The sequence below is a fragment of the Lynx rufus genome, unplaced genomic scaffold, assembly GCF_022079265.1.
Source record: "Lynx rufus isolate CCGP_SWC_20201006 ecotype Redwood Valley unplaced genomic scaffold, mLynRuf1.p SCAF_8, whole genome shotgun sequence".
In the NCBI taxonomy this organism is placed as follows: Eukaryota; Metazoa; Chordata; class Mammalia; order Carnivora; family Felidae; genus Lynx; species Lynx rufus.
This window is the reverse complement of record NW_025814896.1, coordinates 125459962-125604140: the sequence shown is the minus strand read 5'-3', so window position 1 is coordinate 125604140 and position 144179 is coordinate 125459962. Positions and strand designations below refer to the sequence as shown.

The window sequence follows — 144179 nt, the reverse complement described above, 5'->3', positions numbered from 1 at the left end:
ACCACTCAGGTTGCCTTAACCCAGACGCATGACCTCCGTGTTGGGGAGTCAGCACACGGGCCCACGCTCCCCCTCTGTAACCCACATCACCTCCAATACCAGAAACATGTATCACACGGATCTTTTCCCTTTTTTTTAAGATGTTCCCAAGAAAATCTGTATTTAATTTATGGGCAATTTATAATGGAAATAGACCATATAAAATGTATACAAATGTGTAGGGCTGTATATGGGGCTTGGAAGGAGACAGTTGAGCTTAGCAATAATTAACGTGAAGGGTCTCTTCCCTGCTGCCAGGTAGACATTTGGATCGCCCGGACTCTCATTAAACTTAAACCAGAAAGGGCTCAGGGGCCAAGGTCCAAACATTCCTCAAGTCTATGGAGGACGTCAGGACACGGAGCTGACGACAATACATTTCACCAGCATTGCCAAAGCCTTGTTTAAGTTTAGAAGATGCCTGTATTGCATTACTTGGACAGAGGGAGCCAGCCCGTGCGCCACAATCAATTTTCCAGAGAAACAAAACCACGTCCAACCAAACCAACTCCAAACCAACATGAGGCCACAGGGTTTGCAGAGTGGTCAGCAGATCCACAGGACACCTATCTGTCCCCACCCCTGGCTCCGCGGCCTCCAAAGGCCGGACAGCCGCTGCTCCCAGCACAGGGCTGCCCTGCTCAAGTCAAAGAAGAGTTACAGAGAACCTCAGAGCTGCCAAAAGCTATTTCCAGGGGACTTTGATCCACTGATGCTGTAATCTCTGAAGGGAAACATACTTCATTTAGAAGGTATTCTTTGGTGTCATTCCCAAGGAGAAGGCATACTTGTTTTTGGAATAACAGAGCACTCACTCTCTCCTCTCTTGTTCTTGTTCTTGTTCTCACTCTCCCTCGCTTGGGCCACGAGCACTCCAATTGTGATGGCCCACAAACAACCTTGCCGAACGAACACAGTGAGAGATCATAGAACATACTGTCGGCCAGAAAAGCGTGTTTTAAACAATGCCCAATTAGAAGCCAAAATCCTGGATGGCCACAATACCATAGCCTGAGGGCCAAATCTCAGGCTCTGCCTTTCCCCCCTACTGGCCTCCCCCAGCCTCTGCCCACTGAGGATTCTTTGTTTCTGACCCCATTCAGGGTGAGACCCACTGTGGGAGAGGAGGGCTCCCCTAAAACACATACAGGTCCCTTGAATCCCTTGAATGCCATGGCGAAGGGTGGTACATTTAAATAAGTTTTTCCTGGCATATTCTGACATGGCTTAGATCAATTACCTCATTTTTCAACAATGAAAAGATTAAACAGTTGTTAAGGGTTATAAAATGATTTAATATGCTATTAAGCGGAGATGTAAACTATCAAAGTTTAAGTTTCCAGAGAGAGACTTAAATATCAATTATATTCGCATCCAATTTGTATGGAGCTTCCCCCACCCCCAACTCCCACTCCCAGAAACCCACATCAGGGGCAGCTCCCCACCACCTGGGGACCCCCCCCCCCACCCGAAGACGGCTGTGAAAATCCAGTTCCTGTATGCTGGTTTCGTGAGAATTTGTCATGGCCAGGGAAACCAGGCTCAGCCCGTTCACAACACTTTTTCCTTGAAATGGAGAACAAAATCAAATTTTGGAGAAATGTTAGGGATATGTATTTGTGCTCAATGATGGGAAAGGCCCATTAAGTACCTTATTTGAAACCAGAGTAGGACTCTAACTTCTGAACCCTCACTGGTTTTCACTCAGTCACTGCTGGCAACATTTCAAAGGGTAATTTTTATTTTCAAATTACCTTGTAAGGCAAAATGAAAAAGTAAAAATTCTTTGCTTCCTCTGTCTCCTCTCCTAGCATTAACTTTTTTAAAATATGGGTTCTCACTTTACTCCCCTAAACGATTCAGCCGAAAACCTGCCGCCCCTCATACTGACATCTCCTGGATTTGCCTAGTGCCTGGTTTACATAATCAGATGGAGTAAAGCATGCATCCTGCCTCAGTTCACCTCTTGGCCCCTGGACAGGTTCCGACGCTGTGGGCCCCATCAAGAGGATGACTCAATAACCCATTTTATCAATTCCAACCGCAAGAGGGAAGTTAAGGCAGACCCTGCTGCATGAGGAGTGCTGGGTCAGTTTTCATAGAACACAGATGTGCTCCCACCTCCCTGTTCACTCCAACTAAAGGAAATCCTACAAGAACGGCACTAGGAGGGCAGGCTCCACAACCTAGATTAGGTGCCTAGATTAGGCACCGCCAGGCCCCCAGCTCCCTTCTTCAGACCCCAGGAAGTCTTTAAAGATGAAGAAGGAATCTGGGGGTGGGAAGCAATGCAACCCTGCTCCTGACAAGAGTGTGGGGGAATCGGCTGAAAGAACACTCGGGAAAATGTTTTGCAGAATGAATATATCCCGCCCCCAGAGTACTGCTGCCCAGTGTCCAGGGAACCAGAAAGCCCCTATCAGGGCGAGATTTGATTGCAATTATTTTAAAAGTGCACATTCCATGCTTTTCAAGGAGAAGCCAGCCTCCCCAAATTAACAGTAAATCAAAACAGTCCAAACACGGACTGATGTCTTCAGAAACAACACTCAGGTTTCTCATGCTACTTAATCGTACTGTATATTTTACCACTTACAAGGGGAGCGTGCCTGGCTGGACGGCCTCTGTAGCACTCACCACAGCAGGACCCTCGCCACATAATTAAGTGGCTTTCAGAGAGAGGCTCACCATTACTCCTGAGACAAATGAAGCAAGTTTCACTGTGAGGATGGCCTTTTTTCCTTCTCCAAGAAGAAAGCCGTGCCTGTGCACAAGGCAAGTACTGAGCTGCCGCATCTGGAAAGGAGAGGCTTTCCACACCCGCTCACATACAAGGACTGAGCTCACAGTCCATTTGTCAAAGCAATGACACCTGAGTCGTCAAGGGTGAGGACACAGGGCTGGTGAGAAGCAGCCTGGTAACTTCCAAGTTTCTCCTTCTTCCTCCTTCCTGATCCAGTCTGCTGCAGATGAGGTTCGACCCCTTCTGACTTGCCTGATTTTCCAACTGTGCTCCCAGACAGCTTGTGATTAGCAGGGAGAGGGGGCTCAGACAGACCTTGAGTCCTTTCCTTATCTACTCAGCCAGCCAGGCCGGTCTGGCCCTCGGTTCCAAAGGATGGGCATGTATCTGGTCAAGATGGGACACTGTCCTGGAAGGACACCAGTGTATCAATCAATCACATCCAGAGCACATCTGCCAGAGGCCAAGGCGGATTCTTATCATTGGAAGGTGCCCTCTTCAGTTCTGAAGAGTGGAGTCCCCTGTGCTGTCCCTGCACCTCACAGGGATGCAATGGTGAGTGGGGACAGCTGCAAGCGTCAACAGAAAGCCATCCTCCAGAACAACAGTCTCCATCCTCCCGGAAAGGTGCCCTGCACACCTCGGAGACATAGGTGAAGTTCCACTGAGGGCAGCACACTGGGAGTTCTGTTAAGGGAAAGCAAAAACTAAGTCAAAACAACCCATATTACGATCTTGAGTGCTTCAGCCAGTTTCTGCCATTTGAAAACCTTCTTCTGGGGTCTGAAAAAAGGCTGGAGTGGGGAGCTGAGGATCCTGGCAGAGGCAGACGCACTGGGGGCTCTACACCTGGGGAGGGGTCCTGGCCAGAGGCCCCCAGCCCCCACCACCACCTGTCCAGAGCACACCTTCAGGCAGAGCACACGAGATCCCTGCTACAGTCTCAGGAGAGAAGCTGGCACCTGCCTCCCACTACAGAGGCCCGGATTTCCTGAGAAGCAGTGGCCCCTCCTCACAAAAGGCATGCAGCAAGGCTGAGCACTCTACTAAAATGAACTGAGCTGATGCGCAGTGTTCATTTGGGGGCAGGTGTTAAAGGATGGGAGAAAACTGAGGCGCTGCTCAAAAGCGAAGCTAGGGGGCGCCTGGAGGCTCAGTCGGTTAAACCACCGCCAGGTCAAGATCTCAGGGTTCACCAGTTCCAGCCCCTTGTCGGGCCCTGTGCTGACAGCTCAGGGCCTGGAACCTGCTTCGGATTCTGTGTCTCCCTCTCTCTCTGCCCCTCCCCTGCTAACGCTCTGTTTCTGTCTCTCTCAAAAACAAATAAACGCTAAAAAGCGGAGCTAGAGAAGATGCCCTGGGCAATGGGTCTCATGCCAGGAGCAGAAGTGACGGCAGCTCTCACCCCACCTGCCTGGCGGGTGTGCACACGGAGCAGCCTCCTGAAAATCGGGGTGACGGAACAGAGGGAGGTAAAGAGGCCCTAGTGCCTGAGTAACCCCCGGGTCATAGTGTCATTTGAAAGGCTCAGTGCCTAACACCCGTCAGCTCCCAGGAAGCACTTTGGGAATCCGCAGGCAGACCTGGGAGCCCTTCTCCTGCCCTCTTTACACACAGGTATCAAAATCCCCAGGGGATTCCCTGTGACGCACCCATATTCCAGACGGGGAGACTGAGGTGAGGGCTGGCGCCGCTAAGAAGCCCTCTCCCCCACTCAGCCATCTCCTTTCTCCCACTTAGCACACGTGCTCGCACGCATGCGCGCGCGCACGCGCGCATGCGCGGCTCTCCGTGAGTGACAGACCCTGACGTGCCCTGGCGGCCAGTCACCTGCACCCTTGGCTTCCGGGAGAGGCCCCGCTCCCTGGCTCCCTGAGTGTTCCCCGGGGTGTGGGGGGAGGAGTGTAAGGGCAGGGTTTGCGGTCTAAATAGTATAAATAACAGGTCACCACACTCAGATCGTCTTGTTCCAGTGTGACCGCAATCCCGTGACCCTTCGTTACTCCTCAAACCAGTCCTGTCATATAATATGTGAACTATGCATAAACAATCTGGGTTATGGTGGGGTTCCTAAAACTAGGAGAATTTCAGCCATAACACTCACATTTTGTTTCTGGAAATTAAAGCCTGGGAACAGTGAAAATAAAGTCCATCGATTTATGAATTGTATTTCTGCACATACTTCAATTCCCAAGGCTTGTGGGGAAACAGAAACGTGATCTTGTTCCTGATGGTGTTGCCCTTGAGAGCAGCAGGCTTGACGCTCCTTGGCTTCCCATTTCATACCAGGAAGCCAGGCTTTCCAAATAAGGTCCCTGCTAAAACCTGAGTGACCTAATACCTCAGGGAACATACCCAAGCAACAGGGACTTGCTAATTGGGATCCGCCCCCCCCCCCCCCACGGTGGCTTCCCAAGAGATGCCGGGAGAGGTAGCCAAGGCTTCAGCAAGGACCCAGTCTTTCAGATGGCCAGGTCTACAACAATCCAGGCCTGGCCATGCTGCATGGGGACTGATTTGTGTGTCTGCCTGTCCCCTGACTGTGACCTTCTGTGGGCTGGGGGCACAGAGCCCCAAAGCCCAGCAAGCTAGAGGCCCAGCCGATGTTTGCTGAATGGTGACTGTGGGAGGTCATGGGGGCAAAGGAGTGCTTTCCGACGACGTGGAGGATGGGCTGAAAGAAACTGGAGAAAATTTCACCAACAAGCTGGGGGTGGAGCCTGGACACGACAGCAGGATTTCAGCAAGGGCAGGAAAGCATGAAGGTGGAGGGAATCTATGGCAAAGCTAAGCGGGCAGGGGTGGGAGTGTGCGGAGGGAAGAGCAGGGGTTCAATGTGATGAGCACTTTGGAGATGAGAAGGGAATCCAGAAGTGGGTGCAGCGGTTAGGATAAGTAAATCCACGGTGATGTTGCCTGTGCCAGAAGGGCTCCAGAAGGTCCTGGAGGGGCAGAAGGGCTCCAGAAGGTCCTGGAGGGGCAGAAGGGCTCCAGAAGGTCCTGGAGGGGCAGAAGGGCTCCAGAAGGTCCTGGAGGGGCAGAAGGGCTCCAGAAGGTCCTGGAGGGGCAGAAGGGCTCCAGAAGGTCCTTTCTCCAGGACAAATCCATCTATCTTTCAAGGCCCTTCTCAAACTCCACCTCCTCCAGGAAGCTTTCCCTGAATTCCCTTCACTCCAATTACTACTGTTCTGCCCAGCCCAGCCACCTTTTGAGGGCCATGACAAGGGGGGGCAAACATCTCATGGGTTCACAGCATCACCACAGTGGACCGCATTCTACTGGGAGAAGGACCACTTCTTCCACTATGGTGTAAGTGTGGCTTACCCCAGGGCGCACCAGGACTGCGGAAGAGACTGCCAATCCTGAGGGAAAACGGCATGGGAGGGGACCGTTCAGCCACCCCAGCACCTACCTACCCAGTTCTCTACCCACCAGGGACTCTGCTCATGTTCCCAGCCTTTGGCCTAGGGACCAGAGCTTCTAGCTCCTTCTTCAAGGCTCCTGGAGAAAGGGGTTCCTGCACCCAGTTCAGAAGGCAGCCCCACCTTCTGCCTCCTCCCAGAAGCCCTTGGCTCCCACTCCATGCCAGCCCTTCTCAGATAAAGACCATAGGCCACCACTCATTGAAGCCAGGCAGGGTGGCCTGCGGCTGGCATCATCATACCCAGTCAGCTCCACTCCCAGGAGACCAACTGGGCCTGGCTGCCAGCACCATCCATCCCCAGGAGCAACCTGTCTGGTCAGAGCAACTGAAACAGCCCTAGCCCTGTGAGCAAACCACTTTTACAGGGGCAGAGCAGAGCTGTGGGACATAGGGATAAGAGGTATTTAAGTCTGATCAGAGCTCAGGTCTTGGTCCTTTCCACTGCAGAGAGAGGTAGGAAGACTGGCTCTCGCCTCTTGGGTTGGGCTTAGGGGTGGATCCGCATAGAGAGCCTCTGTTGTGAAGAAGTCAGAATAGTCCTGGACTTCCAGGATGGCAGCACATACACAGGCTCCAGGGTTCTGCCCTCATTGTAAGGAAAACATATGACATGTTTAATGGATTACTTAGGGGCACTCACATAACAAAAGTATTCTTCACTCGACAAAGTGTCTTCTTCAATAATTAGCAAACTCCTCTCGAACACATAATTGCCCTTGGGAAAACTAAGTGAGACCTTTCCCTAGAATCAATCACATCACTTAGGTGTTAGTCACTCACCTGTTAGTATGAATCAGCTCAATCAGATTGCTTTCCTGTACCTTCTGGTAGAATTCAACTTCCGAAAAGAACGGATTCCGTCAGGGACTGATACAGGGTGGGTCATTTTGGAGCAAGGGGCATATTATGAAGCTGGAAGAATGGGGGAGAGAAAGAGGACTTGTTCAGAAGGCCAAACAAGGAAAAAAAGGAGAGGAGACTGTGATCACATCAGAGGCCCTGCGGGGAAGAATTGAGGATCCAAAAGGGCCTCTCAGACTTGGGCACTGCTTTAGTGTGCTAGAGCCGCCATAACAAAGTACCACAGACCAGCAGCTGAAACAGCAAACATTTATTGTCTCACAGATCTCGAGTCCAGAAGTCTGAGATCAAGGTGTCAGCGAGGCCACTTCTTTCTGGGGACTATGGGGTACAATCTGTTCCAGGCACCTCCCCTAGCTTCTGCTGGTGTGTTGGCAACTTTAGGGACCGTTGGCAACATGGCACTGGTGATGTATCACCCCGACCTCTGCCTTCACCTTGACATGGTGTTCTCTCTGTGTGCTTGTCTATGTGCAAATGTCCCCCTTTTACAAGGACACCTTCATATTGGATTGGGACCCAGACCAGTCCAGTATGACCTCGTCTTAACTGAGTACATCCGCAGTAGCCATATTTTCAAGTAAGGTCACTTCTGAGGTACTGGGAGTTAGGGCATGGACACATGAATTGGTGCAGGGGACAGATTCAACCCATAACAGGCAGCTTTTCTGGGATAGAGCTGGGACAGAAGACAGCTCAACCCTGACTAGCTAAGTGACCTTGAGCAAGACATCCTTCAGTCTGTCATTTACTCATCTGTGGCCCAGGGAAAGTGGGTGACGGTCCCTTTCCACCGGACCCCTGCATGCACAGAGGGTCCACGAGGACAGGCCTGCATTCTGCAGGCACCTGGGCAGTGTCTCAGCAGGACCTCCCCTGAGTAGATCCTGCAGGACCTTCCATCCCTGCTCAAATAATGACATGAGCCAAGTCACCAACGCTCCCAAGCTCCAGGGACAGGGAGCTGGGACACTGCAGGGTACACCACTCATGGGCAAGCCTCTGACACCACGTGGTTGAGACCTCCACAGAGAGCAAGCATTCTATTGAACGAGACCAATAAACTCCTGATGTTGCCTACAAACAGCTTGTGTTTTCAGGGAGCAACATCGCTATCAAAGTGTGATCACAGGAGCTCAAAGTCAGGCCCACCGCCTTGAGCTCACAGCCGGAGGAGGGACCCACCTTCCCGGCCCCTATCTCAGGTCAGCACCCAGTACGCCCTCAAGGAGCCTTAGACTGCGGAAAGGAAGGCCCACTTGTGGGGCGATGGCGACACCTAGTGGCCGTATGGGAAATGACATTCTCAGGCCCCGGGAGCGGGGGTGGGGCGGTGCTGGGCAGGAAAACAGAGGTCTCATGGCTTCGGGCCATGCATAAATATAAGTGGCAGCGTTAGATTTGAGTCCCACATCCTCTAGGCTCCAAGTTGGGACTCCAGATCCTAGGAGAGACAACAAGCACTCCTCTACTTTCACAGAACCAGCTAATAGCCTGCACAGCTATTTAAAAGAAACAAACCATGTATAAAAGTGGGGCAGCTGAGCCCTGAGGTTCAGACCTGTCACGCTGAGTGTGGACAGTGGGGCTGATCTTTCACAGGGTTCTTCCCCTGGGGGAAAACCCACGGCCGGACTCCTGGTGTCTCCAGCAGGCCCAGCATCAGGTGGTGGCGGGAACTCAGTAACGACCTGTGTTCTAGCCCAGGCTCTGCCCAGACGTGTATAAACCGCCCCCCCTCGCCTCACCTGATGCACCTTATCCCTGAAGAGGGGGAGATGATGGAGTTATAGTAAACCACTTCCAAGAACATTGGCAGCTCACATGCTCTCTGAGTCACTATGAGCAACTTACCCTCAAGAGCTTCAGAAGTAACAGAAGCAGGTGCAACTAAATTTAATATTATTTAATTTGACCCAACATATCCAAATATGCTATAATTTTGACACATAGTACAAAAATTATTAATGAGATTATTTTATGTTCTCTCATTGGTACTAACTCTTCAATATCTGGTGTATATATAAATATAACACAGTGTATCTCAATATGGACACTAAATTCCCATCGAAAATACTGGATCTGTATTTAGATTTCATAAACTCTGCAGCTGGAAAAGTAGATTCACATACTTTGTTTTTTTACTTATTTTATAATTTTATTTTTTACAATTTATGTTTTACATTTTTACATCTCCAATTCATTTTCATACCTGATTAGATTCACATATTTTATTACTAGATTATTAGATTTATTAGATTCACAGACTGCATTTGTTGCTCCAAAAATCCTTTAAATTTTTCCAGGAATTAAACCGATTATTTTTTTTACTTAATTCAAACAAAATTTAAAGTTTAATTCTTCAGCAGCAGCAGAAGACATTTCAAGTGTTAAAAGTCACATGTTCTAGTGTCTACCAATTTATCCACTTTAGCTCTAGATCCTTTACTTCTTAAATAAGATCACACTCAGAGACAAAGAACTTAAAAACCCATGTCTTTTGTTCTTGCCCTGTCCAAGAACTCAGTGTGTTTGGGCTTCTTACATATAGGGCTGGCTATAGTGTGTCCCAAGCCCCTTTTTATGACCCACAAGTATGAGCAGCAATCAAGAATCAAGCATAAAGAAAAGTATTCAGAGACCAGGAAAGAAAACATAGTGCAAATTCTGAGCAAGAAGCCGCTATCCCAAAGAGTCCGTACTCGTAAAGAATTAAGGTAAAGCCTGTCTGCTCATCTCACAGACTCAAGGGACCCATCCAGCTGCCACTGTGGTATTCAGACACAGTGTTCTGTGAGGGAACAGAGGCCCATCTGGAAGAGTAAAACTTGTCCAGACCACAGATGATTCTGAGCGGGACTGGAGCCTAGCTTCTTGTATGTTCTGACCTAACATGTGAGATAACATCACCAACTCCATTTCCTACAGTGTGAGCTTTCCCTAGAAGGCCAGGTCCTTTGCCACAGGGCACCCAAGGGCAAATGTCCCAGCCAGTCTCTCCCTGGACCTGACCCTCAGCAAGTCCTGCCACCCACACTATTCTCATCTGTAAAATGAAGGATGTGTTAATTTCCTCGGGCTGCTGTAACGAAGTACCACAAACTTGGTGGCCTAAGACAACAGAAACTTATTCTGTCACAGTTCTGGAGGTCAGAAATCTGAAATCAAGGTGTTGGGAGGGCTGCATTCCGGAGGCTCCTGGGGATAATCCTCCTGGCCTCCTCCAGCTTCTGCTGGCTCCTGGCACACCTTAGCTGTGGCCGTATCACTCCATTCTCTGCCCCTGACTGCAGGTGGCCTTCTCTTCCCTGTCTCTGGATTTTAAGATTTTTTTTTTTCAACGTTTATTTATTTTTGGGACAGAGAGAGACAGAGCATGAATGGGGGAGGGGCAGAGAGAGAGGGAGACACAGAATCGGAAGCAGGCTCCAGGCTCTGAGCCATCAGCCCAGAGCCCGACGCGGGGCTCGAACTCACGGACCGCGAGATCGTGACCTGGCTGAAGTCGGGCGCTTAACCGACTGCGCCACCCAGGCGCCCCTCTGTCTCTGGATTTTAAAAAAATCCAACTTGGGGCGCCTGGGTGGCTCAGTCGGTTAAGCGGCCGACTTCGGCTCAGGTCACGATCTCGCGGTCCATGAGCTCGAGCCCCGTGTCGGGCTCTGTGCTGACAGCTCAGAGCCTGGAGCCTGTTTCAGATTCTGTGTCTCCCTCTCTCTGACCCTCCCCCGTTCATGCTCTGTCTCTCTCTGTCTCAAAAATAAATAAACGTTAAAAAAAAAATCCAACTTGTGTTTGGATTTGGGGTCCACCCAAATAATCCAGGATAATCTCCTCATCTCAAAATCCTTACCTTACTTACATTTGTAAAGATTCTCCTTCCAACTAAGGTCACATTCATGGGATCTGCAGGTTAGGTCATAGACATATCTTTTGGGGAGCTGCCTGGACCAAATGAACTCCAGACCTCAGCTCTAAAAGTCTCTGACACAGAATGCCAAAGGGCAGCTATTTCTATTACATAAAGAATGCATCCCGGTAGGTAAGAATATCAACATCCCAAGAGCTAAATGGACGATTTTTACATACAATTGGAAGATGCTCTAATTAGTAAACAGACACACAGGGATGTTCTGCTTTCCAGTGTCAGAAAAACTGCAAACTAAGATGAACCTTCGATCTGATGGTCTAAGAAAACTTAAACCCAGTGCTGGCGAGGGTGCGATGAACCTGGCAATTAATACACAGACTCCCCTTTCTTCCCAGGGACGGGATCGCTGTAGGCACTTATTAAATGGAATTGCTCATGGATGTGTAAATTCGCAAAACTCTTTGGGGGAGTGGGGAATTGTGGCAACGTACTCCAAGAACCTTGAAAATAAATAATTGGCTAAAAATGCCACTGTGAATTCATCTTAAGGAAAGCATCCTTACGAGCAAATGTTTCTCTCCACCTTATTTATATATAACATCTAAACACTGCAAACTCAAAAAGAGGCACAGTTTTGCACAAACACCCTGTAGCCGTGAAAGCAATAATAAAACCAGGAAAACAGATAAGATGGAGTAAATAAATCAGGATCACTGTGGAGGAGGAAGGGGAGGCTTCTGGAAAGTAAGCAGTGTTTTATCGTGGGTAATCCGGAGCGTGATGTGTTTGCTTTACAATTGTCTTAAACTGTGCGTTTATTGCATGCATTTTTACACTTATGTCATGTTTTACAATAGATGTATGGATGGCGAGAGAGAGAGAGAGAGAGAGAGAGAGAGAGATTATTTTTTTTCTTTTTAAAAGGTAGATTCAAGAACTGTTAGGACACACCAACTGCCCCAGAAGCACGAACCCCATCTGGGGCAGAGCCTCGAAGGGCCCCCAGAACCGCTACATGATTCACTGTAGCTATTTCTTCCCCGAACTTCCATGAAGTCTGTGGCCCTTGACACAACACGGTCCTGATGAGGATGAACGGAAGGAAGTCCCTAGGTCTTAGGTCCTTATAAGTAAAAATGGTCTGCAGCCCACCAGCGCACCTGGAGCCGACCCCCTGCAGGTGGCCCACCCTCCCACCTGGATGGCCTGGATGGCCCCGCCCAAGTCACCATTGCTCTCAGGGCAAGTGCCCGCCCCACCACCCCCCTGCTCCCCTGCCCCAGGCTCACTATTGCTGCTCCTATTCTCACCAGGGCTCTGGCGGGGGGGCACGCAAGCCAGCCTCTCACTGCCCCCAGGTCCAACAACGATGGGATGGAAGTGCCCTTGCGAAGTTTCCACGCGGGTAGCCACGAGGGGACGCTCTCACAGGATCTTCCCAGGCTTCCTGGAGAGCAGCTGAGTGGCCAGGATCTTCTGTATGCATCTACCCCAAGCTTTCTGAAAAGCAAAACCTTCCACCTAGAGCTTGTGGATGAGAAGGGAAGAGCTCTTGTGGGTTCTTAGAGCCAGCTGTACCCAAGGCAGCCTCCTGTCCCCCGCTTCAGCAGAGTTCTCTGCCCCCAACCAACTGGGCCAGACTGGCATGGCAAGGGGGAGGTGGGACGGCGAATAAAGGGCCCCCACCGCAACCCACCTTTCAGCTGGGCAGCACCTGTCCTTCCATCCATCTGCCCACCCCCCATTCAGGAGAGAGGCTGGGCCACCTGCAGGGAATCTGCTCCCCAGGATCCCCAGCCTGGAGTGTTGCCCTAAGTGATCCTGGTACCAGGGGTGTTGAGGGCTGCCACATTCCCCCATGCTGGAAGGTGACCCTACTTCTCCCATTTCAGACCCCTCTGGGGGGCTGCTCTCCCCCCAGAGGCCCAGCTGTCCTCCCGCTGTGTCTGTGTGCTGTGTGAACACACCCGGGGAAACCCTGTGTTCCCGGCCTCTGTGCTGGGCTCTCACACGATCGACCAGCTGAGGGGACTTCCGAGGGGCTCTCGTTCAACTGCCCCAAGAAACAGGAGCCCAAGTCCCAAACTCAAACAATAGCCAAGGCGAGTCCCACATAACAACGTGGAAGAACACCCAGGCCCTGCCCTTGTTGCTGAGGACGTCTGGGGAATCCGGCATTCCCTCCTGGGCACGTTCTGCCTCAGCTCCACACAGGCTGTTTTCCCAGCTGCAGAGTCCTCTTGTGTTTTAAGAGCAGAGAGCATGCATGGCTCCATCTTCGCCCTGACGGGGCTGCCTTAATGGGCCCAGCAGCTCTGTAGGATGCACCAAGAAAAGTTGGGTCCCACCTCTAGTGGCTGTGACTTACACAGCCCCAAGACCGCTACAGGAGTTCAGGTGAGGCAGCCCACAGGAGGCTGGCACTCAGGTGAGGCTTAGGGGTGCTGATCTTCTAGGTGACAGCGATCGAGGTGGGATGGCAAAGCCGTTGGCCTGGCTGCAACGTAAGGGGGGATGGGAAGCCCGACCGGAGCCCCAGCATGGCCTGGAGGTGGGGTCTGGGGATTTGAGGACACAGGGAGCTGCTGGCAGTTCTTAAACAGAGCAGGTGAGATTAGAAATTAGATCCTTTTTTTAAAGTAATCTCTATGCCCAATGTGGGGCTCAAACTCACGACCCCGAGATCAAGAGTCACCGGCTCTACTGACTGAGCCAGTCAGGCAGCCAGAAATTAGATCTTTATTTCTTGTCAGCTCATTTATTTGAGAGCGAGAGAAAGCACAAGTGGGGGAGGAACAGAGAGAGAGGAGAGAGGGAGGGAGAGAGCAAGAATCCAAAGCAGGCTCTGCACCACCAACACAGAGCCCAACACAGGGCTCAAACTCACAAACCATGAGATCATGACCTGAGCTGAAGTCAGACGCTTAACGACTGAGCCACCTGGGTGCCCCCAGAAATTAGATCTTTAAATCCTGAGCCTTTTCTGTGCTTCTCTACCTGCTCTGTTCTATCGTATGTTCCTTCCCTGCACACTCCCGCCTGTCTATCTACTAACAAGACACTAGGACCCCAGTCGCACGAACACATGTAGGACTTGGTCAGACCTCTCTACTCAACTCTCACCAAGTCTTCCCTGACCCTGGGACTTAAGTGCTTTCTTACTCTTCTTGAACATTGATAAATGATTCTCACTCACTGAACATAAAAGTGTGGGTTTGTAGAACCTGGTGATGCGACCATTTTACATGAACCCCAAGGGAAATTCTGAGAAGAGAACTACGTGGAGGTGAGCAGAGCAGAGTGGGGTACAGTAGCTCAAGTGCCAGCCAGAATGCCGTGTCTCCAGGGACTGAAATTACTTCATTCATTCCATGGAATGAATATGATATTTCCATGGAACAGAGTCCCTAAGTATTTAGGCCTGATCAGCCATGAACTAGATCTTTTCCTGGAAGCAACCGTTGATTGTGTTAGAAGAGAAGAGAGTAGGGGCGCCTGGGTGGCGCAGTCGGTTAAGCGTCCGACTTCAGCCAGGTCACGATCTCGCGGTCCGTGAGTTCGAGCCCCGCGTCGGGCTCTGGGCTGATGGCTCAGAGCCTGGAGCCTGTTTCCGATTCTGTGTCTCCCTCTCTCTCTGCCCCTCCCCCGTTCATGCTCTGTCTCTCTCTGTCGCAAAAATAAATAAACGTTGAAAAAAAAAATTTTTTTAAAAAAAAAAGAAGAAAAGAGAGTATTTAAGGTGAAGGGTCACAGGCCTACTAGCGCTGTATGCAATCTCTACCCATCAGGTGGCTTCCTACTGTTCCCTTGGGCACAAAAGTAGTGTCAAAGCTGGTGCCCCAACCAGGCCCTCCTCCCTTAGGATGTCTCGGGAGAATCTAGGTCCCAACAGAAAAGGCCATTCACATGAATGAACTGTCACATTGGGCAGATTTCCTACTCTGGAAGATGTAACAGGATCATTGTAGGCATTTTCTGGGCAAGGTCCAGGGAATGTGAGTGAACTGCAGACCCTGCAGAGGAGGTGACCCAAAGGAGAGGCCAAATGCACATGACTGTGGGCAAGGGAGGCTCATGAGGTACACAGATAGGCTCTCTGAGCCTTGAAGGGTGGATGCTGTTTGGGCAGAGATGGAAGAAGAACATACTTGTGTGTATCTACCATATAAAGAACTCTACTGGGTGTCAAGTGTCTATGAAGAGCTATGTGTCCATGGCCTCTGAAGCTCAGGACCCAGAGCAGTGGATGTCAGAGCACTGGCCAGCTGCACTCTCAGAGGGAGGACCAATGACCGGCTGGGCAATCCTCGTCCAGCTTGGTTTAATCTACTTACCTCTTTCCAATACAAGATATAGATGGCCCCACTTCAGAGGGCACGTTCAAAACCCAGATGTAAACCACATCACTTCTCCTGTGGTCTTCTGAAATCCTGGAGAAGGGAGCCACACCTATTTCACCTTGCCCACCTGGGAGGTCCTCACCTTTACCAGTCTTCCCTCCAATTAGGAAACTGCCATTTGGGCCAGAAAGTTCCACATGCAGGCCACTTTCACCAGACCTCTCCTCTGAGCTCTGCTCAAGCTAGGGTAGCAAGAGCTGCAGAGTGTAGCTGTGCAGCTCATATAGGATATAGGACTCCAAGTGTGGCCCTGTGCCCAGTATTCCCTAGGGGGGATTACAGTCACAAGTTTTAGGCTATATAGTGCTCTGCCTCATTGACTTACTAAAACATCTAGTAGTTGCCTTGAGTTTGAAAGAAGTGGGAGAAGTGGGCATCACCACCTCTTTAGGAAGAACACATATGGGCTCATACTCACTTGATGTGAGTAACCAGTGCCCATTTCCTGCCTTGCGTTCAGCTTTTAGCTCTTAAATCCAATGACACGGTCAACACCACTTCTGTCTGCCAGTCTCTGGAAGCTGTTACAAGCTATGGCAGATGGGGTGTGAGCCCCTGCTGGGAGGAAGATGGTACTGGTGAGCAGTGCGGCCAAACTGGGCTACAGCTCCAAGGACACTCAAGCCTTCCTGAAATGCCCTACTCCAGGAATGAGTCTGGAGTAACCTGGGTGAGCTTCCTCTGACCCTCGCGGAGCAAGGGAGGGGATAGTTCTGGAAAAGACTTTGTAGTTGGCTTTTGAGAGCTCTGAGTGCATAGAACTCAGGAACCTCACTTCTCCCAACCCCAATTCTCTACTACCAGTTCCCCCTGAGGGGCTTTAGGAGAAAGCAAATGCATGTTGAGCACCAAGATGCACCCTTGAAATTGATTCTCCTTCCTCTGCCCCCACGGTTCTGCAAGACAAGCAGAAGCTGTGGTGGCACTGGACTAAGAGGGGCTTCATCACGTAGCTGGTGTGGGGTGCAGCTGGCACCAGAGCCCCCACCCCGATTCCCCACTGGCATTTCAGAACCCAGGGCTGAGCATGGATTTCTCACAGATTGCCATGTCCCCACCTCCAGCTCTCCTACAGATTTCCCACAAGATAAATCCTCTTTGTTAAGACCAAACCCTATCACTTGAGGGCCCTCTCACTAGCGTTAGTGGGAGAAGGAAGACCAAAGAGCATGATGACAAATGAATACTTAACACCTTAGCCTCAGAGGGCCAGGACTAGATAATAAACAAGAATGACCCTAACCTGAGTCTGCTGTACCCATTCTGCACATTCCACAGAGCTACCTGGGCTACTAGCACTGCAATCTTGAGAACCAGTGTGTGACCATCCCAGTGACTGGCTTGTTCTGCTATGGGGAGCTCTACCTGGACCTGAGTCCTGGGCTGGGACCTCAGGCCTCCTGAGGAATAACTCCCCGTGTCTGCTGTTGACAGTACAACGCTTTTCCCCAGGGGTGCTATGGGTGAGTCCTGAGAGCGGTTGAGCTGGTGGGCCAAAGAGGGCAAGGAGAAGGTGTGCCGGCAGGGTCTGGGGCCATCAATCATAAAAGGATGTATTGGCAGGCCACAAGGCAGTCGCCAGAATCTGAAGCATGTGTCCAAGCAGCAAGGTGCAGGCTTGAACCATCTCTGGGTGCTCTCATGAAGAGAGCGTCCTGTGTCTCTAAGATAAGCCAGGGTCGGGATCATGAGGAATGGCCTGTGTTTGGGTGCATGGTGTGCCATTCTAACCCCTAGAACTAGAAGTGGCTTCTAGATCCTGGACCCCTCAGACAAGCAGGCAACTCTTGGAAGCTCTGGGCCCAATGAGCATAATCTGCTCTTGTGGTGAGAACTTCTGGGTCTCCCTCTGAAGAAGAAGCTGGACCCAGCTGTGGTCCAGGATCTTTTCCTCCAGAGGATGCAGGCCCAATTTGAGGCGGCTCTGAAGAAAGCAGATACACTAGAGACCCTAGAAGCCTTCTCTATGGAGTATGTCTATCCCTCTTCAGACCTCATTCTTAAGTAGATAGGCCTCTGGCTCTCCACTCATGTGGCCTCCTGCTTGGTGTTTCAAGAGGACTCCTTGGCCTCCAACATCATTGTGTCCTGTTAGATCCATGATCTTCACACTGCCTGTTCCATCTTCCAACACTGTCTTCAGAACCATTGCTTGCTCACCTTCATAAGCCACAGCATCAGCTTTCATGCTGGATGAAGAATGTTTTGAGCATCTGCCTTGGTGGAATCTGTTTGCAGACTCACTGGTCTCTCTGCCCCACTGATGAAGATGAACTAGACCATCACATCTCAAACTCACTTTACATCACTTCCATACCTTCTTTGTGAAAAGTACCCCCCTCTCTTCCTAGGTGAATTCTCAAATTCTGCCTCTTCCACAAATTTTTCCTCTTCCTTCCCTCACTCCCAACTCTTTTCCCTTTTAACTCTTGTAATCACAGAGTCACAGCCATATTCTACCTTGGTTGATTATTTGTCCTTAATTGTTTATCATTATTTTCCCTTTCATATGGATTTCTTTGAAGGTAGGGCCATGATCTCTGCCTCTGATAACATTTAGCCTTGGCATTCCACTCCTAAAATGTGTGTGGAAATGAGTCAAGTGCCTTGTTTGTTCACCAAACTCAAGGGCCTAAGGATACAACCTAAATCAGTATGCCTGAGGTCAGTTGTGATAAGACTTCAGGTAGGGAGCCAATCCTATATGACAGCAGCAAAGAGGTTCAGTCCAGATCTTGTCCACACAGTCCCAGATAAAGTGGGAAAGGCCTTGGTCAGAGCATGGTTGGGGAGCAGAAATGGCCATGGGAACTAGTGTGTTTCCCCAACAGGAATGTGGCCATCTCCACTATGATGGCCTCTGACTCTTCCACTGACATGAGCAAGGGCACACTGAAGGACCACACCTGCAAACCAAGAGAGTCTAGCAGAAACCAAGCCTTCTTCCAGTTCATATCACTGTTACAGTATCTCTGTGGAGGTAAGGCAAGGGTCACCTGCTCTTTCCAGTTCTTGGAACAGCTTAGATGGTATTCCTTCTCAGTCCCATGTTCTCAGTATACCCTAACACCTTGTATTATTTACTGTGAAGGTGACTTTTTGTTTTATATGAAAATGAAGTCATCTATGAGAAGAAAGCTCTTAATGTAAAGGGATGGCCCACAATACCAGAGACCCTCACTACAGGTAAGATGGCCACTCTCTGCATGAAGGTCAGTAGTATCCCTAAGCTTAGCCCCACTGTTATCCCCACCTCCATCTAAAGCGAATCCCACCTGATTATGGAAGGGAACACTGAAGAAGAGTTTGTGGAAGGAACTCAAAATGTCAGAATGCTTTAGATTCCATGGTTGATTTTCTTTTTATTTTTCAGCTATTATTTTATCTTATTTCCTCATCAGATACTTATTCATGTTGGAGGTATAATGTAAATTGGAAAAATATTGAGTGACCCTCTCCTTTAGAAGAGTAAGTGATGTTGCTAAAAACAAATTATCACATGACTAGATCATGATCCATCAAGAATATAGCCAATCACCCAATGGAAAAGACCAGTAGAATAAATCTCTGCAGTAAGCTGTCTGTACTGGGCTCAAACCCCAACTCTGTCATCTTTGTCATTTATAAGCTGAGACCTTGGTGACATCTCTAACCCTGTATGGTCCTCAGGTCCCCCTGACCATGAAGCGAGTTACCTTGAGTCCTCTTTTGTTCTGCAATTCCATAAACCAAAGAACTTGCTCTTGGTTTCACTCTCATCCTAGATTAATGCTATTCTGCTACTACTCAGTTAAAGAAACACTAACCCAAGTGGGCAGGCATGAGGACAGGCCAAGGATGAAAACTGTTCTGCCACCAGGGGATGGCTCAGTGGGGTTGCAGTCCCAGATCAGAGGTCAGTGGATGGCTGGAGGACTGAGGTAGAACTTCCCTTGAGCATTTCCACCCAGTTGCCCTTGGTTTGACACTCATTCAGCAGGGCCCAGGAGGGACCAACAGACACTGGAGATCCACACAAGAGTAGCCAAAGGTAATGGTATTCTGGAGGCAAGATGGCAGAAAAAGAAAGTTCTCCATGAATATACCAAATGCTTCCCTTCCTAGGATGAGTCCTTCACCAAGTTCTACAGTGGGGAAATGACACCATGAGTCAGCCACTGGAGTTGGTATTCTTTGAGGTGGAACTAATGAACTTTGTGGATGCCATGGCAGAATTACTCCTGGACAAGTGCTGTCAGTGTCACCAGAATTTGACAGGAGCCCCAAGTGGAGCATCATTGTAAATGGGCAACACACTCACCTAAAAGCTGAGGGGAGCAGAACCAGAAAGCCAATCCTAATGGATATGATAGCCCAAGATTCCGTAAGGACATGTCATGTGTCAGAGCAAGACCCTCAATCTTCCAGTGAATCTCAGTGCCACCTGAGCCTACCAAAAGACCTATCCATTCCTTCTGAGCAATTTCTCAATCAAGATCTTCCCCTGACTTCCAAGTAGTTCCCTCCAGCCCCGTGCAGGCTTCCTTGAGTGAAAAGAAGGGGCCAGGATGGACTGAAGGCAAATGCTGATGGATGCAAGATTTCTCCAGAGTGCCCCACACCTTGTCTCCAAATTCTTCCTGGCAGCTGCAGAGAGTAACCTGTTGGAGGTAGACTTTTACCCTCTTTCCCAGAGTGAGAGTCCTACACCCCTCCTTGGTCAGGAGGCTGGTGGTAAAGCATGTGGCATCTGGACCCAGAAAGGGGAATTCTGGGAAAACCACAAAGGGCCAACCAAGAATCTAGACTCCCAGTTATATGGACAGTTTGGTAACACTGAGGAAAGTCCCTGTGGAGCCCCAGGTCCCGTGTACTTTCTAGGTTTTCTGTAAGAGATCTGGCTCACACATACTGCTTGTGATTTGGCATCAATGTCCAGAGGTCAGGTCCAACAGATGGTAGGTAACTAGTAACTAGGATTAAGCATGGTGGGAGGCAGTCTGCCATAAGTTGGACTTCTAGGAGATCTGCTTACCCAGCTACTACCTGTGTGACCTGGAACAGTCATTTCTCCACTTTGAACCTTACCACCTCCTTCTGCAAAATAGTAACTTGAACCTCATTAAGGTTACTGAAGACTTTAGAAGTGTTGGTAAAGCATTCAATACATTGACTTTCTGTTAGGGAGTCTCCACTGTTCTTCACTCTTGTTCTCACGTATGTCTACACTGCCTGGCCCCAGTCTGCCTATACCTGAACCCTATGGGGCATTTTCCGGGCCAGTGCTCTCCTCGGGGGAGAAGAAGAGGTGAGAGCAAAGCCCTCTCATGTTGTACAGTGGTGACACTGAGAAGTTCTGTCCACAGTCCTCCCACAAACATCTCCCCCTCTCCCTTCCATCCTCCCAGATGAGCCCAACCTTCTGACAGCTGTCTCGAGCCCTGACTGAACTCTGAACTAACCTTTCTTCAGAGCTCTCTGAATAGTACTCTGCATCAATGCTGCATCTGCGCAGGCCCATTTTGTTCTATCAGCCCAAGGAACTCCTGCTTGAAGGGGGCTTGCATGCTGATCCGGGTGAGTTCTAAAGACTCTTTGGCCAAAACCACTTGGCTCGCACCCATCAAGCTTGTCTAGTGTCTGGCTATGCTGATTTTCAGGCATTTTATGAGACGTTTAACAAGTCTGGTTATCCATCTAGGAGAAGGAAGTCCTGCAAGAAAGTCCACATGAGTCCAAAATCTCAGTCTTCCTGCCTCAGTGACAGCCCCACCCCACATCCACCTTGAACTCAGGCCAGGAAAATGTACTTGACTATCCATCCTGGGTTCAGTGACTGTGGGGGCAATGTGCCTGCTAGCCAGATGGTCAAGATCTGAGGGGGAGACTTTAGAAAGCATGTCACCTGAGACCCCTGCCAACCCTGAGACCCTGTCTTTTGCCTCTTCACAGAGCAGCACCCAAAAGTCCTGGCCGTGGTCCTGGCTGGCTATCTGCTTCCTCATCACAGTGGTGGCCACTGTGCTGAACCTATCCAAGATGGCCTGTAAGTCATTCCATGGATGACAACTGATTTTAAGTATGATAAACATATTTATCCAAGCACACAGTGGCCCCGCTACACCATAGGGATCTTGCCTCCTTCCTTAACAAAGGAGAGCTCTCCGTGCTCCATAGCAGAGGCCCTCCAAGTGGGGCTCATGGCCTAGAGGCCATCAGCAGGGGAGAGAACTGCCCAGGAAACATAGCTTCCGATGAGAGTTTTCAGCAGCTTGGTCAGCCTGACCCCACTTTCTCATGACTCTGCCCACCTGTGAGGGACAGTCATGTCCTATAGAGACTACTTATAAGTCCAACTATCCCACTGTTCCACACGAGTGTTTGCCAGGGGTGCCCACACGACCATCCTCAACCCCTAGGGTCAATATTTAACTCAACTCTGGGAGTTCACGGCACACAGTCTAGCTCTGGAGATTACCTTTGGCATGGCTCTCGCTTCCTGAACATGTGATCTGGTGCCTGAAATGTGGGCCTATTGTTTCTGGGGCCCTTGCTGGCCAGGTCCTGGAGCAGTCTCAGAAGAGAGTGGTAAGAACGTCTCTCTGGGGCCCATTCCAGAGCTTGTCCCACTTCCAGATGATGCTGTAATGGACTGAGCCCTCAACCCGGCCCCCACTCTGCTTCCTGGCCCACGTAACTTTCTCAGGAGGGCAATGTTTCTCACTGTAAAAATGGGTGGTCCATCTTGTTAACCCAGCTGAGCATCATGTGTTGGTTAGCTATAAGGGCCAAGGTGGGATGGCTGGGGGGCAGCTCTTAGCCTTGGCGATTAAGAGCCCTGGCCTCAGAAGTCCCTACTGGGGCTGCAACCCCTGCTGGGCCATAAGGGCTTTAAGAGGCTGGCTTCTCCCTGGTGAGGACCTCAGGCCCCCAGGTCATGATCAAAGTTTTAGAAACACCAAAAGCATCGAAGAAGAGGAAGAAGACAGTTTAAGTACAAATATTAGTTTATATAAAGGAGATTCTTACAGGGGCCCTAAGAAGACAGGATTTGCATGTGGTCACTAACACTTGAAGTGCTTTGAAAAGCAAAAGGCCCTAAGTAGCGGGGATAAACTGACAGGTATAAGAACTCAGAGAAGGGAGAAGAGCTCTGAGGAGCACGAGAAAGGCTTCAGCAAAGAAGTAGTAATCCAGAGCCTTCTCGAGGGCGGGGGGGGGGGGGGGGGGAAGGGGGCTCTAAGCCTGAGGAGGGCCAGGTGAAGCACACCCTGCTCCTGGTGTGTGGACGGTGGCCATGACCCAAGGCTGTTGCAGCCAGACTGCTGGGAGGGACAGAAGAGGCTTACTCCCTGGCTCCTGAGCCCTCCTCCCCGGTGGGTGGGGCCCGCCTAGCAGTGACCTCCTCACATCCCTCTCCCCCCTAATCTCGTGCAGTGCCCCCACCCCTCAGCCACCTCCCTGAGCGGTGGCGTCTAGAGCCCAGCCATGTCTTCCCTTCCCTCACTCTCTCGGGAGAAGCCCACGTTCAGCCTGTGCTTCTCTCGTCCCCTCCTCACTGTGAGTCTCACCTGGGACCATAGCAACCTCCCCACCGCAGCCTGGCAGTGCAGTGTGGGCAGGTGAGGCATCCCAGTTCTAAGGCTCCGTTGTTGGAAAAGCATTCCACTCTCTCTAAACCAAATCCTCCAACCTAGTCCCTCTTCCAAAGAAGCCCAGCATCCCCTCTGAATGTGCCTGTCTGTCTGATTCGAACCCCAGTGCTATTTACTGGGCCCTTCGGGACACCAGGGATGCTGGGCTGAGAGAACTGGAAGGCAGGCAGGCTACTCCCACACCTCCCCTTCCCCAGGCCCACTCAGGCAGCTTGTTCTTGGACCCCATGAAACTTGTATCCTTAAAATAAAGTCCCTTTTGACTTCAGCTGAATAAGTTTTGATCCTTGCACCTAAATTTGTCCCAAGGTGGAAACAGCAGGGGTTGTCTTCCCCAATGGCTGAGTTACTTGTCTTCTTGTTTGTCAACCTCTTAGTCTGGGCTAAAGCACAACCAGACAGCACTCTACTCTTGGAGACCAGTGTTCTGCATTAAAATGCAGGGTGATGGCAAAGATTAGTTGGCCATACATTTGTGGGTCCAATTCTAGGTTCTCTATTCAATTCTATTGGTCTATGTGTCTGTTTTTGTGCCAATACCATACTGTCTTGATGATTACAGCTTTGCAGTACAGGCTGAAGTCCAGGATTCTGATGCTTCCAGCTTTGGTTTTCTTTTTCAACATTACTTTGGCTATTCAGGGTCTTTTGTGGTTCTATACAAATTTTAGGATTGTTTGTTCTAGCTCTGAGAAGAATGCTGGTGCTATTTTGATTGGGATTGCATTGAAAGTGTAGATTGCTTTGGGTAGTATCGACATTTTAACAATATTTGTTTTTCCAATCCATGAGCATGGAATGTTTTTCCAACTCTTTGTGTCTTCTTCAATTTCTTTCATAAGTTTTCTATAGCAGGAAAGAGTATCCAATGGAAAAAAAAGACAGTCTCTTTAGCAAATGGTGCTGGGAGAACTGGACAGCAATATGCAGAAGAATGAAACTGGACCACTTTCTTACACCATGCACAGAAACAAACTCAAAATGGATGAAAGACCTAAATGTGTGACAGGAAACCATCAAAATCCTAGAGGAGAAAACAGGCAACAACCTCTTTGACCTCAGCCATAGCAACTTATTACTTGACACGTCTCTGAAGGCAAGAGAAATAAAAGCACAAATGAACTACTGGGACCTCATCAAGATAAAAAAGCTTCTGCACTGCAACGGAAACAATCAACAAAACTAAAAGGCAACCAATGGAATGGGAGAAGATATTTGCAAATGACATATCGGATAAAGGATTAGGATCCAAAATCTATAAAGAACTTACCAAAATCAACACCTGAAAAACAAATAATCCAGTGAAGAAATGGGCAGAAGACACAAATAGACACTTTTCCAAAGAAGACATCCAGATGGCCAACACATGAAAAGATGCTCAACATTGCTCATCATCAGGGAAATACAAATCAAAACCACATTGAGATACCACCTTACGCTGATCAGAGTGTCTAAAATTAAGAACTTAGGAAACAACAGATGTTGGTGAGGATGTAGAGAAACGGGGACCCTCTTGCACTACTGGTGTGAATGCAAACTGGTGCAGCTGCTCTGGAAAACAGTGTGGAGTTTCCTCAAAAAATTCAAAATAGAATTACCCTACAACGCAGCAATAGCACTGCTAGGAATTTATCCAAAGGCTACAGGAGTGCTGACTCACAAGGGCACATGTACCCCAATGTTTAAGGCAGCACTGTCAACAATTGCCAAATTATGGAAAGAGCCCAAATGTCCATCTACTGATGAATGGGTAAAGAACATGTGGTTTATATATACACGGAATACTACTCGGCAATGAGAAAAGATGAAATCTTGCCATTTGCAGCAACATGGATGGAACTGGAGGGTATTATGCTAAGTGAAATAAGTCAGTCAGTGAAAGATATCATATGTTCCCATTCATATGTGGAATTTGAGAAACTTAACGGAAGACCGTGGGGGGAGGGAAGGAAAAAAAAAAGTTACAAACTGAGAGGGAATCAAACCATAAGAGACTCTTAAATTCAGAGAACAGGGCGCCTGGGTGGCTCAGTTGGTTGAACGTCTGACTTCAGCTCAGGTCATGACCCTGCGGTTTGTGAGTTCGAGCCCCGCATCAGGCACTGTGCTGACAGCTCAGAGCCTGGAGCCTGCTTCCAATTCTGTGTCTCCCTCTCTCTTTGCCCCTCCCCTGTTTGCGCTCTCTCAATAATAAATAAACATTAAAAAAAAAATTCAGAGAACAAATTGAGCATTGATGGGGGTGCCGGGGAGAGGAGAAAATGGGTGATAGGCATTGAGGGGGGCACTTGGGATGAGCACTGGGTGTTGAACAGAAGTAATGAATCGTGGGAATCTACTGAAACCATGAGTACACTGTATACTTTGTATGTTAGCTAACTTGACAATAAATTGTATTATAAATAAATAGATAGATAGATAGATGGATGGATGGATGAAGGCAGTGTGATGGGAGCTGGCCATCAGCAGGCAGCCTGGGGCTGTGGACTCCATCCCATGTCACCAAAGAATCAGGAGGCAGCCACCTGCCCTGGGGCCAGCACAGTCAGCTGAGCAAAGCAGGCCTGACTCAGGCCTTGTGGCAGCCAGAGTGGTTCTTGTCAAGACTGCCTGTACCCTGGGAGGAGGAGGAGCAAAAAGAGGAGGAGTAGTTTTGCTCAGATTGAGGGGGTTCCAAGGATGCTGGACTTCCCGTCTCAAAATCAAGAAAGTCCTGGGCAAAGCAGCACAAGCTGGTCGCCCCAGAGGCAGCTCAGGTGCAAGGAGAGGAAGAACCTGGGACTTTCTAAAACGTTGACCCCTGCCTAATTAAAGGCTAATTGAAACCTAAGTTAAGTCAGGACTCTTCCCTTTTTGGTAAAATAGAAATACCGTCAGTTTGGAAGGGATATCATGAGGCTTAAGTGAGACCCAATGGAAGATGACAGGCATTTGTTTACTAGAAGTTTCTCTAACTAGTCCTTGACCCTAATCCCAGTAGCATTCCTCCTCTTGCACCTCCAGTTTTATGTGAATTTCCATTCTCCTTCCCATGTTCACGGGTAAAATTATAACCCACATTTACATGGGTGGAAACACCATTAAGTCTCTATTACCCTTTCTCTTCTACCCTCCCGAAGTTCTTTATAGCAGCTTCCTTTCCCGCAGTCCCCAGCTAGGGCCCCACAACTTACCTGGGCCTTGGGGCATCCTTTCTACTCAGGGGTGTGAGCTGGGTCCCTGTGTACATGATGCTTCTTTGCATCGCGTTTCTGAACTCTTGCACAACTCATCACAGGGCTGGGCCTATGGGCTCCCACTCTGGGGATGGCCCCGGGCAAAGAATTGCATCTTGAAGCAGTCTACAGTTGGCGTCAGGATCAATGAAAGCAAATATAAATGGAGGTGCTTCACTAACTGCAAGTCACTGTTATTCTTTTAAAAAAAATTTTAACGTGGGCGCCTGGGTGGCTCAGTCGGTTAAGCCACCCACTTGGGCTCAGGTCATGATCTCGCGGTTCGTGAGTTCGAGCCCGGTGTCGGGCTCTGTGCTGACAGCTCGGAGCCCGGGACCTGCTTCGGACTCTGTGTGAGTCTCTCTCTCTGCCCCTCCCCCACTCACGTTCTGTCTCTCTTTCCTTCAAAAATAAATAAACGTTAAAAAATTTTTAACATTTTTTTAGCAGAGCAGAGCATGAGCTAGGTTCATGCTTGGTAAAAAAAAAAAAAAATTTAAATTAAAAATTTAAAAAGACACCATCCTGGTGAGTGATGTCAGTCACGAGGGATGCTGTGCATGTGTCGGGGTAGAAGGTTTATGCATCATCTCTGTAGTTTCCTCTTAATTTTGTTGCAAAGCTAAAACTCTACAAAATAAAGTCTTTTAAATAAGCAAATGATACGTAAATAAAAATAAAGGAGTAGATGATTTCTCAAGTTCCTTCCAGCTCAAGTGTCATATGACTCCGATTAAAATTATATGCCCATTAAGCAACTCAAAAGGAATGATGTCTAGAAATGTGAAAGCTAGCAGACGGAGGAGGAAGAGCACTCGAGGCAAGGCCCGCCCCCCCGCCCCGCACAAGCCCGGGACTGCTGGCTGTGGCCTTAATTGATGATGATGGAACACAGCAGTGTTTTATGAGAGCCCGTGAGTAGGGAGCCTGAGGAGGCTATACATTAGTCATGTCTGAAAATCCTTCTTGCTGATGCTGGAAGCCAACAGAACTAGCCACTGGTACTTGCCCAGAGGAAGGACTTATGGATCCAGTAATAGGAACAGTTAGCCAGCATTGCTTTATTTGGTCAATAGCAATGACCTTTTTTCCAGAGAGGAAATCCCACATAAAACTATTGGAGACAAAATTTTGGATCAAGGCAGGTCCCGACGTGATAACTCAATATTACCCATTGTGCAAAATTCTGTGGTACCGATTTGGTCTCCAGTTGGAGACAGGAAACAACACCCCACCCTCTCCAAAAACCTGAAATCCGTGAGAGACTCAGCAGAACAAAGGGAAGTCTCCCTCCTCTGTACTCTCCTCCTCTCCCCTTCTCCACATGCTTGAATAGAACAGATGGGGGAGGCGACACTGATCAGTCACCTCTGGACATCAGGCGTCCATGCTCACACCTGGGCCAAGTGCCAGAGACACACACACAAATACAGTTCCCGTCCTCAGGGTCCTCTGCTTGAAGGGCGAGAGAAACACCCAGAACATGAAAGAGCAAAATTAAATGCTGAGCTGAAGGATATAGGCAAGTGGCTCTCACCTTGAGTGGGCAGCAGCCTCTTCCGGGGGTGCCAGTGAAACGCAGAAGGCTGCCTACCCCCTGACCAAGGGAGTCGGGTTCAGTGGGCCTGGGGTGGGGTCCAGATGTTTGCTCTCTGACAGGTTCCTTGGTGCTGCTGGTCCGGTGAGCACACTCTGGGAACCCTGAGATACAGACCCAGTTGATGCCAACACCACGGCTGTGTGGGCCACATTCAGTGGCAACGATGCTCCGTCTAGACCATAATGAAACATTGGAGAATAAGGAGAGGAGTCTGGGCTGATCTTGGCAGGGAAGGGCTAATGGTAGTTCTCGAAGCTTAAAGAATGGGCAGGATTTGAATAAATGAGGGAAGCAACACTGAGAGAGAACACTGTGAGCAGAGACAGACAGGTGGGAGTGGGAATAACAAGGGGAGAGAAGTAGACACGGGCCATTGCCGCATGCTGGCATCCGCGACAGATGCAGGCTTGGGCTCCGCATGCAGACGCCTCACTCCATTCTCCCTCCGCCTCTCCTCCCCATTCAAGAGGCTGCTCCAATTCCAAGAAGTCTACTGGCAGCTGGTCTTCATAATGGAAATGATTATCGTTCTGCGAGCCCCACTGACAGCTCCCAATCCTGCCGGCTCAGCCAACTTGGATGGCGTCTCACCTGGCTTGTTGTAATGGCTTGTTGCTTGGCAGCCTGAAAGGACTCCCACTTTTCTGTTCAGCCTCAATCCAGAGGAGCCTCTGTCCTCCAAGAGTTGAGTGTCTTGAAGGCACACGGGGCGGTTATGGACTTCTCAGCAGACAGCCAGGAAAACCCAGAATGTTTTGGAGGGTGCTTAGTCACGAGCCCCTGTCCTGATTCAGCCTGAAGAAAGGGAAGGAAGGTCCCTTTCTTCCCTCCCCTCCCTTGGAAATCTTTACTTTACAGGTTCATTCCAACAAAATGTTTGCTGCTCCTTCTACCGAGTAGAACACAAAGGCATATGTGTAAAACACAGATCATTTGGAAACTGAACTAACAGTCATTAGGTGCTGGCTTAGTTTCCCAGGGTTTTGGTAACAAAGCACCACAAACTGGGTGGCTGATGACAACGGAAATGTATTCTCTCCCAGTTCTGGAGATTCAACGTCTGAAATCAAGGTCCACCAGGGCCATGCTCCCTCTGGACACCCTAGGAGAGGATCTTTTCTTGCCCTCCCCAGCTTATGGTGGCCCCAGGCGGTCCTTGGCTTGTGGTCTCTGCTCCCATATTCACACGGCCTTCTCGCCTGTGTCTGTGTCCAAATTCCTTCTTCTATGGACATCAATCATATTGGATTAAGGGCCCACCCAGCTCCAATATGACCTCACCTTAACTAGTTACATGTGCAACAGCCCACTTCCCAAATAGTCTCACATTCTAAGGTACTGATGGTTAAGACTTCCGCATATCTTTTTGGGGGACACAATTCAACCCATAACAGGTACCTGTTATAAAGCCATATTAAAACATAAAGTCCCTGCTGAATTAACCTTGCCTTCTAGAGGACTTCTTCCTCTAAACTAGAACAGTGAGCTGTTTTAAATAAAATAAAAACAACTATACATCAGGCTCTTTCCAAGATCGGGAAACAAGGGATCAAACACTTGTTCACGCCACACCTAGTAGCCACCAACGAATCTGTGAGAGCTAAACAGCAAGTGAATTAGCAGATTTGATAAGTAATGCATTCATCCATTCAACACATTGGAGACCCTTCCGTGTGCCAGGCTCTGTTGTAGGTGCTGGTGATGGAGCAGTGGGCAGGGCAGACAAACACCCCTACCCTGGAGGAGACTTACCTTCCGGTGGGAGAAGACTGGGAGGCACAAGGAATCCACACACGGTGCCGGTGCCGGCAGAGAAAGTGAGATGAGGGGGTCAGTTGGACTTGCAGGGCAGATGAGGGCCACCGTGAGGTGAAGTGATCAAAGGCCTTTAGGAGGGGAGGGCCTCAGGATGAAGGGCGGGAGGGAGCCGCATGCACAAAGTGCCTTCGGGAGAAACCTGCTTTTCTACAGACAAGCCACTATGGGGTGAGAGCCAAGGCAGACCAGTTGGAGACCTGCACAGAAAGAGGGGGCAGTAAGGGGGCCTGGGGTGGTAGCAGAGGAGGAGGCGAGAATCACGTGGCTCAGGGTCTGTGCAGCTGCTGGAGCTGGGGTTCTGGGGTGAGGGATCTGGGGTGTGGGGCGGGGTCTGGGGCGGAGGAGTCTGGAGCAGGGGACGGTTCCGGCCAGGGTTTTAGGGCAGGGGCGTTGTGGGGCGGGGTCTGGGGCTGGGGCGTCCTGGGGCAGGAGGGGTCTGGGGCAGGGGTCCGGAGCAGGGGAGTCTGGGGTGGGGTGGGGGGGTGGGGGCAGTCTGGGGCAGGGGTCTAGAGCAGGGAAGTCTGGGGTGAGGGGGTGGGGTGAGGGAGTGAGGGGGTGAGGGAGTGAGGGGGTGAGGGGGTGGGGGGGTGGGGGCGGTCTGGGGCAGGGGTCTGGAGCAGGGAAGTCTGGGGTGAGGGGGTGGGGGGGTGGGGGCGTTCTGGGGTCGAGGTCTGGGGCAGGGGTCTGGAGCAGGGGAGTCTGGGGTGAGGGGGTGGGGTGAGGGAGTGAGGGGGTAGGGTGAGGGGGTGGGGGGGTGGAGGCGGTCTGGGGCAGGGGTCTGGAGCAGGGAAGTCTGGGGTGAGGAGGTGGGGTGAGGGGGTGAGGGGGTGGGGTGAGGGGGGTGGGGGCGTTCTGGGGTCTGGTGGAGGTCTGGGGCAGGGGTCTGGGGCGGGGATAAGGGGCGGAGGAGTCTGGGGCTGGGGTCTGGCTCCAGCAGCAGCGGGGAGCGGAGTGGGGAGGCCCAGGAGCTCAGACTCGCGCCAGCTCAGGTTGCGCTGTGGCAACTGTAACCTTAAAAAGAGCGCTCTGAAGAAGTGGAAATAGGTTCCGGCAGATGTGGTGTCAAAAGGATATATACTCAGAGGTATTCTTGGTACAAACTGGCCAAAACCGCCTCGAGGGCACAGATCCATAAAGGTGGTGAAAAGAACTAAAACAAATGTTTTAAAGATGTGAGCGGCAGGAACAGGAAAGTGAGCTGTTCAACACTGTTTCCCGTTGTTCTGGTTAAGGCGGTCACCTCTGGAGGGGAATGCGGAGGAGAGGGTCTTATTCTCCATTTATCCCTCCGGTGCGCTTTTAATTTTTATTACCATATGCATTATTAATTTTATAACAAAAAATTGGCAAGCATTCTTAATGTGATTTTTTAAAATCATGGGTCCAAGCAGAATGAGGCAGATCTCTGTTCTTACAAAGAAGAATGTCCAAGACAATCAATAATTTAAATTACCTTATAATGATACGTAAGCCGTAATTCTGTACATGCATATGCATACGTGTGTCTGTGTGTTTATTTGTACAACCAGAAAGGTCTGGAAGGATAGATACAATGTAACAGTGGCTCCTTCTGCAGGGTGAGAGCAGGAAAGGACCTGGGGTTGGGATGGGGGATGGGAGGGGCGCTTTCCTTTTTTTTACAACACATTCTCTGCAGCTTTTGCCTACTTTTAAAGGGAGTACTTACATGTATGTGAGTTAAGGTTAGGGCCTTCCCTATACTCCACTTCATTCGGAGCTCAATTAAACCTCAACATAATTCAAACAAGAATTATTGAAATTTCAAATAAGCAGGCAGTAGAAATTTCCAGTCCCTCCTTTCTCGTAGTCCTGCGAGAAATAACTTAAGAGACTATATAATGGCAAACTCTATTAAAGTTGGTTTTGTTTTTTCAATAGAAGTGCAAAAATATAAATTGTTTAAATCTACGCACAACTTGGGGTGCCCGGGTGGCTCAGTCGGTTGAGTGACCAACTTGGGCTCAGGTCATGATCTCACAATTTGTGAGTTCAAGCCCGGCGTCGGGCTCTGTGCTGACAGCTCAAGAGCCTGGAGCCTGCTTCCGATTCTGTGTCTTCTTCTATTCTTCGTGCTCTGTCTCTCTCAAAAATAAATAAACGTTTAAAAAAAAATTTTTTATAACTATGCATGACTCTTCTAAGAAAACAGAATGAACACGTGACAAATGTCTTTTTAACTCATGAATGAGAGAAACACCAAGACAGTAAAAGAGCATTTGAGGAACTGAGTATTTACAGTCAATGAAGAAAGAATTGGGGAATAAAGTTACTAGGTTGGAATCAAAACTGGTTAATGTCCGCCAGGGCGATAAAACCATGATCTTTAGGGTTATCATTTCTACCAGACAGAAATCATTTACTTCTCCTCTGGACAGAGATCTGTAAATTACATGTAATCCCAGAGAATTAAATAGTCCCTGGGTGGGTCTGTTAGGCTGTGCTCAGTGTGCTATTGAAAGGACATGCAATCTTCCTTTTGCCTTATTTATAGATGTTGGATACTTTTTCTTAACATAAGATACAAATTTACATATTGGCAGCTGTGGCTTTCCATTTTCCAAATGCAGTTTGCTCATAATATTAATCTGCTTTTCACCATCTTTTGTGTCTGTTTTCAATCAAGAAGGAAAATTACCAACAAGGAACTCTAGAATTGCAGTAATGTTCCATTGTAAAAACCAATTTTAATATTGGTTTGGTACTCACCTTGATGGACACTAAAACAATTTACCAGCGATTTAAATTTTGTAGCAGGCAAAAAAAAAAACCAAAAACAAACAAACAAAAAAAAAACCAAAGAAAAAAAATTCTCATGTCTGCTTTGAGTTGATGCTAGCAACAAAAATCAGTTGATAACTGCAGTTTCGAATGTTTACATGGATTTTGGAACATCATTTTGAGCAAGTTACTGAATTTCTCAGCCCCAGCTTCACCCTTTATGAAAAACAAGACCTCCTTCATTGTGTTGTTGCACGTGAGATTATATGCTGACACACACACAAACCTGGGAGGACACTGCTGTGCTCTGAGTTCACTCTGTTTATGCGTATTCTCAGGTCAGAATTTCTTTGTGGGCTTCCCTTTTGGGTTTCTTTTATCATTTGTCTTTTGCTACATCTTTTATCATTTGCCTTTTGGATGTGTCCTTTCATCTGCTTGTGATTTTAAAAGATACAAACTGTGTTTTTAAATCTTACCAATTGCTTTGCTTCTCAAAAAAACACAATTGTATTTCTCATCTTCTTTCCTTTTTGTAAAGAATGTAATGGCGTTTGTTTTTAAGCCCTCTGACATCAGATGTGAAATTCAACAAATCTCTCTGTCTCTGACCAAATGCCATTTTAACTGGAATCCCTTTCCCATAATTTATTGTCACATTTTTGAGAAGTATGGAAAACACCAAAACATGAATTCATCTAGAAGCTGTTATAATAACACACTTAGCTCACGTAGCGACTGTTGGCTTTTCACTAGGGTCTTGAAACGTTATACCATGTGTTTGTCAGCACTTTTTAAAAATAACAACCTGTTCACTCAAACACGGTAAATGTGCTGCAGAAGTGAAATTCCGATGTCAGCTTCGGGCAGAGCCATAGCCTCCCGTGTACTCAGTTGGCATTGTGCTACTTAGGGGATGAGACGATCCTTCAGGACTCCCCATCTGTTTTGTGTGTAAGCTCTGAGGTACTGTTTAGCCCTTCATTTGCCCAAAAGTGTTTTTCTGTTATAACTTCAGTAAGTGCAGTTTACAAGAGGACCATGAAACCCAAAAATGCTGAAAACTTGCTTTTAAAAGCGGGACAGAAACTGAATATATTAAAAAAAAAAACAAAACATTGAATTGTACACTTTAAGGGGGTGAATTGTATGCTATGTGAGTTATGTCTCAATAAAGCTTTTTTTTTAATAGTACAGGAAGAAAAAAATGAGTATAAGTCAACATTCATGACATAACACTTGATGTAATTGTTGTAATTATGTGATTTCAAATTCCTATTACTTATATAAACTTGTCTTCATTGCTCAATTAATATATTTTTCTACCTGTGAAAACTATTTGGGTATCTTGGGCTAAAATGGAATTCATAATTTTTCCAGACTTAATGGAATGGATTTTTTTTTTTATAATAGCTTTTCAACTAGAAACATTTTCAGGGACAAATAAACGCTGTTAAGCAAGAAAGAGGCTTAATTAATTACTTGAAACTGAGTTAAAATTTTAAGGGGGATTAGACTTGGTACTGAGATGAAGATCAGTGTAAATGCCAAATTGATTTGCCCTGAAGGCAGGTTGACATCTATCACACCCACTGAAAAGAGACTTAAGACCTGGACGGTGACAGGGGGCCAAGATTTATGTTGAGAGTGGGGGAAGGGTAGAGAGGCCAGTGAAAGAAGGAAACACCAGAGAAGAGCCAGGAGAGGGCAAAGAGATAATGATTAAAAGCTGACCTGGAAATTTAGTTTGCTGTTCCACTAGCAGACTGTAGTTTGTTGTCGGAAAGTTAAGTCCTCAGGCTTCATTCAGTTCTAGATTTCAGCAAAAATAAATAGTTCCCGGCTTTCAACTGGTGGAAGAGTTATTTTCTAAGCTCAAAAGTAACTTACGTCCATTTATTCTATCTTACCGTACTTTGTAACAAATCACAATTTTCTGCCTTGTTTTTGCAGAGAGAAAAACTGGAAAATGACATCGTTTGGGTACTTTTCTAGTAGAAATACTAAAATACGAGAAATCTGAGTAATAGCACACAAAAAAGAATATCTTTAAGGCACATAGCAAAGGTATTATTTAGTCAATCAGAAATTTACAATCTGGATGCATAATGCCTGAAGTTTTGAAGTGATAAAAATACATTATTCTTCAGTTATTTCCAGTAACAAGAGAAAAAGCCGTGCCTGGGTTCTAATTAGCAAGTGCTGATTCAGACCTTCAGTGATTTTCTTTTCTTCCGATAAAGGATGAAGAAATGTTGAATCTAAAAAACCAAATAAATTCTTTTACGGAGTTGGGCGGGGTGGGGGGGGTGGGGATTGGTTTTTGTTTTTCATATTACTTCTGACCCCAGTCAACAGTAGGGAAAAGAGAATAGAAGCCAAGAGAAAACAAAGTTACTGGAGCGTTATATAAATATTTGATATTCTGGATAGAAGGGCTTGAAGTTCTCCCAAGGCCTACGGACTTTGCTTTTTAAATAAAAGTTTTAAGAGAGATTTTTTTTTTCACATTTTAATGCAACTTTACAAATTGTTTTAAAGACATTTCCAACAAATGGAAAGAGAAGCCACGCTGGAAAATGAGAGGAATTCCAGAGATATGGATACTTTCAGTTTCCTTTCAAACTTCTTTTCAAAAATACTCATTCACCTGCAGCCCAAATTCTCCATGTATTTTGTCAGATATTGTTTATGAACTACAAGCTGGGCAATTACTTCTTCTGCTTCACAAGACCTCTTGAACTCGAAACAGCCCTTTAAGGCCCATCCGGTGCTTGCCTCTGGGCCGGCCGGAGAACAGCACATCTTCCTCGAAAGCCACCGGGCAAATGCCCTGGCCTTTCTCCTCCCAAGGGTCACTGCCACCCCAAAACGGTTTTTCCCACGGCAACAGTAAAACGGTGTGGGCGATCCCAAGATGGAGGATATGTATCTTTTAAAGTCAAACCTCAACAATAAAAACAAAAAATGCGGAAGAGATACGGCATTGTCTTGTCTCCCCCTTCTTGCCCATTCTAGACAGCTTTATCAGCCTGTTTATTGACAGCACCCAAATAAATCAGATTTTTTTTAAGCCTTATGTTTATGAAGTGCTTTTCTCAGTCCCTCACCTCTCTATCCACCCCCTTCCAATTCCTAATTCATTACACAGAGTCCGAAGAGTACTTGGCTTGTAGTGAGTAGTCAATAAATGTTGATGACGATAACTCCTGTCATTATCCAGAGACAGAAGACTTACGTATTTAAATATCAACCTATCTTATCAATGATTTCTGGAGAAAATCTAGACTGGTTTCAAATTGTTCACATGTAGAACATGTGTTTGTTTTTAAGCCCCAGTGTGGCATCTCTTTAGCTTAGCTGTATAAAAAAGCTTTGCTCGCCAGGTGAATGCCACGGGGAGAAAATGGCAGGGAACTATTCTAGATTAGAAGAACTCAAAGAGATACAACAACAAAAGGCAATGTAACTTGATTCATTCCAGGTCCAGAAATAAAAAGCTACGTGAGACACGGTGGAAGCAATCAGGGAAATTCGAACATGGGCTGGGTATGGATGATATTACAGAATTATTAATTTTATGAGGTACTATAATGGTATTGCAGCTGCAGTGGAGGATGTCTCGATTCTTAGAAGCTGCAGACTGAAACATTTAGGGGTAAAGTATTGGGATATCTGCAACTTCTTTTCAAATGGTTCAGCAAAATTTATATATTTAAATACAGAGAGAAAGCAAATGTGGTCCAATGGTAACAACTAGCGAATCCAAGTGAAGAGTTTATAGATGTTCGTTGTATTGTACTTCAACTTTTCTGTAGATGCCAAATTTTTTAAATACAAAGTTGGGAATAGAAAACAACAAAAAATATAGTTTTACTGAAGAAAATGCCACACTCTTCTTTAAATATTTTACTGTAATAACACACTATACCTTGGTATTATTTATTTACACTTTATAAAAAGCAACTTATTCAACATAGTTACTCAATCTGAAATTAACTACTTTAAATACATCACTTAACTTTCGGTGCTAATAATGAATCTCTACCTTAAATATAAATCGAAATAGCTCAACACCTAACTTGACATTACAAGCAACGAGATGCCAGGTATAAGGATCATGAGTTAATATTTCAATTATGCTAAAACTTTCAATAATTTTTTTCATTAATTCTTCTTTGTTTTTCTTCTTTGTCTAGAATAGTCTGTTTTAAGCTCAAAGTAGCATCTTGGAATCCAGGATTTAAGTCTAATACCTTCTTGAAATCTTCCAAGGCATCATCAAAGTATCCTGTACCAGAACGCAAAAAATGAAAAAGAGTAATAAAACTGAGTATTTCTATACATTATTCATAGCAGAGTTCAGAGAACACACACTTTGGCTTTTTTATTTACGAGCTTTCAACCACTCCTAGTAAAGGATTGTTCTTCTCTTAGTAATGACATACACATGTGTATATCAAAGTAATTTTGCATGCCCTTACGCCATCATTAAAATTAAAATTTTAAATTCAATTTAAATTAACACTTAAAATTAGCTCTGGGTTTATTTATTTATAGCATAAATCATCATAAAATCTCAACAAAATCCTAACACCGATTTTACACAATGACAGTAAAATTAAAAACAGGAAATTTGTATTCTTTTTAACACTTTAAAAGAGAAACAGTACCTACAGTCCCATTAATGCAAGGATCTAAAACCCTTTCACTTTATATTGTCTCAGGTGCCTTTAAAGACTTTAACTCAGAGGCTCAGTCGATTGAGTGTCACCTCAGGTCATGATCTCGCAGTTCACCAGTTCGAGCCCTACCTCGGGCTCTGCTGTCCGTGGCGCACAGCCTGCTTTGGATCCTCTGTCCCCTCCTCTCTGCCCCTGCGTCACTTGCACTCTCTCTCTCTCTCTCTCAAAAATAAATAAACATTAAAAAAAATAGATTTTAACTCAGACAAGTATCCCAGGTGGCCGTCAGCACTGCCCTCAAGTAGCAGTTGGGAAGGCACAGGCGCCCAGTGACAGGCTCACCCTCACCGGCCTAGGTCCAATCCCCACCCCAGGGCTCCACTGCGGTCTGTAAAGCCCACCAAAAGCCCAGAATAAAAGCTTTCTTTGTTCCAGGCTCTAAGCCTCAATTTTAACATAAATTGGAGACTTGGTGTTTACTACATTAGTTTCACAGCATCTGAGAGCTCTGAATTCACAGAATATAGTCAAAGACAAAAGGGGGAAAAAATTCTTACCCAGCCTATACAATATCAACCCTCTGTTGTAATACGGAACTTCGAACGTGGGCTGGACTCGTATGGCAGATGTGTAGTCATCCATGGCTTCATAAAAATCAACCCTCAAGTACTTGATTTGCCCCCTGTTGTTATACGCAGTAGCCAAATCCTCGGGCCTGCATTTGCTTTAAACAAAAAGTTCACATTAAAAACGTGTGTTACCAAATGCCTCCCGCTTCCACTTTCACTCTCTTTTGGGTATTGTCAAACTTCATCGCCTATAACATGCAGTATCTAAACTGGAACACCACGCTGAAGAAAGGAAATGCGAAGAAATAAAGCAGTGGGATCAGTTTTTGTTTAATCCCGTTATCTACGTTGTAGGGAGGTAGCGCTACCTGGTCAGTCTGAAAAAACACATTAATTTCATAGTATGTTCAGAGACCCTGTTCACTGACTACTTGTTTTGCAGAATGTAATATTAAAATCGTTGTTCATTTTCTCAGCACATACCAGCAGGGCTAAGACGACATGCTGAGCAAGGAGGAAAAGCCAGCCTGAAGTTCCAGTCTGCAACAGACATACGGCAGATTGAATCATCAGTGTTACTCTCAAATTTTTAAGTGATCCCCCCAAAAATGAGATTTCTAATCATTTTTCACCAATAAAGAAATACACGTTGACCCTGACTGGAAATTCAGTATGCTGTCCCCCAGGGAGGGCTTCTCAGGACAAAGCTGCCTTCCCTCCCATCTTAGGTGGGATCGCCCCCAAGGCCACACGGGCCTTCTGCTAGGGGGGCATCAGCCCCCAGGACTCTGGGGGTCCTGTGTGCAGAATCCGCTCTGCTTCTGAAGCCTCCAGAGGCTGCCTAAGGGGCTCTGAGTGAGCAGACTTTCTTTAAGGGCTTAGCCGAGGCAGCCAGACCAGCCACCAACTCAGCGGGTCACCCCTCCCCTGCCAGAGGAGTCACTTGCACAGAGAACATTAACGGACGCTGCTCCGTGTCCGAGACAATTCTGTTTTCCTTTCTTTTTTTCCAAGGGAATTCTCAAATTTGAGCCAAATAGAAAAGGCACAGGCTACACTCAGCTCTCATTTCTTTGTGATGCCCCACGGTGCAAAGTACAGTCCTCAGAAAACACTGTGACTGCAGTCAGTGATATTAAAAGTGACATTCTCGGGGCGCCTGGGTGGCGCAGTCGGTTAAGCGTCCGACTTCAGCTAGGTCACGATCTCGCGGTCCGTGAGTTCGAGCCCCGCGTCGGGCTCTGGGCTGATGGCTCGGAGCCTGGAGCCTGTTTCCGATTCTGTGTCTCCCTCTCTCTCTGCCCCTCCCCCGTTCATGCTCTGTCTCTCTCTGTCCCAAAAATAAATTTAAAAAAAAAAAAAGTGACATTCTCTTAATATCGAGATCCTTGAGATCTGACAGGCACTGCAACCACGGCTTCCACCAGAGGTCCTCACGGGGGTCTCCTTCAAAGTCTAAGTTCACTAACTATGGACAGAAACATTGCAACATGAGAAAACTTCTGCTTCCGTGAACTATGACAGAGACTGAGTGCGAGAATACTCTGGATGCCACCAGCACCATCGCTGAAACCTGGGGAACAGGAGGGCACGCTCCCTACAACTATCTCTGTTACGATACTCACTGAACTGCCGCCCAGTAAAAGGTTTCTTTTTAAAAATGCAGCCTCAGGACTCCAGGAAGGTTTTGGTCATTCCATTTTTAAGCTTTAAAACTTTGTTACAAATTTCTTATATTCAGAGGTCCGTAAAATGTTTGGTTCAGAATTAGATCTCATTACAACAAATTCTAAAAATGTACTTTTCATGTGGAAATTGCTTCATATTTTAAACACACGGGCTAACAGTTAAAGCCGAAATTTATTTTCACAATATTGAGATTTTAGTAATGATAGTATTTATCATACTAGAATTTAATTACCTAACACAAATGTGGATTTTTTGCATTTGCACACTTTAGCAAAAATTAAAAAATAAAAAATAATAATAATAATACATTTGGAAGTTAGGTTTATGGCTAACACTGCACTTTGGGATATGAAAACAAAATGTTGTAAACCATTCAGAGTGACAGGAATGCAAAAATTGCAAATACTTTTTCAAAATGGTTCAGTGACCTATTATTTTAAAAAATAAATTGAAGCTAAAAGATATATTTGATGGAAAAAATCTGAAATGACAGAATTCATTGTAAATTCATGAGATCCTAGAAGATTTTCAGAACTGTAAGGAAATAAGGTTCATTCAGGCACGCTGACCACCTTCTACCAAATGTTGGCAGATGTTCTGTCCTGCCCTCGTTAAGACGCAGATACTACATTTGCTACAAACATAGTCAGTGCTTTTCAGGTTGGATGTGCCAAGGAGACTAGATGGCCCAATATTTCTGTTGCTGATGAATACTTTTTGAAACCTACTAGGTAAGTCTATTCTTTGAGCTTGAAACAATGATAGAAAACTACATTTTCTATGTTTACTAATCTTTTTTTTTTTCCTTGGCTGGCGGGGTCGGGGGAGCTCAGGGAATGGTGCTACTGTCTTCCTGCCTGTTCAGAAATTTCTATTAACTATTACCTTGGTGTGTTATCAAAACAAGAAAGCAAATTTATTTTTTCTGGTTTCATTCCATATGAGTTTAACAACCTGGAGAAGAATCATAAGGCTCATTCAAAAAACAAACTGGCATCCTGTCAAGAAAAACCAAATCCCTGAAGGGAGAGACGAGTGATGGTGCAGAAGACACAAAACTGGCAAAAAGCTGTTCATTCCACCCGTCTCTGTTCTTTCTTTTCTCATCCTCGTCCACCCCACTCCATCAATAAGAACACAGACAAAATTTGGAATAACAACAAATGCTACATACACCTCCAGGTATAAACCCAAAGTACTTGGGGCAAGCAGGTATTAGCAGGTGAGGATGGTAACATCACAAAAAGAAAAACATTATATGCTTTCTGACAGAAGTCCACACCACCACCTGTGACATAGTCTTGCCATAATACAGGATCTGAATTGGATCGAGCCTCGGGATTTAAATGCCAACTCACAAACAGTGCGGGAGACAGCAGGGAGATGAATTCAGTAAACACTCAAAACACACGATGGCTTCCTCGACAGACTTCGAGGGAAAAAAAGAAGGGGAGCCTTATAGATTAAGAGACCTGGTGCATCCTGACTTGAACCAAATGCTATAAAAAACAAACCAACCAAGAAATCAAACAAACAAACAACAACAGACGTTATTAATCAGGACACAACACTAATTGTGTATTTCACATTAAGGAATTTTGTGACAATAATGATATTATGGTTGTTTAAGAACACTTAATATTTAGAAATGCATTTTGAAATATCGATGGATGAATGATGTGTGGGTGAAATAATATTTAGGCCGAGTGATCTCCAACCCCCCCCCCACGCAACACACACACACACACACACACACACACACACACACACAAGTGAAAAAGGAAACACCCTCGCTGGGATGTGGCGGTTGGAGTCGCAGTCCCACGTACTCGCGTGGCACTACCCAGTCGTGTCCAATCGCCATCACAAGGTCTCCGATATCCGCCTGTTAAAATGACAGGCGGAAAAGCGTAGCTGCCGCTCTGGGTCAGAGTGAGTAACACAGAACTCCCAGGGGCGGGGGGAGAAGGCAGCGGGTGCCCCGGGTGTCCCAGAAGAACGCGACCCTTGCTGGCCTTCTGAAAAGGCAAGCATCCGCCCCCAGCATCCTCGGTACCCCAAAGTCAGGCGGCTGAGCGCCGGGCTTTGACGACCCCTGCTTCGCACCTCCCCGAGGTGCAGCTACCCCACCTCTCGCGATAGTTACCTCACGGGCGCAGCTCGCTCGGAGCCTGCACAGGCGCACTGGCTAATGTAAGCGGAGTACAGCGTCTCGGCTTCCGCGTATTCGCCCTTGTTGAAGTGAGCTTGGGCGAGTGCCAGCGATGCTTGGCTTGGTTGCCCTTGCTGCCCATCCATAGCGGTCTGAGGCCTAGCTTTTCGTGTAGAAAAGGAGTTGACTTCTGAACGGTTAGAGGCAGCACCACGGGGCCACTTCCGCACTCCCGGAATTTGACAGCAAAACCTCGGCGCTCGCAAAGGGGGAAGTTTGTGCCTTTCGAGGACCCATCATCTCGCGAGATCGATGACCCGGTGCTGGCAGGGAGCTCGGTCGTACCGGTAAAGTTCGGACCGACTGCGGTGAAGTGCGGTTCTGGTGTTACTGCTGGTCCTGCCTGCCTCTTTTTCTAGAAAGCAGTAGACAGATGGTTCCAACCTGGTTTCCAAATCCGTGGACTTATGTTGCGAGGAGCTTGTCCTTTGTTACAGCGAGTTATAGGGGGAGAGAGCCTCACTGTGCCGGAATCAGAAGAAACCTTGGTTTGCTTTACGAATGGCTAATTGGCCAGCAGATTTATTGTAGCACGCCTTTGGGGTTCCAGCGACCACTCTCAGCCAAACACCCGGTAGAGCATGATCTGAATAGGCTGCGGCCATTCGGACACACTGTCGAGAAGGTGTCCGAATTCAAACTACCATTTATTAGCTCCAAGATCCTATATTGCAAACTTCTTATATCTGTGGAATAGTGTAAGAATTCATTAAGTAATATGTTGTACTAAAAATTTGGTCTGTTATGTTAGTTTACATTCTCTGGCTGTTGATGCCAAAGGGAAACCCAGATTGTAATTGATTAAGTACAGTAGATGTTTAGTTCAAGTAAGAATTATGTAAAGTGAACACTCCAGAGAGGAGACTAAGAAAACAGTTCCATTTATAATGGCATCAAAAATGGATAAAATATTTAGGAATTAACCAAGAAGTGAAAGACTTGTCCAATGTAAACTATAAAACACTGCTGAAAGAAATTTCACAGAAATAAATGGAAGGACATCCCATGTTCAAGTTAAAAGGACCTACAGATACAATGGAATCCATTTCAAAATGCCGATGATACTTTTGTAGAAATAGAAAAAATCCATCCTAAGATTAATAACGGGATTTCAAGGGATCCCAAATAGCCAAAAACAATCTTGAAAATAACAAAGTCGGAGTACTCACATCCTGTTTTCAAAACTCAACTACAAAGTTATAGTAATCAAAACACTGTGGTATTAGCATAAAGACAGCCTTTTCAATAAATGTTGCTGAAAAAACTGGATATCCACATGCAAAAGAATGAAGTTGGACTGAAACACCATATAAAAAAATTAACTCCAAATGGATTAAAAACCTAAACGTAAGAGCTAAAATATAAAATGTTTAGAAGAAAATATAAAGCAAAAGCTTTGTGACACTGGATTTGGCAACTTCTTGGATGTGACCCCAAAGACAAAACATAAATTGGACTTCATGAAAATTTAAAACTTTTGTGCATTAAAAGACTATACAGAGTAAAAAAACCCCAGAGAATGGGAGAAAATATCTGCAAATCATGTTCTGTGAGAGATGCTGGGCTGATGTGTCCATCTACTGATAGGACACACAAGATTCTGAGTTGGTGCCTCTGTCACACTTGAGAAGCTCTGGTCTACATGACACTGGAGGGCCTGCCCTGTAATTTCATTGCTGGCGCTAGGCTCAGTTGCTGTCCCTCTCTGACGCTCAAGTCCGTCTTCCACAGAGTCCACCTGCATGTGGTGCTTTGCCTGTGGGGTGGCATCAACGAGCCTCCTCACCCAGAAATACAACTGCAACATGATAATCTGCTGAATGTGTTATGTTCCCCTGCAACTTCATACTGTCAACTGTTGAAAAAAGTATGGCCACACCAACAACCCAAGCCCTGAGAAGAAAAGTCAAATAAGGTCCCTCAATGGGCTCCTCCTTCCCCTACAGGGCAGCCTCTTGCCTGACCCTATGATCCTGGGGCCTCAGTAAAGCTTCACTTTCATTGATTGGACCAGTTAAAAATATATATACATACACACAAATACATATGTATTCATGCATACACACATACACATACATATTTCCCCCCCAAAATATATAGAGAACTTTGGAAACTCAACTCTTCTCAAATGAGTGTACTATTTTGCATTTGCACCAGCAATATATAGGGGTTTCAGTTGTTCCATATCCTGACCAATACTTGGCAGTTTTAATTTTGGCTATTATGGTATCTGTGAGAGGTACCTCATTTTTCTCTAAATTTTACTTACTAGAAATACAAGCTATGCCAAATAATTAGTAGTTACATAAAATATTAACTCCAAGCCTCTTAATGGCTACTTTTTCTCTTAATTTTAGAGAAATTTCTTAAGAACAAGTAGTTCTTATTGTGAAGAAAACTTACAATGCAGTGATTTCTTCAGTTTCACCCGTTTTTTCTTCTAAATTCAACTAAAATATAAATTAATGCCTCTAATTTTAAAGAGGTTATTAAGACCATTTTCATTTCCCATCTCTCATAAATACCCTTTATGTATTTTTGTAGTTTTCTAGCAGGGATATATGTTACTTTTCTAAAAATATGTTTATTTTTTTTAAAAAAGCATTAATTTATTTTTAAAAATGAATTAATCCTAAGAATAGACAGTAGGGGGCAACATAATATTGTCATTTTCATTTTAGAAACTCAGTAGCAATATCTTAGAGCTATAAAATTATCAAATAAGTACTTCTGATTTTCTCTTAAAAATCTGGTAAAAATTTCCCCCATTTCTAAATGAGAACTCTATATGACCTCTAGAGTAATTCACTGCAACCTCCGATCATCGGACATTTGCCTAGTACCTGTCAAAGTTGTTTTTTCTGTTTGGTACTAAAAATGATATTCTACATCTATTGTACCTCCTGTCCCTTTCTCCTCTTATCCACTCTGGAGCCCAACACCCTCCTAAACAACCCCCACTGAAAAATTTAAATCAAAACAAAACAAATACCACGTTACCCTTAAGTTATACATAGAGGAAACTAGGAATAAATACAAGTCAATATTTAGTCTTTCCTTTTTTTTTTTTTAATGCCATGTAAAACCTAAAATCTCAGCTCTTGGAATACAAAAAGATCATTTCAAAGTGTATTTAGCAAAAAAAACAAAAACAAAACGTGTGTAATAAAATTAGCATTTGTGGCATGATAGCAGGTCAACAATCTTTGTTGCTTGTTAAGCACATTGCTTATCACCATAAATTTTATCAGTTGGTCCCATCATCTCAATACTTTGGCCTACCAAAGTATTTTCAAACTCTGAAATGTAATACAATTATACTTTGAAACCTCACATAATTCAGGCCAAGTTTTATGATAAAGAACAACTCAGCATTAATTAAATGGAGTCAGTATATGCTTATTACAGGAAGAGAAACAACATAACTGCTTCATTATACTGTTTTCATTATATGCTTCATTCTGTCCAACTTCTCTCCAAGTACTTGTTACATATAGACAATTTTGCTTCTCTTTGCTCCTTTCATCAGGGGAGAGTTTTTTGGTGTTGTTATTCTGAAATTTCCTTCATGCTGAATAAACCAAATTAAATCAGTTCATACTGTGGGTCTTTAGTCTCTAGTACTATTTTTATCCAAAACAAAGGTCCTTAAGACATTATGGAAGATCACTAAAACTTTCCGAGATATAAATCCCAAACAGGCATAAGATTTTACAATAGTAGAAAAGATATGTCTCTCTCTCTATATATATGTATGTGTTTACACATGTATGTATATATGTATGTATACACATGTAGACATATGTGATAACTAGGTCTACAAGGTATAATGGTTGTTTTCAGACATTGTGGTAACTAACCTAAGTATTATAGCTGCAATAGTAGCGTGGCATATTTGTCTTTATTTATTGCCTCTACTAAACATCAGCCAAACTTGAGCAAATAACTGTGATGAAACAGTGCTAGAGTCTGGCCTGCAGCCACAAAATGAAAGGACATAAATTCATGAGAAAGAAGTGGAGAACACTTCTAGCTATATAAAACAGGTAAGCAATTACCCATTGTAATGCTTGCAAGTTTTTCTTTTTAAATTAATGATAAAACAGACACATTATTAAGAAAGGATCATTGCCCACAGCCCCAGAGCTGTTTAAATGAAGGGCCCTGCTTGGAGACAATGTTTCAAATAAAACTATAACTATAAAATGGATGTTTTTGTATAAATTTATATCATTATAAATACAGCCAATTTTTCTGCACAATATAAAGAGTAATGCCAAATGCCATCTTTCAGATGAGGCTAAAAGGGTAGATAAAAAAGGAAAAACTATAAAAAAATAAGGCTATTAGAAACAATTCAAATTATAAAAAATATCTTTAAGTGTCTTCTCATTTCTGAAAATAAAATACAGAAGACATTCAATACTTATTTAATTAAATACAGCTAGCAATAGAGCTAATTTTAGTATCACAATTGTTTAACATTCTTCTAATACAGGTTATGTCAACTCCCTAAATTCAACTTTGCCCCACTCCCATGCTTCCCCCACCTGCCCCCTGCCAAGGTTTCTTAATGAATTAGTAACCTTGAAACTGTGAGAAAAATTTCTTATTTGGAATTTTTTCATAGTATTATGTAACCATAATTTATAGACAGAGAGATAGATAATAGGCAGGTAGGAAATAAGGCTGATTTCCATACATTTTATATGAAAATCAGCATGATTATTTCATAGTTGTATTTTTACACAAAATTGTATGTATACATAATACATATATGTATATATAATATAGATGTTATATACACATAATTTGTAACTTTGTGTAAATATACAACTATGAAATAATGGTGCTGATTTTTATATAAAATGTATGAAAGTCAGCTTTATTGTATATCCAGTTAGAGCTATGTATACATGCTACATGTATGTTACAGTTAGATACAATCTGTCATTTCTTCATCCCACTGAACTATGGCATAAGGGACAGAAGTTGTAGTTACTGATTTCCTGAGCCAGAACACAGTGCTTGCACACATTGCACACCCAGAACTGATATTCTGTGATTGGGCTTCCCGTGGCAACACATGTTGGCAATTTCCCTTCCCCTCTGTAAAAACAAGAGGAAAAACAATTAATTATACTTTAAAACTTCTAATTACTTAAACTACTTATCACAATTAAAAAATTAAGGAATGAAAAACATCTCAAGGCAACTTTCGATTAAAAACTTTTCTTATAAGAAAATAAAGCATTAATATACTCACAAGACTAAATAAAATAGGTTGTAATAGTAAGCTAAGTTACTTCAAAATTTAGTGCTTAAATTATTACATCACACTACTACACTTATAGAAATCTCAGCTTCTAATAGGGTGTATAACATATCCTAATGACAATTAGCCTACCCTTCAAGAAGGCTGTCCAATTCAGATTTTCTATTATCTTTTGGAGTATGTTTGGTGAAGATTTCCAAAGCGAGATCTTCATATTGCTGTTTCTGCTCTGAACTGAGGGTCTCTAAAGATTCAAGTTTAATAAAAGCTTTTGAACAAGTACCAAAAGCTCTACCGGCACACGCACAGAGTGCTAACAGAGAGTAGATCTCGACGGCAGGGATGATGTCTTCATAGTCTCTCAGGTGAAGAGCTAGAGAAAAGAGGACAACTTAGATTTTGAAAAGAAATCATTAGTATGATCGTGCATGGAAAAGAGTCTATGTTAAGCTGCTTTAGTTTAACCTACATGAACTCTTACAAACTTAAAATAACGGTGGGAGATCGAAGCACTGGTAGAAGGAAGCAGGTTACGTGAGTTCCCAGTTCTATAACGCTAGCTAACAGCTCAGGTCCTACAAAACAACCACCATCAAATGATGTGCACGCTCTGCCATTCAGAAACACACACAAAGACAAAATAAAAATTGGTATCAAAACCCACATCTTTTGTTTCATGTTAATATATTAGAAATTTCTGTGGCATTCCAGAAAAAAGTAAATTAATATTATACTGTTAGTCATAATACTCAAAATAACATCAGGTTTCTTTTTGATAAAAAAGCAAAGCAGTACGAAATCATGTTTTTTCTTTGCATCTCTTTGAAGAGATTTTTTTGTCTTACTGAATGAAACAGAACTTTGAGAAAAGAGAAGTGACAATGTGCATCTTAAGTTGTCAGTTCAGACATTTATTTTGATAGCTGCCATATCTTATTTTTACTTTTTCTATACTAGAGATATAATCTTTCTTTAAAATGTACTGTAGAATTAATAGATTGTATATTGGATTTCTTCACCCAGTAGATGAAAACTCTCAAGTTAAAATTCTAATTTATCTTTCAAGTTTAGAAACTGTGTATAAGTTATATAAAATAGAACTATCTTAAACCTAACTGCATAATTTATACCACATATTAATCAGTTAAAATTAAATAAAGATCAGTTGTAAACATGTAAAAATAAAAATAATTCTTATGTATAACAACCAATTAGAAAAAAAACTGTTACAGTCCCCTTGCTAATACAAGTGATAACATGGATCTATGTTTACCAACATGGAAACATGACTGCAATATACAACGGAGGGCATAAAGCAAGCAAGCCCCTGAACAACATATATTGTATGATATTAGCTTAAGGAAAACTGTCCACAATTTTATAGGCATGGAGAAATGTCTAAAATGAAGTTCGCCCAAATGTCAGTAATCATTACTTCTGAGTTATAAGATTATTTTACAAGTTATTAGATTATTTTATTTTTTTCTGTTTTGACTGTAATCATTACAGAAGTGACATTTTATTTTTTACAGCGTCATTTTAACAAAAAACAAGTTAAATACTATAGAAATCTATTAATATGGAAATATTTTACAACATATTATGTTTTTTAAAAAGGACATATGTTATACTCCTGATATTATAAAAAACACAAACTTTTTTATATATTCAAAACTTTAACTTTTAATGAAAAGAATAGTGAATGCTATAGACATTCTTTTTGCTTATCTCAAACCTCTGACTTTAATGTGAACCGTATGTATTTAAAAAAATCAAAAGAACTTCAAAACAAAGGAGAATGTGCAAAATAGACTATAGACAGCAAATCTCAAACATGAAAATAAACCCATGGATAAAAGTGTTACTGAAGTTAATATATGGGCAATCTGAAGGAGCTGGCTCTTCACATCAATTTAAACACACTGTACCCGTTGGGTCAAAGGCCCACCTGTCTTCAATGCAGTGTCAACATATCCCTCATAGAGCTGCCTCTGGGCAAGTGTGAAGAAGTGGTAAGCCTCAGCCCCTCTCCAAGCATTATCTGTGAAACGACTAGTTGTAGACAGAACTTCCTCTTCCAGCAAACCAGCCAAAGCAGATGTGGCCTATGAGTCAAGCAGAGCCACGTTTTCTGTCAGTGCAACCATGAGTCACCCTAACGAAGACAACTTCTGAGACGGTTTATACATTAAACTAAGGAAAGTAGATTTTATCATTACAAAACTGTCATTACAGACTTCATTTCTCCATTAGAATTCGTATTTTGTTAAGCTGCTGTAATCAAAAATTTCTTTCAGCTTTATTAAACTATAATTGACCAATAAAACTGCAAATTATTTCAAGTGCACCTTGATGTGATCTGACAAACATACACGCTGTGAAACAATTTCCCCATGGTGTGGTCAAATTTTTTTTTTTTTTTATTTTTTTTTTCAACGTTTATTTATTTTTGGTTTTTTTTTTTTTTTTTTCCAACGTTTATTTATTTTTGGGACAGAGAGAGACAGAGCATGAACGGGGGAGGGGCAGAGAGAGAGGGAGACACAGAATCGGAAACAGGCTCCAGGCTCTGAGCCATCAGCCCAGAGCCTGATGCGGGGCTCGAACTCACGGACCGCGAGATCGTGACCTGGCTGAAGTTGGACGCTTAACCGACTGCGCCACCCAGGCGCCCCCGGTCAAATTTTTTAATAGAACTCATTATAAACTTTAAGTTAGTAAGAGATTCATTTACACATAAAGTAATATACATATTCTAGCAAGGTTTTTAAAACTCACTGGTTAGAAAGGGTTTACCAAGTAAAAAAATTAAAGCAAAGTCTACAAATTAGTCTTGCAGGAAAAGTTTCCAATATTCCTCAGCAGAAATTTCTAAATTTGAGTACTAATTCCAAGTACTTAAGAAAATAAATGCAGACAAGCAAATTAAATGGCCTGTCCCTAAAGAGAAGTTTGATAGTCTTTTTTCCTTAAACACCTCAGATGACTTCATGTTCTGTAATGTTCCACCTTACCTCTGAGCTCTTTCCTTTCACTTTTCCTCTTTGGGCATTTCTCACTTGCTCATGGTACTGCTCAATAAGCAAAGCGGACAGTACGTACAGCTTCTTGACACGTAAAGGTTTGGTTCTTTTCTTTGCCTCTTCATCTGCAATCTTTAAACATTTAAAGAACTTGGGGAAGATATTTCTTAATCTTTATTTGTACACATACAATCATCTCTAAAATTTGATTCTTTAATAAAAAGAAAAAAACAGTAGGATGGAACATAAATACCACCCATTTATGATAAATATTTTTAAGCCCATTTCCTTTTCCTTAGCTTATAAGTACTCAGTTCTTTCCTTGGCATTAGCCCTTGGAGTTACAACTCATAACAAATGCTCTTAAATAAGTAAGTTAAAATGAAGAAAGTTTTCGTGGAAGAGGTAGCATTTTCCATAAGGAGATTTTAAAAACAGTGTTCCAAGTATACTGAGATAAGAGGATTTTAACATGGTACAGACTTCAGAAAGAAGGATTTATCTAAATGATTGAGGGGAATATTCCCTTTTTTATTAAATCAACGGGAAAAAAATAGAACAGAATATAAAATGTATATACATTAATACTGTATTAGTCCTTTTCCTTCCAAATGCATATTATGAAACAGTAATGTATTTAAAATGTGTACATTTATTTTTTTAAGTTTTTTATTATTTTTTTTTTTTAATTTTTTTTCAACGTTTTTATTTATTTTTTGGGACAGAGAGAGACAGAGCATGAACGGGGGAGGGGCAGAGAGAGAGGGAGACACAGAATCGGAAACAGGCTCCAGGCTCTGAGCCATCAGCCCAGAGCCTGACGTGGGGCTCGAACTCCCGGACCGCGAGATCGTGACCTGGCTGAAGTCGGACGCTTAACCGACTGCGCCACTCAGGCGCCCCTAAGTTTTTTAATTCATTTTGAGAGAGAAGGGGAGAGAACTTGCGTGCACACATGCGTATGTGAGGGAGGGGCAGAGAGAGAGAGCTAGGGAGACAGAATCCTAAGCAGGCTCTGCTCTGTCAGTGCAAGAGCTCCACGTGGGGCCTGAACTCACGAAACACAAGATCATGACCTGAACCAAAACCAAGAGTCAGACACTTAACTAAGCTACCCAGATGCCCCTTAAAATGTGTACATTTAAAAGGACAAAATTCTATTATCAACAGGATTTAATTCCCATTATTAAGGGAATTTGTATTTTATGGTCCCTGAAAATTCTATAAGTCTTTGTTAACTTCAGTATTAAGTAAATATTCAATTGTTTAGGGATCGGTAAGGTGCTAACACTAATGAATAGCTTTTTTAGTAAAAGGTAATAATACTAAGATAATGCATAGTTATAGCAGTAATAAAACAAGAGGGCTTTTGCTATAGCAAGTACTTGTTCTCAAAGAAAATGGAAAATGTGTTCTTCAGTACATAAGAAAACATTGGTAACTAGAACATAGCAAATACTCACCAAGATTATTGTATTACCTTAAACATCAGTTTAGCAGCATCATAAAAGTAATTGGCTTTCCGATAGAGTTCTATGGCATCAAGAGTTTTATTCTTTTCCAATAAATGAGATGCATACCTCGCTAACAGGGATCCAATTTCTTTCATACTGTGATTTTTAGCCAACTCAACAGCTTTGTTCCACTGAGGGGGAAAAATATGCCATTCAGCTACTGAAGCATTAATAGTCATACATGTCATAAAATTCACACAATAAAGATTTAAGTTTATAGTAATAAATAACACTATATTAAAATTAAAAACCAGTATATATTTTTTTAATACAGTAACTTTAATTAAGAGTCTCATGCTCTACCGACTGAGCCTGTCAGGCAGTTTACAGTAACTTTAATTAAAATCAGAGCAATTATAAGTTCTATAAGTCAAACATGTCAAAATGATTAAATGGCCCAAGACTGTGATTTGCTTAAGAAGGACATCAGAAAAGGAAAGCTTCAAAGTTTATAATTACAATATTATAATTCAATTTTGCACCAGCTAGAAGTGAGGAAAAGCTATACTTGCTTATAGTAGAACAAAATATGCCATTTCGGTTAAGAAAATGTCCTATCAGATTTAACATTTAAAAGTTATTTTTAAAAAGCAAATGGAGCTTTATAAAATACTTCAAGAAAACACTTAAAGGAATATACTGATATTCAACAATTTCCACAATTCTGCACTTTAATTTTAGTTAAATTCCAGCTCCCAAGAATATCAAATATATGTTTTCTCTAAAGAGACAGGAAAATAGATTGCCAAAATAAATACTGATAAGGTAACTCAATTCCTTCCTCTTGCAATGACCATTAACTAGTCCTTCTTTGGAAACAAAACCCTAATAAAATGCAGAAAATTATGAAATTACTTCCAGACAACAAGTTGCCTGACTAAAAAGCACAGGGTTTGTCCCCATATTGACTTAGTTAAGAGTGGGTCGCCCTTAACGGTAGCACTTCAAGAGGTAAATGCAAACTCCAGTATTTTCTAGGTCCTCAACAAAGTAAGAAAGCATCTAGCTCCTTTCACAAAATCCACCTCAACCCTACAGTGGCAACAGTCTAAAAGGATGACTAGGGACCTTAATTTTCAGTTCCTTACTTGGTTGAGATGTACACAGGTATCTACTGCTGCCTTTGGCTGATTACATTTCAAAAATGCGGTCACTGCTTGTTCACACATTCCAACCCTCACAAACATTTGTGCTATTTCCTGTAAGGACAGAACAATATTATCAGATCTCACAGACCAAGGAAATCACTTATAGTTTAATTTACAAAACTCCATAAGGACATACGAATATTAAATTTACTGGTGGTTACAGTAATTTTTCATTGCAACATACACAGGGGCAGAGGCTACAAACCAGAAAGGAGGCTAAGGCATCACTGTCTACGAAACCGGTGCTTCACTGGCTCCGGCTGCAGATCTACTTTTTAACCAGGTCCGGAACATCCTGCACTCTGCTCCTCTAGTAGCTAGGGCACAGAAACGTCAAGCTGGGAAACAAACCCCATACTAGTGTGTGAAAAAAACATTCAAGGCAACTGATGATATAACAGTGGTAATGTTAGAGGCTTAAGGAAAATCTCACATTCACAGAGCTCTCTAATACCTCTCTGAAGAAATGCCCCAGATAGGCCATTCATTAATTCAGGAAGCCAGATCCCAAACAGAGCTCCCTCCAAGGGTGGTGGGAAGGAAGGAGAACCACAACACAAACCCACCATACCCATCTGGCTCACTCTCCATTTTCAGAAAATCAATTTTTCTTTTCCTTCTGAATATCTAATTGGCAAGAGTTTTCCTCTCCCTACCTTTACTTCTTTTTTTTTAATTTTTTAAACATTTATTTATTTTTTGAGAGAGAGAGAGAGAAAGACAGAGCACAAGCAGGGGAGGGGTAGAGAGAGAGGGAGACATAGAATCGGAAGCAGGCTCCAGGCTCTGAGCTGTCAGCACAGAGCCTGTGATCAGGTCACAATCTCACAGTTTGTGGGTTCAAGCCCCACGTCGGGCTCTGTGCTGACAGCTCAGAGCCTGAAGCCTGCTTCTGATTCTGTGTCTCCCCTCTCTTTCTGCCCCTCCTCTGTTTGTGCTGTCTCTCTCTCTCTCTCTCTCTCTCAAAATAAATAAACATTAAAAAAAATAATAAAATATTTTGGGAAAATCATAAAAGTATGTTTTAGATCCAACTATCTTTTTAAAAGTAATGTTTAGGGGCACCTAGATGGCTCAGTGAGTGTCTAACTTTGGCTCAGGTTATGATCTCATAGTTCATGGGTTTGAGCCCAATATCAGGCTCTCTGCTCTCAGCACAGAGCCTGCTTTGGATCCTCTGTACCCCCCTCCTTTCTGCCCCTCCCCGTTCACATTCTCTCTCTCTCTCTCTCTCTCTCTCTCTCTCTCTAAAATAAAACTAAGCATTTAATTAATAAAGTAATGTTTATATTTTTCTGGTTACAAAGTAATAGACTGTAATGGTAAATAAAAATTAGAAAGCACAAAAGTTACTTACAATCTTACTGCCCATAGGAAATCTCTCTCAATAGTCTGATGTCATTTCCTAACATCTGTGTCTTAGGAATCTATATGTATGTGTGAGTTGGTGTATATATTGTGTTCATACTATATACAGTTCCGTTCTCTGTATTTTTCAATTAAACATTATGTAAATTTTACCGTATTATTAAAAACTCCTTCAAAAACTCGATTTAAAATTTGCAATACAAAAAAAAACATTTGCACTACTAAAAATTTTTAAGCATTTTAATTACTTAATTATTACTATAACTATAATAACTTAATATTTACTCAGTAATAACACTATTCTGGATATCCTACAGCAATACTCTTTTCTGCATCATCAGACACACCTAACAGATGACATTAATGCAGGACACACTGTCCCGATATCCAAGGTTGTAACTAATTTCAGTTTCTTTCCTACTCAAGAAAACACAGGACTGAGAATAAAGTACATGAAAATGCCATTATTACAGGGATAATGGCTCTAATTCACAAGAGACAAAACTGAATTATCAGAATTCTATCATCTACTAATTAACAAACAAAAATTTTGTGGTAGAACTCACAACCGATACATATCCCGACCCTGCAGTTGTGAGATGCTAACTCTACAGGTACTATACAGCTCAATGATTTACATTTTACATAAAACAAATAAAATATAAACTCATTAACGTCATTCAATTAAGAGGCTTAAAAAGGACATTCAAAACAAATTTCCAGAGAACTCTGTTTTTTTCTTTTTTAACACTAAATACTTTGTTAACATAACCTAATAAAAGTCAAGCTATCTTTTTAAACCTTTATTACAGCAAATTTCAAACATACATACACACACACTAATCCCCAGACCCAGCTCAGATAATTTTGAAGCAAACCTCTGACAAGAGATTTTAACTGTAAATATTTCATGTGTCAGCTAACTTTTAAAAGCAATTTTATAACTGACAATACTATAGGAGATTGTGAACATGTTAAAGTAGTGGGAATATGACTAATTTTCCCTCTATTTTCAAGCAGTCTGTAATATTGATATATTGTTTTAACAATTAAAAGTATCATTCCACATTTAAGAAACTATGAGATTATAGATTTTAAATTTTCTTGTGGCAGAAGATATTTCCTGACTATAACACAAAACCTAATAAAAATAACCTAACAAATCTAAAAACTAAAATTTTTAATACCCACTGGAAGCAACTTGTGGTTTTCTGGAAGTGAACTGGCAAGATTCTCCAATCCCTCATAATCTTCCAACATATAATAGCATTCAGCTAAGCGCTCCTGGTTCCGGCCTTGTACATAATATTGTACAGCATTCAACCTATGGGGGGAAAAAAAAGAACAATTTCTAAAACTAATGTGAATCTCCTGATAAATAAGCAGTCTCATTAAAAATGCTCATTAGAATTACTAGTATTACTCTAGTTACCATCTTCAGTTACAGCATGTCTTTGAAGTGTATAAACTGGGGGGATAAAATCTAAAGACTCTGAAGCACATTTTAGTTGCAACATTCTTTGGCTATTAAGAAAAAATTGTTGTAATTGGATATACAGTTGTGCTTCCAAACACGGACATAAATAAGTGTATTGATCCAAATGAAAACCTAAGAATAAAAGCCAATGACTTCTGAAAATAATCTACGAGAAAACAAGAAAACATAAAATACGTTTCCTTTTTTCAGAAATAAATCATATGTCTTTGAAATGCACGCTGTGGTCTTAAACAGTAGAAACCTGCCTGAAACTAAGCACACGTTTGTGAGTTTGGAAACTCCGAAGTTTTATAACACTTATCAAGGATCTCTTGCTCCCCATTGGGAATTTAAATCTGCTTGAATTTAAGAATCCAGGGGGACGGCCTTCAATGTCCCCAGCTTTGTGCCAATGGGAAGTACTCAGGCAGCTACCATATCAAGTGCTACATGAACAGATGAAGAGGTTCACATAGGTCGCCTACCACTTTTGCCGATCAGCGAAGTAGTCTCCGATGGCATTGTGGGCTTGTTCAAGGAGACTGTCATCTGCATCACCAGATCCAGTTTTCAAGAGCTGGAGTACTCTAAACCAATCTCCCAATTTCAGCCGGAGGCCGATAGCAAGATCTCTGTAAACAACAGCATACATTCATTCACTTGACAAATACTTGTGAAGTGCCTACCCCATGCTAGGGTCAATTCCGGGGTACTGAGAATACCCAGCAGTGAACAGACGGACAAGTTACCTCCCCAAACATTTTAGAAATTTGACCAGGAAAGAGGCAATGGGGAAAACTTGAAATCAGGAAAAGGAAATAACTTCCTGCCTTTTATTTTCCTAGCCTTCCAATTTTCCTAGCAAAATAATGATTTAAATAATAATAACTTCTTTTCATCAATTATTGAGACATGATCAGGCTTATTTAAAAATCATACATATACTGGGGCACCTGGGTGGCTCAGTCGGTTAGGCATCCGACTTTAGCTCAGGTCACGATCTTGTGGTCGCGAGTTTGAGCCCCGCATCAGGCTCTGTGCTGACCGCTCAGAGCCTGGAGCCTGTTTCAGATTCTGTGTCTCCCTCTCTCTGACCCTCCCCCCATTCATGCTCTGTTTCTCTCTGTCTGAAAAATAAATAAACATTAAAAAAAAAAAACTTAAAAAAAAAAAACATACATATAAACACATATTTGGTTTTATCTTTCTTTTCAGGGCTTAAGCAGTATTAGGGATCTCCTTGAAGTACAAATAATATTAACAAAATTTAGACATAATGTTTATAGCTGAAATACATACATTATTTTATGCAAATCTAAAATGAACATAAAGAATAAAACTCAATCCCTATATACCGTTCATTTTTATTTCATGCTCCTTGACGACAAAAAATTAAATAAAGGTCTAAATCAAAAAAGAAAACCCAAACGTTGAGCTGCATAATAAATGATAAAAGCCCCCAGTCTCTGCAGTCTTATGTTTTTTTTTCTACCAAATGAGAAAACCTCCCATGGCCAGCCATTAATATATGTAAAAAAAAAAAAAAAAGAAAAAAGAAAAAAAGAAAAAAAGAAAAAGGAAACTGCCTCCAAATTTCAATACATAAATTAATGTAAGGGCCACGTGGAATATCCAGGTTGTAACTAAACTGAGATTATTTTCTGAAAGAAGTGGTATGACACATTTAGTCTACTGTACATTCCTCATTTGTACAGAAGAAAAGCATGAATGCCAGAAGTACTCCAGAATGCCTGCACCTTCATTACTCACCTTCTGTCCATATCAAGATACATTCTTTCTGCCTCTTCAAACCTGCCGAAGTAGGCAGCAACTTCGGCCTGCTTCATGGACTCACTCTGTAGATTGCCCAGGCGCTTCACGAACTTAATGCCTTGGTAATCTTTGCAGCGCACAAACGCTTGCTCTGCCGTGTGCAGATCCAGTTTCTGAAGAGCTGCTTCAGCCAGTAGGCGCCTTTATTAAAACAAGAAACAGAAAAGCTTATTGCCATTACTGATAAACAAGTCTTGAACCCGAATTTAATTATTATACCTGTTGTTTCTAGTTAAACATGGTGGGAAGTGATTACTTTAACATATTTATGTATGTTTTACTTAATATTATGCTTATTTTGAGTACTTCCAAATCTGAATTTAATTTCTGTATTTTAAAAAGAAGAACAGGGGCGCCTGGGTGGCGCAGTCGGTTAAGCGTCCGACTTCAGCCAGGTCACGATCTTGCGGTCCGTGAGTTCGAGCCCCGCGTCAGGCTCTGGGCTGATGGCTCAGAACCTGGAACCTGTTTCCGATTCTGTGTCTCTCTCTCTCTCTGCCCCTCCCCCATTCATGCTCTGTCTCTCTCTGTCCCAAAAAATAAATAAACGTTGAAAAAAATAAAATAAAATAAAATAAAAATAAATAAATAAAAAATAAAAAATAAAAAGAAGAACAAAGGGGCGCCTGGGTGGCTCAGTCACTTAAGCACCACTTCAGCTCAGGTCATGATCTCACGATTCATGGATTCCATCCCTGTGTTGGGCTCTGTGCTCACAGCTCAGAGCCTGGGGCATGCTTTGGATTCTGTGTCTCCCTCTCTTTCTGCCTCTTCCCCACTCACTCTCTGTTTCTCTCTCAAAAAATAAATAAAAAACAATAAACATTTTTTTTAAATAAAAAGAAGAACAAGAATGCAAGTCTACCCCCATGAAGGCTACCATGAGAGTGGGAGACAATAGAGCTGAGACTTTAAATGCATACACCACACATTTTGGGAGGATTTTTTATTTTTAAATACCAAAGTCGGGGGTGTGGATTGTCCTCGATGAATTGAGATGCATCTTCAATTCCAACTTTCTCAATCAATGCTCGACTATCTCGCAAGGACCGGATCTCAAAGTTAATTATATAATCCTTGTTTGGGTGTTCTGGATTCTAAAAATAAGGATGAAAAGAAATGCAAATACCTGCCGTTAGAGTATGTGTTTCTTTTTTACAGTAAAATACATGCACACACACAAACAACTGTATCATGTTGTAAACCAAAATGGGAAGAAAAGATATTCCAATGTGTGGGTCTTTGAGCTATCTGGAAAACAGCCACAATCCACAGGTGAAGTTCCTCCTGAGGTTACTAGGCTGCCCACAGGGAAAAGAGGACAGTGGAAGAAGGGTTGTCTTACAATCATACAGCCTTGTTTCCCTCCGCTTAACTCTCATGTTCCCAGGAGCTACTATTCTCTTCTCGCCCAAAGTGCTGCAGAAAAGACATGTGCAGGGGCCTCTACCAGCTCACTCCTTAATCTACTCTCTCCTTGCCGGGGGGGAAATGAGACAGTTGTCCCCTGTGCTGTTGGGCATCAGACAAGCAAATAAAAGAAAGAGCTAGTTTTCATTATCTCTTTCCTTTTGTTAATTTAGCTAGCTGACCCCTCCAAAATTTTTTTTTTCTGAAGGCCAGTCTTGCAGGAAATGCTAGCTAATGGCCAAGAAAATAAAACAGTTATAATGAACTCACCAATATCCTACATATTCCAAGTAAAGAAAAAGTGAAGCCCAGGAGAAAATTAGAGCCCCCCGCCCCCACATACAGAAAACAGCAATGGCTCCCAGAACTAAGCTGCATCTGGCCCTCCCCACCTGCAACTAAACCACTGTACTTAGAAACTGAAAAGTTCTCCCAGAAATCCCTGGCACAAAGTAGAAAGTAGTATGGAAAATGCATGAGGTTTGGATTCAAACAGATCTAAGCTTAGATCCTAATTCCTCAGCCTACTGGCTATGTAACAACTCTTTCTAAAACCTGCTGTACCCCCATCCTGTGCCCACCCAGGAAGCCAAGGCCATCTTCCCCAAATATAAACCCAATCACATCACTCTCCTGCTTTACTCCCCAGTGACTCCAGGAGGCAGTCCAAACTCCACAGAAGGCACACAAGGCCTCGTATGACTGGGGCCAACCTCCCCCACGACTGTTCCCCTTCAGTTCTGCCAGTGCTACCAATTACATACACCAGCTTTGAAGCCAGACGGCTTGGAGTGAAATCATTCACGTCTCTGCCTACTGCCAACTGGGTGTCACTGGCAAATGAGTTTCTCTCTCCAAGCCTCAGATTCTTCATCTGAACAAATGAAGATAATAATCAGACTGACTTCCTAGAATTGTGAGGATTAAATGAGATAACACGTATCAAACGTTTAGCACAATGCCAGCCTTGTACTACTCACGTGGTTCACAGTCTCAGAACTGTACCAGCGCTCTCTCCCCACAGACCTCTGACAGACTCACCTGCCCACTGAACTGCGCCAGCCCCGCCCCTTTGCTGGTTGCTGAATTTCTTGTCTACCTCCCCAACACCTCTACTTGAGGCCAGGAACTTACCTTACTGACTGCCAATAAACATCTGCTGAGTCAGTGAACAGAAAGACTTTTGGTAAATCATTTTACTCACGAAGAGCTTTCTCCACTAAAACTGAGGTCTGTGTATTATCTACCGGGCACAGTTGTAATGACAAATGAAGAGTGACATGCAATGACAAATGACAATTGAACACCTCCTATGAAGGCACTTTAGTGAATGTAAATTTAGTAAATTCCCTTCCTTTTCCTTTCGTATTCCTTCTGCTCTAGTGCTCCAATAAATTTCTCATGGGGAAAAAAAAAAACAGGCTCATAAACAAAGGGCTTTAAAGGGCTACAATTTACATATCAAACCAAAACATGAAACCATGCTACAAATTGCAACTAGCTTCAGAAATGTAAAACTCGGGGCGCCTGGGTGGCGCAGTCGGTTAAGCGTCCGACTTCAGCCAGGTCACGATCTCGCGGTCCGTGAGTTCGAGCCCCGCGTCAGGCTCTGGGCTGATGGCTCGGAGCCTGGAGCCTGTTTCCGATTCTGTGTCTCCCTCTCTCTCTGCCCCTCCCCCGTTCATGCTCTGTCTCTCTCTGTCCCAAAAATAAATAAACGTTGAAAAAAAAAAAAAAAAAAAAGAAATGTAAAACTCTATTAACCCAATTCCAAAAAATATATGAAGTATACAGAAAAAAGTAAATGCTTTGTATAAAATGAAAGTAAAAATGTTTTTAATATATTCTTAGAGAAAGAAATTCTCAAAAGATAGTCAATGAAGGCCAAAGTAGGGGTTAAAAAAGATAGCTGGAATCAGAACTGGATTATTTTATAAAGCCTGAAAAAAAAATAGGAGGATAGTGGCCCTGCAAACAAAAAGTTACTCAAGTACCTGTCTTAGAGCTCAAAAGAACAAAGTAAATTGTCAAGTATTTCTTCTCTTTGTTATTAACATAAAAACAATGACAACCACAACTAGCCACCATTTTTTGAGCTCTTGATCCAAACACTGTGGTAAGTGCTTTTCACAGATTACCTTATACAATAACAATCCTGTTAGATAGGAGCCATTATTATCCACATTTTATAGAGGAAAAAATTGAAAAAAATAATTGAGGCTTATAAACAAGAAAGGAAAATGAAGTTCAAAAAAGATGAAGGAACCTGTCTAAAAGTGGTACAAGTGACCAAGCAGGGTCAATCCACATTCCTAACAGGAACACCACACTGCCTGGGCATAAAATAAAACAAATCCCAGTCAAGCCAGCAACAAAAATACAATTGTTTTTTAAGAATTACCTTCAATATCTCATCCAAAAGAACAGATTTAATTTCTAAATCCTCAAAGATACAAATATATCCAGAAGTCTGAATGGGCTCCTTTAAAGATAAAGACAAATGTTATGCTTAATTGTACAAAATTTTCCTTCCTTTAACATATGACTTTGTATTTTATTTTCAACATTTTCAAACCAACAGAAAATTAGAAAGAATGTCATTAACATCCATATGTCCATCACCTAAATATTATTAACATTTTGCTAAATATGCTTCAGTCGATTTTTTGGATGAAGTCTTTTAAAGTAAATCAAGTAAAATGTATAGACATCATGACATTTCACCCCTAAATATTTCAGTACATATCTCTAAAAGATAAGGATGTTCTTTAAGTGGCCACATTACTATTATTACACCTCATATAATTAATATTAATTCCCTAATAGCATCTAACATCAGTCCAATTTTTCTCAATTAATCCCAAAATGCCTTATACCACTTGATAATTCTTACTCATGCAATGCAACATTAAATTTAATTCTTAATAAAACCAACAAACACTACAGTTGTATGTAAGTACATATATCAAAGAAATCTTACCCCATACTGCAAAGTCCATCCTCTATAAAATTAGCCAGAGAGCATTCCTGATAGATTTTCTACATAAGATTTAATTTGCCAAGACGTAAATACACAAGTCTGTTACAGGTCTGTCTCTTTTCTTAGTATTATGCAAGCTTATAGAAATAAAGTGTAGCAAATGCATATTATAATGTAAAGTAGCTGCCCTAAATCTCTAGTAGAAAAAGGAGATATAAATATTATATAAATAACAAGAAATAAACTCTCACTATACTTACTACCTCCAAGAGCACTATGAAAAGGATAAGATAATGTCTGGTAATGGAAATAATACCAGAATGTAATTTTTAATGTTTATTTATTTTTTGAGAGAGAGAAAGACCAAGCTGAGTCAGGGAGGGGCAGAGAGAGAGGGAGACACAGAATCCAAAACAGGCTCCAGGCTCTGAGCTGTCAGCACAGAGCCCGACACGGGACTCGAGCCCATGAACCGCAAGATCATGACATAAGCCACAGTCGAACGTTCAACTGACTGAGCCACCCAGGCACCCCTGGAATGTGTTTTTAATATGTGTGTGTGTGTGTGTGTGTGTGTGTGTGTGTGTATCATGAAATAGAAAGTAAGCAAAATTCAAAGGAAATAATGTATCAAATTTATAACTCTGATACTTAGTTCTTCATGTGATAGAAACTACAGAAACATACTTAAAAAGATGGAAATTAGAGGTAAAAATTGAATCAGATTTTTAAAAATTGAATCATATTTAGTTTTAGTATGTCAAGGTTTAAGAATGGGGCTCTGTGTGCACATTATATGCATTTGAGTCTTAAAGTGACATTTTCTCTTAAAAAGTAAAAATTGTTGGGGCACCTGGGTGGTTCAGTCGCTTAAGCATCCGACTTTAGCTCAGGTCATGATCTCACCACTCATGAGTACAAGCACTATGTCCAGCTCTGTGCTGACAGCTCAGCCTGGACCCTGCTTCAGATTCTGTGTCTCCCTCTCTCTCTGCTGCCTCCGCTGTTCACGCTCTGTCTCTGTCTCTCAAAGATAAGTAAACATAAAAGAAATTTTTTTAAGTAAAAATTGTTGATTATATGAGAAAATTTTACCAAATTTCTTTATTTCCTCAAAAAAAGTTGTATTATGTAAAGGCAAGTATGAGCAATGATCACACAGAAAGAATCAAGGATAAAATTTAATTCAAGAATTAAGTATATAATAACATACTTCTTATAAATTATAGAGGCCTTTCATATATTTTAATTATTTGAATACAACATGTATCCAAATATACCTGTATAAAAATGTTTATCATTAGAAAATTGCTTTATTTTTGACTAGACAAAAAACAAAGCAAGGTAGCCAAAAAATAAAGTCATAAAAGATGATGTGTGGATAAAAAGTTATACCAAAAATAAAGAGAAATGGGGAAAATAAAGATTGGAAGGAAGGTTAAAAACTAAGAGTTTCCAAAATAATCTATGATTATTGGCGCACAAGTAAATATGCAAATATATTTATATTATTCGGATTTTAAAAAGTCAACTGCTACTTGAATTATCTCATCTAATTCTCATTATTTTCCAAAATTCACTAGATATCCATCCATATTTCCACTGAATATGAAGTTTTAGACCAGTGGTCAACAAAAGCAGGATACACTCCCCTACTCAGTACATAAGAAATTTATTTTTATCAAGAAAGTATTTTAAACTTCACTAATCTATACTGTATTAAGTACTCTTACCCAGTACATACATCAGAAGGTCTCAGAACAGGTACAGTATAACAGGTATCTTGAGCGCTTATCCATTTAATTGCAGCATACTGTGACATACCGAAGTTTGTATATACCTAGTTAAGCGGATTCAGGGATTACAGTCTCTAATTTTGAGCTAACTCTCATAAATTGGACAAGTGGTTTAAAAATCTCCCTGGAAAGAATACGTGAATGAAGTGGAATACTGGAATGCAAGCACAAGCAAACAAGACGAGGCAGAACAGTCACCCCCTTTACTCCTGGCACAAACTCTGGGGTTAGCCACATAAGAAAGTGAAAACAATCACATTCAAATCAGATCTGACAGAAAGTCAGCTAAACAATTGAAAATTATCAAGAAGACTATTTGAAACACAAGACTTTACGAAGTTAATAATTCAAGTGTGCACAATGCTCAGACACTAGCTAATGGCAGTGAGAACTACAGCACCCTGACATTTCAAAATAAAGTTCACTTCAGCCTGTTAAATGTATTTTTTTCCTCATTCTTTCAGAATTTCTATTTTAGGGACATGATTCATAAAGTACTTGTATTAATATGGTAAGTCACGTATATTATTTCTAAATAAATAATTATGCATAGATGAAGATATGGGTTCAAAAATTTGGAAACTTCTTGTTTGGTAAAGAAGTGTATAAAAATGAGCTGAGTGGTAAAAATATGAGATATGAAAGGAATATGAATATGAAGTAGTACCAATGAAAGGGAAGATCCAAGAAAAAGACTAGAAAAGCTGAATTGGTACCTTTAGAGGGTCACTGGAGATAAAAATGACCAAGCAGGGAATATCAACATTAAATACTCATTTCCAAATTCTCAGAAAGTGTGCTTTATCAGTGAACTACAACTTCACACACAAATGGCACCCGTTTTTCATCTATAATCTGAAGAAAGGTTTACAACTTAAAGGAAGGTATGAATCTAGAATTCCTAACACTCAAATGGACAAAAATGGATTCAGTATTAACTGTCAAATAACAGCTTATCTCCTGAATAGTAAAAGAATACTATGCCCTAAAGGAGCTCCAGTAAATCCTGTTTTAAAGAGTATGTCCTTACATAATCAGTCAATGAGCAGCCAAAGAAATGAACAGCAGAGTAACTAACCAATAACTAACCAAGCAGGGACAACAGCCAGCCAGTGTCCTCATGAATGGACAGAACAGCACAGCATGACTTAGAAAGAAATCCAGTCGGTGGTGAGGTTGAAAGAAATCCATCTAGCTTTAAATCCAATAGAAATTGAACTACTTGCCAAGCCTGAAAATGACTCTAAAAAAGGAGGGGAGGGGAAGGCTATTCTGTTAAAACTACTCAAGAAGCACTTTGCACCAGGCCAAGACGTCCCCTGGTGCTAGACTGAGCGTGTGTGCTACACACACGTTATAAACAGCCAGGAACAACACTCGCCCAGGCATATGATTTCTGACTTAGTACGCATGGGACACGGATGGAAAAAGGACCCTAACATTCAAAAAGTATTCTCCCATCCTCAAGGTTAGCCTGTGGTTACCTGTCAAATTTTTACACTTACTTTGTGGCAAGTGTCAAATTTCCCTTGGAGCCTTGAAAGAAGCCCCTGCTTACAAGTTAAATGCAGCAGCCCTGAATGCCTTTCCTTTAAACCCTACCCAGGGGCTAAAAATTACAAAGAGCCTTAAAATTCCTGACAAAGCCTTTGAGAACAATTCACATGAGGTCATTTCCCAGCCCAAAGATCCTGAGTAGCACTAAAATGGGGAAATGTGAAAATAATTTAAGATATTAAAGGGACAGTGTAATAGTTCACCACTAAATAAATCACTCTAGAAGATTTTTGGCAGCTCAGTGGTCCAAGCATGCAATTTCTTTCCAAAAAGGAAACCGCAAACCCATACATCAGTTAATGATATCTATCAACTTATTTATTATTATTTACATTTGTTGGGTGCAACAACCATATAGAAAATTCCCAACTGGAAACCATTAATTATTCAAAAATTACATAAAAATTCATCTCAATGATGCTTTGATTAGGCTACCACTCAAATTACATTGAATTTCCTAAACACAAAGGCTAACAGTTGGTCCAGAGCAGACTGACAGGGAAGTTCCAAACTTAAAAATTAGCTGATGTGGGGCACCCCAGTGGCTCAGTCGGCTGAGTGTCCGACTCTTGACTTCAGCTCAAGTCATGATCTCACAGTTTGTAGGTTCGAGCCCTGTATCGGGATCTGCGCTGGCAGTGTGGAGCCTGCTTGGGATTCTCTCTCTGCCCCTCCCCTGCTCTCTCTGTCAAAATAAATAATCTTAAAAAAAAAAAACAATTAGCTGATGTGAGCCACAAGTAGAAAATCAAAATATAACTTTAAAATTAGTGAGCAAGTGGCTTCCTGATACTCCAGAGAGGGCAGATTAATCAGTCCACACTTGCATATTCATAAAATCATCAGAGTGAGAAAGACCAGGATTAGTGGCTGATAGAGGTCATGTGAACATAAATAAGGAAGCACAGATTAAGGTGGACAGGGAGGCAAAGGAGAATAAAAGCCTACACTTTTTTGGTTAGGTTGTTTTAAGCAATTTTGGTAAATATTACTACTGATTTTCTTTTTTTCTTAACTTTGACAAGGAAAAAATAAAGACTATGTATTAGAGACCATGGTTCCATCTTTTAAAAAGTACAGATAAATGCTTAGGAAGTGCCTTTCAGAGAAAGCAGAGACTTTTTAAAGGATGAGTATTATTCCCACTTATGACCAAATATTTTACAAATCCACAGATATGTTTCTATTTATTTTCAGAAATTTACACCTCCAACACCAACAAACCTCTTAAGGAAACAAAAGGGAAATAGCCAGGTTTTCACATCTGGCTCATTATTTATGTACTGCTAATGCTCATTTCTTGTGTTTACCTCAGGATCCAAGTTTCTGAAAACATACATTCTTGTCTTCTCCATCATCGCAAACAAATCTGGATTATCCTTGGCCCACTTCATATCCCAGACATCTTTACGCTCCAATTTTAACAACTCGCCAATGACCTGCTGTCCTGTGCTGTCTGTTACCCGAGCGTCCAAGTCAAAGAAAGTTAGAACTCCTGAGATATCTATGATAGCAAGACGACTACAAATATTGAAATTGGAGAAAGGAAACAAGATGGTAAAATGACAATCAGCAATCACGAATATAATTACCTATTACCCTTCCTGTGCAAAATCAGTTCATCCAAATCTGGGAAGAAGGCAGAAATGACTTTAAGGGGCACCTGGGTGGCTCAGTCGGTTAAGCGTCCGACTTCGGCTCAGGTCATGATCTCATGGTTCGTGAGTCCCACATCGGGCTCTGTGCTGACAGCTCAGAGCCTGGAGCCTGCTTCAAATTCTGTGTCTCCCTCTCTCTCTGACCCTCCCCTGCTCATTCTCTGTCTGTCTCTCTCTCTCAAAAATAAGTAAACATTTTTAAAAAATTAATAAAAAAAGAAAAAGAAAAAAGAAATGGCTTTAAAAAAATAACTGGTTTTAAAAATTTCTTAAATTTGATAGAAGACATAGACTACTCTCCATTTTGCTTCCTTGTGAGGAAAAAGTATCCAAAGGCATTAAAGCAACTGGCACGCAAACAATTTAAAGTATTACATTTGAATTTCTATATTTTGCCAATTAGAGAAAAACATCTAAATACCGTATAATAAATAAACATTTAAATATAAATATAGTACAGTAAAACCACACTGAACCATAAGACAAGTTTAAAACAAATACACATCTTTGTATTTATTACATAAATCCAACAATCCAAATTGATAACTTCTAAGCCCAGCATCTATATGAAGAGAATTTTCAGACTTACCTAGAATTGCAATTCAAGGATAACTGGTAGGCTCGACAGTTAAGGGAATACTTTTGAATCAAACCAACATTAGGAAGACTGTATCTCTGAATGGTGCCAGATTCACGACCCTGTGGAAATTACTTTTGATTACTAAAGCATATTTACAAAATAACATTAAATTACAACTACAGGTCTCTCTATATGTTCATACATTTGTTTCCAAACCAAAGTGAATGTGTCATAACTAATTCCCAATTCTGATACTAAATCACGTTACCGAGTACATATTTATCTCCTAATTTAATTAAACCACTTTAAAAGTGGTTGAAGGTGATGTAATTTTTTTTCATGCAGCATTCAAGAAAGAAGTCAGAAACTTAGCTGTTCAGTAATACATAACTCCTTATATCACAAGGAAGAAATAACAAGGGTGACTTACGGTTGTTGTCTAGGTTAATATTTAAGGTACATTAAAAGCTAAAATATAAAGCACTTATTGCATTAAATTTCACCATGAATGAAAAATCAATATAAGATCACCATATGAAACAGTGGTTTCTGAAAGTCCACGTTTTTATCCTATAGCCATCTACCTGATACTAGTGGCAAATGGAGATGATCAGAAGCAGTGATACAATGAGTATTAGTTTAAATGTGTTAGAATGGCTAAAATTAACTCAGGAAAAAACAGATGTGGTGAGGCTGCAGAGAAAGGGGAACTCTTTTGTGCTGCTGGTGGGAATGCAAACTGGTGCAGCCACTCTGGAAAACAGTATGGAGGATCCTCAAAAATTTTTTAAAGATTAAAAATAGAGCTACCCTACAACCCAGCAATTGCACTACTAGGTATTTATCCAAAGGATACAAAAAGACTGATTTTAAGGGGCACATGCACCCCAATGTTTATAGCAGCGCTATCAACAATAGCCAATTATGGAAAGAGCCCAAATGTCCATCTACTGATGAATGGATAAAGTAGATGTGTTATAAGACTGACACTTCTCCTGGTCAGAAGGGGCCCACGGCCTGCCAGATGAGGTAGGTCAATAAACTGTTCTATGAATAGTGGAGAAAAAAAAAAAAAAAAGATGTGGTGTATATATATACAATGGAATATTACCTGGTGATCAGAAAAACTAAAATCTTGCCATTTGCAACAATGTGGAGGTAACTAGAATGTATAAAGCTAAGCGAAATAAGTCAGTGAGAGAAAGACATTGCATGATTTGATTCATATGTGGAATTCAAGAAACACAACAGATATACATAAGGGTAGGGAAGGAAAATAAGATAAAAACAGAGAGGGAGGAAAACCATAAGAGACTCTTAAATACAAAGAACAAACAGGGTTGATGGAGGAGGTTGGTGGGAGGTAGGCTAAGTGGGTGATGGCCATTAAAGAGGACACTTGTTGGAATGAGCACTGGGTGTTATATGTAAGTGATGAATCACTGGGTTCTACTCCCAAAACCACTATTACAATTATGTTAACTGACCTGGATTTAAATAAATTTTTAAAAATTTTTTTTGATATTTATTTTTGAAAGAGAGAAAGACAGAGTATGAGTGGAGGAGGGCAGAGGGACAAGGAGACACAGAATCTGAAGCAGGCTCCAGGTTCCGAGCTGTCAGCACAGAGCCCAACGCGAAGCTCGAACCCATTAACAGTGAGATCATGACCTGAGCCGAAGTCAGACACTCAACAGGCTAAGCCACCCAGGTTCCCCTAAATAAAAATTTTTAAGAAAAGAATATAAATGAGGCTAGGCAGAAGATTAGAACTGACACACCAAAAGCATGATCCTTAAAAGAGAAAACTGATACACCAGAATTCACAAAAATCAAAATTTTTTCTCTGTAAATGACCTTGTTAGGAGAAGAAAAAAGACAAAGTACAAATTGGAAGAATATTTGCAAATCATGTACCTAAGAAAGTGGGCATCTCTCTAGAATATGTAAGGAAGTCTCAAGACATAAAATATTACATTAAAAGCTGATTAAAGATTCAAAAAAATATGTTTAAAAATAAAACAATCCGGAATGCAAGCTGGTGCAGCCACTCTGGAAAACAGTATGGAGGTTCCTCAAAAAAACTAAAAATAGAACTACCCTATGACCCAGCAATTGCACTACTAGGCATTTATCCAAGGGATACAGGTGTGCTGTTTCAAAGGGACACATGCACCCCCATGTTTACAGCAGCACTATCAACAATAGCCAAATTATGGAAAGAGCCCAAATGTCTATCGATGGATGAATGGATAAAGAAGATGTGGTATATATATACAACGGAGTATTACTTGGCAATCAAAAAGAATGAAATCTTGCCATTTGCAACTATGTGGATGGAACTGGAGGGTATTATGCTAAGTGAAATTAGTCAGTCAGAGAAAGACAAAAATCATATGACTTCACTCATATGAGGACTTTAAGAGACAAAACAGATGAACCTAAGGGAAGGGAAACAAAAATAATATAAAAACAGGGAGGGGGACAAAACAGAAGAGACTCATAAATATGGAGAACAAACTGAGGGTTACTGGAGGGGTTGGGGGAGGGGATATGGGCTAAATGGGTAAGGGGCACTAAAGAATCTAGTCCTGAAATCATTGTTGCACTATATGCTAACTAATTTGGATGTAAATTTTTAAAAAATAAAAAATAAAATTAAAAAAAAAGAATACTCAAAAACAATAAAAATAAAAAATAAAAGAATAGAAGTTTCAGTGTAACTCTGTGCAAACCTTAATGCTGACAGATCAATAGTTGGTATAACAGACAAGAGCGAACTCTGGTTTCCAAACCCTTCTGTTCCTCTGGCCATGGCAATGGGACAAAGCGGAAGGCTCGGCTCAGGCCATCTTTCCCTCTCCCCTTTTTAATCAGTGGAGCACCGCTTTTGCAGCGTGATTCTCAAGAGGGGCCTATCAGAAAGGGTGGAAGGAGGAGGGGGAGAATATTGTTTAGTGTATAAAAGGGAGGTATGGGTTTTGGAAGATTTACCATATTGTGGTAGGAAATAAGATTTTGTTTTTGAAAAAGGGGCCCTTTGGCTTTAAAGGTTTGAAAAAGTAATGATTCTAAAACCTTTTACATTTCAACAGTGAAATTTTAAATGCAGAAGATATTTTCTCCATTAAACTTTCTGGCTGGTATTAAAACCATTCAAGTGTGTATGTTATAGGTAGACTGTCATTTGGGAATTATGTCAATTTTCGTGATTGATATGAGTTGCATGTTATTTTATTTTTGCTAATGTCAGAAACACCACTAGCATAACCAAAAACCCCTGCCATTGAGCAAAGACTCTAAAAAGAAAAAAGAGGCTCCATAAGACAAACTGCTTCAAAAATACACCAAATTCACTTGATGAGGAAAAACAATAATACATTCTTAAGATTTTGTCCCCCCAAAAATTATCTAATGGCTAAAGAACATAACTAGAACTGTAAATATATACCACTAAGGCTATGTTTACACAACTGAAATTCAATGACTCCACCACCATTATATTAAAGTAAACATTTAGTTCTAAAATTAGTATTTTCAAATGCCGGAGCTCAAGAAAAGCCACCATTACATTCATTTTATTTGAAAAATTCAGCAAAAATTTGCCCTAGACTTTTTTTTTTTTTTTTTTTTTTTTTACTGGTTAGCAAACACACCACCTCTTCATTTTAAGTCTTATGAAAATAGCTGAGCCAAAGCACTTTCTCCAACACCAAATAGTGGGCCACATACAGAAGGAAGCTTTCTAAGACCTACTACTGCTATCCAATCCACTCGACACCTGCCAACCCTTGTGTGGCTCATGCAAGCCGGTGTCAAACTCTCCCCAGTTGGCCACTATTCTACTGCATTTATTAATAGTTATTTTTGCAAATAATTAACAATTTGTGAGGCAGTCTTTAAAAATTTCTTATTTACTACTTTGGGCTTAGAAAACTGGGTGCCCACAAGATGATATTCAAATCCAAAACATACTGCTTTACTCTATTTTTATAATTTAAACAATTATTATTCATAAAATCAGTTTTTTAAGAACTTACCACGATCAGTGTCTTATCAGATGCAGTTATGGCACAAATTGGATCCCGGGTGCCCTAAAATAAATCAATTATTATTCTTTAACAAATATTTATTGAGTGACTAATCTGGTATAAGGTAGTATGCAATTCACTAAGAAGAATACTTCAATATATTTATTAACTTAAACATTCACTTACTGAGCACCTACTATGTGCAAGATGCTGAACTAAGCATCGAAGACACTCGAATAAAATCTTTCCCCTCAGGGATTACTCAAAAGCCTACTGGGGAAGAAAGCGAGCTGAACACCTAATTAATAAAAGTAGCGGTACGCTCAGGATCTAGGAGAGCAACAGAGGAAGGAACATCTCATTTACACAGAAGTACGCAGGGAGATGGAAACCTGAGCTCAGTCATAAAAGATGAACAGATGACAGAAGGGCCAGACCGTGCCAGAATGAGGAAGGGGAAACAGCATGGCACAGCAACAAGCTGGACGAGTCTCAAGAGCTTATGCTTAGTGAGAAAAAGCCAATCTCAAAAGGTTACATGCCACATGATTCCATTCATTTAAAGAATTCCCAGAGTGACAAAACCAGAAATGGAAACAGATGAGTGGTTGCCAGTGGAGCAGGGATGGGGTGGAGAACAAGTGTGAAAATGAAGAAATAGCATGAGGCAAGTTCTTTCATGATGGTAAGATTCCATAAAACCACACGCACACTTGTACCTGCATAAACTAGTGAAAACTGAGTAAGGAATCCAGTGGGAGTCCAGTTAATGGTGTCATTATCAATGTCAATTTCCTGTTTTTGATATTATACTACAGTTATAGAAGATGTCACCATTGGGAAGTGGGGTAAAAAGGTTCTAAGCTATCTGTACAACCTCCCATGAGCCTATAATTATTTCAAAAATGTTTTTAGGGGCCTCTGGTGGCTCAAGTCAGTTGAGTGTCCGACTCTTGATTTTAGCTCAGGTCATGATCTCATGGTTATGGGATTGAGCCCAGCATCATGGATTGGAGCACCACACTCAGCGTGGAGCCTGCTTAAGATTCTCTGTCTCTCTCCCTCTGCCCCTCTCCCCCTCTCACGCTCTCTCTCTCTAAAATTTTAAAAAAGAATAAGAAAAAAAACAAAAATGTTTTTAAAAATCAAAAGAAGGAAAAATCACAGCACACCTAGAAAAAGGTTTTCAGAACAGAAATTTTTTTTAAGAATTACCAGAATATGATGCTATTCACTAAAAACAAATTCTTTTTCAGATCTTAAACTAAAATGACAGTACTTCCAAATCGACAGATATTAACATTTGCTGGCAATAAGATCACTTACTTGAATGGCTTTACTATAGTCAAGCACCCCATCCACTGATCCAGAAGGAGTATCATCCACATGATAAATTCTGGAAAAAAAAGTCAGAATTTCAAAGATAGTCTAAGTACAGGTTATACCATTTCATAATCTCTAGAATAATTAGGTTGAATGTCACCAATGAATACTGTTATGTAACATAAATGTCCTGATTATTTTAAAGAGTTCTTGACACAACTTGGGGCGCCTGGGTGACTCAGTCAGTTAAGCGTCTGACTTCGGCTCAGGTCATGATCTCACAGTTCGTGAGTTCGAGCCCCGCATAGGGCTCTGTGCTGACAGCTTAGAGCCTGCTCCAGTCTTCAAATTCTATGTCTCCCTCTCTCTCTGCTCCTCCCCGTCTCATGCTCTGTCTCTCTCTCCTTCAAAAATAAATAAAAACATTAAAAAACATTTTTTTTAAAAAAAGAGTTCTTGACACAACTCAATCGTATAAAGGTAGAAACTACCTACCAGGTGTTTCCTAGTTATGCAAGTAATATGTTCCTGAAAGCTAGGTCGAAAATATATTTGAACATTGAATCACATATTTTCAATGAATTTCATTAAGACCCAACAGCTATTTTACCTTATTCTCCAAATGAATGTCAGGAATAACTTCTGATACACTAAGTAAGTTTCTCTGTTGTTTCTCCGTAATTTCCGGTCTAATAATGTGCTCAGTAAAGGTGAAGCCTAGCGTCTGGGTGGTTCAGTCAGTTAAGTGTCTGACTTCAGCTCAGGTCATGACCTCACAATGCCGTGGATTCAAGCCCCGCATCAGGCTCTGAGCTATCAGCACAGAGCCTGGAGCCTGCTTCGGATTCTGTCTCTGTCTCTCTGCCCTTGCCCTGCTTACTCTGTCTCTCTCAAAAATAAATAAATGTTAAAAAAAATTTAGGGCTGCCTGGGTGGCTTAGCTGGCTGAGTGTCCAAATTAGGCTCAGGTCATGATCTCGCATTCGTGGGTTCAAGCCCCCATCGGGCTCTGTGCTAACAGCTCAAGAGCTTGGAGTCTGCTTCGGATTATAGGTCTCCCTCTCTGTCTGCCCCTCCCCTGCTCACACTCTTTCTCTCCATCTCTCAAAAAATAAAATAAAACATTAAAAAAATTAATAAAAATTTTAAAAAATACATAAAGGTAAAGCCTAAATGTATTTGGGAAGCTCTAATTAATGGAATTTTTGTTCTGAACTAAAGAATTGTTCCCTATGTTCCCTGTGTGATGATGATGACTACTTTTGGACTCTGCCCATCTCTCTGATACCTTCATTATAATACTATTCACACCATAGTATCTCCACTAGTTTACCTCTCTCTCTAGTTGGTGGGTTTCCTGGAACCAAAGGCTGTATCTCTAGTGCCTAGCACAGTGCCATATACTGCCAGGTGCTCTATGTCTGCTGGAAAAACATTAAAACAAGTGGAGGTGAACAGGGAAGATACAACATAGAGTAGCTATGAGGCCGGGCAAGTCACTTAACTTCTCTGATCCTCAATTTCTCCATGTGGAAATAAGGGCAACCTTTTGCAGGGTTTTTTTTAAGAGGCATAAATAAAATGATGTTTGTAAAGTACATATGCACAAAGCCTGATCATCAAGAAATCATAAATGTAGGGGCGCCTGGGTGGCGCAGTCGGTTAAGCGTCCGACTTCAGCCAGGTCACGATCTCGCGGTCCGTGAGTTCGAGCCCCGCGTCAGGCTCTGGGCTGATGGCTCGGAGCCTGGAGCCTGTTTCCGATTCTGTGTCTGCCTCTCTCTCTGCCCCTCCCCCGTTCATGCTCTGTCTCTCTCTGTCCCAAAAATAAATAAACGTTGAAAAAAAAAATTTAAAAAAAAAAAAAAAAAAAAAGAAATCATAAATGTAATATAATCATAAGAAAATCAAGCCATTTTCTATCTCGAAAATATCATGAGATTTTATCATTGTTAAACTGAAATCATAATTGTACTTTGATCAATAAGGAGATTAAATGTTAAATTTAACAGAGATGTATTAAAGACAGAAAGAAAATATATTTTAAAAAGAAATAATTTAGAGGTGCCGTGCTTCTGTATTTTACTACATTTCTATTAAGTATATCCAGCCACTATTTCTACTAGTTATCACAAAATAAGAGTCAACGGTTAGAATAGGAGGGCTCTCAAGAGATCATGTGACCCCCTTCCCCCTTTTAAAACAAGCAGGGTACTACAAGAAAGGCCAATCTGAGTGAAGTGCTTCAGAGCCAGATCAACCTGGCTTTATGTCCCATCTCTACTTATCAGCTAGTGACCTTTGGCAAATAATTTAAGCTCACGTGTCTTAGTCTCTTCTCTGTGAAACAGGATTAATGAGAGTACTCACTAGGCTTACTGGAGTATCTGGCAGGTAAGAAGTATTCAGTGTTGGCTGTTATCACTATCATCAAAGATATTTTACAGATGAGGAAAGTGAGGTCCAGAGAGAACCTGCCCAGTCATATCCCACATAGAAATACAAGGAAATGCTGCCATCTTAAAGCCAGAATATCTTCAGCTGGCTCCCAGGACACTCACTCTATGGAGAGGCCAGACTTTTCTGTCCCAACTTTGTCCTTAGATCTACCTTCTCCCTGCAGATGGCAGTTCTCTTGCTTATTATTGCTACCACTGCCACATGCTGTCCTGAAAAAGGCCAAAGATTCTTCCTATCTAAACTTTCAGAACTACTGAGAAGATACAGTATTTTTCAATTTTTTTTTTGTTTTGTTTTGCTTCCACATGAATTCATGCATCCAGAATATTTTTACTAGGGACATTTCTCCTATCTTAGTACCTGAGTGAATCTTAAAGGAAAGGGAAGATTGGGGCGCCTGGGTGGCGCAGTCGGTTAAGCGTCCGACTTCAGCCAGGTCACGATCTCGCGGTCCGGGAGTTCGAGCCCCGCATCAGGCTCTGGGCTGATGGCTCAGAGCCTGGAGCCTGTTTCTGATTCTGTGTCTCCCTCTCTCTCTGCCCCTCCCCCGTTCATGCTCTGTCTCTCTCTGTCCCAAAAATAAATAAACGTTGAAAAAAAAATTAAAAAAAAAAAAAAAAAGGAAAGGGAAGATTGCATTAAGACAGCAAGCATGTGTGAGGGAAGATGATCTGAAAAACCAACCCAGCGTTTCTGACATAACCCCCAGTGCCCACTCCCAACAGAGGTCTAAGCCCTGATTAAGAATTATTAGGTTAAAGCACTCAACAAAATGCTTTATTTAAAGGTTTAGGGTGGGGCATCTGGGTGGCTCAGTCAGTTAAGCCTCTGACTTTGGCTCAGGTTGTGATCTCAAGGGTCATGGATCCAGCTTGTGTAGGGCTCTGTGTTGGCAGTGCATAGCCTGCTTGGGATTCTCTCTCTCTCCCTCTCCCTCTCTGCCTCTCCCCTGCTCGCACTATCTCTCTCAAAATAAATAAACTTTAAAATACATACATACATACATACATACATACATAAAGGCAGGCTTAGGGTAACAACAAGTGGGTAAAATACAGAATATCACCAACAGAGATAATATAACTTACAAAAACTCAGTAAACACATCTACACCTTGAAACTTATCACAGGAATCCCCCCATCCTAGTCCTAACTTCTCTATGTAGTAGAGCCCTCTCTATCACTTAACCCAACTCCCTGGAATCCAGGGCAAGAAAAAGAAGCCCAAGTAACCAGTTCACCCTACCTGAAGACCTCCTCCTTATCTGTGTCTAAGAACCTGCCTATCCTATGGTGGCTGATACTAGGATCACCCCCACTCTCCCAGAACAACCTGTGCCACTAACCCATAAGAATGAAGCTTTGGTCAGACATTCAGTTGAATAATCGTATTTCAAGTATAGCATAATAACCCTAACATGGTGAGAGTAGGTGCGAGAGAATAGCTATTTCCTTATAAAAACACAGACTTCTGGGGCGGCTGGGTGGCTCAGTCAGTTGGGCGGCCGACTTCGGCTCAGGTCATGATCTCGAAGTCTGTGAGTTCGAGCCCCGCGTCGGGCTCTGTGCTGACAGCTCAGAGCCTGGAGCCTGTTTCAGATTCTGTGTCTCCCTCTCTCTCTGACTCTTCCCCATTCATACTCTGTCTCTCTCTGTCTCAAAAATAAATAAAACGTTAAAAAAACATTTTATAAAAAAAAAAACACAGACGTCCAGTTTTAATCTCTAAGGGCTTTCTTTTATTATGCCACACCCCTTCTTATTTATTTTGATCAATTTAAACAAATAAGTTGAAAGATTTTGAAAGATTTTGAATGGGAAAGTATTATTTCTAGTAATCAAAACAATTTACAGTTCTCAAGCATGACAATTTAGAATTAACTATGTCTGGTTTAAATGTGATACGGCTGAGCTACTAAAAACCATGTATCAAAAGATATACCTTTCTCTCCCTTCTTTCCGAGACCGCGTGATCTGATTAATTTCCAATGCTGTGAGCTTCTTTGCCACACGATATTGCCAGGTATAAAATGCTTCTTTTGAAGCTGCTATCACATGGGTTTTGGTCATTGCAACAAATAATGGTACTATTTAAAAGAGCATTAAAACAATTAGGTTACAGTTACACAGAATCACAGAATGTTTGTGCTGCAAAGGAATTCAGGACCACTGTATTCAACTCCTCATTTCAGACAATATACCCAACATGCAGTCTCTAAAATCAAAAAACATAATCAAAAGCTTGTAGGACCATACAAAAATATTACATGAAAATGGATCAAAGACCTAAATGTAAGAGCTAAAATTACTGTAGAAATCTTAGGGGGGCGGGGGGGGGGGGAACCTTAGAAATAAATCTTTGTGACCTTGGATTAGGCAAGAGTTTCTTAGATATGACACCAAAAGCACCAGCAACAAAAGAAAAAGTAGATAAACTGGACTTCATCAAATTTAAAACATTTGTGCTTCAAAGGACACCATCAAAAAAGTGAAAAGACAACCCACAGAATGGAAGAAAATGTTTGTAAATCGTATATGTGATAAGGAATTATTTCTAGAATATATAAAGATCTCTTACAACTCAATAATAAAAAGACAAAAAACCCAATTAAAAAATGGTCAAAGGATCTGAATAGACATTTTTCCAATGAAGATATACAGTCACTAAGCAAAGGAAAAAGATGTCCAATATCATTAGCCATCAAGCAAATGCAAATCAAAACCACAATGACATACCACTTCAAACCCACTATAATGGCTACAATCAAAAAGTCAGCCAATAACAAGTATTGCCAAGGACGTAGAGAAATGGTAGGGAAATAGTGGTGCATCCACTTTGAAAAATAGTTTGGCAGTTTCTCCATTTGCTAAATACAGAGTTACCACAGGCCCCACCAACTCCACTCCTAGGTATATACCCAAGAGAAATGAAAACAAATGTCCACACAGAAGCTCACACACAAATGTTCAGAACAGCATTGTTCATAATAGCCAAAAAGTTGAAATAGCCCAAATGTCCAATTAACTGATGAAGAGATAAATCAAATCCCACTACCTCCTCCCATCCCCATTATTATTACTGCTTGGTTTGGGCCTTTATCCTTCCCTCTGACCTCACATCTTATAATTCCTCATTAAGTTATAAAAGAAAATTCTAGATGGCTAACAAACACAGGAAAAAACGCTCAACATCACTCCTCATCAGAAAAATACAAATCGGGGCGCCTGGGTGGCTCAGTCGGTTAAGCGTCCGACTTCGGCTCAGGTCACGATCTCGTGGTCTGCGAGTTCGAGCCCCGCGTCGGGCTCTGGGCTGATGGCTCAGAGTCTGGAGCTTGCTTCCGACTCTGTGTCTCCCTCTCTCTCTATCCCTCCCCCGTTCATGCTGTGTCTCTCTCTGTCTCAAAAATAAATAAACATTAAAAAAAAAAAAAAAGAAAAATACAAATCAAAACCACAGTGAGATACCACCTCACACCTGTCAGAATGGCTAAAATTAACAACTCAGGAAACAACAGATACACTGCTGGTGGGAATGCAAATTGGTTCAGCCACTCTGGAAAACAATGTGGAGGCTCCTTAAAAAATTAAAAATAGAATTACACTACTAGGTATTTATCCAAAGTATACAAAAAGGCTGATTTGAAGGGGTACACGCACCCCAGTGTTTATAGCAACACTATCACAATAGCCAAATTATATACACAACGGAATACTACCCAGCGATCAAAAAGAATGAAATCTTGCCATTTGCAACAAAATGAATGGAACTGGAGTGTATTATGCTACGTGAAATACGTTAGTCAGAAAAAGACAAATATCCTATGATTTCACTCATATATAGAATTTAAGAAACAAAACAGACAAACATAGAGGAAGGGAAGGAAAAATAAGATTAAAAACAGAGAGGGAGGCAAACCATAAGAGACTCTTAAATACAGAGATCAAACTGAGGGTTGCTGGAGGGGAGGTGGGTGGAGGGATGGGCTAAATGAGTGATGGGCATTAAGGAGGGCACTTGTTGGGATGTGTATGGAGCGTAACATGTAAGTGACGAATCACTGGGTTCTACGCCTGAAACCAATACTACCCTGTATGTTAACTAACTTGAATTTAAATAAATAAATTTGATTAAAAAAAAGAACAATTAGAGATTAAAAAAAATAAAATCATGAAGAAGAGAAGCTAGATTTAGAGTACTGTATGGTAAAATCTGTGTACAAGCAGACCCACGCAGTTCAAACCTGTGTTGTTCAAGAGCCAGCTGTATCATTAAAATTAATTTTTGTCTGTTTAAAAAAAAGAAAAGAAAATTCTCCAAAGTTCCTTCCTAATTTAGGAAAATATTCTCCTAACCATATAACTTTGTTCATCTATTCCTTTTCTTAGAGAACATTTAAGCTCCTACCCTTTGTAGGACCTGTGTACCCTTTGATGACATAGCCTTATAAAATCTAGCTTAAAGATTAAAAAATAGAGGAAGAAGTAAAATAACTTGTCCAAGGTCACAAAACACAAACTAAATACCATAAAACTAAGCAAACACATTCACACAAACTATGTAAAAACAAAACAAAACTCCATCATAAAAGATCATTTTAGTACCTATTTTCTAAACTCCTGAATAATTAGAATAGTATAAAATTTGTGTTTTATTAAATATTAAGCTAAATAATTATTCATATGGCCAGAATAAAGGAATGGTGTTAACAGCAGCTACCATTTATGGAGTTCTTGCCATGGTCCAAGTAAACATTTAAGACATTAAAAGACTGAGAAAATGGACAAAGAATCAGAAACCAGGCTAATGATAAAACAGTAATTGAGTAGATTACCAACTTTGTGATTCAAATTCAAGAATTTTTATATACAAAGTAATTCAGTATAGTTGAATCATGCTAAAAACATTTTCATTACAATTGTCAAGGTTTTTCTATTTGAAACACGTACTATTGTTGAACTCTAGAGGGAGCCAGAAGCCTTTCCTGTAGGGAACAAGTGGTCGAAAGGTGATCCTGGAAAAGTAGCAAGGGCCTGGGGAGCGCTGAGTGAGAGAATGAGCATGCCAGGCCCAGGCTTTGCTCAGCTTTCTCTGACCCCACTCTCACTAAATCATAAGACATTTGCTAAACGTTTAGTAAATTCTACCACAGACACTCTAATGCTGATGAGTATAATGCGTTTAGTGGGATTTGAACTAAGTTCACAACTTTAAACTATTTTCTAATATGGGGCACCTGTGTGGCTCAGTGGGTTTAGTGTCTGACTTTGGCTTAGGTCATGATCTCGTGGTTCCATGAGCTCGAGCCCCGCATTGGGCTCTCTCTGCTGTCAGCACGGAGCCCGCTTAGGATCCTCTGTCTCCCTGTCTCTCTACCTGTCTGCCTCTCTCCCTCTCTCTCTCTCAATCTCTCTCTCTCTCTCTCAAAAATAAACATTAAAAAAAATATTTTCTAATAAAATACAATTTTTTCTAAGCATATATAAAAGCATTCCTCTAACCAACATTTACATACAACTATAAATTATACTCATGTTCCTCTCTGATACATCCTAAATAATCACAATACCTTATCATTAGCCTGGTTAAATTGAAATGTTAGTGGTTCATGGAAAGAGTCAGACTTTTGGATTCAAACTACAGGTACTTGCTTAACTCTGTGGCCTTAGATAAATCACTTATTCTCTCTGAACCTCAGTTTACTTACTGCAGTTGGAAATGATAATATCTTATACAGCTGCTTTAAAGATTAAAAGAGATAACAAAGCATGGCAAAATCTCTGGAATAGAATAAACACTTAATAATAATTTCAAAGCCAGTATTTATTAACTTAAATATATATATTATATATTACATATATTATATATTATTTATATATTTAAGTTAATAAATATATACATCAGGTACATATACCATATACTATAAATACATTAACTATAATTATTTGGTTCTATATAATATATAATTGTGTTAATATATAATGAAAATATTACATAGTATATATTCTCACTCACACTCACAACTATTCTATGAGATAAGCATTATTACCCCACTGGGCAGATGAAGAAACTGAAAGAGGGAGGGGTTAAATAACTTGCTGAGGTGCATGGCTAGAAAGCCGGAGGTGAGACAAAAGCCCAGTTAATCTGGCTCCATAATCTGTGCTCTTAACCACGATGGCATATTGCTTCTAATTAAGGGTTAATAATAGTATTAGATGTGGATACTAGTATTGTTTTTATTTTTATTACCTATATAGGTTTTTATAATAAAGTCACATATAAACCCAACAGTCAATACAAAAAAAAAATGCAAATACAAATATATCTAAAACATACATTCTTTGGATCAGTATGGGAGTAAATTCAGCAAATTCATATGGGTAGATAATCCTGTCTACAAAAACTATGCTAGATTTTCATTAAAAGATCCATCCCATCCTGGTGGATTAGTTCTTAGTTTCCTAGAACTAAGCCCCCAGGAGTAAGTTAGGAATCCAAATTTTAACAAACAGAACGTTTTAGAAAAAGAACACAACCAGGATAAAAGCATTCCATGTTCCTCTCAACTACTCATTATTTGGAAAGAAAAATTTCAAATATTTAGAACAATTATTGGAAACAAAAATTTTTAAGGAAATAATTACGCTTCCATTAGCTGAACTTTGTTAACACTTATAGGTAGAAGTCACTAGGCAGGCAAAGGATGTAAAATAACCTAAAACAACCTAGGAATTCATATATAAGTAAAACTTGCTTGTAATATTTTAATGCTGAGGCCTGAAATAAATGTCTACATCTGTAATGTTCCCTTACTTTCCTACTTACTAATTTCTCAGCCTCTTAAAAAATCTGGTAAACTGAGGGGCGCCTGGGTGGCGCAGTCGGTTAGGCGTCCGACTTCAGCCAGGTCACGATCTCGCGGTACGGGAGTTCGAGCCCCGCGTCGGGCTCTGGGCTGATGGCTCAGAGCCTGGAGCCTGCTTCCGATTCTGTGTCTCCCTCTCTCTCTGCCCCTCCCCCATTCACGCTCTGTCTCTCTCTGTCCCAAAAATAAATAAACGTTGGAAAAAAAAAAAAATTTAAAAAAAAAAAAAAAAAATCTGGTAAACTGAAATTGCACTGACATGTTTTCATCAAACTGCCTTTCTCTAGAATCTATGCATGACTCCAGGCATGTGGTAGAGACCCTCATTAGAAAGCCACCTACCAGCTCCCACCAAAATGGCTAAAGCACAGGCACCTGGTACTTTCCAGGCACTTTACATGCCTTCGTTTCTCTGCAAATGCTGCTTTCTTTCTCTCCTTAAAATGTCACCTGAATAAACACTTATCCTTCAAAATTCAGCTCAAATGAAACCATCTCTAAGTAGCAAAGATATGTCGGATGTCCTTACTCACTAATATCCACTTATCCAACACCTAGCACGATACCAACCTAGCACACAGCAGGGGAACAGTACACCAGTGTCGAACGGATTAACTACATTTCATTATTTGTCTAGATATCCTACAGGAAGTTTCATAGTCAATTTTTTATAACTCCAGATACCCAGTACAGTACCAGAAACTCACTGAAGTTTTGCTAAATAAATGTGTCATTTTCCATTTTCATGATAGAAATAAGTACTTTCCATATGCTCAATAAGCATTTGTTATAGGGCAGGCACAGTGTTAGAGGAATACAGAAATTAATAAGACATAGATCTCTAAGGAGTCCAAAATCTTGTGGGGAAGGCAAACGAGAAAATCAGTAATTGTAGTGCAGAGTAAAAAGTAGTACTCTGAACAGAAATGCACCTTTAAAATACCTCTTAAAGGTATTTTAAGAGCTCAAAGGAAGAGCACCGGAAAAGGGCACGTAACTCCTCCATGCATAGTACAAAAGCCCCACAGACTAAACTTGTATAATAATGCATAAAGTTCTTTTAAAAAGTTTCTACAGAGATTGGCAGGAGGAAGAGCAGCACAAAAATTACACTTTCCAGAGCAACATCAGTTACACACTTTTTTCGTTTTACCCTCCAGTCCTCACAAAAATCTGGCATACAAACTTAAAAAAGGAATTTTACAGGATATGTATGAAACAAAAATGTTGAGTCCTTGGCTCGGTTTACTGCAAACCAATGAAAGAACTGTTTGTTAAAATTTCAGCCAGCAAGACTGCAAAAAAAAAAAAAAGTTTCAAGACTCAAAAATACAAATAATCATGCCCTCAAGTATTTGCCATTTTATGAAGGTGAAGGATTTACATCTGGCTTTATGAAAAAAAAAAGACTACCTATGATTAAAATTACTTTGAGGCTAACCCTACCATCATTATTCTGTTAAAACTTTTGATATCAAAAGAAAAAACATATAATCTAAGGGATGAATTATGTCAGTCTTTATGAATTATGTCAGACTGTTATGTTTCCAATACAAGATATTCCTGTGATAAGAGTCTAATAATTTTAAGCTAAGCCTTTTAACAAGGAACACTAACATATATACATATATATGCAGGTACAAATATAAACATACCTCTATAACAATGAACGTAAGATATGAAGTTGAAAAGTGTCAATATATAAAACTGAGTTACCAAAACTCTAAACAGCATAAAATCTTGAAAGCCCATTAAGTATTTCTCACATTTGTTTGTATCACGCAAACAGTTTAGCAAAATATATTTAGGAGACACTAACATTTGATGAAGGTTAAATATGAAATCTGAAAAAAAAAAAATGACTAGCTCTCAGATTCAGAAAATTCAATGGGTTTTCAATTTTTGAAGTCTAATAATTTTTCTAATACCATATCCAATAAACTACCACACTTAAAACACATTACTTTTGGAAGTTAAAGTGAAATCGCCACAAAATATTTGGTAATGATTTAAAAAAAAAAAACTTAAGAGTTAGATGAGAAATTTTTTAATGGTTACTTTCATAATTGTTGGATAGAGGGAATGGTAACTCTAAAGTAACAAATGTCTTCTGAAAACAAAAAAAAAAATCAGGAATTTTTGAAAGCTGTCTCTATTAATAGATTGATTTCATTAGAAAAATCTGGAAAGAGAAAATGCACTTTTACAAGCAGCTAAAGTGTTTTTATAGAAGAGAGGTATTTGCAAGCAGCGTATTAATAATAAAAGTGGTTTAACAGCAAAATTGTTTCTATAATCCCATTTATTACATGCTAATCATTACATTGCATACCAATTCCTACACAAGTATATTTCCCATTGAAAGCAAATAATGGCAGTATAACAGTCATGAGATTACTGTGGCTTTTAGAGTAAACTTATAATTTATTGTATTAAACAGGATATTTATACGGTGAAGTGGAGCATTATTGATAATTTGACTATGATAATGGGCATAAACTGGTGCTGGACTTGGCAAACCAGGAAAAATGGTCATTCTTGTTTAGAAGACCATTTTAATTAATAATGCCATAGCTAGGTTTTTAAATTAGTTGTACAAATAAAACTTGATTAAAGAGGGAATAGACATTAACATTTCCTTACCAATATCAATATATTTGGGATCCAAAGGTGTGCCAATAGAATTACAAAGAACTAGCACAAACTGTGAACAAATAAAACAAAGAGTATCAGAATTCCTGCTTCTGTACATTAAAAGAAATAATGCTTAATATATCATGCTTATCTCTGTAAAGTATCACAACAGGGAAATAACTGATAAAATTGTTAAGTGCAAAGAATAGCAGACAAATATAATCTACAGCATTAAACATAAAGATATACGAATTAAAATTAAACCAAGGCTGATTTCTCAATATAATGGAACACTGTCATTTTTAAGAGTTCACCTAAGAAACACAAGTACACTGGCTACGTTTCATTATTTACACTTCTAAAATTCCTGATCAGCTCTAACCTCAAAATTCATTTTTATCTTATAATCAGCTATATAAGAACTAATTTGTTACCATTGCACCAAATGTTTCCATCTCGTTCTCCTCCTTTGAAGCAATATAAAAATGACATGTACACAATTAATTATCAATAATTAATATTCAGTAAAATAATCAAGCATAATGCACACTTTACACCATACTAAACTGATAATTTCATTCTTCTATTGTTAATCACCTTTTCTATATCTTGTGCTAAGAATACTATTTTACTTAGATATTCTCCCGATTGGAATAACGACTTCAAATAAACCAATTCTCTACGTACTACTTACATGCAGACTTTCTCTTTCTTTTTTCAGCTTCTCAAGAAAAACTTCTTTAATTTCATAAATGTAAATTAAATGAACCCTTGTGCACTGTTGGTGGGAGTGTAAACTGATGCTGCCATTGTGGAAAACAGTATGAAGGTTTCTCAAAAAGTTAAAAATAGAACCACACTATGATCCAGGAATCACATTACTGAGTATTTACCCAAAAAACACAAAAACACTAATTCAAAGGGATACATGCACTCCTATATTTACTGCAGCATTATTTACAATAGCCAAGCTATGGAAGCAGCCCAAGTGTCCATCAATAGATGAATGGATAAAGAAGATGTGTTATACACACACACACACACACACATACACTATTCAGTCATAAAAAAATTAAAACGTGCCATTTGCAACAACATGGATGGAGCTAGAGAGTATGATGCTAAGTGAAATAAGTCGGACAAAGACAAATACCATGATTTCACTCATATGTGGAATTTAAGAAACAAAACAAATAAGCAAAGAAAAAAAAAGGCAGAGAGAGAGAGATACAAACCAAGAAACAGGCTCTTAACTATAGAAAACAAATTGATGGTTACCAGAGGGAAAAGGAGTGGGGATGGGGGAAACAGGTGACAGGAATTACACATCAAGAATACACATCAGGGAGGAAGGGAAGATGGCGGCGTAGGAGGACGCTGGGCTCACCGCACGTCCTGCTGATCACTTAGATTCCACCTACACCTGCCTAAATAACCCAGAAAACCGCCAGAGGATTAGCAGAACGGAGTCACCGGACCCAAGCGCAGACGAGAGGCCCACGGAAGAGGGTAGGAAGGGCGGCGAGGCGGTGCGCGCTCCACGGACTGGCGGGAGGGAGCCGGGGCGGAGGGGCGGCTCGCCGGCCAAGCAGAGCCCCCGAGTCCGGCTTGCAAAAGCGGAGGGGCCTGACGGACTGTGTTCCGACAGCAAGCGCGACTTAGCGTCTGGGAGGTCATAAGTTAACAGCTCTGCTCGGAAAGCGGGAAGGCTGGAGGACAAAGGGAGGGAGAGCTGCGGAGCCCCCAGACAACAGAGCTCAGTTTGGTGGGGAACAAAGGCGCTCGCCAGCGCCATCTCCCCCGCCCATCCCCCAGCCAAAATCCCAAAGGGAACCGGTTCCTGCCAGGGAAATTGCTCGCTCCTCGCAAACACCTAACTCTGTGCTTCTGCGGAGCCAAACCTCCGGCAGCGGATCTGACTCCATCCGGCTGCCACAGGGCCCCTCCTGAAGTGGATCACCTAAGGAGAAGCGAGCTAAGCCTGCCCCCCCCTGCCGCCGTGCACCTTGCCTACCCACCCCAGCTAATACGCCAGATCACCAGCATCACAAGCCTGGCAGTGTGCAAGTAGCCCAGACGGGCCACGCCACCCCACAGTGAATCCCGCCCCTAGGAGAGGGGAAGAGAAGGCACACACCAGTCTGACTGTAGCCCCAGCGGTGGGCTGGGGGCAGACATCAGGACGGACTGCGGCCCTGCCCACCAACTCCAGTTATACACCACAGCACAGGGGAAGTGCCCTGCAGGTCCTCACCACACCAGGGACTATCCAAAATGACCAAGCGGAAGAATTCCCCTCAGAAGAATCTCCAGGAAATAACAACAGCTAATGAGCTGATCAAAAAGGATTTAAATAATATAACAGAAAGTGAATTTAGAATAATAGTCATAAAATTAATCACTGGGCTTGAAAACAGTATACAGGACAGCAGAGAATCTCTTGCTACAGAGATTAAGGGACTAAGGAACAGTCACGAGGAGCTGAAAAACGCTTTAAATGAAATGCAAAACAAAATGGAAACCACCACGGCTCGGATGGAAGAGGCAGAGGAGAGAACAGGTGAACTAGAAGATAAAGTTATGGAAAAAGAGGAAGCTGAGAAAAAGAGAGATAAAAAAATCCAGGAGTATGAGGGGAAAATTAGAGAACTAAGTGATACACTAAAAAGAAATAATATACGCATAATTGGTATCCCAGAGGAGGAAGAGAGAGGGAAAGGTGCTGAAGGGGTACTTGAAGAAATCATAGCTGAGAACTTCCCTGAACTGGGGAAGGAAAAAGGCATTGAAATCCAAGAGGCACAGAGAACTCCCTTCAGACGTAACTTGAATCGATCTTCTGCACGACATATCATAGTGAAACTGGCAAAATACAAGGATAAAGAGAAAATTCTGAAAGCAGCAAGGGGTAAACGTGCCCTCACATATAAAGGGAGACCTATAAGACTCGTGACTGATCTCTCTTTTGAAACTTGGCAGGCCAGAAAGAATTGGCACGAGATTTTCAGTGTGCTAGACAGAAAAAATATGCAGCCGAGAATCCTTTATCCAGCAAGTCTGTCATTTAGAATAGAAGGAGAGATAAAGGTCTTCCCAAACAAACAAAAACTGAAGGAATTTGTCACCACTAAACCAGCCCTACAAGAGATCCTAAAGGGGACCCTGTGAGACAAAGTACCAGAGACATCACTACAAGCATAAAACATGCAGACATCACAATGACTCTAAACCCGTATCTTTCTATAATAACACTGAATGTAAATGGATTAAATGCGCCAACCAAAAGACATAGGGTATCAGAATGGATAAAAAAACAAGACCCATCTATTTGCTGTCTACAAGAGACTCATTTTAGACCTGAGGACACCTTTAGATTCAGAGTGAGGGGATGGAGAACTATTTATCATGCTACTGGAAGCCAAAAGAAAGCTGGAGTAGCCATACTCATATCAGACAAACTAGACTTTAAATTAAAGGCTGTAACAAGAGATGAAGAAGGACATTATATAATAGTTACAGGGTCTATCCATCAGGAAGAGCTAACAATTATAAATGTCTATGCGCCGAATACCGGAGCCCCCAAATATATAAAACAATTACTCATAAACAGAAGCAACCTTATTGATAAGAATGTGGTAATTGCTGGGGACTTTAACACCCCACTTACAGAAATGGATAGATCATCTAGACACACGGTCAATAAAGAAACAAGGGTCCTGAATGAGACATTGGATCAGATGGACTTGACAGATATATTTAGAACTCTGCATCCCAAAGCAACAGAATATACTTTCTTCTCGAGTGCACATGGAACATTCTCCAAGATAGATCATATACTGGGTCACAAAACAGCCCTTCATAAGTTTACAAGAATTGAAATTATACCATGCATACTTTCAGACCACAATGCTATGAAGCTTGAAATCAACCACAGGAAAAAGTCTGGAAAACCTCCAAAAGCATGGAGGTTAAAGAACACCCTACTAACGAATGAGTGGGTCAACCAGGCAATTAGAGAAGAAATCAAAAAATATATGGAAACAAACGAAAATGAAAATACAACAATCCAAACGCTTTGGGACGCAGCGAAGGCAGTCCTGAGAGGAAAATACATTGCAATCCAGGCCTATCTCAAGAAACAAGAAAAATCCCAAATACAAAATCTAACAGCACACCTAAAGGAAATAGAAGCAGAACAGCAAAGGCAGCCTAAACCCAGCAGAAGAAGAGAAATAATAAAGATCAGAGCAGAAATAAACAATATAGAATCTAAAAAAACTGTAGAGCAGATCAACGAAACCAAGAGTTGGTTTTTTGAAAAAATAAACAAAATTGACAAACCTCTAGCCAGGCTTCTCAAAAAGAAAAGGGAGATGACCCAAATAGATAAAATCATGAATGAAAATGGAATGATTACAACCAATCCCTCAGAGATACAAACAATTATCAGGGAATACTATGAAAAATTATATGCCAACAAATTGGACAACCTGGAAGAAATGGACAAATTCCTGAACACCCACACTCTTCCAAAACTCAATCAGGAGGAAATAGAAAGCTTGAACAGACCCATAACCAGCGAAGAAATTGAATCGGTTATCAAAAATCTCCCAACAAATAAGAGTCCAGGACCAGATGGCTTCCCAGGGGAGTTCTACCAGACGTTTAAAGCAGAGATAATACCTATCCTTCTCAAGCTATTCCAAGAAATAGAAAGGGAAGGAAAACTTCCAGACTCATTCTATGAAGCCAGTATTACTTTGATTCCTAAACGAGAGAGAGACCCAGTAAAAAAAGAGAACTACAGGCCAATATCCCTGATGAATATGGATGCAAAAATTCTCAATAAGATACTAGCAAATCGGGGCACCTGGGTGGCGCAGTCGGTTAAGCGTCCGACTTCAGCCAGGTCACGATCTCGCGGTCTGTGAGTTCGAGCCCCGCGTCGGGCTCTGGGCTGATGGCTCAGAGCCTGGAGCCTGTTTCCGATTCTGTGTCTGCCTCTCTCTCTGCCCCTCCCCTGTTCATGCTCTGTCTCTCTCTGTCCCAAAAATAAATAAACGTTGAAAAAAAAATTAAAAAAAAAAAAAAGATACTAGCAAATCGAATTCAACAGCATATAAAAAGAATTATTCACCATGATCAAGTGGGATTCATTCCTGGGATGCAGGGCTGGTTCAACATTCGCAAATCAATCAACGTGATACATCACATTAACAAAAAAAAAGAGAAGAACCATATGATCCTGTCAATCGATGCAGAAAAGGCCTTTGACAAAATCCAGCACCCTTTCTTAACAAAAACCCTTGAGAAAGTCGGGATAGAAGGAACATACTTAAAGATCATAAAAGCCATTTATGAAAAGCCCACAGCTAACATCATCCTCAACGGGGAAAAACTGAGAGCTTTTTCCCTGAGATCAGGAACACGACAGGGATGCCCACTCTCACCGCTGTTGTTTAACATAGTGCTGGAAGTTCTAGCATCAGCAATCAGACAACAAAAGGAAATCAAAGGCATCAAAATTGGCAAAGATGAAGTCAAGCTTTCGCTTTTTGCAGATGACATGATATTATACATGGAAAATCCGATAGACTCCACCAACAGCCTGCTAGAACTGATACATGAATTCAGCAAAGTTGCAGGATACAAAATCAATGTACAGAAATCAGTTGCATTCTTATACACTAACAACGAAGCAACAGAAAGACAAATAAAGAAACTGATCCCATTCACAATTGCACCAAGAAGCATAAAATACCTAGGAATAAATCTAACCAAAGATGTAAAGGATCTGTATGCTGAAAACTATAGAAAACTTATGAAGGTAATTGAAGAAGATTTAAAGAAATGGAAAGACATTCCCTGCTCATGGATTGGAAAAATAAATATTGTCAAAATGTCAATACTACCCAAAGCTATCTACACATTCAATGCAATCCCAATCAAAATTGCACCAGCATTCTTCTCGAAACTAGAACAAGCAATCCTAAAATTCATATGGAACCACAAAAGGCCCCGAATAGCCAAAGGAATTCTGAAGAAGAAGACCAAAGCAGGAGGCATCACAATCCCAGACTTCAGCCTCTACTACAAAGCTGTAATCATCAAGACAGCATGGTATTGGCACAAAAACAGACACACAGACCAATGGAATAGAATAGAAACCCCAGAACTAGACCCACAAACGTATGGCCAACTCATCTTTGACAAAGCAGGAAAGAACATCCAATGGAAAAAAGACAGCCTCTTTAACAAATGGTGCTGGGAGAACTGGACAGCAACATGCAGAAGGTTGAAACTAGACCACTTTCTCACACCATTTACAAAAATAAACTCAAAATGGATAAAGGACCTAAATGTGAGACAGGAAACCATCAAAACCTTAGAGGAGAAAGCAGGAAAAGACCTCTCTGACCTCAGCCGTAGCAATCTCTTACTCGACACATCCCCAAAGGCAAGAGAATTAAAAGCAAAAGTGAATTACTGGGACCTTATGAAGATAAAAAGCTTCTGCACAGCAAAGGAAACAACCAACAAAACTAAAAGGCAACCAACGGAATGGGAAAAGATATTTGCAAATGACATATCGGACAAAGGGCTAGTATCTAAAATCTATAAAGAGCTCACCAAACTCCACACCCGAAAAACAAATAACCCAGTGAAGAAATGGGCAGAAAACATGAATAGACACTTCTCTAAAGAAGACATCCGGATGGCCAATAGGCACATGAAAAGATGTTCAGCGTCGCTCCTTATCAGGGAAATACAAATCAAAACCACACTCAGGTATCACCTCACGCCAGTCACAGTGGCCAAAATGAACAAATCAGGAGACTATAGATGCTGGAGAGGATGTGGAGAAACGGGAACCCTCTTGCACTGTTGGTGGGAATGCAAATTGGTGCAGCCGCTCTGGAAAGCAGTGTGGAGGTTCCTCAGAAAATTAAAAATAGACCTACCCTATGACCCAGCAATAGCACTGCTAGGAATTTATCCAAGGGATACAGGAGTACTGATGCATAGGGGCACTTGTACCCCAATGTTCATAGCAGCACTGTCAACAATAGCCAAATTATGGAAAGAGCCTAAATGTCCATCAACTGATGAATGGATAAAGAAATTGTGGTTTATATACACAATGGAGTACTACGTGGCAATGAGAAAGAATGAAATATGGCCCTTTGTAGCAACATGGATGGAACTGGAGAGTGTGATGCTAAGTGAAATAAGCCATACAGAGAAAGACAGATACCATATGGTTTCACTCTTATGTGGATCCTGAGAAACTTAACAGGAACCCATGGGGGAGGGGAAGGAAAAAAAAAAAAAAGAGGTTAGAGTGGGAGAGAGCCAAAGCATAAGAGACTGTTAAAAACTGAGAACAAACTGAGGGTTGATGGGGGGTGGGAGGGAGGGGAGGGTGGGTGATGGGTATTGAGGAGGGCACCTTTTGGGATGAGCACTGGGTGTTGTATGTAAACCAATTTGTCAATAAATTTCATATATATAAAAAAAAAAAAAGAATACACATCAGAATGAGCACTGAGAAATGTATGGAAGTGTTGAATCACTATATTGTACACCTGAAACTAACATAACACTGTATGTTAATAATGCTGGAATTAAAATAAAAATTTAACTTAAAAAAGAAAAAAATTTAATTTTTAAAAAAACAAACTAAATGACAAAAATTATACTAAAATATAATTTACTTTTCCACTACTTAAAATAAGCTGATTTACTGTCACAAAATACCACAAGTAACTTGTATTTGTTAATCCACATATCATCTACGTGCTCATAGCTTAAAGAATGGAAGAGTTCCTAAGAACTCTTCTTACTGAAGAGTAAGAAGAAGTCCTCCCCTAAAACTTCCCATTTTCTGCTCCCTGGAGTAATGACTTTCAGCTCCTTTAATTCATCCTTTTGATATTTACCTCCACAAACCTAAGTAACACGTTGATAATGCTACTTCTTATTTTGTTCTGTTTCGATCTGGAGCAGTATCTACTGACTTCTCACTATCACTTCCCACTATCTTTCAGTCCCCTTTCCAGCCTCCCATCACACAGGGGTACACTTCCACCATTCCGGCTTTCCACTTACAATTTTGTTAGATCGGGGTCTTAGGGGTTCATATGGTTATTATACTTTAATTAAAAGTTTTTTAATTATAATATCCATTTAATTACAAAATTAATTTTAAAAGCATCATTTTGATTATGTCAACGCTATCCACGGCTGAGCTGTAAGTACGTCACGATTTATTCTAAATCGCATTTTGCTTTCCCTGTAGTTGGTAACTGCCTTTCTTTTTTCTCTTTGCTTGGTTTCTCTATACCCAATTACCTCCCAGTTATGTACATCTTCTCTCAAGAGTTCAACCACATTAAGCGTTCTATTAATTTCATCTTGAGTTTCCTCTGGAGCCACGTGATCTGCTGTCATCTGATGACTCCCTAGGCATGCCGCACACTGTCAACTGGTACCACTATGCACCACTGCTGTCAGGTTATCCAGTTTCTTCCTCTTGGTCTTTTCCTCGTTTTGGTAGGCCATATTCTGAAGTAACTAAGGAAGCTTGGGAGGTAAGTTTTTGGTGACCTTATACATCTAAAAATGTCTTTGTCCTACCTTCATTTTATCTTTTTTCCACACAACACAGAAAGCTCTATTCATCCACACTAGTCCAGAGAAAGGCAGGTATGCTGTATAGTATGCTGTTGTCTTGGTCTCCTGCCAGTTCTCTCTCCATCCATTTCCGCTCAGCCTGCTTCTTTTTATCCTCGGCTGCTATCCTCCTTTCCTCTTCTGCCCAAGGTTTCAGGTACCTATAGCACTTGGTTCTGTAGGCCACACCAAGGAGCAGGGCCGAGGAGCAGCCGAGCTCGAGGAGCGGTCAGACCTGCACCAGCAGCACAATCTCGTCCATAACCTTCACGCTGGAAGCACTGTGCAATCAGTCTCCTTCCTTCATTTTAATTAGTCTGCTGCAGATATGGAATTCAAGACGGGAAATCATTTTCCCTCAAAATTTTGAAAGCAATTCTCCAAAGTATTGCTGTTGACAAGATGAATGCCATTATGATGCCTGACCGAATGAAGTCTTTCTGAAAGCTTATAGGATCTTCTTTCTATCCTGTGTTCTGAAACTTCACAATGATGTGTTTTGATTTGGAAATATTTTTATTCACTGAGGTAGACACTTTCAATCTCGAAACCGAAGGGAAATTTTCTTGAATAGTCTCTTCTCTCTTTGGATTACTCCCTTCCTCTTTGCCTACCTATTCACTGAACTTCCAGGGCTGGTCCTCTGATTTTCTTACCTATTCACTCCTGTTTCCCATTTCCTTGTCTTTCTGCTCCACTTTATAGGAGTTTTCCTTGATTTTATCTTCTAACTCTTCTGCCAAATTTTTCATTGCTAATATCATATTTGTAATTTCCAAAAACTTTTTCTATAGTATCCCTTCCTTGTTTTATGGATGTAGTATCCCTTAACTCTAATAATTTGAAATGACTCTTCTGAATTGTTCTTCTCCCTGCCGAATCTCTGCTTCCTCCCCATTCTTTTCTCCTTGTGTTTATTTTTGTGTGTGTCTGTTAAATGAGATGCTTTCCTCAAACGTCTGACAATCCTTGTCTATCTGCTTCTATTTCAGAGTATGACACTGAAAGCTGCTTGTAATCTATTGGTTTATGGGTGAGCCTCATGACTGGTCTTCACAGTAAGGTGACGAGGCAGGGATATTTCCTTGGGAACTCCCCATAGGAGAACTTTTAGAGGTCTTTTCTCTTGAACTGGTCAGATTCTCCAGACAGGACTCTTTATATGCCTTTTTAATTTTCTCCTTCCTGCATAATCTCTGGTACTTCCAAATTGTTTTTCCATTTGTTTCTTTCTCCTACCAGGTACCATTAAGTCCTGTGTCTCTTCAGGATTCTGGGATGAAAACTGGTTACTTCTTTGCTTTCTCCATTGATGACTTAGGATTCAGCTTTCTTAGGTCTGCTAAGGTAATCACCACTAATCCACCCACTCTTTAACCCCCAAAACTATGTTACCATTTCCTTTCTCTTTCTGGTCCCTATGGGCTTATGACTTTTTAAAAAATACCTTTACTGTTATTTTAGTAAGTTTCAAGAGAGAACAGAGCCAAAGGTGGCTGTTCAAATGGCCACCTTAAACCAAAAACTTTATGCTTTTTAATGGAATAAAATAATTTATAACACAGCCAAAGATAATGATAATCCTTTTTTGAAAAATGTATATGCTTCTGCAAATATTTAAATTGTTTCATACTTTTTAAGGCATTATTTATATTATTTATTTTACACTATGAGACGGTTATTTTTAAAGCAATGTAACTCCAAATAAAAGTATACTTCTCAATGTCAAAACTACCCAAAGTGTTATAATGATCATAGTTACATAACTTCTTGAGCATTTATACTAGACATCTGGATATTCATTTTTCCTTGTGGAATTTTAACTTGGAAAAAGACGGTAGTATTTTAAATATGTTTCAGAGACAAAAAGCTTCCATACTGAACTGGTGAGTATGAAATGCTAATGGATTAGCTAATTGGAAAAAAAAATAGAGTCACAATGGAATCACATAATTTTCCAAAACAGAGGTCCAGACAGACATGGCCAATAGACCCAACACTTTGCTGTACTGCCAGTAGAGAGGCTATACCTGAGAAGGAGAGGTTAACCCATACCCATATTAGCTTTAACATATGAAGGAACACTTACCTGAGGATGATTTTCATCAGCTTTCGTAGCCAAAATGCAGAAATCTCCACAGGTAGTAATAGAAATGAGACTCTTCACATATTTAACATATTTCTCATTGTTTTTTGTATCCCAAAAGATAACACAATACTCTGGACGATCAGGTCTGGTATAAGCATATACTACAGTATTGGAGCAATAACCCCACTAGGAAGCAAGGAAGGAGCAAAGGGCCAGAACAGGAGGGAAGAAGAGAGGGAGAGAGAGAAAGAGGAAAAGAACACTTAACACTGGGAACAAAAAATCTTATTATGTACTGCAGATACGTGGTTTTTTGGTGCTGACAAAATATATTCTTCAGGAGTAAAAGACAGAAAGACTGAACATTCAGCACAATACCTTTTCTCACTAAAATAACAAAAAATCTAAGAGAAACACAGTTATCAAACAAAGAATGTACTGCAAAAATAAGTTTAGTTTAACTTTCCTTATTTCCATTTGTAAGATTCACGCTTCAGTGGTGAAAATCTTGGATTTTTCAGTAGTCCGTAACAGCTGCGTGAGGGACAACAGGAGGAGTGACCCCTGTCAAAAGCTTAACTTCTGGGTCCCCAAGCCAAATTTCAAAAACAGATGCTTTGCTTTTTCTCCCCATCTACATTTTCTACATTCGTTTTTACCAGAGTAACATATGCACATAGTGTAGAGTCAAATAATTCTACATAGCTAATTTAAAACAAAAATAGAATGCAGACCCCACTGACTAATTTCCTCCCAGTGGTAGCCATTTGTAACTCTGAGCTTTGACTCTTGTTATCTACCTCCATATCACGTATGTATTGATTACGGCTTATGGAATGTCTTTCTCTTGGGCTAACTCTCCCAATATATTCATAATGTAATGTTGAATAAAGCAATATTCAAAGTTAATATTATGACTATGTTTACTATTCAAAATTAAGGCATATTTACTTTTTATAGGATGGTTAGTTTTTAAAATAAGCTTTTTACTTTAAAATAATTTTAGATTTATATAGAAGTCACAAGGATACTACAGAGTTCCCTATAGTCCTCTCCATTTCCCCCTGCTGTGAGTACCTTACATTGCTGTGGTACATTCATCACAACTAAGAAGCCAGCACAGATCCAGTACTATTAACGAAACTCCACACCTTATTAGATTTCATGAGTTTTTCTCCAATGTTCTTTTTCTATCTCAGAATCCTACTTGGAATACATTATGTTTAGTCATCTTGTTTCCTTAGGCTCCTCTGGTCTGTGATGATTTCTCAGTCTTTCCCCATTTTTAATGACCTAGACAGTTTTGAGGAGTACTGGTCAGGTATTTTGCAGAATGTCCTTCAATGTGGGTTTGTGTGATGTTTTTCTCCTGCTCAGACTGGGATTTTCAGAACGACCATCAGAGAAGTGATGACCTCTTCTCATGTGCCACATTAGGGGTACGTGAGATCTATGTGACACCAGTGATGATGCTAGCCTTGATCACCTAGACAATGTGGTGTCTGCCAGGTTCCTCCACTGTAAAGTGACTTTGCTTTTCACCCTTTCCATACTCTACTCTTTGGAAGTGAGTCACTAAATGCAACTCACATTCAAGTTAGGGGGGCAGGGGACCAGCTGGGGTAGTGTCTAAGTAATTCAAATACTTCTGTAAGGAAGATTTGTTTCTTCTCCCCCATTTATGTATTTAAATAATCTATTTTAGATCAGGTTTTGCTTGTGGACACTTATTTTTATAATTTGGGTTACAATCCAATGTTACATCATTTATTTTGTTGCTCAAATTGTTCCAGTTTGGGCCATTGGGAGCTCTTTCAGGTTGGCTCCTTTGTCTCTTTGGCATGCCCCCATCCTTTTGTTTGAGACTTCCTTACTTTCTGCCACTATCAGAGGCTCCAGGTTCATCTTGCATTTTTCCCACCCTAGTCCTAGAATCAGACAGCTCTCCAAGGCGCTTTGCCTTCTAAAAAATGAATTAAGTTTTTCACACATAACAAATATTCTTAGTATTTTGCAGCTCAATTAATCTCATACTTCTGAATTTGTTTTGGGTCAAATGTTAAATTTAGGATAAAGTACTGATTAGTATTATGCTGCTTATTTTCATTTTCCTCTTCCGATCTATCCTCTCCCCTTCTTTACCCTACACTATGCCCTGGAAACTAACTTCTATGAACTCCATCACGTGGGCTACCTTGCCTTCTAGTTTCCAGCTGGGTCTGGCCAATAGAAGGCACCAGCAGGTGGAGAGATGGCTGAAGTACTCCCTCCCCAAAGCTGTCTCTGTCCAGCCAGTCAGCAGAAGCTGCGCTCCCACAGGACAGTCTCTCTTGTATACCCACAGCCCCAGTGGGTTCCAGGAACAATAATACTTCCTTATTTTGCCCACCATTGCTAATACCTGGATGCTTGCCTTGTCAACCCTTACTGAACCCCTTAACCTTGCCCACACCTCTGTAATAAACCCTTCATCAATCTGTTTTCAATTATTCTTTTGTGTGTGCCATGCATTTCCTGCTGAGACCCTGACTGTTGGGAGTATTTTATTAATTATATATAGTATTCTAGAAAAGCTTTCTGGTTCTAAAGTCTCCACACTAAAAACACCTCCTTTCATCTGGTTTCTAAAATAAAGTGGCTGTGAATACATGCAAGAAACATATTATACTTCAAGCTACAACAAAACTATTTAGTAAAAACAGCCTTTATTTTTTTTTTTTACAACTGCTCATAATACTCACCTTATAATCAGGTCGAATGTTTGCAAAATATATAAAAGAATCAACAGCTAGTGCAATTTTCAGTCCTCCTCCTTCCCAAGATAGTGCAGACATCTGCTTTCCAGGAACCTTCAAAGTACCCAAATGCTGAAAAAAATGATTATATTTAACCTAAAGTATTGCAATTAACTAAAATATAAATTACCACCCACCACTTCATAGACATCAAGAGTGGCATAAAAATTATTTTGTGAAAGGTTACCACTCACTTCATAATCATTTTCCTTGAATTTTTATAATGAAAAACATACATACGATAGGAGAAATTTATAAACAATAACCAAAGAATTCAGTATCAAATTTCATCAAATCTAAGATTTGAAATCCAGAGATTTAAATATGCATCTTTACTTTTATGTACAACTCAGGAAAGAAAAAAATACATTGTTAATTAAAATAGAAACTCTGACTATACGATGCACCCCAATTTTGAAGTTGTTAAAAAAAAAAAAAAAAACAACTGCACCTCCTGGGGGTGCCTGGCTGGCTCAGTCAGTGGAACACACGACTCTTGATCTCAGGGTCGTGCTTCGAGCCCCACGTTGGGTGTAGAGATACTTAAAAATAAAATATGTTTTAAAAAACTGTGCTTCTTGGAATCAATGAATTGTGGCAGTAAACACAATGCTTAAGGCTGGCCTCTCTTTCACCCCCCACAGCCAGTGGGTCAGTAGTCCCATCGCTTCCGCTCACATCCATCCTCCACTGCCACGGCCTCTTTTCCTGACTCAATGATGGTAACGGTCGAACTGCAATTTTTACCTTTCACCTCTTTCCTCATTCCCAGCCTCCATCCCCCAAATTCAATTCTTCATTTTACTGTCATAATTACCTTTCAGGGACACAAATCCAATCATGTCCTACCCTGCTTTAAAAAATGTTTAATAATTTTTAAAAATCAATAGCTCCCCACCATCACATTCTTTAGCAGAGTATGCAATGCCTCTTCCCATCTGGCCCAAAACCATACTCTTGGGTTCAGTACCCCACTATCTGGCCATAATGCTTGTGTTCTCACTCATGAGAGGACCACTATGCCTCCAGACCTTTGGCCCAGATAATATCTCTTCTGCCTGAAATCTCCCTTTCCTCTCCCATCCTTACTCTCCCTTGCCCTACTGCAGCACCGCTCTCCATCCTCCAAGACACAACTTTAGTACTGCTTCCTGCTTTCTCCCTCCTTCTGTGGGTCCAGAGAATTCAGATAGTGAGCAACCTGAGAGCCCTAACTTCATCATGCTTATACCTATGTCCCTATCCCTTAATGGACTGGTTGGTAAACAGGTACTCAATAAATATCTCTTAAGTAAATAAATATATCATGCATCCAAATTAATGTCTTCAAATATGACAACATGCTTGATACTTTTAATTACAACTATACCAAACCAACTTACGGTTTTCAATTTAACATAGCACATTTTATGGCTAAGTTAACAGTGAATAAATGAATACAAAGACATTTTCAGGTGGTCATAAAAAAAGAAAATATTTTAAATCTATGCTTTTTTGACAGACCTAAGAATTTTAATAAGTTGTACCAGTATCCTCTGTTCTTTTTTTAAAAAAAAAAATTTCTTAATGTTTATTTATTTTTGAGAGAGAGACAGAGCATGAGCAGGGCAGGGGCAGAGAAAGAAGGAGACACAGAATGTGAAGCAGGCTCCAGGCTCTGAGCTGTCAGCACAGACCCCGATGCAGGGCTAAAACTCACGAACTGTGAGATTGTGACCCAAGCTGAAGCCGGACGCTTAACCAACTGAGTCACCCAGGGTGCCCCAACGATATCCTTTGTTCTTAAGCAGATATGCTCGAAAGTCAAATTTAATGTATTAAACTCCATTTTGTCAGGAAAACGGATAAGGGTAAAGATGTTTTAACCTAGAAAGCTCCACTCTATCTGTCCTGCTGCCTGTAGGAAACCAAAGGGAGCAAGCAGGCTCTCATGACAGCACTCTTTGTACTGACAGCCTGCACTGGAAGAATAAGGCTATCTCCCCACTCTGCAAACCAGCCAGGTGATGGCAGCAGCAAGGAGAGATAAGCTGACTTGTAGTAAGCACAGTGCTAGGCATTTTCTCGTTGTTACCTCCTTTAATTTTTGCAACAGTGCCATGAAGTATTACCTTTATTTCAGAACATAAGTAAATTGAGTCTCAGAGGTTAAATAAGTTTGCTAAGTAAAACTACACTGTGGAAATGGAATTCAAAGCCAAAGCCAGGCCAACCTGACTACAAATCGCATGCTCTATTAGCCCTTTCCACGGCTGAGACCACAGTATAAAAACCAGAAGACTGTGGCCTTCAGGATCAAAAGGAAATTGCTTCTTGAAGTTTCCTTAAGTTTAAATCTTTAGATAACCTCCTTCCAAGTTATCTTCATAACATAAATCCACAATAAGTCCCCCATATATTCACTCATTCAAAAAAATACTAAGTGACTAATATACCTCGAGGAACTACGCTAGATACTTTTAATTACAACCATACCAAACCAACTTACACTTTTCACATTAACACATAGCACACTGTTTTGCAAGATAAAACAAACAGGCCTTAGGATCCATGTTTTTCTACTTAGAGAAGCCTGAGCTAACAAAAATAAGCAGATGAAACAATATAACAATAAGCCAATGCGACAAAAACAACCAATAAAGAACATCAATTAAAAAGGAGGCTGCAACCATTGAAATAACTGGAATTCAGATTTTTAATAGTTAGGAACCTTGAGAACTATACTTCTGTTTTCCTTAGCTTTTAACATCTACCAGAAATATTATCAGGCAGCAACGTACGGAGAGTACCTACTCTCTACATCACACTCTACTGCATATTTTGAGATACTGATACAAAAGCATGAGCTGACACCATTTTTTTCTTTCACAGAAATTATTAAAATATATTTTTAAATATTACATAAAAATATTAAAACAACTGGGGAAGGCTTTTGTACAACAAAAACACATATTATTGAAATCTATGGTGAATTTATAAAATCCAACAGGGACTAAATGGAACCTAGAGTTAGAAAATAAAACAAGTATAAAGTTATTAAGCATAGTTAATATTAAGTTTTCATTTCCTAAATTCTTTAAAATTCACAATATATTGGGGAGCCTGGGTGGCTCAGTCAGTTAGGCGTCTGACTTTGGCTCAGGTCACGATCTCGCGGTTGGTGAGTTCAAGCCCCGCGTTGGGCTCTTCTGTGTGTCCCTCTCTCTCTGCCCCTCTCCTGCTCATGCTCTGTCTCTGTCTCAAAAATAAATAAAACATTAAAAAAAATTTACAATATATTAATTCTCCTTTTGATATTTTCCATTATGACTTCAACAAAATTCTCCTTAAAAATTAAAATTTATTAGTAACACTATTGAGAAGGATAACCCATGCATTTATGAAAACAATGCTTGTATTTTAATGTAGCGTCACCTAAGATTAGTTATTAAAATAGATTTTCTTAAATTTTTTTTTAATGTTTATTTATTTTTGAGAGAGACAGAGACAGAATGCAAGTGGGTTAGGGGCAGAGAGAGAGGGAGACACAGAATCCAAAGCAGGCTCTAGGCTCTGAGCTGTCAGCACAGCGCCTGACGTGGGGCTCAAACCCCTCACCAGCCATGAGATCATGACCCAAGCGGAAGTTGGACGCTCAACCAACTGAGCCACCCAGGTGCCCCAAGATAGATTTTCTTAAAATAGTTGATTACTGCACAAATTAAAATTGTTAGAAGTTCGTGGTAAGGAGAGACAGTTATGGGTGTTTGATATCTATGTATGTTTTAATACGTCACATTAAAAATCCAAAATATTAATCTGAAACAATTAAGTCACATTAAAAACAACTCAAGAAAACAGCTGGGAAAAGAGATACGCATTCAGATCACAGAAAAAATACCCTAAATAGGTACTGCATAGTGATTTCTTATGTGAAACAGCTGATTTTCTAAATGTTCAGAGTATAAACTAAATTCCATGATAAAATACAACTATTAAGACTTACAAGTGAGAATATTATTTAAAGCAAGATGCCTGATATTTTTCATCATTTTTACTCAAAATGTCCCTTTTCAACAATGTGACAAGTTTATACCTTTTCCCCCATTCTTTTTCCCCCTACCACACTCACTACATATTTAAATGGAAAGAAAAAAAGACATTTACCTCACCAAATGGAGTGTAAAACTGCACAGTGTTTACATCTTTATCCTGAGTGACAACCTTCTGGGAGCCTGCCACAGCCAACACGCTGCCAGTGTGGTTCCACTGGATACTTACTACAAACATGCCAGTATCAATTAAAACGGGATCTACTCAAAAAGAAAAATGAAGTAACTGTGGTAAAATACTTAGCCTTAAGAACTTTATAAAGAACAATTTTAAAATATTCTTTTTAATTCTCCACATTAAAAAAGAAAGAGAGAAAGAAAAATGACATACTCTGGTCGTTCTCATGTCTCATGATTTGGCACCTCCCGTTGTCAAAACAAATAGCAAGGCAGGGGCAGTCTGGCTCCACATAGCCTTCTTGGCCATGGTACCAGTGAATTCCAGCAATACTGATTGCTCCGGTGACGTTCACCAAACAGTTCAGTTTCATTTTCATCTAAACAAAATCAGTTAAGTTAATACTTCATATTTTAAAACAGATCCGTATAGACTATTATAGAAAGAACACTGAAAATGAGATTTAAAAATCTGGTTTCAGATGCAAGTTCCATCACTTACTGGTTTACCAGCCCTGGACAAACCACTTCAAGCAGAGTTTCAGTTTTCTTTATTTGCAAAATAGGGATTAAAAAAAAAACAAAAACTCACAGAGAATTTATGAGACTCAAATGACAAGAGGTAAATGAAAGAACCTCAAGAACAGCGGTGTCAAGGAGAAGTCGGCTATTATCACTTACACTGGTTAAGTGCATTTGTATAATGCCCTCAACCTCACTACAAACACAACTGCCCCATAAGTAAGATCACAGATCTGACATAGCTCAGTCTCACAAAGCTAGAGTTTTCCTTGAGATCATGCTATCTGAGCCTATTCTATTTTGCCTTCTTTCCAGGACCTGACTCTTATCCCTTACTGTTTAAGTCTTCCATTCCTTTTACAATCTTGAGTAACTTGCTATAAAAATATCATTGGAAAAAAAAAATATAGCATTGGTATCTCATATAAACTTTGGCTTCTGCTATCAGAAGACACAAAGATTTGGGGTGCCTGCGTGGCTCTGTCAGTTCAGCATTCGATTCTTGATTTTGGCTTAGGCCATGATCTCACGGTTCATGGGTTGGAGCCCTGCATCTGGCTCTGCATTGACAGCACAGAGCCTGCTTGGGATTCCCTGTCTCCCTCTCTCTCTGCCCCTCCCCTGCTTGTGTTCTCTCTCAAAATAAATAAATAAACTTTAAAAAGAAGAAGAAGAAGAAGACGACGACACAAAGATTAAATTGCATATCATCTGACTCATTATCCCTCAGCTTCAATACACTGAAATCTTGTCCTTCCCAGTTACCAGGAATTCAGAACTAAAAGCATTAATTTACCTTGAAGAGACCCAGTATTTTTTTAATTAAAAAAAATCTAAATAATTGGGAAAAAACATGAATTGAAAACTTTCTTGATTACACAAACCATCATAATAAATAAATGTACACATACATATATAATATATAACATAACCATATAAAGTTGGGTAACTAAAACTACGAATATATATATACTTACTATAAAATTCCCTTGATTATCATAAATGTGTATTTCTCCACTTGTCATTCCAAAAAGTAGGATTTTACTATCTGCAGACCATGCTACATGGCATAACTGTACACCCTTCAAGTCTTTTCCCCAAATGCGATTCCCTAAAGTAAAACATAAAACAAAATTATTTCATTAAAATTTCAAGGTCACGATTCTCCAACAACTGCTCTAAAACTGTGTTTCTCTAAAGAGCTCTCACATTCTTCACAGAACCATGTGTTTGTTCAATTTATTCAGTCAATAAATATCTGCTGAGCACTTACTATGTGCCAAACACCCTACTAAATATTTGCAATAGCAGCTGTTTCCAACTTTCTTCTCTTCAAAACTCTGACCCAAGACCTCACTCCCAATTAGCAGATAAATTCATCTTCAACTTTGTAAAATTAAATAAACGCTTTCAAAGAAGAAATCCCTCATTCCCACTTTCAAACATTCAGAACATTAAGTGAATCCACACCGACCCTTTCTGCTTAGCCCCCCCATTACAAAGGAAGAGTTTTGTCCCCAACCAGACACCCATCTAGGGCTAATCCCTCCACCTATTTTTTGGTCTAAGCCCTTCCCAGCTTTGCAAAGATCTCCCTCTACTGATTATGCACATTTTCTCTCTCTCTTTAAACTCTTCTAAGCCCTTTCTTACAAGTATTTAAACATACTCAGATCCATCCTTGAAAACCAGCACCTCAAATAAAAACAAACAAAACAAAGAACACCTCCCTCTACCCCAAGTTCCCCTCTAGTCACCATCCTATTTCCACCATTCCTCTACCAGCCTCACTTCTTAAAAGAGCTTATGCAGGCAGTCATCACTTCCTCCCCTCCCATTCAACCCTCAGTCCAACCTGATCTGGCTTCTGCCCCACACCTGCACTGAAATGGCCTTCATGAGGTTGTTAATGACCTGTTGCTTTTCTTTTCTTTTTTCTTTTCTTTTTTTTTAACCACCCCTTCCTTCCTTCTTGGTTTCTGTGAATCTGTTTACTCCTTTATCTCCCATGCTTGTAATTCAGTATCCTTTACAGAATTCTCTTCTGCCAACCCATTAAATGTTGCAGGTTCTTATTCCAAGATGGCCCAGTTTTCCAGCTATTCCAATGGTTTAAATTACCACCTACATGCTGGTGATTCCCAAAATTATGACTCCAGTCCAGATGTGTCTGAGCCACAAATGTATATATCTAACTACTTGGCTGTCCTACAGCATAACAAAGTCAACATGTCCATAACTGAAATCTTCCTTCAAAACCAGTCTTTCTCCCACATCCCTTATTTCAATGCATCACCATCCACCCAGCTGTCAAAGTTAAAAACCTGGCTATTCCTCTGGACACTTCCATCCCCTCAGCCCCAAACTCATCAATAATGAGACCCCATCTATTTTACCTCCTAAATATCTCTAGCATATGTCCACTTACTTCCATCCTCTTTGTCATTTCCCTGGTTCAGCTACCATCCACCATCACCTCTCACCTGAATTACCATATCAATTTCCTAAGTGGTACACCTGCCCCATCTTTCTTTCCTTCCTCTGCAATCACAGAGATGCTTCCAAAGAACAAACCTGATCACCCTGCTCCCATTCTTTTTTTTTGTTTTTTTTTTAATTTTTTTTTTCAACGTTTATTTATTTTTGGGACAGAGAGAGACAGAGCATGAACGGGGGTGGGTCAGAGAGAGGGAGACACAGAATCGGAAACAGGCTCCAGGCTCTGAGCCATCAGCCCAGAGCCTGACGCGGGACTCGAACTCACGGACCGAGAGATCGTGACCTGGCTGAAGTCGGACGCTTAACCGACTGCGCCACCCAGGTGCCCCGACCCTGCTCCCATTCTTAAAACCTTTCATTATGCCCTTAAAGTTAAGTTCAAACTTCTTAGATAACTTACAATCTACATGATCTGTCTTTACTAATGTCTCTAATTTCATCACATACAACTCTTTTCCTTTTAGTATTATAGTACACTGACTCTCAAATTTTTTTCAATACCCTAAACATGGCTAAGTTCAATCCCTGTGGACCTCCTCAAGTGCTATTCCTTAGGCCTAGGACATTCTACAAACCCACATTCCTGGTGGCTAATGCCTCAGCAGACATCACTTCCTCCAGGATGCCTTCCCTGATCCCTCCAAGTCTGGCTTAGATACTTCTACTACATGTTTGCTGTATTTTCCCATCTCAGCACTTATCACAAGGCACTGTAACTGCTTGGTTACTAATCCACCTCTCCTGCTCTAGATCTGAAATAGTTTTTATCATACCTAGTGCCTAGAACTACAGCTGTCACTTTATGAATTCTCAGAAACATTTGGGGAATAAATGAAGTTACAACAGAAAAAAAAAAACAAATGGAAAAATGAAAATCATTTTGAAATAAATTATTTCTCTATAGAGAAAATTTCACATTAAAACAAAGGTACAGACCCTCGGAAGCCCCAGTGTTAGCTATGAATTAAAATTTGAAAGACCTAAGTTTTAAAGCTACAAAACACATGTAGCAATAACAGATTCAGTTCTATTAAAAAATGACCAGATGATCATTTCGCGACATATAAAAATATCAAATGATTATGCTGTACACCTAAAACTAATGTTATATGTCAATTATACTTAACAGTTCAACTTTTTCAAAATAACCATAGATTGTTATATCTCTATATACTTGAAAGTAAATCTATGTATTTATAATACAGTCTAATACATACAAAATAAGTTACATAATTAGGCAGACATATTTAAAATAATCCTGAAAAATTAATTTACTTTTTTTCTGTGTCACTGTAGGAAATTTTTTAAAAATAGAATTTTTACTTGGAACACCTGGGTGGCTCAGTCAGCTAAACATCCAACTTTTTTTTTTAATTGTTTTTTAATGTTTATTTATTTTTGAGAGAGATAGACACAGTGCGAGCAAGGGAGGGGCAGAAAAAGAGGGAGACACAGAATCTGAAGCAGGCTCCAGTCTCTGAGCTGTCAGCAAACAGCCCGACGCAGGGCTCAAACCCACAAACCATGAGATCATGACCTGAACCAAAGCCGGACCATTATTAACGGACTGAGTCACACAGGTACCCCAGCATCCAACTCTTAATTTCGACTCAGGTCATGATCTCACAGTGCATGAGATCAAGCGGCACCCCCCACCCCTGCATCAGGCCCTGTGCAGACAGCACGAGCCTACTTAGGATTCTCTCCCTCCATCTCTTTCTGCCCCACTCCCCGCGTGCATGCATTCTCTCTCTCAAAATAAACAAATAAAACATTAAAAAAATAATAAAAATAAAATAAAAAACGGGTTTTTTTACTTGAGTATACTTAAAAGTAAATGTTTCTTGAATGTTATTAAATTGTATACCAACCATTTTCTCTGTGTTTTTCTGTCAGAAGACTAACATATGATAATTAATTAAACCTCTAAAGATAAAAATGCCAGCCAAATCCTGATCTCAGTTCTGTGTGCAACAAAGTATTACCATCCACCGAACCAACTATCACAGCCCCGTCTTCATACACAATGCAGATCTTCTGTCCGTCAGCATTCCAGCTCATACTTCGAACCACTGATTTATTTCTGTTGTTGATCATCTCCTCGTACCAAGAGCCTATTTGCACACACACACACACAAAAATTACAAGTCAAAACTTTCACATTAGAGTTGAAAACATTCCACAAAATACACTGTGGGATAAATGAGTGCAAAATTTTCTACAACATGAGACGTTAAACAATAAAACCTTCAAATCCAACATAAACAAACAAAAAAAAATTAGCTGAGGCCTTGACCAACAATTGCTTCAAAGATTATCACAGAAAACACAATAAATGCCCATCTTTTCTCTCTTTCTTCCTTTCTGTCCATTAAAAAATAAAACTCGGGGCGCCTGGGTGGCTCAGTCAGCTGACCGTCCGACTTCAGCTCGGGTCATGATCTCACGGTTCGCGGGTTCGAGACCCGCATCGGGCTCTGTGCTGACAGCTCAGAGCCTGGAGCCTGCTTCAGATTCTGTGTCTCCCTCTCTCTCTTCCCCTCCCCTGCTCATGCTCTGTCTCTCTCTCTCAAAAATAAATAAACATTAAAAAAATTTGTTTTAAATAAATAAGACTTTATTTGCTTTTGAAGGGCCAAAACAACTGACTTTTCTCAAAGCCTAACTTTTCCCACTTGAAAAACTTCAGATGATAACCAAAGAAAAAAACAAAATAACCACAATTTTATATGTATGCATAAACTCTCCAGTGATTAATTACAAGTATATTGAATATCAGCATATTAGGTAAAAACTCTAAGCCTGCTTGACAAAAATTTTCAACAGTTCAAATCACTTTAGTGATTTCACATCACTAATGCTGAAAGACAAAACATTCATGTACACAGGGCTGGGGTGACAGGTCTCAAGGTACAACCAAATGTGAGGCAAAACACAAGGCCATTTTGGTATCAGGAACTCTGGCCTGCAGCCAAGCAAATAACCACGTAATTTGGAAGAACAGTCGAGCAGGCATTATCAGAGTCTGAACTCAGGACCTGAGGAGACCCACAGAGTAAAAATACAGCTTATCCTCATCTCCTATACTCTCACCTTCCATCCCTACACACACATATACACACATAAACCTTGAGAAAAATAAATAAAACTCAGGTACCAAATTTTTCAATTAAGAATTTTTAAATGGTATACCCTGAATGTTTTCAAAACACCACACATGAACTAAGGTACTCTTCTCATTTAAATATGAGACCCCAAGAGATCATGTATTGTGAGTTATTTTTCTGATAAAAGTGATGTGCCTAAATTAATCCTTCTCTCGCTCGGTCTTGTAGGCAAAAGGCACAAATCATGAGCCAGTAGAGCAGAGATAAAATCTGTATCCATGAAAGAAAGGATGCTAGGGGCGCCTGGGTGGCGCAGTCGGTTAAGCGTCCGACTTCAGCCAGGTCACGATCTCGCGGTCCGTGAGTTCGAGCCCCGCGTCGGGCTCTGGGCTGATGGCTCAGAGCCTGGAGCCTGTTTCCGATTCTGTGTCTCCCTCTCTCTCTGCCCCTCCCCCGTTCATGCTCTGTCTCTCTCTGTCCCAAAAATAAATAAACGTTGAAAAAAAAAAAAAAAAAGAAAGGATGCTAAATGGCTCAATAAGGGGAATGAATTATTGCCTCTGACTTCTTAATGTTTTTATGTACTGGACCAACTCTAGCCACTGATCACACAGAAAATAATTCTTATCGGAAACCTGGCAAAAAAAGATCTCAAGTAGAAACTATCCAGCTAAGGGCGTAAATTCATTGTGGAGATAACCAACAGTCATCTAATTCACTTTCTTCATGCAAGGTCACAGCTAAAAAAAAAAAAAAAAAAAACAAACAAACAAACAAAAAAAACAAAGTTAAAAGGAAAAGTAGGCAGCAATAAATCCAGAAATATTACCCCTGTGAGGTCAGGATGAATTCCTGTTGCTGGTTAAAAGGAGTCTATTTCAAACATATTGTTTCCCCATTCAAATACTGTAATCCGGACTCTAATCTGTGAAAGATTACATAAACTCTCCTAGTGTACCTTTATATAACATCCAAACAATGATAAGCCCATTTTGATCACTGGTAGTCAACTTCTGATATTGTTCATTCCATGTTACAACTTGAACCGAACCTAAAAAACCATAAAACAATTCAGAAACTAAAAAAAGGCTACAATTTCAAATTTGTATTTTTATAATAAATACCAACAGCATGTTAAAATCAATATGGCTCCTGTGCAACTAAACAGGATTTAATATCATTCCAAAATATTCACAGGATGCAGTCACTATTATCACTCATTTTCTACAACAATGTGTGATACTAATTTTCATGTTTGTTCCTATTTCAGGCCAGCAAAGGCACCTATTATGGTCAAATGCAAAAGCTGCCATATATCTGATGACAGAAACAAATATAAGTAAGATTTACCCAACTGGCCTGATTCCCAAGGATTATAATTCCCAAAGGACAATATACTACGAACTTGGGGTTTCTTTCCAGGGGTGTAGAGGTTGTCTGTGGTTGATATATGCCCTAATTTCTCTTCTTTCCCCCTCTTGTTTTCCATTCTATTAGTAACACACTCTTGAACATATCTTAAGCCTCTGGGTTATATGAACAACTGATTCTTTTAGTTTTTTTAATCTCTAAATGCTTTAGTGTATATTTCATAAGAAGACATTCTCTTTCATAACCATATTACAAATTAGGAAATTTAACACTGATATAATATTACCTAACCCCGGTCTACATTCAAATTTTATCAACTGTCCAAATATTGTCCTTTATAGATACTTGTTTTTCTCATTCCAAGATCTAGGATCATAGAGTACATTCAGTTGTCGTGTCTCTTTAGTCTACTTTAATCTGGAAACATGGGATAGATTCTAAAAAAGGATTATGTCCTACCCATAGACAGCAGTATCTTTTAATATATAAAAGAGCTACTCAGTTTTAGATTTATCGAAGATGTTGTTTGATCATGTAAAAGTTGTTGAAGGACTCTAAGCTCAATTAACTATGGCTCAACAGAAATGATTACTTTAAATATTATCATTATAAAAAATGATATCATTTCTGCAATAAGTAGACGGTTTCTCAATGTCTAAAAATAAGACCATTCAAATAGGATTTTAAAAATTACATGACTCACCGCTATGACCTTCTAGATTCTGATTCATAGAAAGGTTACTAGGGACTGCAAGACCTCTCAATTTTGCATCATCTAGGAAAAAAAGACATCATGGCAAATACATTAAAGTAATAGATTATATGACTTTGACATTTCTTGCTTATTTTGAAAGGGGTTACTATTCCTGGATGATTTTAGAAAAAATTTTTTAAGAATGCCTCATTCTGGGGGCGCCTGGGTGGCGCAGTCGGTTAAGCGTCCGACTTCAGCCAGGTCACGATCTCGCGGTCCGTGGGTTCGAGCCCCGCGTCAGGCTCTGGGCTGATGGCTCAGAGCCTGGAGCCTGTTTCTGATTCTGTGTCTCCCTCTCTCTCTGCCCCTCCCCCGTTCATGCTCTGTCTCTCTCTGTCCCAAAAATAAATAAACGTTGAAAAAAAAAAAATTAAAAAAAAAAAAAAAAAGAATGCCTCATTCTGATCTATTTTTCTCATGGTGGAAACATGGACAGTAATATATACCCCCTTGCAGAGATATTATTCTGACAAAATAAAGCAAAATGTATTTTAAAAACATTGTTTACCCAGTATATGAAATATACTGGTAATTATTATTACTGCTATTCCTTCCCAGAAGATCACAAACAGAAATATTTACGATATATAGAATGAAAACTCTAAAGCATGAGAGGGCTCAGAAAGTAAAGACTTTGGAAACTGGTTTTTACTACATTTTGCAGAATCTTATATTCATTCATTCATTCATTCATTTGTTCATTCAATGAATGTCTACATTGTGTTACACACTGTGGAAGCTTCCGAATATAAAATGATAAAATAGTTAAGGCCTCTCCCCTAAGAGAGTTTGTAGTCTACTGAAGGGACAGATATTAAACACACACTCACCCACCCACATAAATATATATGCATATATGTAAAATCATAAATTGAGAAAATAAAGCCATAAGAAGAGACAGTAACAGAGGGAGACTGATTTAGATTGGAGGAAGGGAGAGCCAAGGAAGGCTTTCTGGAGAAAGGAGGAGGAGGAGTCCAGACTCAGAAATACCAAGTGCAAAGACCCCACGGGTCAAGTGTAGAGGCTCTGAATCCAAAATGTAATTTGCTTCAGCCCTTTATCTTACAGAAGAGTGAACTAAAGCCCAAAGATAAACACCAACTTGCTGAAGTTCTTTCAGTATGGCAGAGCTGAGGTTCCAACTCCAATCACCTTACCTACATCTCCAACTTAGATTGGGGGACTGTCTAGCTCTCCATTCTACAGCAACACTAGGGATGCTAAAGAAATGTGAAGCTGCTATGATTCCAGAGAACTAAAAAAAGACAAATCAAGCTGTAAACACAAGGAACTTATAAACAAAAATGTTTTTAAACATCTCATTTTCTGTTCTCCGGAACTAGGTGAATGATTATTAACATATCTGATAAGCAGAAAAGATGACACCAGCCAGCAAATGTGACAAAATGTGAGATTTTGTGACCTTATTAAAACTCAAATTGTCATTTTTCTTAAACTCTAAATAATAGAGCAGAATAAATAGACATAGCACAAGGCAACGTAGTGACTTAGTTTGCATTCTTCATTCTTTTTCATTTTCCATCAATAACTTGAGTAAAAGCCATTTGATATTTACATTCGATGTTCTCTGAACTTTACTGCAAAAAATACTCTATAAAAACAGCACTGAATGTTTGGAGTCTTGTTTGTTTGTTTTTCATTTTAAAAGAATTAGAACTGCATAGTGACAAATACCAAGAGCAAATCTCACCGAACAAATGATACTAGGCAATTTTCCATCCAGTTCAAACACTTGGGCTTGCTTTCATTTACCTGTCTGTGACTCTAATTTCAAAACTTTCAGTAATCCGTCTTCACCACCACATGCTATGAATCCTTGGTCCTTGTTCCAAGATACACATTTCAGCTTTACGTTATCGGGAATGGCGACCTGAAAAACAACCACAGCCACTCTCACAGCTTTTCATGTTGGAGTTGGAAAGTGAGTTACAGATGCAGGCTGAAGAAATCCCCCCAAGAAATAAAAAATGGTCAGCCTTGCAGAGAGTGTACTGTTAGGAAAATGGGCATGGCACGATCCCCTGAACTTTCCGCGCCCTACCATTTTCGAAAGGACGGCGGGGGGAGAGGGGAGCACACAAGAAGAGCACTGACTGCCGAGGAACCCAATGGGAGAGTCACCTGAGAAATTTTAAAGGAAGGAAACGGGGAAAAGAGGTATAAATCCATACCATTGATCCATATTCCCTTTCCACACATAACACTTAGGATACCCTTTTGTTATTACTTTTCTCTCGCCCGCCAGCCCATGACGATCCAGTGAATTGAAGTCACCTGGATCAACAGGTGGAGAAGGAGCGGTAGGGAAGCACGCAGTGATCGGTCCTGCTGAGGTCCCCAAAAAGACCCAGGCAGGGGGCAGGAATGGGAGAGAGTCGTGCGAAAGGGCTCTTGGCTCCGCCGAGAATTATCTGGGACTCGGGACTCGAAGGAGGAGGTCCGAGGCTGGACGAGGCAGGAAGGTGCGAGGTGGGAAGGCGAAGGATGCGGGACAGGATACGGGATTCGCCTGCAGGACGCGAGAACAGAGGAGGAGCTAGGGCGTCAGCGGGAAAACTCACTTTCTTGCTCAGGTAAAAGAACATCCTGGGAACCCCGAGAAGACGACCCCAGCCGTCCAGGCCCGCCAAAGGAAACCTTTTTCGAAGTCTCCAGTCGCGAGTACCAGAAGCTCTTGCAAGCGCCTGTCGCCCTGGCAACCACCGCCGCCCAGGCGCATCCGGGGCGCTGAGAGACACTTCCGGCGGCGGCGTCGCACCGCCGGGCGTCGTGCGCCTGCGCGGAGATCGGGGTGTTGGAGTAGCAGCAGACAGCAGACGGCACTTGTGGTTGGGGCTGGTTGCTTTGTTTCTGGGCCTTTTTGCCCTACGCCTGGGGGGCCAGCTCGGTGTCCCTCAGCGCCTTGCCTTCACCTCAGCTGTCTTCTTTTCGAGCGGCTCGAAGAGCAGGCTAAACCTCAGTAGGTCGCGGTGGAACTTGCCTGGGGTGTTAAAATCAACTCAAGCAAAGGCGCCTGAGGTCACGGTGATTGGGTATTTTGTAAGCCCCAGAGACCCAGCATTGTGGAAAGTCATTTACTGTGTTTGGCCGGCTGGCGCCGTGGGCCACAAGGAAGCGCCAACGTACATTTTTGAAGTCTGTAAACCTTCCCTTATTCCTTTGAGGATTGGAGAACCCTCTGGAGCAGTTTTTAGGAGATTGAGTTTATTCTGTTTGTTTTAGAACTTTTTAACAGCTTATTTCAGGTGTTACTGCAGCCCAATGGTACATGTCAAGGAGTATATATATGAGCTTTGGGCCGTTGCAGCATGTAATTGCCATTTGGGCATAGCCTTCCGTTTTTGAATAAAGTTGGTGTTTGATCCCTGGCCTGAGAACTATTCTGTATTCTCTTCTTTTTCTACGTTAATTCTTCAATCTCCCTTGTCCTTTTTGAATGCTTGGAGAGTTACAAAGCACAGCAATTTGGGCACGGGGTAGAAAATCCCACGAAATTACTTAGTCTAACCCATTTTCTAATTTATATCTGATTTTCCCTTTTACCATATTCTGCGGCCACTGCTGTTGAGTTGTATAATCTAGAATGTACTTTATGCAGCAGCAGCAGTAGCAGCAGCAGCTAATTTCCCCACCTAGTCTTTCCCAATTTCAGGCAAATAATGTTCAGATCCTTTGAAGGGAGTCTGTTGCCTCACCCAGCACATTCAAGAATTGACAATGGTCCCAGTGCCTTTCCTATCAAATCTAAATCCCAGCTAAAATTAGATTTTCCTTGGATACCGAAATGTCTACTATCATGCCCCCATTCTAAGCAAGTCCATATGCTTTCTGCCTCCAAGGCCATCTTATATATCCCCTGATGTTCCTGTCCTCTCTGCCAATTGTGCCTAGCCGAATGTACAAATCAGGTCTCCCTGAGAAATTCTTTCCAAACGTAACCCCCATCCCATTCAGACAATATATTTGCTTTCAAATGTGTGTATCTGTTTTTTCGGCATCAAGCTGAATTCTGAAGATATGTTGGCACCTGTGCACAAGCTCCCTATACTGGACTCATGAAACAAACCAGAACTATCTAAGTCAGGGGATTCCAATCAACTGGTCAAGTTTAAGAGATGGTAAGTTGAAACTGGTTGTTGGTGGTCACACTCGAAAAATCATCTCTTTAAATACTTTCCCCTAGTGCTTGCACGTGACTTCTCATTTATTCCTTCTATAGCACCTTTTCTCTATGATATATTAATAGATATTACGGATTCTGTGTTGAAATAAGTTTGGAAAATAATACTGCTCAAAGTCATCTCCTTTCAAAAATGTTGAGAAATAACCATGTATGTTTCATATACTGTATACTTCCTTGATGTATTTATTTTTCATTTCTTCCTTTTAAAGTTTCTGTTTTAGATTTTTGACTGATTTTGGGCTTACATCTGTAGGTGATATTTATTTTTCAGGTGCTTATGTTAATATACCTTCATTATTTTATCCAAATTTAGATAATTTTGTTCTATTCCCTCTCCCAAAATATTCTCAATTAAAGCTTATTTAACCTGAATTTACGTTTTTAACCTTAAAAGTTATGAGATTATAGGAAGAGTTACCACATTGTGTCCTTTGATAAGAAACTGTTATATATTCAAAATAATTGTTAATTCAGTTTAATTTAAGGAAATATGTTAATAGACAAAATTGATATGGGTCGCCAGAAAAAGTCATGACAATAATATGTAAAGATATTAACATTTTATTATACTAAAGACAATACAAACCAAAAAAAAAAAATTCAGTAATACACAATTTAAAGGACTGTTTCTCTAAAAACTATAAGCTTTCAAGCTGAAAAATAAAATACATATATCAAATGTATAAGTGAAGAATGGTTACGCTTATCATTAAAATTTAAAAACACAACATTACTTTTGTTACTTGTTAGAGTGATATTTATAAAAATATAATTTTATTGATTGGATCCTAAGGTAAAACAGTAAAGATAAAGTAGGATAGTTTTTCCTTGGTATAAAGTTATAACACTCTTAATTCAAAACTAAAATCTTTAGTTACATGTTTCTTATAATGTTTCATGTAATGTTCACTTGATCTATTTTTAGAGATGTGTATTACAATCCCCTGATCACAGCTTCAGTAATACTCTAGCAAAAAAAGAGCAAAAAATAAAGTGTTAAACAGTGCTAAATTATATTCACCTCAATTTAGTTATATGAACTTTTTTATGTGTAAATACTCCATACAATTTACACTCTGAGTAGTAAGTCTGGTTTATACTATAAATACTGTCAAGAGAAAATAGGTCAAAAGTTCCCATTGTAAGTATGGTTATCTTACTAATATAAACATTTAAAAATTAAATGGCTCAATTGGTAAATAAAGAAATATTAAACTTTTCATTCTATTTCCTACCAATCATTTCACAGTCATAGCTTAGAGACACTAAAGTTTGCTCTTAAGGATGTGAATGTTTATTTCCTTTAAAAAATGACACTGATTCTCTAGAAGATGCTCGTACTGTTTATCCAGTAATATTCAGGCAATTGCAAGGGCAGATATTAGCAGGAACATGGAAGTACGCAAAAGTATCAAACACACCAAGCTCTCTGTATTTCCAGGTGAAAATTTTGAGTAATTTAACGATGTATTTGTCCAGATTCATTTTCTTGCAGCTTCCCTAAAATGTCATCAAGTGACTAGTTGTTAAGGCCAATGCCTTTTTTTTTTTTAATGTTTTTAATTTATTTTTGAGAGAGAGAGAGAGACAGAGCATGAGCAGGGGAGGGACACAGAGAGAGGGAGACACAGGATCCGAAGCAGGCTCTGGGCTCTGAGCTGTCAGCACAGAGCCCAACACGGGGCTTGAACCCACAAACCATGAGATCGTGACCTGAGCTGAAGTCTGACGTTCAACCAACTGAGCCAAGGTACCCTTATTTTTAAACATCAGAAAACAGAAACACAGTTTCATACACTTAAATACAAGATAAATGAGAATAATTACATTCTATTGTAAATAAAGAAGAAAAAGAGTGAAATTATTTTCTCAGCAAAATCTAATTGAACCTAAAACTCCTAAGTTCTGTTCTTTAGAGTCCTGTTACAAAGCAGTGGTCTTCAGAGATGATACAGAGCCCTTGTCTTCAAACTTTTTGCTCTGATCCCCTAAAATAATTTTGACAAATAAATGCTGCCTTGTGCATATTTAAATGAAAATTTTCATCATAAATTTTAGTTACAAAATATGTAATTTCTGCCATTTTAAAAATGCTGATTTTTTAAAATAAAATCTAAATTAGTTTTCCAAATGTCCTATGTAATATTAATACCATACTGAATCAATACCTACTATCATTCTTCCAAAATAAAATATTTAAAATAAAGGAATTTGTATTTCCTTGACTTTATATTTACTTTCTACTTTCTCCACAGAATTTTATTCTACTTTGAATCTTGGAAATCTTTTCTTGATCTCTATTAACACTTCTTTGAAATAAACTTAACACAAACAACAAGCACATAAACATTGATATTGAAATTACCTTTAAATTAATTTTCTTTGACCATAAGGCCTCCAGTATTTTTAATCATCTGGATTGAGTCATCATTACAACTAATATGAGCATGTAATTGATCAAACAACAAATAAATTACAAATTTTGGCAAAAAATTACTAAAACTGAAAGATGAAAGGCAAACTTTAATTGGAAAAGTATCTCTTAATGGAATAAATTGGGGGAGTGGTGTTTATGAGGCCTTGATTTAAAAACTGTTGAACCATCCATCCCTTTGTTTGGCTCTCTGGAGATTTTACTTTTCCAAGTTCACCTTAGAAGATTGAGGCTGGTAGAAGATTGAGGCTGCCTTCCTGGTGTAAAGTCAGGAGAACAGCGATGTGAAGTGAGAAATGGGAACAGAGAATGCCAACTGAGTCCCTGTAGCATTTTAGGAAGGTCAGCTTAAGGATTTGCAAATGAATTTGGTACAACTTTCTGTGCACCACCCCCATGTCCCTATCACCATTTGAATACCATTCCTCTAAGATCCCTAGGGACAGTGTTGTTAACTTGAGCTGTCTAAGAAAAAGTACTTTTCCTGAATTACTCCTTTGGTTAAAGAACTGATTTTTAGGGGTGCCTGGGTGGCTCAGTCGGTTGAGCGTCCGACTTCGGCTCAGGTCATGATCTCAAGGTTTGTGAGTTCAAGCCCCGTGTTGGGCTCTGTGCTGACAGCTCAGAGCCTGGGGCCTGCTTTGGATTCTGTGTCTCCCTCTCTCTCTGCCCCTCCCCCACTCGCGCTCTGTCTCTCTCTCTCTCTCTGTCTCTGTCAAAAATAAATAAATATTAAAAAAAATTAAAAATAAAATAACTGATTTTTACAGTTTCTTAGATGGTACATTTTGAAATCTTACACATTTCTTACATGTTACATTTTGAAATCTGCTTTTGACCACTTGGCTAGCCAGTATATGTGCTGTCTGAGCTATTGCCTCACTAGTCAGCTAACTCATTCTGTACATGCACAGATTCTGAACTGAGCCATATTAAGGGATCCTAGCATAATAGCTCCATCTGTTAATAAGAACTCAATTAGCATATACTACTGGAAAAGCACTAGAGAAACAAATAGGCAGCTTTTAACATGTAAATACTAACTGGGCAAAACAGTCTATTAAAATATTTTAAAAGAACTCTAAAAAAATAAACACTGTATTACTATTGCTCATCTTAAAATGTAATGAATAGGGCCCTTATCCCATGGAATGTCCTAAAATGTTTGGCTCAGTTGTACTACTGAGGGTGGCTTAAAGCAGAAGCAGAAAACCTTCCAGAAAGGATATGTTTGGCGTTCAGTCTCTGCAGATAGGAGTTGACCTTATCCTGGAATGCCAGAGTGGCTTCACATCCACAAGCATCTTCTGTGGAGATGAGTCTTCGTGCTTCTTGAATGGCTGATGATGACAGTATACAAAATGTTACAGCTAATTAGAAATCATCGCAAGTCAGGAAATCTACAATTCAATACTTCCATTTTTAAGACTTACCTAAATGCATTTTCCAGGAGGTAAAAGGGTATAAGCACACAGAAAGAGGAGAAAATACTTTGGAATGCTAATGTCACAGAAGAAATTGAATTAGATGTTGGGAAGTGCTTACAGTTGCCAAAGCTGGGTGTTGGTTATATGAGAGTTCACTATATTCTCTATACTTTTGTGATCGTTGGAAACTTTCTGTGATATGAAGGAAAATTTTAAAAAGTTGATGTAGGCGCAAGCCAAACATACAGAGCTAAGATAATTAATCTTATTATGATACTGTGTCCTTATTAAGACATGAAAATGAGGAAAACAGTTCTCTCTTTGGCCAAAATATTCAAGGATTAAATGAATAAAATGAAATAAAGGGATTAAATTCAGGATAATTCCTGATGTCCTATACAGACTCTTATTCTATTGGATGGTCTGAATTGAGAGTTCTAGTTCTTACCCATAAATACTTTGGAACTAAAAAATTCAGGTTGGTAACAACATTTAAGCAAATAACCTGGGAGAATGATAATGCTAACTTCTAGTTCTCTCTGAAATACAGTGAGGCAGCTATTCCTACTCAGTATCACAGCCCCCAAAGTTGCCTAACAGAAGTAAGAGTAACTTCCCAGGTCTGAAGACTGGTATACAGTCTTGCAGTTGGGTGGTACCACCGCCTGAGGACAGGGAGTGGTCCTTTGCTCCCACATTTTCTCCTACATTCTACAAAGATAGGCTATTGAGGGGACCATAAATTCACTTGATTAAATATAATCTACCTACCTGTCCAAATCCTGCTGACTTTTAGGGATAGCCAGTCCAAACCAGTCAGTCAGTAAGCCAGAAAGTAGCTACTGAAATTAAGTACATGCCCGTCATCCCTGTACCGAGCATATAGTTGGCACTTAGAATACTTTTCCAGTGTTACCTCGCCTGATAGACTATAAGCTCTATGAGGGCAAGGGCTTAGCGGGGTATTCTAATTAAAACACTCCACAGAAAATTTAAAACTAGGATATAGCACAATTGAAAGTTGAGAGAGAGATCCATTCACAATATCATCAAAAAGAATAAAATCTTTAGGAAAAATTTAACAAAAGAAGTACAAGACTTATACACTGCAAACTACAAAAACATTGATTTGTCTCCCATTCCTTCCTCAGGACCTGACAGGGTACTAGATATATGAGTAGCTCCACGAACACTTGCTGAGAAAATAAGTGAACGGCTAGACAAGTGAGGTCGTTACCTAACCCGTCATAAATTATACTGGAATCCCCATTTTCCAGGAGAAGAAAAAAATGCCCAAGACTGATGTTTCTGAGGATTAAACACCTAGATAGGGTGACAGTACCCTGACATACTCAAATTCTAGAAGCAAGTTGCTCCCTATTACCCTCGCCCTCCTCAAGAAGCTGATCCATCCGTACTTCAAATGAAGAAGTAATTACCAAGTAACTGTCAGGGGCCGTGGAGGATGCTAGGAATACAGACATCTACTATCTTCAGGGATTGGAATTCACAGTCTACAGGAGCATAAACATACAAGTCCCAAACTCTGACTTTGCTCCCCAAATCTGCTTCAGCCTCAGTCTTCCTCACCTCAACGGAGATACCCCATCCTCTTCCCAGCTGCTCAAGGCTGAAATAGGAAAATCATCCTTATTCCTCTCCTGCCCTATTCCCTGGTTCCTGTTCATTCTGCCTCTGAAAAGTATCTGAAATCATCTTGCTTCTGTCACCACTGCCACCCTCCTCGCCCAAACTGGGACCACTGCAACAGCCTCCGACTGGTCCCGTCTTCTGCTTTTCATCCCCTGCAATCCACACAGCAGGTAGGGTGACTCGTGAAAATATAAACAGAATGCCTCTGCTGCTTAAAACTCTCCAGTGACTTCCCATTCCCATAGAATAAAATATAAACTCCTTGCCCTCACCCCAGTAGATCAGCAGGACTTGGCCCCTGCCTCACTCTCCCAGCTATCTAATACCACGCTTCTTCTGGCTAGTCATGCTTCCCTCACACTGGCTTCTCTCCCTTCCTCTCCCACCAAAGCCACCACCGCACAAGCACAGACTGGCATTGTTCTCCCTCCATCCGCCAGCCCCCCAGTCCCAACCTAACTATGGCTGATGCTCGGGTCTCAGATGTCACTTCCTCATCCAGGCACTCCCCCAACCCACCCTGTCTGAGGACCCTGTTCTTTACCCCTGGCTCTTATTTCATTTATAAATTGTCACTTCCTTGTCTTTTCCCTTTAGACTATTATCGAAGACCATACTTATTTTGTTCACAATTATATACCTAGTGCCTAGCACATAGTAGGCGCTCTATTTGCCGAATGGATGAAGGAATGGTTGAAGGAACACACAAGTAACCACAACACAAGGCATCCTGCGTTGAAAGAGGGCGGAGCTCAACAGAAGTAGAAGGGGAACCCTGGTAGAGGGGGTAAAATTAAAACTAGGCCTGGAAATTAAAGAAACAAACAAACACTCTTTTTCAGTATTCGATTCACACAAAGTAATTTAGAGAACACTTATGCAGGTAATGAAGCATATTGAAAATAAACACTAATAAAGTTACTGCACTAATGAAAATATTATGAATACTGCTGTAGACACATCCTTTAGTAAAAATATAAACACAGTCTAGAAGATATTTCCAACACACACACACAAAAAATTTATATCCAGAGATGTGAAGAGTTCCTTTGAGTCAGTAAGAAAAATACAAATAACCAGATAGAAAAATAAGGGCATAAATAGCATTTCCCAATAAGAAACTGAAATGACCAAAAAATACAGGAAGAGGTGCTTAACCTCTCTAGCAACCAGGAAATGAAAGAAATAAAGACCACGGGGAGATACTTTTTTGCATCGATGAGACTGGCAAAAAATCAATGCAACAAAACCAAATGATGGCAAGGATGTGGTTCTCGGATTTTGACGAGCAAAAGCGGCAAGGGAAGGGGATCCCAGCAGAGGGTGGAAACGGGCAGGGCATGTTTCCGGAATATCCACGTGGTGGAGCACAGGACATGGAAAGGAACGAATCTGGGGATAAAGGGAGTGACCGGGTGAAGAAGAGAGGTCACCAGGGGCAGGGAGAGAGGGGACAGGTACAGAGCTTCAGTTTGCAACGATCAAGTGCTATGGATGGAGTGTGGGATGGTTGCACAATAGGAATGCACTCCACTTAACTATACTTTTAAAACATCTTAAAAATGTTTAAAACGTGAAGTTGTATGTTATGTGTCTTACCACCACCACAACAGAAACTCTAACTTAGGACGGGACTGTGATTAGAAAGAGAAACAAAGACAGAGGAAGGGCCCACGAGGGATGAATGGCCGTGGGCAGAATGGTTTTGTTCTGAAGACAACTGGGAGCCACTGGAGGATTCGGACTGGGAGGAACAATCAGGACTGTGCTTCAGACTTGGAGAGGAAGGCTTCCTCCTGGAAGATTGTCCTTCCAAATGACATAGGCTTGAAGTCCAGTCTTTACCTGAGCACGTCTTCCTGTCTTCATTCAAGGTGTAGCCGGCATAACACTCGCAGTGATAGGCCGCTGCCCCGTCGTCCACACAGATGTGCTGGCAGCCGTGAGAGCCCAGAGCACACTTGCTGAGAACTGGCCGGGAGCGCGGCAGGAAAGAAAATATTCCCAAGTTACAGCAGGAAACCAAACGCAGATTTCTGGGTGAGAAAAACTTCGGTGTGGAGGCAACAGATGCTGAGGATGAACCCTTCAGTTGTCAGCAACAAATCTCCCACTTTTCAGGAGAAAGCCTATTTTCCTGTTCTACATCTCACATGCCTCTAGCCTCGCCTTTTCCTGGCTCCCCCCTTTTCCCTTTAATTTCTTGCAGATATCTAGGGGGTGCCTTCTCTTTCTTTCCTGCCTTGCTCCCGGCCAGTTCTGACTTTGAGTATATGGCTCAGACCTTACCTTCGGCTTTTCCTGATGACCACGAATGCCTCCAACATCTCCAGCCACATGTGGATGATCATCACCATCACCAAAAATAATGTATTAGAGACCTACTTGCACATGGAGCTAAATTTGATGCCGTGTTGACCAACGGCCTGGCCTTAAGAGTGTACAAAGTGGGAAAAGGGTGCCTGGGTGGCTCAGTCAGTTAAGCGTCCAGTTCTGGGTTTCGGCTCAGGTCATGATCTCATAGTTTGTGTGTTCGAGCCCCGCAACAGGCTCTGCATGGACAGTATGGAATCTGCCTGGGATTTCTCTCTCCCTCTCTCTCTCTCTCTGCCTCTCCCTGGCTTGCACTCTCTTTCAAAAAATAAACATTAAAAAAAAATTGTACAAAGTGGGAGAGAAAACACGAGCCTGAGCACATATGCACACATACACAAAGAGATTGCAATAACAGTGATGATGGTGAGGAGATGTGTATGTTTGGATAGTGAGGGGTTTACTATCTGTCACAGTAAATATATTACAAGGAGGTAGATGGTTTGCCCAGATTTGAGTGGAGAGCAGACAAAAGTGCTGTGCTTGTCTGGTCCCATGTCCACACTGGCCCAGGACAAATGAAAACAGCAGGTCTCCCTTAATAAACCCAGAAAGTCTTTCATGGAAACACAGGTTCTTCGTCCAACATCACAGGAGACCAACCTAACTGGTTTGTCCCCCTCTAACTCTTAAGTGTTCCTCCACAATCAGGAAACTTCCATGGCTCACTATTGCCTATAAAAGAGCTTTGGGGCACCTGGGTGGCTCAGTTGGTTAAGCGTCCGACTTCAGCTCAGATCATGATCTCACCGTTCATGAGTTCAAGCCCTGCATCCGGCTGTGTGCTGACAGCTCAGAGCCTGGAGCCTGCTTCGGATTCTGTGTCTTCCTCCCTTTCTCTCTGCTCCTCCCCCACTCACACTCTGTCTCTGTCTCTCTCTCTCAAAAATAAATGAACATTAAAAACAATTTTTTTTAATAAAAGAGCTTTGAGTGAAATGCAAGTCTCTACATAATTTATTCATAGATCATCTTTCCGCTTTAACACTGATATTCCCCTTCATTACTTCAGATTTTTCTAGCAAAATGCCAAATAGCAGAATGTTTCATTTTTCCCCTCATCCCAGGCTACCAGCGGCTCTACCGACAACAACGGGCCATGCCTCCACCCCCAGCCCCCCCCAATCTGGGGCTCCACATTTAATCTACAAGCCTTGCTACTGGCCAGCAGGGGAAAGCAGGCCATTGGAGGGGATGTGACCCAGGTTACGTACCCCAGCTTTAGAACAGTATCCATCATTACTTTAAAATATATAAACACTAACTTTCCACAACCTGGCCTTGCTCTTCTAGCTACCTTTGCAACCATGAAACAGTATGGCTTGGTGTTTGAGAGCATGTGTAACCACCAGAGTAAGGGCCTGGGTTCAAATCCTCACTCTGCTACTCACTAGCTGAGTGACCAGGACCAAGTTATTCAACCTGTCTATGCCTTGTTTCCTCATAAAGTTGCTCACAGCAAATGCCTAGAACCATGCACAGCATACAGCAGGCACTGAAGAATGTTGGATATTGTGACCTGGGAGTATTGCCTGGGGTAGTCTGCCCTAACTGAACACTTTCTTTGATTTTTTCAAAATAAAATGTTCTACTTTATTCCATAATATCTGTTAATTTAAGTGTACATTTGTTTTAGTTTCCTTTTTCGAGGTCTTCAGTGTTCCTGGTGGCTTAAGGTACCAAGTGGGATATTTGTAACCAGTTTGAGAAGTACAGCCATGAGGCTTCTCCACCCCAACGGACTTAGTCCTATCACTGAGCAAACCAACACAAGCCACTCCCCTTGGCCATCTGGCTCTCCAGTCCTCTGTCTAAACCTTCACCATCCTCACGGCTCACCTCCTGCCCTACCCTCTCCATACCCTTCTCCAGGCAGCCCACCTCCCCAGCATCCACAGCCCTCGGTTACTGTCTATCCCTCTTCCTGGCTAGTCTCTGCTTTCTCAAGGTGTTGGTTCTCTTTGCACCCAGTCTAGAAGTTGCTCAGAGACACAAAATGCATTTCTTTACATCCCCACAGCATTTTGCACAGTCCTGGAAAAAAAATAGGTACTCAGTATTCTTTAATTGATTTGTTTTGTTTTCTTTTTCTTTTCTTTTTTTTTTTTAAGTAGGCTGGATGCCCAGTGTGGAGACCAACATGGGGCTTGAACTCAGGACCCTGATCTCAAGACCTGAGCTGAGATCAAGAATCAGACGCTTAACTGACTGAGCCACCCAGGCACCCCTATTTTTCTTATTTTTTTTAAGTTTATTTATTTATTTTGAGAGAGAAAAAGAGAGAGAACCAGAGAGGGGCAGAGAGAGGGGGACAGAAGATCCGAAGCAGGCTCCAGGCTGACAGCAAAGAGCCCGATGCGGAGCTTGAACTCACGAGCAGGGAGATTATGACCTGAGCTGAAGTCGAATGCTTAACCAACTCAGCCACCCAGGTGCCCCTCTTTTTTTTTTTTTTTTTAAAGGGAATTGGTGATTTGCCATTTCCCTTATTCTCTCTTCAAAAGGTCACATAATATGTCTCCTCAAGGGATAGGAACATATACATAAAAATCTTATTTAAAAGTTTGAATATGCCAAAATTAAACACCGCCTTGAGAGGCACGAATTTCTCTTAGAAAGTGTTTTTACATTATAAATGCCACCCTGTTCTGCCAGTGAGTTTAAATCAAATTAATGAGGATTGGCCAAGTCATAAGGCTCAGATTCACTGAAGATTGATCATCTAGAAACTGTCAGGGAACAGCTTACTTCAAACTTACTGGAAGATCTGTGTGGGTCTAATTTAGTCATTGACAAAGTCTCCTTTACTAAAAGGATCCAGCTTTAAGATTAACACTACAGAAAAGTTCCTGGCCAAGTTTTAATTGGAAAAAGATCAGTTCAGCCTATCACACCAAATAGTTACTGTCCAACTGACTTCCTCTAAAGTTCCCATTTGCTTTACAAGTCCCCAGTATACAGAGCTATAAAATTTTCCTGGATAAAGACCCTACATTCAATTAGCTCTTCTCATCTCCCCCCCCGCCCTACCCATTTCTGAAGTGAGCTGTATTTGCAAAATGAAACGAGCTCACTGCTGTATGAGCTATGTGTGTCTTCGTCTATAAGTACCGTGGACGGTCTAAAGTCCGACTCTTTAAACTGTCTTTAAGAATCGCTCACTATGTGAATTGGAACTTGGTTTCCCTGCCATACAAAGAGCCAACAACGAAAGAATTTGTTCAGTGGACCTTACCGGAACACGTTTTATTATCTGCGTTCAGAGTGTAGCCTTCGTAGCATTCACAGTGATGAGACCCACCTCTGTCATTCACACAAATGTGCTGACAGCCATGTGTACCAAAAGCACATTGATCTTGAGCTGCCAAACAGAAGTCCAGGAGAAGAGAAATGAAAAGGAGAAAATTTTTGTATTACCCGTATATAACAATCTTCTTACTTGCAGCTAGAAATATATAAGAGGCAAACCTATTACAAACTTTCCACAGCCATCTGTACCATTGGCTCATACTGGACGTTGGCTGAGTTAAACAAAATCCTGCACACACAGTGCTTATTCTTCATCTTTCCCCAACTGATCTTCAAAATCACCAAGAAGGAGTTTTTATAATCTAAGTATCTCATAAATACTTTCTAAAGCATTCCTTCAGGACTTATTGTATTTACGCTGAATCAGAGGGATACCAGCAAATATGTGGCTAATTACACTAGATTTAGAAAGACATCAAATTTGAATCTGAAGAAACTGTAATTCAGCCCTCTCCTGTTATAAGTGAGGAAGCTGAGGGGCGCCTGGGTGGCTCAGTCAGTTAAGCGTCTAACTTCAACTCAGGCCATGATCTCATGATTCGTGGGTTTGAGCCCCATGTCAGGCTCTGTGCTGACAGCTCAGAGCCTGGAGCCTCTTTCGGATTCTGTGTCTCCCTCTCTTTCTGCCCCTCCCCCGCTTACACTCTGTCTCTCTCTCAATAAATAAACAGTAAAAAATAAATAAATAAATAAGTGAGGAAGCTGAATCCAAAGGAAACCAGCTGACTCAGAGCAGCATCAGAACTCAAGACCCAAACTCAGTGCACTTTTCTGTATGCAGACAGGATACTTTTCAACTATTTTTTATCTTTAAACTTTTCACTTTGAAATCATCGCAAGGCATATGAAAAAGTTCCAAAAATAGTACAAAAATTCCTGTACTCACCCATCTCCCCAAATGTTAGCATCCCATACAACCATGGTACAATTATCAAAACTGGGAAATTAACGCTGACACAGTACTATTAACTAATCTACAGACCCTCATTCAAATTTTGCCATTTGTTCCGCCACTAATGTCCTTTTCCTGGTCCAGGATCCAATCTAGGACCCACATTGCATTTCATTGTCACATGTCCCTAGCTCAGTCTGTATCTTTCATGACCTTGACACTTCTGAGAAACGGTGGAAAATCACTTTGTAGAATGTCTCCAAGTTTAGGTTTGTTTGAAGTTTCCTCATGATTCTGGATGTTTAGCAAGAATACAACAGAAGTACTATGGTGCCCTCAGGACATCATGTCAGGAGATGCATGATGTCACCACAGGGCATTACTGGAGGTGTTCACTCTGACCACTTGGTTCAAGTAATGCCTGCCAGGTTTCTCCACTATGAAGTAACTGTTTTTCCCATGGTAGGTAATAAATACCTGTGGAGCGTTCTTTGATTTTAACCTACTAAAAACTGTCTTCAGCATCTGGAAAGCACTGAAAGGGCTGGGTACAGAGATGGAAATGAACAACACACTCATGCGTGTGGCCCATGATACATACATCCTGCCATTTCTGACTTGTCTAATAAGACTGGTCTGACTTACTAGACAAGTCAGAAATGGGAAAACCCCAAGAGAGAAAAACCAACCAAGTGCCTTGTCAGCATGACCTACGCCTCCAACACCAGCTAGGGAGGCATATAGATAGGGAGGCAGCAAAAGTAAACCCTCCTCTCCCACTTACCTGAACATGTTTTCTTGTCTTCATTCAAGGTGTAACCTTCATAGCACTCACAGTGATAAGAGCCAGTTCTATCGTTCACACAGATGTGTTCACATCCATGAGTGTTAAGAGCACACTTATTGATAGCTATCAAAAGATGATCAGGACAAATGTAAACACACAGAAAACATGGTAAATTAATTGAGCCACTACACACACACACACACACACACACACACACACACACACACACACTGCTACTGAAACAAGGCAGCTCAGCACAACAGGAAGGTTGGGAACCAACCAACCAACAGACAGGAGGTTGGGAACTAAAGTCCTGTGTTAGCTCTTTCACTAACAGACCCTATGACATGGGTAAGTCTTCTTCCTCTGTTGTGTCTCCATTTCATCGTCTATAAAATGAGTATGTTGAATTAAATAATCTCTAAGTTTCCTTCCTCTCAAAAACTTTTTTCTAGGATTAAAAAAAAAAATAGACCTAATTCCCATCTTTATTGATTATATGTGAGTATTCATATACTAGATGAGTGAGAACCTCCCTAAACTTTCTTCTGTGTCTAAATTCAATAAGCAGCTTTGGTCACAGGGACAAAGGGGAAGCTTGTATTTAATTAAGTAAAATCCAGGAAAAGTTCCAAATCCTCAGAAGGACCAAAAGTGTTGGCCCCCTTCCTTCCTAACCCATTTCCCTACTAACCCTTTTCTCTAAAACTAATAATAAGTACTATAAATAAGCTGATTTAGATATTACCTCACTTTTCTCCTCTCACTTTTCTGCAACAATTTTGGAGGAAAAACGTGGATAAGCAAGAGTAAGCCAACCAAAATGCAGTCAGGAGAAAAGCACACTGCCAGTCCAAACCCTAGAGAGTAGGTCCCCAGGTAAGTAGCAGTCAGACACCATCCCTGAGCAAGCCTCACCTGAGCATGTCTTCATATCAGCGTTCAGGGAATATCCTTGGCTACACTCACAGTGGTATCTGCCTTCCCCATCACTGATGCACACGTGCTGGCACTGGTGTGTGCCAAGTGCACACGGGTCCAGGGCTGTGCACAGGAAGTTTACAATAGTCAGTATTGACACGTAAGACACATTCCAGATAACTCTCTTCCATGTCAGAGAGACATCACTCTCTGGGTTCCTCTCCAATTATAGTTCACTATAAACACTGGGTATTTGTTTTTGGCCTCTGGCTTATTAGAAATACCACTCTTCAACTAATAATGTTATGAATTTAAAATTACAGATTTTATTGTCAACTCTCTCAAAGAGAAAGGAAATTTTGAATTGGGAGCCAAAGCCAAGTACTTACATGGGTCAGGTCTTCAATTTATCCACCTGTTTAGGAAAAAAGACTTTTTACTTCCCAACTGCAAGACATGGGGAGAACTACAATGTACTTCTTGAAGGTCTACGAGCTAGCTGGCCTATTGCAGCCAGAGATCTGGTTTCCAAGGGCTCTATCATTTGTGTCAAAACAGAAGTCACAGGCAGGCATCCCTCTGGGCCTGGAACTCTCTCACTCTTGGGCGGCAATACATATTTGAACATGCAAATGGTGGAGGGCAATGCCTGAATGTGCAGCATGGCCCTTGAGCCCAAATGTTTATGTATGAAACTTCAGGGCCTCTAATATCTGCAAGGAGAATAAACTCACATGCTTGATGCAAGCAGGTGAAAAGAAAAGGAAGACCAGAATAAATGAGATTATGTTAGCTAAACTGCATACCCATCGTTTCACTCCTGGAGTTGTTAATATCTCATTGGATTTTTTTTTTTTTTCCCTAGTGACACGCCTTGAAGAAGAATCAATGAATTTAGTCATTTCTGAGAAACCAAGGAGGACTGTTGGAGGAGGCTGGCATCCCTGGGCAGGTAACCCAGCCTCGACTGCTTTGGCAACAGGTCAAGGCTAATATTTGCCCAAGAAGGGCCTTTTCATGGGATGATCTTTCCAACCCGTTGACTACAACAAGCTGGTCCTCAGTCTTTTTTCCATAGAGAGGGGATTTTTTCCCCCAGAACAAGCAGGCCTTTTGTACCAGAAGGAAAAGATTGCCACTCACCACTTGCTACTTTATGGCCTTCAAGCCCAAACCCAGGTGCTAGCTGTGAGACCCAACTCTGCCACAGACCAGCATCTTTATGGAAAAGCTCTCACCCACAAGCATAAGGGGTTTTCCTGGGAGAAAGAAAGCCATGTTCTTTTGAGAAACCAATGAATACTAAGTAGATGCCACCAAAGCCAAGGATAGCTTGTGAAGGCCCAGTGTCTTGGGACAGGAAAGACAAGGGGCCACCAGCCAGGTTTGGTTGAGATGAGGCCAAACTTAGCTCCAGACCAAGACTTCATCTCCCATTTCCTGACAAACTGGTGATTGCTGAGTTCCACATTAATTCTGATATAAAGACTCCTTGAAATTTGCAATTGTAATTATTGATTCACTTGTTTGTCTCATCACCATACCCAAACTATTTTTATTGCTTGATAGTAGGGAAGGAATATCTTTATCTTCATATCATCAGTGATTAATTAATACACATCAAATAAAGAGATGGGGAATAGATTACATAGCAAACGGTATCTACATTTTAAAATTCACCTGAACCAGGGGCACCTGGGTGGCTCAGTTGGTTAAACATTCAACTCTTGATTTCGGCTCAGGTCATGATCTCATGGTTTGTGAGATCGAGTCCCATGTGGGGCTCTGTCCTGACAGCACGGAGTCTGCTTGGGATTCTCTCTCTCCCTCTCTCTCCGCCACCCCTCTGTTCCTGTGCACTCGCTCTCTCAAAATAAATTAAAAAACTAAAAATAAAAAATAAAAATAATAAAATTCACCTGAACTAAAAATTTGCCCATACCTGTTTGGATAACTCCATGGAGGGCTTTGAAAGACTATACCTCTAAATGATTTTAAAAACTAAAGCATGAATATAGATAGAGAAAGATAGACAGACAGACAGATAGATAGATAATAGAAAAAAGAAACTTAAAAAAGTATGAGTCTCACACATTCATAACTCTGATCAGTGACTGAAAATAAAGCCCAGCCTTAAGTAAATTCATATTCATGGATTTGACTGCTAAAAGTTCCAATTAAATTAGCATGCTCAGGGGTGCCTGGGTGGCTCAGTCTGTTGAGCATCCAACTTTGGCTCAGGTCATGATCTCCCGGTTCGTGAGTTTGAGCCCTGGGTCAGGCAGGCTCTGTGCTGACAGCTCAGAGCCTGGAGCCTGCTTCAGATTCTGTGTCTTCATCTCTCTCTGCCCCTCCCCTGCTCATGCTCTGTCTCTGTGTCTCTCTCTCAAAAATAAATAAACATTAAAAAAATTTTTTTTAATTAACATACTCATATTCAAACTCCATCCTAAAGGGAAAAAGACAGAAGGACAGTAACAATGATTTTTTTTAATCTGCTTCTTGCTACCTCACAAGTGAGCTGAAATCCCAACCTCCCTAATTCCTAATCCCATCCCTCCATGAAGAATAGTCAGAGGAAGAACAAAATCTGAAAACTAGTGTATCTAGGGAGTAAGCAGAACCCTGACTGCCAGTTACACTGGAAAACAGGCCAGCTGATCCTTCCATGGACAGACAGACAGCTGCTGCTCCTTGTTTTCTGCAGGAAAACAGGTAGAATTCTGTGACATCCAGAGATGGTAAAGCTAAAGAAAATATCTGGGGAAAATGGAGCTGTGGGCAGAGGGGAGAAAAGAGGTGTCTTGAGTTTTTTATTTTTATTTTTCTCTGACCCCATCAGGGAACAGCAGGATCATTTATCCTGGATATTTCTAGACCTTCACATTTCTAATGCAAACATGAAGATTTTATGAGCAAACCAAGTTACATATAAAGCAACTCTATATTCCTAAACCAACAAAGTGTGTTTATGTTGGTAAAAAAAAAAAAAAAAAAAAAAAACAAGAAAAGCACTGCTTATATTTTGGTTTTCCATAGAGTTTCCACCCCCCCCCAAAAAAAAGAATAAATCTTTTATTTCTTTTTCTTTGGATACACAGTGTCTGAATACATCATCTTTTCTATTTGGGAGCAAAGACTTACCACAAAAGGTCTCCTGGAATCTAGAGGAAAGTTTCTCGATGACCCCATAGGTCTCCACATAGAAAACATGCTCATCTAGGGGCTCACTGGCGATCACCTTGAGGGACTCCATGTCTGCCCGGTCCACGCCCACGGCATAGAGCTCAATACCAGATGCCCGGGCCCGAGCGGCCACCTCATTCACCTGGTCCTGAGGTCTTCCGTCTGTCACAATGATGGCCACCTTAGGGATGTTGGATGTGGGCCCCCGAGCTCCTGCCTCCACCGTGAAGGCCTCATCCATCGCTGTCTGGATAGCCAGACCCGACATGGTGCCTGTAGACAAGGGTGTGATCCTGGCCACAGCCCGCTTCAGCGACTGCTTATCCGAGTGGGTCTGGAGATGGAACTCAATCTTCACGGTGCTAGCATAGTTCACCACCGCCACCCGTGTGTCCGCCGCCCCAATGTCCAGAGTGTCGATTATCTGGGAGACAAAGGTTTTCACCTTGGTGAACTCCAGGGGCCGCACACTGCGAGAGCTATCAATGATAAACACCAAGTCCAAGGGCTTGCTCTTGCAAACACCTGCAAAGGAGGGTGTGGGAAAACAGGCATGACTAACCAATAATCTGATCCCAATCAGCAATGGAGTCATCCTCACACCCAGAGAGCCCTGGTGTTGGAGACCCCACTGTCTGTTATCTTCCCCCAAGACCATCCTCCCTTTAGACGTTGAAAACTCCAAGGCTGTCCAAATTCCTTACTAAGAATTCACATTGGGGGGTGAAGTTTCTCCAAATATCTAACCTACAGGCTGGCTGAACCCCAAAATTTCACCTAGAACCTCATCCCTCTGCTTCAAGTTTTGTTCCCAAGATTCCTCTTGACTCCCAGGAATGAATGGATTCCAGCTCTTTCTCAGGCACTTTGGCCATGAGCCAATGGGACAGTGTCCCTAAATGGTGTGAAAGGTGAGCTCAGGACAGCCTACCTGCACACTGTCCAGGCCTCACAGACACCTCAGGCAATGTTGCAGTTCAAGGCGAGCACACTACTGCTTTTCTGGAGATTTCCTTCTCCTACTCCAGTGCTAAGGAAAAACTGACCCAAGGGAAGCCCTAAATGCCCCCTCCTTCTCATCATTCATCAGGTTTAGCAAACTCTGGGGCCCCACAAGCCTGAGAGTGGGAAGAAGAATGACAACAACTTAATCTGACCCATGTGGGATGCCTGGGTGGCTCAGTCGGGTAAGTGTCCAACTCTTGGTTTCAGCTCGGGTCATGATCTCACGGTTCATGGGTTCAAGCCCTGCATTGGGCTCTGTGCTGATGTTACGGAGCCTACTTGGAATTCTGTCTCCCTCCCTCTCTGCCCTTCCCCTGCTCGCTCGGTCTCTCTCTCTCTCTCTCTCAAAAATAAATAAACATAAAAAAATTTTTTTTTAAATCTGACCCATGTCCGCTGTGCTTCCAACTCTGTGCGTGTGTCTGGTTTTCAGAAGCAGAGATGTCCACTGGTGCCCACCCTCTGCCCCCACCAACCTCTCATGGTCACCCCCTTTTCACTTTTTTCATCCACCAGATACTTTCTTGAGGGCCTCCCACGTATTAAGCCCTGGGGCTACAGAAGCAAAGGAGCTTGTATCTTTCCTACTTAAAAGTACCAAGCAAGTTGCAGTAACACCACAAAGCTTTGTTTCCGTCTCTGCCTTCTTCTCTTTCTCCCTCAATCTCATTCTACACTCCTCCCTCTCCCAGCCACCAAAATCAAGTCATAAAGTCAGGACTGGCTGAGAGAAAAGCCAGGTATTAAACATCTTTTTCAATTCATTCCTCCTCCTCCTCCTCTACACACACACACACACACACACACACACACACACACGCACGCACACCACTCATCATACACACCAAGTCCTAAATGGAAATGTAACTGATGCTTGAGCATGAAGCATCAACCAGGGTTCTTGCCTTTCTTAGCAGGGGGGCTGGAAGGTGATGCTACTGTAAGAAGGCAATTTACACAGTCATCTAGGGGAAAAGATGGATTCAAAACAAACTCCTAGGCAAGACGGGTTGTGACAGAAAAAGCCCAATCTGGAACAGGATTGATGACTCTATATAGTTTTCTTTAAAAACGGAAAATTATCGGGGCGCCTGGGTGGCTCAGTCGGTTGGGCGGCCGACTTCGGCTCAGGTCATGGTCTCGCAGTCCGTGAGTTCGAGCCCCGCGTCAGGCTCTGTGCTGACAGCTCAGAGCCTGGAGCCTGTTTTGGATTCTGTGTCTCCCTCTCTCTGACCCACCCCCATTCATGCTCTGTCTCTCTCTCTATCTCAAAAATAAATAAACGTTAAAAAAAAATTTAAAAATAAAAACTGAAAATTATCCTCTTAGTTTTATCCAGCTTCCTGGAGGTATTCAATTAAAAAAATAAACCATACCTTATTTTCAATAACATCTTAGAGATCACAGTTATTGTACCAACATAGTAACTCTGTGAACAACCTTCAGAGGTGCAGAAGTTGTTTTTATACCCATTTTACAGGTGAGACGACTGAGGTTCAGGGAGGTGTAGGAGTCAGAAAACAGCAGATCATGGACTAGATTCCAAGTTTCCTGACTCCCAGCCTAAAGGGGCTTTTCACTGCATGGCTTCCTCTTTCTGAGGCAGTATTTTCCACCACAAAAAAATCAACATTATCTCATGTACCTAGTAAACATCCTGCTTGTTGTCTCTGAGTCACCACCCTGAAATATGCTGTATGTCATGCATTTAGTTAAGTCAAAAGGAGTTAAGTCTTTAAAAAAAAAAAAAAAAAAACTCCCAGAATTTCATTTCATCCCTTGATTACCATGCATCAGGAACAAGGAAGAAGAATCATACTGAAAATCCTCCATGGACATACATATAGGTGTTTCTGCATAACTGGAGTAAAAGGATAAATACATGGTGAGCCCATATTTGACAATGATTTCACTAACACCCAAACGGTGTCCTTACTAACGCCACGGTTGTGTTCTTTTAGTAAATATGCATGATTCCTTCCTTCTCACATGGAATCCTGTGTCAGAGGGATATGGTGGACAGAATCATGCTCCCTCCCCCCAAAGATGTCCATGCCCTAATCCCCGGAACCTATAAGTATGTTACTTTATCTGGGAGAAAGACTTTGCAGATGTGATTAAGTTAATGACCTTAAGACGGGAGTTCATCCTGGACTATTGGGATGAGTCTGATGTAATTACAGAGGCCCCTAAAAGTGGAAGAGAGGCAGGAGAGGAGACTCAGCCTGCCTTTGGTGGCTTTGAAAACAGGGAAAAGGCCATGAGCCAAAGAGTGAAGGCAGCCTCTACATGCTGAACCGGGCAAGGAAACAGTCTCCCCTAGACCTTCCCCAAAGGGAAACAGCTCTGCTGACACAATTTTAGCCCTTTGAGACTAGTGTGAGACTTCTGATCTACAGAACACTTACTAAATACATATGTGCTGTTTTTAAGTCACTAAGTTTGTGCTAATTCATAACAGTATCAATAGAAAACTAATACAGGGAGGCTCAACGTCGATGGCAAGACATTCTGTGAACATCTGGTTACTTCCTGATTGGATGCCCTCTGCAATATCACTGGTTTTGAATCTCACTCCCCTTTACTAGATAGATGGCAGCGCTTTGATTCTCAGAAACCAAGAAAGTGAGAATCCGAATTTCCTAAAAGATTTCCGTACTTCCAATTTTGCTGATTTCTGATAGTCCTGCTAGAAATAAAAGCCTATAGCAAAGCGTAGCAATTTCTGGGTGCAGAAAGAAGGCAATTTGAAAAAGGGTGACATGTGATGTTTATTAAGGCTTAGCATTCAAGATCAGTTTGGATTTCAAGTAATGCAGGACCAGTGCTGCTTTGGAGGAACATGAACACCCCATGCAGAATCCCTCCTCCCTCTCCCAGTCCCATCCCCAAGGGAGGTGGGTCAGGACCAAGAGGTAAGGTTACCTTTTAGAAGAAAGGCTTCCCTACACTCCCAACCCCACCCTTCCTCCCATCCTGGAGCAACCAGCAGGCTACCACTGAAATTAACCTTTGTGAACCCTGGTACTCCCTGGTTCCAATGCTGTCACCATTTCAAATCCAGCCCACTGGGGCTGACGCAGGAATGAGTCCTTTGGCTCCTTCTCAACATTATCCAGAAAGGTGCAGAAGGGGAGAGACAAAACAAATCAACCTGAGGCATAAAGCGTCACTGGGTGAATGAGACTGGAGACCCAGAAAATGGTTTGATGCAGCCCGTCTTCAGCAAGACTGAAACTGGACATTTTGGTAATGAAGATAAAGTTGTATGTAAACCATTTTAAGAGCTTGGTAGACTGTAGCAGTGGAAAGACCCTTGTGTAGGATTTTAGAGCCCTCAGGAGTTTTATTCTGGGCTCTGACACTGATTTGCTCAGCCATTTGATAAACCTCTGTTTATGTGCTTTTAGAGGTTGTGTCAGATGCTCTTCCAGCTCTGCTGTACTAGGAACCTCTGCCAGAGGAACCAACTACTGACCAATCAGGGAAACGGAATTGTTCGCCAAAGACCCAGTGTCCTGGTGTTTGAGGATCTAAGTGAGTAAAGGTTGGGATTGGGACCCAGTCAGTTGGAGCAGAACACCTGGTCTTGGCAGAAGAAGACGTGGGGACCAGGATGATTACAAGACAGGTCTGGGGCCATCCAGGGGGCCTCTCAGGTTTCCTTCTTAGACTCACACCCCCACCCCACCCCCACCCCCGATATCCCCCCCTCCCCTGCCTCCACCCCGTGTGAAGTCCAGTTTGATTTCTGGTCCAGATCCTAGACTGGATCAAGACAGCCTGAAGGCTGTGGCCAGGGGAGGAAGGGTAACACACACACAGAAGTGGGGCTATCGATGAAGTGATTTCCAGAGAACTAAAGGCAGAATCTCAGGAAGAAAAGGTTTGTTCAGAGGTAGGGGCTGGCACCAGAACGCTGAGAGGCGTTCCCGCGCTGCCCCATCCTCCAGGCCCAAATTTCAGACGGAAGTGCCTGGACTTTGAGCTTCAGGTGACCCAAATTCTAGTCCCCACTAGGAGTGACTTTGGGCATCGCCCTTCCCCTTTCTGGACCGGTTTCCCCCACAGGCTTCATCGGGGAACGGGATTCTTTGTCTCGCATCGCAGTCTGGCTCAGGCTGGGATGGACGGAACACTTGGCGGCTGCACGGGGCTTCTCCAGGTCGATGCTCCGCTTCCCTTACCACTCATCCTTCCCGCCTGGGCCTCCCTCCTTCCCTCCCTCCCTTCTGCCGGCTGTCCCTCCCTGGTGCCCGCTCGCGTCCCTCCCGAGCCGGGGTCCCACTGCCGCCCCCGTACCTGCGCCGCGGGCCCCGCCGGGCTGGCCGGTCCCGGAATAGGGCGCGCCGGTGGGGGCAGCGGGGGCAGGGCGGCGCCCGGGGCTGCCCGCCGGGCCGCGCATCCCCAGCCTCCGCGAGCCCGGGCGGGCCAGGGGGCCGGGGGCGGCGGGGGTCGGCGGCGGCAGCAGCAGCAGCGGCCAGAGCAGCAGGAGCAGTCCCGGGAGGTGGCGCAGCATGGCGGGCCGTGTACTCCTGCAGGGGTCTGTCGTCGAGGGCTCGCTCGTTCCTGCAGCTGCGGGCCTGAGCCCCGCGCCAAGGAGGCCAATTTAAAGGTCCCGCCGCCCCGCGCCCCGCCCACCCCGCGGCCCCGCCCACTCCGCCCGCCGGGCCGCCAGAGCGCGGGAGGAGCGGCCGGGCGCCGCGCCCGGGAGGAGCGGCCGGGCGCCGCGTGAGCCTGTGCGCGCATTCCGGCGGCAGAAACGGAATGTCTGGGCGAGCCGGCGGCGGCGCGGTGCCCGGAGCCCGGCCCGCAGAGGCCCCCGCCGGGGGCCTCGTCTGGGTGGGCTCGTCCGGGCGCCTCCTGCCCGCGCCCCGCCTCTCCCGAAACCTGGGTCCTGGCCTGCGAACCCCCTCCCGGCCGCAGCCCCGCCGCCCTGCGCCCTCCTCCCGCCCCTGCAAGGCCTGACCCCCGGCCCCAGCCCAGGAGGCCCAGGGCTCTGCCTTCCCGCTCCGGCCAGGGGTGCCTGCGGCGAGGTTTCATCTCGCCCCTCACACTGCATTCCTTTCCCCAGCCAAGTAACCCAAGTTTTTGCTATGGACTCTCGGTAAAAAGAAAAAAAAAGCCTCAGATTCTAGCAGCATGAATAGAAATGCTTTCATCCCAGCTTCAAACATCCATAAACATTTGAACTTATATTACCAGGAATAGAAAGTCAAACATACATTCCCCAGGGAGCCCCCTGCCCGCTTGGAAGGACCGCCTGTACCCACAGAAGCTTCGAAGGCGCTCCTATATCGCATTTCCTCTCCGGAAGGGAGATGGTGGCGGTGCAGGGCTGGAGGCCACCCAGGGGACCCTCCAGGAACTCAGTCTCCTGGAAGGAAAAAGGCATAAATGGTCTACCTGTCTAAAGGAACATGGTGAATTTAGGAAAAAGAGACAATATCCCTGAAGGAACCAGACAGGCTTCTAAAAACAGGTGAGATTTGAGCTGGATCCTAAAATGAAACAATGAACATGAATTCCAGCAGATCCTATCTGGTCTTCCTGCTTCCAGACTATTAGCCCTCTAAAATTCACACTCCGCGCAGTAACCTTAAAATCACTTCTTTTCTTTTTTTAATTTTTATTATTTATTTATTTTTGAGAGAGAGAGAGGGAGGGAGTAGGGGGGAGGAGAGGGAGACACAGAATCCCAAGCAGGCCCCAGGCTCTAAGCTGTCAGCACAGAGCCCGATGTGGGGCACGAACTCACTAACTGTGAGGTCATGACCTGAGCCAAAGTGGGAGCCATCCAGGTGCCCCTAAATCACTTCTTTTCTTAAACCCTTGCAACTTCGCTTATAGAAAAATCCAAATTGGGAGTGGGGTGGGGTGGGGGTGGCTGGTGCCTTGGTGACTCAGTCCCTTAAGTGCTGGACCCTTGGTTTTAGCTCAGGTCAGATCTCACGGTTTGGGTTGGTGAGATGGAGTGCACACTCACACACACACACACACACACACGCACGCACGCAGTAGGGCTCTACGCTGATAGCACTTAGGATTCTCTCTCTCCCTCTCTCTCTCTCTGCCCCTCCCTCACCTCTCAAATAAATGAACTTAAAAAAAGAAAAATCCAAATTCTTTTTCATGGCAAAAAGAGGGATTCGGTCCCTCCTCCTCTGCAGCACTTCCATATCCAGAACTGTATTCCTGTTCTCCATGCTTCAAACAAGCCAGCCTTCCCCCTGTCCTGGAGGACGCCAAGCATGTTCCCACCTTGGTTATCAGCGCGATGTCTTCCTCAAAGCAGCCTTCCCTGAGGCCATATCTTAATTAGTTTTTCAAATTTATTTTCACCACCATCCATTGTAACAACTACATTTTAGATTATGAGCCAAGAACTACATAGATAACATACACACAACAAAAATGACAGTTGCATGAAACAATATTTACACTTACCACATGTGATGCTATTTTATTCACCTCCACATTCAGTTCTCATTTTTTTTTTAAAGATGTGATCATGAACATCTAAATAGAGTTTGTGTCGGGGCGCCTGGGTGGCGCAGTCGGTTAAGCGTCCGACTTCAGCCAGGTCACGATCTCGCGGTCCGTGAGTTCGAGCCCCGCGTCTGGCTCTGGGCTGATGGCTCAGAGCCTGGAGCCTGTTTCCGATTCTGTGTCTCCCTCTCTCTCTGCCCCTCCCCCGTTCATGCTCTGTCTCTCTCTGTCCCAAAAATAAATAAACGTTGAAAAAAAAAATTTTAATAAATAGAGTTTGTGGTTGACTAATGTTCCCCAGTTGGCAGTTTTAAAATTCTGTTTTAAATAGATTCTTGCGTACTGTCAGTGCTTTTCCAATCCATCACAGCATCCTGTGTGTCTCATTTGGAGGACTTACCCAATTTGTAATGATTCGATACATAATAAATTTATTTATTTCTAAGGGTATCTGGGTGGCTCAGTCGATGAAGCATCCGACTCTTGGTTTCGGCTCAGGTCATGATCTCACGGTTTCGTGATTTCAAGCCCCTTGTCAGGGTCTGTGCTGGCAGTGCAGAGCCTGCTGGGGACTTTCTGTCTCCCTCTATCTCTGCCCCTCCCCTCAGGCTGTCTCTGTCTCTCTCAAAATAAATAAATAAACTTAAAAAAAAACGTTTATTTCTCTACGCCATCAGACTGTAGGCCCCAGGAGGGCAGAGCTGATGCCTGCATTGTTCGGTGCTGAATTCTGTAAACTCCACCTTACGGCCTGCAGGGTCCCAGCCTGTGGTGGGACTGAGGCTTTCGGAAATGGAAGATCAGAGAACAGGGCTGAAATCCACCCCTGCCTTGGCAGGACAGTAAACAGGCACGACAGACTGTAAGAAAAGAAAGAACTTGGCATTACTTTCTCCAACGGTCTAACGATGCCAAGGAAATAGATTTGCTCAGTTTCACTTCCCTGCCTCACAACAGATGGCTCTGTGCTGGTCACTGGCTCCACGGACAGCCCTTTCCTCTGGCCTCCTCTAGTGGGGAGTTGATCCTCCTCCACCACCAGGCTCCTTCTCTGAAGAAATCCAAGTGTACAAGCAACATAAAGTGCAGTGGTCTATTTCAGCACATTTCCATGTAGGCATATGTAAACATTAAAACTATTTGGTTAGGCTAAGGAATAAATATGGGTAGTTTTCCTTAAAAATTCATTGGAATACTACTGTTTTGTTTTCACAACCCTAAAAAAACTATTTCTTTACTGGTCAGCTCTGACTAGGTTGGGCTATGGTAATAATGACCCCAAAATCTCAGGGGTTCATTTCTTGCTCTGTTATGTGTCCTTCAGAGGTTGACTGCAATTCTTCTCCACCTCTTTTCTTTTTTTTTTTTTTAAGAGAGAGATCACATGCAAGTGGGAGAGAGAGAGAGAGAGAGAGACAATCTTAAGCTGGCTCCACGCTCAGCACAGAGCCCTACCTGGGGCATGATCCCACCACCCTGGGATCATGACCTGAGCCAAAATCAAGAGTTGGCTGGTTCAACTGACTAAGCCACCCAGGCACCCTCTCCACTTCTTCTTCATTCTGGCACCCAGACAAGAGGCAGACCCGATCTGAAACATGCTGGTCTTGCGGCAAAGGAAGGAAATGAGAGATGGCAGAACCAGATGACAGATCTTAACGTTGCTGCAAGTAAGTGGCTTACATCAATCCCGCTCACATGTGCTTGGCCAAAGCAAGTCATGTGGGCAAGCCAGTGTCAGTGTGTGAGGAATAGGATTTTACATCAAATCCTTGGAAACCATAATACAATCTAGCATACACCTTTTATATACCTTTTATAATGGGATGGATGGGTGCCCCCTGAGGTCTCCTGTCTAGATTCGGGAATAATTTTTGGCCTCTGAATCCTGATCCGCTTTTTGTCAGAGGCCCCTCCCTTTGGCCCATCTAACTCTGACCTTTTTTTTTTTTTTTTTAAGATTTTATTTTTAGGTAATCTCTACACTCAACCCCGAGATCAAGAGGCACACGCTCCACCGACTGGGACAGCCAGGCTCCCCTACTCCTGACCACTATCTGACAGCTTTCCAGCTTCACAGGTGGAGTGCCTCAGTGGATTGATTTCTGCGTTCTGGCTGCTTGGGCCTTTGAGAACGGAGCTGCACTAGCTCTCGGCTCAGACCAATTGGGCAAAGTCTCTGAAAGCCTCTCCTGACAAGTTGTCACCAGGGAGAGCCACGCCCATTCTTCCCTTCCGGTTGTGTACTGAGGCCCAGCTCCAAAAGGCTCCCAGGACATATGCAAGGCCATGGTGTCTGTTGAATTCAGAAAGTTTTTTCTCATATCCTGGAATTTCTGATGCGTGACCAAAAGACTTAGTTGTGCTAATTTACAGAAGCGTCCAGATTCAGTTCTCTCTGACTCTGTGTGCCAGAAACCAGGCCTGAATGCAGAGGTTCTGCAACTTGAATCCCTAAGGAGGCTTATTAAAAGGCAGATTCCTAATACTCAGGATTCACAAGGCAGATAGCCAGATACTCTTATTCAGATGGTTTGGGACTGGGCCTACGTATATGCATTTAACAACCTCTGTAGGAAACTGCTACCTGAGGGGCTTTGCAACATCCTGGTTCTAATGGTCTCGACAACAGGCCTGGACAGGGATCCGATGCAAGGGCAAGTGCAAGGAAGTGGCCACTCAGCCCAGAAGGTGCACGGTGAGGCCAGATCCCCGTGCAAGACAGGCCTCTGAGGGACTGACTGTATGATCATAAGACCTCTTGGGCCAGGGAGTGACCACTCTCTCCATCACACTTCTTAAGAGCAGTCACAAAAACTCAGAGCACCAAATCCAAAGCCTCTTCCAGGAGTTCAGACAGCTCTACTTTGGTAAGTGTCCCAGTGTCAGCCCCTCTGGCCAAGCTGGTATGTAATCCTGATTCTCCATGAATTGTCTGCTTCCTTTCCCGCTCCCTTCCCTGCTGGCCATCCTCCACACACTCTCGAAATCCACAAGAGTTCTTCTAGGTCAGTTTTTAAGAAATTGTCATAGATTTTGCTGTAGAAGTCATGCTACTTACTGTGGAGAGTTTAGCAAATGTAGATAAGCAAAAAGAATATAAAGACCATAGGTAACACTACCGTCCAAAGATAAGCTATATGGTATTATCTCTTTTTCTCTGCTTGTATAGCCATATATTTTTTATTAAAAATGGCATCACACTGTATACTGTGATCTTATTACTTGCTTTTTGTTTGTAAAGTGAACATTTTTTTGTTATATTCTTCTAAATCATCATTTTTAATGGGTATATTGTATCCTATCGTATATTCCACTTATTTAAGCAATTCTCCATTGTGGGACATGTCATTTCTAGTTTGTTTTTGATTATAAAGAGTGCTTCAATGAATCTCCTTTTATGAATTGTTGTGAACAATTAATCTTTTCCTATAATAAATTGCTAGAAGTAGAATGTCTCAATGACCAGGCCTTCTTTGGCCTCTTCTTTGGCCATCATGTTAAGAATTCCACCCATTGTGGTTTCAGCTGCCACCTCTCTACTGGTAATTCCCAAATCCGGGTCTCTTATCCCAATCCTGTTCCTGAGCAACAGACTTACATTAATAACTCTGCCTGCTGTACTCTCTAGTCACAGGTCACAAAAGCACCTCAGGCTCAACCATAGAATGAACTCAACTTCCTCTTTTTTGAAAAAGAATTATTTTTAAGTAATCTCTACACCCAACATGGGGGTTGAACTCATAACCCTGAGATTAAGAGTCACATGCTCTACCGACCAAGCCAGCCAGGTGCCCCTCAACATCTTCCTCTTTAGTAAACTCCGTTAGTCCTCATTTCTGCCTGTGGAAACAGTATTCTCCCAGCCACACGGGCTGAGATTGGTGTCCTCTTTCCTCTCTTGATCCCCTTGTATTAAATGCGTTATCAAGGGGCACCTGGCTGGCTCAGTCGGTTAAGCGTCTGACTCTTGACTTCAGCTCAGGTCACAATCTTATGGTTCCTGGGTTCAAGCTCCACATGGGGCAGTGCAGAGCCTGCTTGGGAATCTCTTCCTCTCCCCACTTCGTGCTTGCTCTGCTGTCTCTCAAAATAATAAGCTATCAAGTGTTCTACCCACATCTCCACCAGTTCAAATCCTGGCCAATTCTCAAAGCCTATCTCAAATCGCTTCATTATAGGAAGCTTATCCTTATCTTTCCAGCTGTACATAATCCCTGAAGGAGAAGGAGAAGACAGAAGTAATATGTGAAGAAATAATGGCCGAAAAAAAAATTGAAACTTGATGAAACCTGTAAGCCCAATGAGCTTCAAGCACAAGAAACACACACACGTAAAACCTTATATCTTTTAATGTACATTGTACATTAAAAAAAAATCAAGGAACATTATTTAAAAATTGCTTGAAACCAGTGACAGAGCAAAACTTTTAATCACCAAAAGTTAAAAAAAAAAAAAAAATGAACAAGGGGTACCTGGGTGGCTCAGTCGGTTAAGCGTCCAACTCTTGATTTCGGCTCAGGTCATGATCTCATGGTTTGTGAGTTTGAGCCCGTGTTGATGTTGGGCTCCATGCTGGGTGTGGAGCCTACTTAAGATTTGCTCTCTTCCTCTGACCCTCCCCACCCCTCAAAAAAAAAAAAAAAAAAAGAACAAAGTTAAGGATGACGGAAAATTTCTCAGTAGAGACAATGTGTACAAAAAGACAGTGCAGCAACATCTTCAAGGTACTGAATGAAAAACAAAAACCTGACAATCTAGAATTCTATATTGAGGGACAAAATCGACCTGTGTGAGAAAATAATTGAGAAGTAAAATGAATGCCCAAGCAACATGGGATTCAGGCACACGAGAGACGCAACTTAGGGCTGATGGAATGAGCACACACGCTAGAGTCAGAAGATTGAAATTTCAGCCCTGCCTTCACCAAGCTATGAATCCCTCATCCCGGGGAATTTAACTCCGGTCTGAGATTCAGTTTCTGCATCCATAAAATCAAGAAGATGCAAACCCCTGACCTAGGCATTTCTTGGAGTTGTTCTT

General features: G+C 41.8%; 3 protein-coding genes and 1 pseudogene across 4 annotated transcripts; all 4 read right to left on the bottom strand.

Moving 5' to 3' along the window:
• Positions 1-36037: 36037 nt before the first annotated feature.
• TTC32 (tetratricopeptide repeat domain 32) lies at positions 36038-41672 on the bottom strand. The gene is made up of 3 exons (XM_047069399.1): positions 41434-41672; positions 37587-37753; positions 36038-36635 (listed from the first exon to the last, which is right to left on the bottom strand). Exons 1-3 carry the CDS (start codon positions 41583-41585, stop codon positions 36496-36498), a joined length of 459 nt encoding a protein of 152 aa, XP_046925355.1. The 5' UTR covers positions 41586-41672; the 3' UTR covers positions 36038-36495.
• A 4727-nt stretch (positions 41673-46399) lies between these two features.
• WDR35 (WD repeat domain 35) lies at positions 46400-113062 on the bottom strand. Of its 2 annotated transcripts, XM_047069260.1 has the most exons (28): positions 113039-113062; positions 112230-112347; positions 110403-110474; positions 109287-109379; positions 107207-107335; positions 103700-103833; positions 102415-102580; positions 102139-102284; positions 97939-98064; positions 95198-95383; positions 84870-84902; positions 84445-84505; positions 76875-77019; positions 72476-72545; positions 71159-71212; positions 67128-67237; positions 66191-66401; positions 60949-61029; positions 58098-58234; positions 57075-57278; positions 55790-55936; positions 55019-55151; positions 52400-52510; positions 51278-51442; positions 49789-49929; positions 48723-48879; positions 46907-47147; positions 46400-46608 (listed from the first exon to the last, which is right to left on the bottom strand). In XM_047069260.1, exons 1-28 carry the CDS (start codon positions 113060-113062, stop codon positions 46458-46460), a joined length of 3546 nt encoding a protein of 1181 aa, XP_046925216.1. In that variant the 3' UTR covers positions 46400-46457. The 2 variants fall into 2 exon arrangements, with proteins under 2 accessions (XP_046925216.1, XP_046925217.1); XM_047069261.1 differs by lacking the exon at positions 84870-84902.
• Positions 93110-93370, bottom strand: LOC124503217 (ATP synthase subunit e, mitochondrial-like; annotated as a pseudogene).
• Positions 113063-116119: 3057 nt separating the features above from the next.
• MATN3 (matrilin 3) lies at positions 116120-137169 on the bottom strand. The gene is made up of 8 exons (XM_047067930.1): positions 136950-137169; positions 131601-132167; positions 128454-128579; positions 127533-127658; positions 125783-125908; positions 122020-122145; positions 118324-118434; positions 116120-116175 (listed from the first exon to the last, which is right to left on the bottom strand). The coding sequence occupies exons 1-8, from the start codon at positions 137164-137166 to the stop codon at positions 116120-116122; spliced, it is 1455 nt and encodes a 484-aa protein (XP_046923886.1). The 5' UTR covers positions 137167-137169.
• Between the last annotated feature and the right edge of the window lie 7010 nt (positions 137170-144179).

Bases quoted from the DNA above. Each gene is read 5' to 3' on its own strand.
- TTC32 (XM_047069399.1), bottom strand. From the start codon at position 41,585: ATGGATGGGCAGCAAGGGCAACCAAGCCAAGCATCGCTGGCACTCGCC. The intron at 37,754-41,433 runs GTAACTATCGCG...TTTTGTTTAAAG, and splicing joins GAGCGAGCTGCGCCCGTGAG to CAAATGCAGGCCCGAGGATT. The intron at 36,636-37,586 runs GTAAGAATTTTT...GTTCTGGTACAG, and splicing joins GTTGATATTGTATAGGCTGG to GATACTTTGATGATGCCTTG.
- WDR35 (XM_047069260.1), bottom strand. From the start codon at position 113,062: ATGTTCTTTTACCTGAGCAAGAAA. The intron at 109,380-110,402 runs GTGAGTCATGTA...ATGGTTTTTTAG, and splicing joins GAATCTAGAAGGTCATAGCG to GTTCGGTTCAAGTTGTAACA. The intron at 103,834-107,206 runs GTAATACTTTGT...GTTTTACTTTAG, and splicing joins GATAGTTGGTTCGGTGGATG to GGAATCGCATTTGGGGAAAA.
- MATN3 (XM_047067930.1), bottom strand. From the start codon at position 137,166: ATGCTGCGCCACCTCCCGGGACTGCTCCTGCTGCTCTGGCCGCTGCTG. The intron at 132,168-136,949 runs GTACGGGGGCGG...CCTCCTTTGCAG, and splicing joins CGGCGGGGCCCGCGGCGCAG to GTGTTTGCAAGAGCAAGCCC. The intron at 118,435-122,019 runs GTAAAGACTGGA...TGTCATCATCAG, and splicing joins AGACAGGAAGACGTGCTCAG to CCATTCAAGAAGCACGAAGA.